The sequence below is a fragment of the Balaenoptera acutorostrata genome, chromosome 7, assembly GCF_949987535.1.
Source record: "Balaenoptera acutorostrata chromosome 7, mBalAcu1.1, whole genome shotgun sequence".
NCBI lineage: Eukaryota > Metazoa > Chordata > Mammalia > Artiodactyla > Balaenopteridae > Balaenoptera > Balaenoptera acutorostrata.
The window spans coordinates 47,208,095-47,351,343 of NC_080070.1; the positions used below are offsets into that span (position 1 = coordinate 47,208,095).

At 50.4% G+C, this 143,249-nt stretch overlaps 2 protein-coding genes and 1 long non-coding RNA gene across 3 annotated transcripts; 2 read left to right on the plus strand and 1 right to left on the minus strand.

The window, feature by feature from the left end:
• Positions 1 to 2,980: 2,980 nt before the first annotated feature.
• On the minus strand, positions 2,981 to 107,507 carry MINDY4 (MINDY lysine 48 deubiquitinase 4). The gene is made up of 17 exons (XM_007175248.2): positions 107,375 to 107,507; positions 100,830 to 100,949; positions 97,119 to 97,354; positions 91,339 to 91,585; positions 85,296 to 85,729; positions 50,872 to 50,930; positions 45,640 to 45,746; positions 43,952 to 44,068; positions 42,632 to 42,720; positions 33,370 to 33,471; positions 31,588 to 31,651; positions 30,367 to 30,432; positions 24,939 to 25,006; positions 13,442 to 13,505; positions 10,248 to 10,409; positions 3,629 to 3,809; positions 2,981 to 3,057 (listed from the first exon to the last, which is right to left on the minus strand). Exons 1-17 carry the CDS (start codon positions 107,435 to 107,437, stop codon positions 2,981 to 2,983), a joined length of 2,256 nt encoding a protein of 751 aa, XP_007175310.2. The 5' UTR covers positions 107,438 to 107,507.
• Positions 33,482 to 38,318, plus strand: LOC103018832 (uncharacterized). Its single transcript, XR_450406.3, has 3 exons — positions 33,482 to 34,025; positions 34,838 to 35,434; positions 38,103 to 38,318. It is a non-coding gene; the product is annotated as an uncharacterized LOC103018832 (long non-coding RNA).
• Positions 107,508 to 120,431: 12,924 nt separating the features above from the next.
• Positions 120,432 to 124,763, plus strand: INMT (indolethylamine N-methyltransferase). The gene is given in 4 exon segments (XM_007175249.3): positions 120,432 to 120,585; positions 122,108 to 122,315; positions 124,333 to 124,378; positions 124,380 to 124,763. Coding segments are annotated over 4 exon segments (792 nt in total).
• Positions 124,764 to 143,249: the final 18,486 nt, after the last annotated feature.

Below are 143,249 nucleotides of genomic sequence, written 5' to 3' on the forward strand. Positions count from 1 at the left end.
AAAGCCTTTGTAATCCAACCCCTCGGAACAGGATTCCAGGAGGCTGGGCCTGCTGTTTCCCATTACAGTGGGGTATGTTATCTGATGGGTACAGAGCGGGAAAAACCCTGCGTTCCCACTATTCACTCACCCATTCAGCTTTCCGGGAACGATGCTGGGAAAAGTCTCACCGTGTTAACTGCCCAGACGGACCGAGCCATCAAGGCGGAGCAAGTGATGGGGGGAGTAGAACTGGTTTCAGCAAAGTCCATGCAGGGGATGCAGCACTCAGACCTGGGGGGGGGGGGGGCGGGGGGCAGGGGGCAGCCAGCGGAGCCAGGAAGAAAGTACCCCTGGTCTGGTATGTTACAGCAGACCAGATGCTGGAGGGTCAGCACCTCACTTGACATCTGACTCTCAGAAGGCAGCCAGGGAGGGCGAGGGAGAGGTAGGCACCGCCCTTACCAGCCACCAGAACATCAGTTCTCACAGTGCCGTCCCAGGACAGCAGCACCAGGAGCACCTGGGAACTCGTGAGAAATGCAGATTCTCAGGCCTCATCCTAGACCTACTGAGCCAGAAGCCCCAGGGGTGGGACCCAGCAACCTGTGTTTTACCACACCCTCCAGCGGGGATGCCCGCTGAAGCCTGATGATCACGCTCTAGCAAATCTTCCCAGTGGGTGGCCGTAGACAAATACAGACGTGCTGGACCATTGATCCCCTCAGCCATCAGGGAACTGGGCAGAGTCTGGGTCAACCAGAGTCCCCAAGCCAGTTGTCCCTAACCCTGTGTGTTGCCCCAGTACGATGATTTGCTATCTGTGACGAGGACTAGGAAGCACTGCTGGAGGAGGTGCCAAGGCTCAGCCTTGCCCAAGCTCCTCCCACGACAGTGAGCAGGGACAGACAAGGGCAGGTCAGGGACTCAGCCTGGACCGCCTGCCCCAAGCCGAGGGCTCGCCCCCTGATGTGTGCAGCCTCTCCAGATCATTTCACGTGCCGTCATTTCACTGGTTCATTTCATGGCACATGGCCCCGGGGACAGGGGGTAGGTTCTGGGAGAAGGGACAGCTGACAGAAGAAGAAGAGGTGCTCCGGGCCCACGTTCACACTCAGGTGTCTCTGGACTGAGCTCCCTGACAGACCAGAGCCCCAAGTCATTCTCAAGCACTTGCCAATTAGGGCTGAGCCCAAGAAGTCCAATCCCCAGGGCCCTGGGAGGTGCCTGGTGAGTCGAGTCCTGCAGCAGAAGCATTCTTGGGGAAGGAGGAGTTACTCCAGACGGGGGCAGGTGGAGAGGTCCGGGGCGGTGGGCCACCCCGGGGAGGGGCACAGAGACAGATGCAGGCCTTCAGCGAGGGGTCCCAGGGGTCCGGAGGGGGGTGGAGCCTGTGCCCAGGGTGCGGTCCAGAGCCCTGCTGGGCAGGTCCTCCTGCAGGAAGGATGCCCTGTGGTCTCCCACCCCGTCCTGCAGAAGGTGGCAAGGCCGGTGTCACCTCCTTCCCCCATGCAGCCCTTCTCTCATCATTCTGAATGAGTGGCCCTTTGTACATGAAAGGAAAGCGACCTGCACGTGCCTTTAATCCTGCCGATGAAAGAAACGCCGGCACGTGACCCCACAGGAATGCTCCGTCCCTGGCCCAGTGGGCGGGCAGGTGGACGGATGAGCAGGTGGACGCGTGGGTGGGGCGTAATGAGGATGTCACGACGTCTCCTCCACGTCCGCTCCCTGGGGACACAGTCCCTGGGGACTGTGTATGTGGAGTCCTCTTTCTCTCTTTGGCTCCATTCAAGGGCTCACTTGCCCGTGGGTGGGCAGCGGCCCTAGGCTCCAGGGGAGCCCGCTGGATCTCAGGCGGCCAGAGCCGCAGGGCCCCAGCCATGGCCTACATCCTCCACCCCAAACCCCACCATTTCACAAACAGGACAACAGAGGTTCCGCCCGAGGTCACAGCGAGTCAGGAGCGGCTGAGACAATGTTAACGAGAGCGGTTCTCGGTGCTCGGTAATGTCCTGGGCGCTCTTCACAACAGCCGTGTGAGCCAGGCACAGCCATTGCCCCCATTTTACAGATGACAAAGTGAGGTACAGACAGGAGAGGTCCGCTGGCTCCCAGCCAGAAAGCGGCAAGGCCAGGATTCAAACGCCAGAACGCACGCTCACCACACTGGCAAGTTCTAATGCTTCCCCACTGGAATCCAGGTCTCCTCCCTCCCCCCGCCTGCCCCTCCTTCCCACTACACCCTGAGGCCTCCAAGCCACCACCCAAAGGCTTTGTGATTCCCCAGGGCTACAACTGCCAGCCAGCCCGCCGGGGTGCTGCCCCAGCCCTGGGCCTGGTCAGAGAACTCCTATTCACCCGCCTCCCCTGGCCTGAGCCTCAGCTTCCCTTAAAGGCTGAGGGCTGGGTGAGAGGAGCCAAGGACCCCCGCCGGCAACCCCACTGCCTCTGGGGCACCTCCACTCAGTGTTCAGAGGGCTGTACCCGCACCCGCAGAAGGACCGGGGCTGCTCCTCCCGTATGAGGGCCGCTGCTCCAGGAAGCCACCTCCGAGCGCACCCTGGATGGGCCGTGTCCTCCCGCCTTCCGATCCTACCCGAGCTCCACCGCCACCACCAGGTAACCTCACTTGCTCTTCCTCCTGTGGGCCTAAGAGCACTCAGCACATCTGGCAGCTGCTGCCTGGAAGGAGGAGAGCTCTCAAGAGGCACCAGCTCACCTCCCACCCCCTGCCATGGGGCATCCTAGGAAGCTATCTGAAGACACGGCATCTCGCAAATCACACACGTCTCCCTGGGCCATGGTGACCACAAAATGCCACATACAGACAAGCCCCAAGCACTGTGTCTTTCCAGTCTGCAGGGGTCCTACCGGCCCCTCACCACACCCCTCCTAGTTGGGACAATCCAGGAACCTATGCCCCTTCCTGCAGGCCGCTCCCAACCACTGCACCTCCCAGCCACTCAGGCAAGGCTCCAAAGCCAGAGACGGGCCTGACTCACTTGGTTCTGATGCAGAGCTCCAGAGGAGGAACGAGGTCGCTGTCTCTGTCCTCGGGGACGGTCTGGGTGGTGTCTGGGGAGCAGGGAGAGAGAGGCACACGCTCATCAGCCCAGGGCCCACGTTCACCCCGAGGTCAGCACCAACAACCCTCCTCCTGGGACCTGACTCTTCTGGTACCTGCCCCTCTTCTCTTATTTGGACCCTCCCTGGTTCCTGCCCATCGGTTCTGACCTGGACACCACGGGTGTCCCTGCTCACTGGCCTCCCACCTCCAGTCTCCACCCCACCCTCCTGCCTCCTTCCAGCTACCAGAATAATTCTTTCTAAAAACATGTCTTATCCCATCATTCCCCTGCTCCAAAACCTTCCATGGCTCCCCATTGCCTGGAGAATAAAACCCAAACTTGTTGCCGTGATACCGTCTACTACGTAGTCTCAACCTCACCTTGTACCCTTAGGGCCATCAGTTTCTCAAGGCCCAGCTCTGGCCCCCTCCTGCAGGAGGACCTGCTCACACTTGCCCTCTGATCCCCCAGTCTGCATTGTTCTCTGACTGCCCTGACTGGGCGTGCTAAGGCCGGCGTCCCCGACCGGTCTGGAGGCTCCCCCGGGGACGGGCAGGGCAGGCGGGGAGGCGGCGCACCGATGGTCAGCCTTATCTGCTCCTGCTGGTTGGCCAGGCCGTCGTAGTAGTAAAGGTCAAAGAGCCTCTCGGTCCTCCAATCTCGCAGCAGCTCCAGCTGCAGGCTGAAGAGGACGCTGAAGTGGCTCTCACTGCACACCACCCAGATGGGGAACCTCGGGGTCTTCAGGAAGCAGCCGACCTGGACGAGGGAGAGCGAGCAGACAGAGACACCTAATACAACGCGCCATCCCCAGGGAAGCGGGCCAGAGCATCTTCTGTCCGACCCCAGGCCCGGGCTGACCTCAGCGAGGCCCCGTTGCGGATCCCAGACCATGTGTGAGGCTGGGGCCCCGTCTGCGGCTCCCTGACACAGAGCTGTCCCTGACCGCTCAGCCCACTGCTTGCAGGGCCTTTGCCCCACAGACAGTCACATGGAGATACCCTGGCCTGAAAGCCGGGCGTCACCACCCCCCCTTCATCTCCCACATCCAGCTGGTATGTGGTGCTTGCCCACCCTGCCTCTGACAGCTCTCCATGCCCAGCCTCTCCTCCCCAAGCAATGACCTCCTAACCGGCTCTTCCATACCCTTCCCTCCCCAGCCATAGCCACACAGAACCTCCCACCGGTCCTCAAACTAATCCAGCACGGCACGCCTCATGCCTGTGCGTTCACTGTTCACCCGTACACCTCTCCTCTCCTCTGGGTCCTGCATCACCCAGATTACCCAGTCAGAGAGCACGCATCATGTCCCGCTTCTAGTCCTGTGTACTAGGTACTAGGTACCCACCCTCCTCTGCTGCAGTGCATCACTCTGCCCCACGATAAACATGTATGCCTGCCGCTGGCACGGACTACACCCTTAGACCAGAGCAGGGGGTATAAGTCAACATAAGCAAATGTTTGACGACTGAAGGTCCTCGCGAATGAAGCGGAACTGGAGCTGGGACTTTAGCTTGAAGACAGGTGGGGCTGGAGTCACGGGGGGAAGGGAGGGAGGGCCTCTGGGTGAGCAGTCTCTGGGTGACGCCGGAACAAATGTCCAGAGACATTCAGGAAAAAAGCAGGGCATCAGGAAAGAGCAGGGGAAGGGGAGGATAAAGAGCTGGAACTTCCCTCTGAGGAGGGAGTCCTCTGGAAAGTTCCCAGCAGAGGACTTCCATGGTAGAGGGGTGTTGGGAGAAGGCAGGTGCACGGAATCAGCATCAGGGCCTTCCTGTGGTTCTGCCTGCAGAAGAGAGAGGCGTGGCCGGGCCCTCCGGAGGCCTGCTCAGATGCCTGGCTGGTCTGCCCCTCGGTGGCCAGACCTCGACGCACTTTCTCACTGTCACCTGTGACTCCCCAACCCAGGCCCTAGTTTATTCATTTCTGTACGTGCAGTGGGCCAGGCTAATTCGGCCTAATCCCCACCAGCCCCAAGGAGATGTTTGCATGCTCAGGTATTTACAGCCGCAGCCTGTGGATTAAGGAAAGAATGGGAATTATTTTTCCAGTGGGGAGATGGGCATACTTTCTCCGGGGCCCGTCACAGACGAGTGGCCGGCCAGTCTTCCTCGGGCCTCTCAGAGCCCACCTGGAGCTGGGGTGTCCCGGACAAAGGGGCTGTGCTCCGGGGAAATGCTTGCTCGTGAACCTCCTACAGAGGGTAGCAGGGTGAACTTCACAAAGTGTTCACTGTCTCATTGCCCAACTCCCTCCACCTGGCTCGTTGGGCCCTCACCCCAGCCCCCTGTGAACATTAAAGTGTGACTTGCTCCTTGGTGGAAACGGAGGGGAGGTGGAATTAGTTGTCTTAAACGATGTGGCTGGACGTGCCTAAACTCCACTGCAAACTTGGCCTCCATTCCAGGTTAAAAGAGGCTTTTCTGGTGAGGGCATCACCTCGAACAGGGAGCCTTGAAGACTGGGAAGCCAGTGCTCCTTCACTGCAGGAAAAAAGAGCCATGCAGCCCACCAGGAACAGGCGTCTGCAGAAACAGCCACCCTGAATTTTCCAGCAGAGGGGAAAAAGGGCAGCTTGCCATTTAAGCAACATTCAAAAGATTAAGGGCAAAAAAAGCTGCCTGGGGAGTTTATAAATGAGTTTTCTCATTCAGGAGCCCCTCCCAATTGGGTGACATTTCCCAAAGATGAAATTCACTTCCTTTGGATTCTGGGGTAGCTGACCAAAGGCCTGGGGCGAGGAAGGAGGGTGGGTGGGCACATTTCCTCCAGCAAGCCTCTCTCCTGGTGGGTGAACGTGCAGCACAATCAGGGATTAAGGTGACCCTTGAACAACGTGGGTTTGAACCGTGTGGGTTCACTTATACACGGATATTTTTCAACAGTAACTACTACAGTACTACGCGGTCCATGGTTGGTTGAATCTTTGGATGCAGAAGAACGGCGGATATGGAGGACTGACTATGAATTATACACAGATTAACGCCTGTGCTGCTCAGGGGTCAGCTTGTACTTTTACCTGGATTCTTAACATCTTTTGCAGGAGTGAGGTGTGTGAATGCCCCCAACCTATCCATGGACTGCCAGCTTCGAAGCCCTAATTTAAAAGGACCAACATTTGATTGCTGGCAGAGTGACAGTCTGTCATCTCCAAGGATGACATCCATTCAACGTGAGTTATACTTTGGTCCCAGGGACCGTGTGAGGCAATGGGTCAGTGGTGAAGTACCCTAGAACAGCCTGTCCTTATGGGGTTAGCTGCTGAATGAGGAGGAGATAGTAAACAAAGAATCACACAGACACATTTGCACCACATTTCACTGAATCTAAGATGCCATCAGAGTCACCATTATTTTTTGTATCACGCAGGCTGGCAATTAAGGCCTGACACATCATCGACTGCCATAATGCATCAAAATGTCAGAAATGTTCAAATGTGGGGCAAGTTTGCATCTCAAAAGCAATGAAATGGGATACGTAAAACCAAGAGAAGGCCTGTGAAGGAAAGAATTAACATTCTATGATGGAGGACGACAAGGTGGGCAGGGGACCACGAGAGCAGACCTCTATTTAGATAGCGTGATGAGGTCAGGAAAGGCTTCCCTTAGGAAGTGATGGTGAAGTCAAAACGTGAAGGGAGGGAAAAGCAGGGACAGGATGCAGGGCCTTATAGGTCGTGGGAAAGTCTGGATTGTAGTCTCTGTATTAGTTTGCCAGAGCTGAGTAACAAAGTTCCACAGATTGGGCAGCTCAAACAACAGAAATTTATTTTCTCACAATTCTGGGGGCTGGAGGTCCCAGATCAAGATGTCGGCAGGGTTGGTTTCTTCTGAGGCCCCTCTCCTTGGCTTGTAGATGGACATCTTCTCCCTGTGTCTTCATGTGGTCTTCCCTTTGTGTGTGCCTGTGTCCTAACCTCTTCTTATAAGGATACCAGTCAGCTGGATTTGGGCCCAACCATATGACCTTCTTTTACCTTAATTACCTCTTTAATGGCCTTATCTCCAAATACAGTCACACTCCAAGGTACTGGGGGCTAGGACTTCAGCAAATGAATGTTGGGTAGGGGAGTGGGGGGAACGGCACAATTCAGCCCATAACAATCTCGGAGGACTGGGAATCCATAGAAGATTGTTAAGCAAAGGAATGATGTGACTGATCTACTCTTTTAAAGATCACACTGGCTTCAGTGAAGGAACAGGATTGCAAGGAGGTGAGGACAGGAGCCAGAGGCCAGCTGGGCCATCACAAGTGTCCAGAACAGCGATGCTGGTGGCTAGGATAAGGGTGAAAGTGGACAGACTTGAGAAACAACTTCGGGAAGGAGCCCCACGACCTCTTGATGGATTGAATGCGCTCCTGGTTTGAGTAACTGGGTAGATGGTGCTGTTTGCAGAGCTGGACAAATGGGAGGAGGAGGATGGTGCTTACAGAGCTCTCCCTGCCAAGCTCAGCCTTTGCCCAGGTCCCTTCCTGAAGGCAGCAATGAACGTGACCTACAGGTCATGGGGAAGCCCTGAAGTTAAACTCCCTGTGCCTTGCTGTCCTTCCCTGGCCTCTCAGTCTCCCATCACCACTGCCACCACAAGCCAAGAGGGGCTGGTCTTCCCACTGCAGTCTGAAGTGCAGCCTACCCTCACTTTGCACTCTGGGATGGAGGGAGTGAGGGGGAAGTCAGATGGGCAAGGCAAGGCCAGCCCAGTGGGTCACCGATGGCAGACTGGGTCCTGTAGGACACAGCCATGCTGGGGCGGTGGACTGGTTACTTACGGCAGGGGTGCATTTCTTGGCCCAGAGTTGCCTCTGCTTCCCTCGGGCACAGCTGGAATGTGGGTCACCTGACAAGCTCGCTGATAGGCAGGACCTATCACCCTCCCACACACATACTCGTGAGGGCCCCAGAACCCTGGCTCCCAGCCAGAGGCCGCACTGAGAAGCCTGGAGATGGGCTGTGAGTGAAGGCGGGCCTGGTTCTGCCGTCTACATGAAAGAAAGGCTTCAGCCTTATCAGAACAGCCCCGCTGTGGACGCCATGCCCAGGAGGCCCCAAACACCAGATCTTCCCCAGTGACCACGTCTGTACTGCCAGGTGGAAGAAGACCAGGCCAGGCTGAGAGGGGGCCCCGGCTCTGGGTCCAGGTCTGGGCCTGGAGGCTAAACCTCCTTGGATTCCCTCTCTGTCTGACGTGGCTAATCATGAAAGACCCAAGAAACTCAGTGACCAAAGGGATAGCGGGTGGAGTTTCAGGAAAGGAAAGTGCTTTGTCTAACTGCCAGGCCTCTGCCTTCTCCTTCAGAGGCCCAGCCTTCAGTGAGCTCTGGAGAGTAGGAGAGGAGGCCCTGGGGTCCTTCTTTAGCGAGGTTGCAGTCCCAAGGCAGAGGAGCAAACCATCCCTTGCTGCAGGGAGATAAAACACCCAGTCTTCGACCAAGCAAACAATAGCAGAGCGGGTGGGTCTATGTGGATTCAAGGATCATTGTAGGACCTGAATTTGTGCAATCAGCATTTTGTTCCAAGGACAGGATGACACCCAACTGCTGTTCCCATCAATTACCCTCAACAGACCGAAGGAAAATAGTTTACATTTTGTCCAATGCCCTCCACACGAGAGTGAAACCAGGGCCATGGTAAGCCTGGGGATTCTGCGAGCCCGGGCAAGGTTACCTCTCAGCCCATGGAATTTCGGGCTGAATGCCTTCAGAGCCCACCCAGGATCTGATGCTCAGGGTTCCTGGTGCTTCTCACGGGCCACGTGGCTACATTCCTGGGCTCCCTCCTGACACCAGCACATCTGGGAAGGAGTCACTGTCACCCTTTTCTCCCCAAGTCTTTGGAACCCACAAGGCTGCTTCCTGTCCGTGGGGGTGGGGTGTCACCCAGATGCAGAATCTGGGCACGGGGCCACCTGAACAACGGCGTTCAATGGGACAGCACACCCAAACATGTGATCATGCAGGAAGGGCACGATGAAATTGAACCACCCTGCATATCCATCCACCTAGCATACTCTGAGTATCGCTTTGGGTCAGTCTCTGCATCCCTGGTTCTGGGGATGTAAGATGAATGGGGCCTCATCCTGACCCTCCAAGAATCTTTGCTGGGCCGGTCAACAGAGAAAGACCTCCTGCTACCCCTCAGGACAACCCTTTCATGTAATCGACCACAGAACCATGTCTTCCCTGGAGACATGAAAACCGAGGCTCAGAGAAGTTTCAGCAGCAGGCTGGGACAAGAACACAGGGCCCAGTGGTCCCCTGCCCATGTTGCCCAGAGATACTGTCACCCTACCCCGTGCCCAGCTTCACCTGGGATTCCGGCCCTTTCTAAGACCCTGGCTGCAGTGAGAGAAAAGGTAGAGGGACCAATACACTTTCAAACAGACTGAGTAAGGCCTATTATGGGTTGAATTATGTCCCCCCAAAAGATCTGTTGAAGTTCTAGCCCCCAGTACCTCAGAGTGTGGTCTTATTTGGAAATAGGGTTGTTGCAGAGTTAAGATGAGGTTAGCGGGGTAGGGTGGGCCTGCAATCCACATGACTGACGTCCTTATGAGAAAAGGAGACACAGAGGGAGAAGATGGCCATGTGACACCAGAGGCAGAGATTGGAGTGATGCAGCCACAAGCCAAGGATCACCAAGGATTGCTGGAAAACATCAAAAGCTAGAAGGGACAAGGCAGGCTTATTCTCCCTGTGGGTTTCAGGAGGAGTGTTGCCCTGCCGACACCTTGATTTTGGACTTCTGTTAGGAGAACTTCTGCTCCAGAACTATGAAACAACACGTTTCTGTGGTTTTAAGCCACCCAGTTTGTGGTGCTTTGTTGAGACAGCCCTAGGAAACTAACACGAGGCCCAAGACCTCAGGCCCTTGTCCCTGGAGAAGACCCCTTGGCCAACACACACACACACACACACACACTCACACACACACACTCACACACACACGACAACTGTGGCCACTCTAATGCACGAGCACACTGTAAATCCCTAGAAGTCCCTTGCATGGTATCAGCTGGCTCTGGGAGTGAACTACATGCCTGTACCGGATGGCGGTGAAGCTGCAGTTTTCCCATACGCTCCGTGACTGAGACTGGACCCAGCTCCGGGGACTGGAGCCAACTTTCCTTCTCCTCCCTCCCTCCTGTTGGTCCCCGGGAGCCAGGCTCCTGGGTCCCTGGAGGCCCGAGGGCTCGGTACCTGGCACACGCTGTAGTGTTCGAAGAGGGACAGGAGGCCGATGTCGCTGCGCGAGGTGATGCCTTTGAGCAGCATGATATTCCCGTTCCCAGAATCCAGCTCGACCACGTCGTTGAAAACATTGGACACGGCTTTCCCGGTCAGGAGCAGATTGACAAGTTCCTGTTGATGAGAGAAAGGGGAAAGGCTTGTCAAGGGGAGATGGGGAACAAGAGAAGAAGGGCGGAAAAGGAAGGAAGAAAGCAAGGAGGGCGAGAGACCGAAATCAGAGGGGGCTGTGACTTCAGCGTTCCCACAGCCTTCAGGGAAGCCACCAACTCTGCTCATCAAAGTGACTCTGGGAACTCATCAATCCTTATTCCACAAGCATTCACTGGGCGCCAACTGTGCCCAGGACCCTGTGTGGGGGTTGGCTGGTGGGGGAGGGGGTGCGGGTCCCGCTGGAGGGAAAGAGTGGCTCCTGACCTCGGGCGTCCGGGTCTAGAGGGGGGACCAGTGCGGGCCTGCACGCCTGAAGCACAATGTAGGATGTGACTGGGGCTATAACAATGTGTGCACAGAGCACTGGTGGCCCACACGGACACAGGACCACATGACTGAGTCGGAGTCGCTTTGTGGAGAAGCGGCATTTGGGTGGGTCTTGAAGTCTTGGATATTTTTTTAATAAGCTTTTTGATTTTGAAATAATTTTAGAGTCAAAAGAAGTTGCAAAAATAGTACAGAGAGTTCCTGTGCACCCTTCACCCAGCTTCCCCCAACGATAACATCTTACATAACCAGAGTGCATTATCAACACCAGGAAGCTGACAATGGGGTGGCACCAATAACTCAGGTCCAGGCCGTACTGGGATTTCACCAGTGAGGGCGGGGTCTTCAAGGGGGGAAGGAAAGGACAGGATAGCAGGGGCAGAGAGGAGAAGGCAGGCGGGCCCCAGCCTGGGTTCCCGCTCTGTCTCTGCCTCTGTTGGCTGCATGGCCGCACAACTCATGCCTTGCACCCGACAGGCCAACAAGCCTGCCAACCCCAGAACCAGGAGACGGTGACTTGTGGAGCTCTGACTCTCTGGCCATCTCCCGGAGGCACTGGGTTGGCTGCAAGGGCCCTTCCTCAAGCAGAGCATCCAGGGCTCCAACCTCCTGTCAGGAATGCGGAAACAGGCTCGCAGCTGGGAGAGGATTTGCCCAGGCCACACAGCTGCTTAGTGACAGAGCCGGACTCCCACCCTCACTTTCCGGCTCCCTTTCCAGTGTCCCTTCCCTCTCCCCTCAATCGTTACCCTCAGGGTACCACCTGGCCAGCCAAAGATTCAAAACGGAGGGTAACCGTTAAGTACGCGCTCCCCTGCTAAGGAAGGATACACGCCAGCCCAGCCTTAGCGCTGGGGCAGGAGCTTCTGTCTAACTCCTTCTGCCAGGGCTGGCGCGTGCGTGAGGCCAGCCCGCAGGAATCTCCTCCATGGTACGTGGGAATGGCCATAACAGCCCTTGCCCATCATAAACTCTGGAGGGCAAAGTTCACAGAAGTGTTTTCCCCGCAATTGTGAGAGTGATGCACAGGTTAATAAATCCCTCCGTCGACACCAGGATCCCTGCCCCAGAGGTAGTAAAAGAGGTCCCTCTGATGGCCACAGAGGGGCCCTCATTGGAGGGAGATACCGAGGGGGCCTCATTGTGTTCTTGCAGAGGAAACGAGAAAGAATTTGGAGGAAATGTCTGCTCTGAGATACTGCACCTCAGGGCCAGCAGCTGCCTAAGAAAGGCATGGCCTTCTTCAGACACATTCAAGTGTTCCCAACTGGTTTTCAAGGGGGAGAAAAGGTCCTGCTCCCCATCTGGGGTGCGTCTCAAAACCTTCCTCGAGCAGGAAGGCTCCTCAAAATGGGGGAGAAATAGTGACCGGACGCTCCCTGCCCCTCGACTCAAAATCACACAGTGGCAAAGCTCAGCGGTCATCTGGTTCCTCACTACTCAAAGTGCAGTCCGTGGCCCAGCAGCATCACCCTTCCTGGAAGCCTGTTAGAAATTCAAAAGCTCAGGCCCTAGGTTACCGGGCCCACTGAATCCGAGCCGGCTCTTCAGCAAGACTCTGCGGGACTCGCGTGCACATCAAAGTTTAAGAAGCACCGATCTAGTCCAAATGCTTCATTCTACAAACGAAGAGATCGAGGTTTAGGTAGGTGAAGAAAATCGCTCCAGCTCATGCTGCAAGTGAAACTGCCTACACAGCTCAGAATCCAGCCCCAGACTCTGTTCTGCATCCTCTGTACGCTGCGTAACGGCTCCCCCCTGGGTCACATTGCTCTCTGACAGCGCGTCGGGAAGCTCCCACGGGGAGGACAGGCACCCAGAGCAGGAGCTGGACCACCACTGGCCGTCGCTCAGCCTGAAACCTTTCTCCGGGGGGTAGGCAGCAGCCAACGTCACATCTCCTTGGGTGCCTTGGACAAACCACAGGCCCCAAGCTGGCCCTTGCACGGTGCCCAGGTATGTTTCCAGGACTGCCACAAGTGAGCCAGGACCCCTAGGACAACTGGGTCCTCAGCTGGGCCCAGCAGCCAGAGCAGCTCCGCCCAGCCTGTCTGTGCTACACACGCCGCCCCCAGATGCACTGAGGGTCAGATTTAACTTTGGACCGGTGGCCACTCAGGAGGCCTTGCCATGCAGAGAAGGGCTCAGACAGTAGTCAGGTGTAGCATTTGGCTCCCAGTCCTGACACTCGCTGAAAGAATCTGAAACAGATCCCTTTCCTCGTGTCACCGGGTGACTGGGAGGATCGATGACAAGCAGTTGTGCTAAGGGACCCCCTGCCCTCCACGAAGCCACTCGAGGGCCCCTTTGTGAAGATGCAGAGGGGTGGGTCGTCATAAAGACAATGCGCTATACAAACGTAGAGTGCCATGGCCGTCGTCCCCCCAGCTGGACCTGGGGCTCCCAGCCTAGGCCGGGGCTCTGGGCTGGGCAGCACCTGGCTCTGCCTCTCTTGCACCTCCTGCAGCTCCGGGCACACAGATCGGGTACAGCAAACTCCAGAAACAGAAGTTAACCTGAGTTCCCTTTCTGCGTCCCTGTGAGGAAGAAGCCCAGCAGAGGCGGAACACGAAAGCTGCTTGGGGAGTGCTGGCAGGGGCAAAGACAGAAGGCAAGAGGAAGGGAAAGAAGCGTCTGACTGCCCCACGCCCCACTGCGGCCCTGACCTGCGTGCAGTATCCGTGTGCTCCAATCAGGTGGCTGGTGGGGACGTCGAAGTCCTGGCGGACACTGGAGAGCAAGAAGAAAGGGCTGTTAGCACACCTCTGCCTGACTCAGGATGCCGGGCAAACCTCGAGGGTGGCCAGGGCCTCCCCTCGGGTTCCAGGCTGAGGCCCCGAATTCCGGATTTGGCGGGAACCTGAGCCTCTGTGCTCTGTGCCCTCCCTGGGGCTGGAGCCCGGGGCTCGCTCTGCTCCGGGCAGTGGCCTCCACTCTGGCCTGCAGAGGGCCACCAGGCCCTCGGCAGACACCAGGGGTTCGTGATGGAAGCGTGCCACAGCAGAAAGGGCCCTGGGTTTGGAATCCACGTCCTGCGTTCACACTCCAACTGTCGCTTACTAAGGGTGGGGACTGGGACATCCCCTGCCATCTCCAGTCCGCGGTCTGCAAGTCGGTTAAATAGGAGGAACGGCCTCTAATGCCTCCTTGAGTTCTAAAACAATAGCTGCCACCACCTGGGCATAGACCCTGTACCAGGCCGAGTACAACTATTATTCCTTAAACCCTGAGAGAAAAACCAAGGCTCAGAGAAGAATTGACGTGCCCAGGGCACTCAGCTTGTGGGCGATGGAGCTGGCGGGGGACCTAGCTGCCGGTCTCCGAGGCCTGTGCTCCCCCCACCCTAGATCACCTCTGTGGCTCTACCTTCAGAATGGGGTCCCCCTAAAGGCACAAGGTGAAAAGCCCCTTTGCCAAAAGAAACCCCGCCAAACTGAAAGAAAGAGATTTCTAGGGCTGTATGCTACTGGGGACCAGAATGGTGCAGAGTGTCATGTCAGCAATGGCCCTGTCACATGTGAGGTCAGCAAGCCCCTGCCCCCAAATCTCAAAACTATCCTACCGTCTAGAAAGCCCACCATTAGGACATCATTATTCCTTTTACCCCAAAGTAAATCCCTCGGGAGACCAAGCGTTATTGTTGAACAGAGCCGTGGGGCAGACAGGTAACAGGAAAGGAGCTCCCACCTACAGACCGCGCTCAGAGGACAGCATTTCAAACCTCCAGCCACCCAGTGAAGTAGGAATTACTTTATTTTATAGACATGGAAAGAAGCCCAGAGAGGTAACGCCAGGGGGGTGATGTGAGGCCAGGGAGCTGGCTCCCACACTGCTGCCCACCCAGCACGGGCTGTGGCCTGGCCTGCCCCCTACATCCGCACCCCAAAGAGAGCGCCGAGGCGTGGCCCAGAGGTAGGAAGAGGCAAGCAATCGTGACGTTTGTTTTTCCTTTTAGTGGAAGAGAAGAAAAACCTGGTCTCACTTTTATGCTTTAAATCTAAATCTGCCGTAAGTCCACAAGCCTAAAACATGCAAACGACATCCAAACGAGCTTAGAAACTCAAGCTCCATGACTCCATAGGAGAAATGCTTTCTTGTGGATTTTACTAACCGTGGCCGAACAGGGACGGTTTGTGGTCCACACGAGAAGACGGGCTGGGTTGACACTGCAGCGCCCAGCCGAGAACCACGGAGGCCGGGGGTCCTCAGGAAGGGCTTTGGAGGCTTGCCTGCCAGAAACAACCCAGCGGGCCTGGGAAGGGGCCGGCTGGGGGGGACGGGGGACAAATGGACGAGGCCGGCGTGTGGCTGGCACTGGCTTGGGCAGAAGAATTGATGGAAACGCTCCCTGCGGCATATATACCGGCATCTTCTGAAGGGAAGAAAATAGCCTCCGAGGGGCCCTGGGTGGACTGATAAGGATCGCTGGCCCCAAGCCACCCCGAAGCTTTCAGAAGCAGTCTGATCTTCTCACAGCCTCGTGTTCACCCAGCGGGTTTGAGCGCCTGCGTCAGCTGAGAGCAGAGGGACAGGCAGAAGGGACAATAGGAGGAAATGGTAATTGCATCCTTAGGTGCAAACACGATGGGAAATTCAGAAGTAGGCTCAGATCTTAAAAAGGAGGAACATCTGTATTTCATACTAGGGCATTTGGGAGACGCCAAGGAGCGGCTTATGGCTTAAGAGATTTACAACTTTGGCAAATCTAGATGCCCAGACCTCGCTCTAGGGGAAATCCCTGGAGAGCTGAGTGTGAGGAGTCCTGGAGCAAAGAAACAGCGGCTTCTGCTCTGCCCCGGAGAGGAGGCGATTCACACGGCAGGGCCATCACCAGACCAGAGTTCTAGCCCTGTCTTGCCGTGTGGCCACAGACCTCTCCTCTCTGGGGCTCAGTCTCCCCTTCTGCAACATGAGGGGCTTGCACAAGGGCAGGCAGTGTCCTGGGAGCAGGGGCTGAATCCATGGAGGGGCTGCCTGAGCTCTAAGGTTCCTACTTTCCGGGCTTCTGAGCTACAAGCTGTGATGGGCCCTCCCCTGGGACTGACCATTCCAGTCTAAAGAGCAGCTTATTCCTTCCACAGCCCTCCTGGGAGCTGGACAACACTGGGCCCCAGAAGAGTTCTGCATAGCCCGAGGACCCAGGCACCAGGCTGGGTGAATGGGAGCCAGGGCCTGATGAAGTCTGCCCCCTGAGACTGTCCTGCACTGGGGAACACTTTAGGGAACAGGAGCTTGCCTGGATTTTAGACTGCAGGAAGCACAGAGTTGGGGGAGCCTGAGTGGACTTGCCCAGGGCATGGAAACTTACGAGGAAGGGCTTGGCCATGGCTGCCCTGCCGCCAACCTCCTCAGCATTCTGGAAGCCAAGGGCCAGAACCTGGACCAATGGTCTGGGGTGACGGCCTGACCCTGGGGGTGTCCAGTCCACCCACTGACAGAGGAACGGGCTCTGCCCAGGATGCCAGCAAGGACGGCTTCTCCCAGCTCTGCCCCCATCGGGAGGTCCCAGAGACACTGCACTGCACCAAGAAACGGAACAAAGAGGACATCAGGGCTGGCAGAGCCTCCGGGGCCCAGCATTTTGCAGATGGGAGAATGGACGGCTAGAGAAAGGACACAGCTGGCCCAGGGCTAGTGACAGGTGCCAGCCCACATTCAGGCTGAAGCCGGTCCTAGAACTCCACTGCCTCTGTCCAGCCCGCCCTCTGGCACAGGGCTCAGAGGGGCAGAGGTTCTGCCGCTGAGCAGCTTACAGCGCCAGAGCCTTGGATCCGCAGAGTCTGCGGTCTCAGACGCTTTCAGGGACACTGTCCTCCCTAAAGTCTTGTGAGGTCAGCGGGCAAGAGCGGCCCATCCGTAGAACAGGGATGGGGAAACTGAGGCCCAGAAAGGAGAAGGGACTTGTGGGCACACAGAGTCAGGGACTGTGTCCCTGGCACCAACATCACACTGTCTAGGGTGGCCTGAAACACGTGATAGTCAACCTGGCCGGCCAGCTCCAGGCAGGTCCCTGAGCCCTGAAGCCCCACTCCTGGTCCCCACCCTCCCCAGCTGGGACACAGCTTGTCCCTTCCCTCTAAAGCCTCCCCAACACACGACTGAACATATGAATCTGGGCATTTTGTGCAGAAGTTTCTGAATAAGAAGGAAAATATGTCCAAGTGGCCTAGAAATATGGTTCTGGTCTACAGCCAAAACTCACCTAAAATCAGTGTCCACAAGAGGAGGGGTCAATGGCCAGCTCAGTCCTGGACTTGGCTGAGTGACCTCGGGCAAGTCAATGCCTCGCTCTCAGCCTGTGTCTTCATTTATAAAACCAGAGGCCTGGAGCAAGGGGTCTCCAGGGACCTTCCAGGATGTGAACAAGTGTGCCTGGTCCACGACTCTGATATTTAAAACATCATGGCTAAAATAGTTGGTAATTAACCAGGGAAGACCCAACCAGCCACCTCCCCTCCACCTGACCTCTAGGGCACCAGGCCTGGGGCACCACCACATTCCACTGGGCCAGCTCCTGCCTGTCCCCCCCAGGAGACCCCCCCCCCAGAGGCTGCACCTTCCACTGCACTCCCTGCCACCTGCAGCAGCCTCCAGAAACAATCACCCATTGTTTGGTGGGACTTCTACTGACTCTCGAGGACAATATCAACAGTGAAGGGACAGCTGTGGAACAACTAAGAGAACGTGGGCTCTGAAGTCAGCGAGCCTGGGATTCAAATCCAGCTGCTGCCGCTTACCGGTTGCTCCCCTCTCTGAGCCTCAGTTTCCCCACCTGTAAGATGGGTATGAAAACGCCTCCTTCTATTACAGATTGCTGTGAGAACTGAATGAGATGAACTATATAAAGCATTTGACATTTGGTAGATGTCACTTCCTTTTTCCTGCGATACCAGCAATAACAACAACAACACAACAACAAAACAATGACTGAGAGGTCATGATTCCTGCAACCTCCACTATTCGTATCACGGCCAAAAACCCAGAATAAATGGAGTCTCCACTCCCAGCGATTGAACTGTGGCCATGAATATCTGAAAAGGATTTGGATGTGGCAGATATTGACTGTTTTCTCAGGAATGTCGCCAGGGAATGGACAATGAGTCAGAACACCTGGGTGTCAGGCCCCCTCTGCCACCTGCGCTGTGTGACCTTTGGCAAATTGCTTTCTACCTCTGAGCCTTGGGTGTGTCATCCCCTGATGGGGATAACAATAACCACCTCAAAGAGTCGTTGCAATAAGAGCTGAGGCCATAAAAAGGCCTTGCAAACCACAGACAGCTCCACAGGTTAGAGGGCACGGGTATTATTTCCATTCTGCAGGCACGGGCCCTAAAAAGGAAGGGGACCCAGGAAGCAGGGCAAGGAGCACGGATGGAGAGAGAGGGACCTGCCTGGAGGAAGGAAGAGAAAGCAGAAATGCCCAAGCCCTTCCCCCAATGCCTTCCACCTCCCCTCCCCCAGTCCTCTTCCACGTGCCAGCAACCTTCCTTCCAACCGTGCCTCGAGGAGCCCTTCCCTGCAAACCCCTCTGCTAGACTTCGCCTGCTTCGTTCTTGCTGCCTGCCGCAACCCGTATCCCACATAACGCTCAGAGCCCTGCTAACTGTCGCCTCCTCCACAAAGGGACACCTCCCTTGCCCCAGAGAGATGTGCCCCATCTCCCTGCAGACGTCCCCTTCCCAAGAGCGCCCACCCCTGCTTTTCGGGTGCCAGCCCTGCCCCTCCAGGCAGCAAGGACTTGGAGGGCCTGGGTTATGTTGTGTCCGTCTGGCCCCATGGTGCCCAGAACTGGGCCCTAACCCTGCAGGTGCACAGCAAATGGGCCCTGAATGATGTGAGCCTGCCCACACCCAGCCCTGCGGAACGGCCTCCGGAAGCTGGGTCCCAGGCCGTGTTTGGAGGCAGGCAGAAGCAAGCTTCCCACCCAAACGGCTGAAGCTGGCCTGGAACAAAAGATTCTTTCCAAAGGTTAGTGGCTTGGGTGGGATGGGGAGGGTGGGAGGGAGGCGCGGGAGGGAGGAGATATGGGGATATATGTATATGTATAGCTGATTCACTTTGTTATAGAGCAGAAACTAACACACCATTGTCAAGCAATTATACTGCAATAAAGATGTTAAAAATAATTTTTTTAAATCAAGTTAATGTTCACCTTTGAAAAAAAAAAGGTTAGTGGCATTATACAGCAGCAACTAACACAACAATGTAAAGCAATTATACTCCAATAAAGATGTTAAAAAAAAAAAAGGTTAATGGCCTCTCCCACCTCCTGAGGCCTGTCGTCTCTACGTGGGCACCTGAGCAAGCCCTTCGTGGAACAAGGAGGTATGTATAGCTCTGGGGTGAGTGGGTAGGGGTGCTAGATGCACCAAGCGTCAGGAGACCCTCCCAGCTCTGTCACTCACCCCGGCGTGGCCTGGGCTTGGTCGCCCTTCTCTGCATCCAGCCCTCAGGCTCTGTCTATGGGCAGACCTGCTGCCCTCAGCCACACCCCACTGGCACTCACGGGCCATGATTTGCCATCTCAGCAGCCTGGGACCAGACTATGCCGGCTGAAATGAGGTGGAGAGTGAAGCCGGCAGACAAGCATCAGTTTGGTCTGGGACTCCCTGGGGTCCTGTTTCCCATTCTCCCTCTAAGTGGGCAGACACAGCTGACCAGCGCCTGTCATTCCTCCCCTAGCCCAGGAAGGGCGATGCAGGCACAGGAGACTCGGGTGATGGTGTCAGCTGTGCGCCAACCTGCCCTTAATTCTCAGAACCTTGGTCCCCACAGCTGCAGAATGGGATGATGGTCCCGGGCCTATGGGCCTGTCCCTTGGGTTGTTGGCAGCCCCCAAAGCCTGGGGTGGGCTGTTCCAGGCCAGCCTCAGCTGCTTGGGCAGGACACTTGCTTCTGCCTGCCTTCAAACACAGCCTGGGACCCAGCTTCTGGAGGCCGTTCCACAGGGCTGGGTATGGGCAGGTTCACACCATTTGGGGCCCGTTTGCTGTGCACCTGCAGGGGCCCAGGGCCCCTCCCTCTCTCCTCCGCCTCCAGCTGAGGCTGGGCCTCCAGCAACTGCCTTCCTCGGGTTGGGGGAGCCAGCCGGAGAGCTACAGGATGGAGCTCCGCTCACTGCACGGGAGCTGGGGGCTCCCAGAAAAGGAACCTGGGCGAGGAAGGAAGGTCACTCGAAGGAAGTGGGGTCTGGGTGGAGCATGTGCTGCTTCCGATGACAAAGGTGCCAGCAAGCCCTTTGGGCCTGCCTCCCACCCACCACCTCGGCCACCTCAGACACGTCTGCTGAAAGCGCTCACTAGCACGGCCTCCACCAGAATCCGAGTCCAGATTACAGGTGACTTGGAATTCATTGAGAAAGTTCCTCTCCTCCTGTTTTCCAGCTATAGTCCAAAGAGCCTGGCATGTCGGGAGGGAGGGCCATTTACCATCCTGCCCGGTCTCCCGCGTCCCACCTGGAAGACCCAGGGGAGAAAGGCCAGGCTCCGTTCAGGGCTGCAAAGCAATTGTTGTCCGTATCGAGCCAGGGTACCCGGTCTGGGCGGTTCTGTCTGCACCTCCCATCCTGGGCTGGGAGAGTTTAGGGGGTGCGGCAGGAGGGTGGAGGAGAACGCTGACAAGTACCCTATCTTTTCCTTCCCCCAGCACAGCACAGCTAGGGCCACCAAAAACCCAGGCTTCTCGACCTGAATAGCCCCCTGCTCGAACCCTTACGCTGCCATCCGCTGGCCCGCCCAGCCTCCCTGAGGTGGACTGGGGCTTCGTCACTGCTTCTCTCCACTTCTGAGAGTGGCCTGCGGGGCCTCCAGCAGGCCCAGATCTGACTCACCCCCGAGTTCAGGCCTGCTCTTGGCTCCTTGATACATCTCACACCTCCAGCTCCTGACTATACAGCCCATCCCTTCCCCAGCCAGTGGGGTAGGTCCCTGGGGGTTTTGACCACCTTCCGGGGGAGCCCCTGAGTCTCACCTGCCCCACAATGGCTGCGGCCTGGGCCTGGCCACCACGAGGCATCAGGAACAGCGGCAGCCCGAGAAAAGGGTCCCTGGAGCCCACCGTGCAGGAGGCTCCCTCGAGAACACGACAGAGACAGAGAAAAGAAGAGAGAAGAGACAGAATGGGGGACACCAAGTCCCAAAGACACTGTCTGCGTTCCTGGATCCAGCCACTCCCAAAGCCCTGGGCTTTTGATATGAATCAATTAATTGCGTTGTTTTCTGCTTACGCTGGCTAAGAACTATGCTTCTGTCACTTGCCTTCGCCTGACCAACACTCACAGCTGGCTTTCAGTTCAAGGCTGTTTCACTGTGTTGTTGTTTTCCCTCTGCAGGAGACGGTTACAAAGAACACAGAGCCACGTGGTGTGGAGGCTTCTCCACGCCCCCAGTGCCTGGCTTGTGCTGCTCGAAAATCACTTCGGCAAATGCCAAAGTACCGCCTATTTTGGACTTTCAAGATTGCCCTTGGGCATCCAAAGTTGCCATTGTAATGAATGCCAAAGGTCTACTGAATGAAAAGGTTTTCTTCACAAGCTGTCTCCTCTCACCGCCCAGGCCTAAGTCACCCGGGGTGGCAGTGGGGGGCAGCGTCCGAGCCCTCCCCTGGGCCGAGGGGCTGGCCCACCCCTGCACTGCGCTGTGCAGGCCTGGCTCGGAGCTGGCCTTGACCCCAGAACCTTGGGCATCCTTGGGGCTTGTGAGAATGAGCTGGGGAAAGTTCTGGGCCATGCGGTTTGGAAAGCAGGGGAACTAGGAGAACATGAAAGCCTGTATGAAATTTACTGTAAGCAATTCGAGATCTTAGGAAAGAAAATAGATGGCTTGAAATCAAGCAGAAAATAATGAAACCTTCTCAAGCCTTTGCACTCAGCCTGGGGTAAGCAAAACTCAAAGGCCAGCTTTGCCACTGTTCTTTCAGCCTCTCAGCCTCTGAGGGTGAAGTGTCCAGGCTGCACTCCGCTGCATTTGTGTCTGCCCATGGCGTCCTCACCCTGGCTCCACCCAGGGCTGGGGACAGCCCGTGGACAGGAGGCAATGACTCTGTTGTGACAGCTGCCCCTGGGCCTCAGGCATGAGTCTCAGAGCCTTGCTAGGAGGGAGGGACGGCCACGCGCTCAGTCAGACTCACACTCCCGCACACACACAATCAAGTCACCCTTCGCACAATCTCAGACACAACCACCAAAACCCACATCATCTCACACCAGCCCCTCAGACTCACCCATCTCCCGTCCACACACGCCCTGACACAAATGCACACATACTCACACTGTGTTCGGCTGCGTTTCCCAGCCCCTCCTCCCCCAGCTCCGCTTCTCCTGGCCGAACAGCATATGATTTGAGAGACTTGCTCTCTTTTTTGGGCTACCAGGTCACGTTTCCAACTGCCCAAAGTAGCACCAGATCACCCTGAAATGGTATCAAAGGGTTCAGCAAAGCTAAAACTGGACCCCAGAGCAGGAAGGCCCTTGGGATCGCCTGGTCCTGTGGTTTTTAAGCTGTGTTTGCAGAACTGGGGCTTCCCCCTAAGAGCAGTCTCCCGGCACCAGGGAGGACCCATCATCCATTGCAGGACGTCCCTGTGGCTATGTCTCCACCACGAGGCACCAAGCCAAGACTGAGGGCAAGACAGGACAGCACGGGGCACAAGAGGCTCCTGAGCACAGCTGGGAGAGGATGGGACCAGCAGCGGCCACTATCCGAGGCCTGCCAAGCACACAACATGTATTTCTTCGTTTAATCTTGTGAGGCAGGAATTATCATCCTCATTTTACAGAGTAAGAAACTCAAGCTCAAAGGAGTTTGGAGTCAGGCCTGAAACCAAATCTGTTTTATGCCCAAGTTCAGGTCCTTAAACAGCAAACCCAGAGAACCCCGTCTGGGACCAGGCTGCCTGGGTTGAGCTGTGTGACTTTGGGGCAAGTCACTCGCCTCTCAGAGCCTCGTTTCCTCACTTGAAAGACAGAGATGGTGATGGTGATCACAATAGTGACCCCTAACAGGGTTGCCGTGGGGATTAAATGCGTCTCGTGTAAAATGCTCCAGCAAAGGATCCGGCACACAGGAAGCTTACTAGATGCTGGTTGCTATCCTTCTTACTGCCGATGAGAATGTCCTCTATGTTGTCTTCTCAGAAGAAGGGAAAGGGAGGCCACAGGAGTAAGACAACTCCCACCAAAGCACTGCCGGGGCCAATGCTAAAGCAGGTCTCTGTGCAGGTCCTCCTGGAAGGCAGGGGCCAGGCTGCCCATCGCTGCCCTGGGAGGCTTCGGAACCACTGGCCTCCAGGACTCAGGGAAGGTCCTCGGGGGCCCTAAGCAGGAGAGACTGTCTTTATATATTCTCTCTGGGGACAAGGGGAAGGAGGGGACCCCCACCGTGTTGTGTGTGTCTGTGTGTGTATCCATGTGTCTCTGTGTATGTCTCTTTCTGTGTCTATGTATGTCTCTTTGTGCCTGTGTCTGTCTGTGTGTATCTGTGTGTCTCTGTGCGCGTGTGTGTCTGTGACTGGTGGAGGGCGAGGGGCATGGCAGCGCTGTGACTTCAGGCCCATGGGCACGAGGCTGTGCAGGTCCAGCGAGGTAGCCTCCCCGACACAGATGCCCCACAGGTGCCACGACCTAGGCAGGGACTGACCCCTGCGTGGCTTGGTTGGATGGGGCGGGGAGGCGGCAGAAACAGCCCCAGTGCTCTAGCTCTGGACAACGTGAAGCACAGCCTGGACATGGGGCCCCGAAGGCCCCTCAGATGGGCAGGGCTGCCAGCGCAGCTCCCTAAGGAGCGTGCGTGTGAACAGGGTGCCCGGCCCCCAGGCTGACAAGCCCCGTGGCACCTAGAGCAGAGACACTGAGCACAGAGACCTTGACCCTCAGAGCCAAGGGGCCCCCATACAGATGGGGAAACTGAGGCCAAGAGGATTGCTAAAGGGCCTGGCCCTCCTGAGAGCTCAGCTTCCCCTCAGGGAGCTCAAGGGTCTCACCCACACACCCGTCAGCCCAGGGATTAGCAAACCCAGGCCAGGGGAGAAGGCAGGGCGGCTTACGGTCGCCGTGCACGTGAGCCCGGCCAGGAATGAATCATATCATTATGGCAGGATTAGAAGAAAAATGCCATTAGAAAGTGCACACACATGCGTTTAATAAGGTCAGTAGCAGCGAGCGGCAGGCAGGCTAGCAGCACGAGGCTGCAGAGCCCCTGCCCTCCTCCTCCCACCCACACCGGAGGCCACGGGGAACTTGGACAGGGCCCGCCCAGGACCAGGAGTCGGGAGCAAGCGTCCCCTTCTGCCGGGCCTCCCCAGCCTGGGCTCCCCATGACTACTCTTTCCGCCTCCCCAGTTCCCAGGGCCCGCCTGCTCAGAGCTGTTCCCAAATCTTCCCCAACACCACACACCCCTGCAAAGTGCAAATTCATTCCCCCAGGTCTCCACGCCCTCTGGGGTCTGCGCTGTGCTTGGAAGTGGATGGGGCAATCGATTGTACTTTACAAACCTATTAATGTGCTATTAATCTGCTACCCTCACTAGTGACATAATGCCCAGGTGACAAATACAGAAAAGAGGCCTAGAAAGCTCCTAGGGAATGAGGGTGACGGCGGAACTCCAGCTCTCGGGCAGCCCGGGAGGCCGCATCTGATTAAGGATGCATGGAGTCCAAGCCGGGGACCCAGCCTCCCTGCTCCCCCGGCCTCCAAGGCCCCGGGGCACACTCAGCTCCTCAGGGTTGGCCCTAGACACGAACCTTGAAGCCTTCGGGACTGCCTTGGCCTACAGCAAGTTCACAGGGCCCTCAGTGATCTCCCAGTTCTTATGTCCCCGCACGTGTCTCGAGGGAGTCCACGTGTGTGCTCAAGTACGCGCCCGTTGCAGTGCCGCTGGGACACCAGGGAGGCTGTAAGCTCTTTGGGGGGTCCTTTGGATCTGAATCCCGTGCACTCCCCAGCACACGTGGGGAGACGGAGGAGAAGGTAGCACTGAACACACATGTACGAAGAATGTAACTGTTCTCTCTCCCCTGTCCAGTCAACTGCCCCTAGTCCACGGCTTCATTCATCCATGCTCACTACGCACCCACTGTGTGCCCAGCTCTGCCCTGGGCTCTGGGGAGGCAGCAGTGAACCAGACAGACAAGCCCGGCTCCCAGAATTGAATGAGGAAGATACTCACAGCTCTGTGGACCTGGACAGGATGGCCGACAGGGTGAGCAGGACACATCCGTAGGGGCCTGCTTCAAACTGGGAAGAGGAGAGAGGAATGAGAACCCATCAAGTGTCTGCACCTCCCTCCTCTCACTTCCTTGGGGACCACGACCCAGGGAGCAGCCTGACCCCGAGCCAGCTGCTTCCAGCCAGGTCCCAGAGGTCGCCAGGTAGCCCCATGGCAGATCCCATGCAGGTCTCACTAACCAGACTCCCTAAGGGATGAGGAGTGCACCAGCCTGAATGACAACGGAGCAGATGCAGTGCCCGCCCGCCGAGGAACACCCCACGACCTCCGAGTCCCAGAAGCTCACGGACAGCAGTGGCCTATAAATACTGTTACTACCGCCCTCTGCCATGTGAGGAAACTGGAGCTCAGAAATTGAGTGACTGGCCCGAGGTCACACAGCTTGCCAGCAGCCCAATGGGTATCCAGGGGACTCCGTCTGATTCCAAATCCCTAACTCCTAAGGGATCCTAAGAACTGCACTGGGCAGAGAGTAGCAGAGAGCAGGGTGGAGGAGAGCCGGGTGGGGAGGTGCCAGTGAGGTGAGCATGGCGAGTGCAAGAGCAGATCCCGTCATTTCAAATTTTTTTTGTTCATTGCGGATTTTTTGAGATTAATTTTAATAGTTTGAAACTATTGCACTAAAATATTATTTATGCTGATTACTAAGGTTTCGGGGACCCCTTTGAATTTGGGGAGCACCTCACTCGTCTTCCCATCTTCCCCTAGTCTCGACCCTGGTTTGGAGCCCGGAACCTGGGGCCTGGCTGCCTGGGTTTACATCCCGGCTCTGCCACTCCTAGCTATGTGACCACAGGGACATTTGTTAACTTCTCTGTCCCATCTCCTCATCTGTAAAACAAAGATAATAAAAATAGGACCCATCCTCATGAGGTTGTTATGAAGATTAAGTGAGATCATCCTTGTAAAGCACTTCAAACAGGGCCTGACACCTGTGTTAGCTGTTAGTATGATGCTGAGTCCTCACTGCCCACGTGTCCAGTGAGCCCAGCAGGCCACAGATTACTGGGATGGACTATGTCATTTCTGCTTCCTGAAGGAACACCATCTCCTGGCTGCAAATGAGTGTGAAGGCCTTACTCATCCCACTATGGGGACGATACCACTTTTGGAACTGTTGTTGAAGATGCTGCCTGTTACAATAGTCAGTGTTCCTTATGGGGTGATCAGTTTCTTTTCTAACTTAAAACTAAAAAAGAAAGCTTACTTTCCTGGAACAATGAGAATCATATAACTTATCATATTTCCATTTTGCCTTGGCTGCCAGGAAGCTCAGAGCCAAATATGATGTTCAAACTACTCAAATTATTTTAGCTCAAACTTCTGATAGAATTATCTTTTCTTTTCCTCAAAATATAGACTTTATCAAGGGAAGACAAATACTGTATGTTATCACTTATATGTGGAATCTATAAATAGATTAAAACAAATGAATTAATACAACAAAAGAAAAACAGACACAGATATAGAGAACAAATTAGTCGTTACCAGTGGGGAGAGGGAAAGGGGGAGGGGTAGGATAGGGGTAGGGATTAAGAGGCACAAACTATTATGTATAAAATAAATAAGCAACATGGACATATTGTACAGCACAGGGAAATATAGTCATTATTTTATAATAACTTTAAATGGAGTATAATCTATAAAAATATTGAATCACTATGTTGTACACCTGCAACTAATATAATATTGTAAATGAACTATACTTCAATTAAAAATATAGATTTATATTTTCTAAATATTATATATGTATATAGTCTTTATTTTCACCCAATAATTCAATTAGTCAGTCATTCAAGAAAAAAAAATTACTGCCTGAACTTTTTGTGCCAAGAGGATGCTCCCTGCTAAAGCTATACCTGTGAACAAGGTGGACACAGATCTGCCCTCACGAGAAGTAACTCAGGAAAGAGAGAATAATAAGCAACTTTAAAAAAGTGGGGAAGGGGCTCTGCACTGATGGGAAAAACAAGGTTCCCTGGAAACACACAGGAAGGGCCTTCAATGCAGACTTAGGGCTCAGGGAAGGAGGGAGCGTCAAGGAAGGCTTTCCGGAGGAAGTGATGTCTAGACAGAAGCCCAAGGGACAAGGAGGAATCAGAAAAGGGAACGTTGTTCCAGGTGAGAGGAGAAGTACATGCAAAGGCCCAGAGGCAACAGAGGGAAGGTTTACCGTGGCTGGAGCACAGAAAAAACCCCGAGGACATCATTTTTTTTAATAAGTACCTTTAAATCTTTTTTTGGAAGCAGAAATGGAATGAATGAATCAACAATAATCTTAAATCAACGTCATCTTAATTCTGTGATCTCAGGCCAGTCACTTCACCTCTGTTGTCCTCAGTTTCCCATTTGCAAAATGAGGATAACAAATACCTCCCTTGCATGTTTCCTTAGGTTATGCTGCATGTCCTATGAGGCCAGGTCGGTGGAAGTGCTCTGACAATTGCAAAGAGTAATGCGGATGTCCCCGCGCAGGGGGACAGAGGCCTGGGAGGACTCGGGCCACCAGTGCCCTTGTCAGAGCTCTACTACAGTCTTGTCTGTTGTCTCAAGGAGTGACAAAGCTCTCTCAGTCTCAGTTTCCCCTTCTGAAATGCCTACCTACTTCTGCTGTGGACTTGCACATTGTCCTGGGGAGGCCACGGCACTTTCTGGGTCTGTTTTCCCCACTGCCGTGCCTGCCTACTCGCAGGACTGCAATGAAGTAAGGAACACAGTCTCCCGCTATAAGCCAACTTTCTGTGTAAACGTGGAGAACTATTATTATACTCAGGCCAGCATTTTCCAGTCCTTGGGACACGTCCAAGGGGACCTCATCCTGAGTCGTGGATATGCCCCTGTGTATGGACAGGTTAGGTGAGACTGCAGAGGGCGGGGACATGACCCCCACCTGGGGCCTCTGGCCCTTGCCGGAACACGACTGAATGGCACCAATATCCAATTTTGTTTTTAAAACATTTATTATTATAAAATTATCTCATCAAATTCCAGCTGCCAAGCCATGGAAGGCCACAGGGCAAAGTGCCTGCACTGAAAGGAGAGTCCAGGCAGGCAACTGGGCCAGAACCCACCAGCAGGGTCTGGAAAAATGTCTAGTACCGCTTGGGAAGAAGGGGTCGTTCCACCGAGCTGCTCTGGCCCGGGACAGACCTGAGTCCACCAAGAACCCCAGTGGGAGGCATGGGCGGGAGCATCCCCCCATTCGCAGGGGGCGGCAGCCAGACGTCTCACCAGGAGGGTGAGCGGTAATGAAAACACAGCAAGGAGGCTGTTTATTTTGGGCAGACGTGGTTCAGTGTTCATTTCCAGGCCTGGCACGAGGAACCCCTCCTAGGCCCAGACCATGAAAAATGAATTTGGTGAGGGTAGTGCTGAGGCAGCTCAACGGCTTCCAGCAAAAACATAATTTCAACTGCAGGGGGAAACAACGCCTTCCAGAGCGAGGGCCAAATGGTGACCGCTCGTACCCAGGAACCAAGGCCAGGAGAGGAGGGGGAATTGCTCTGAGCCCAGAGGTGTGGCAGGAAGTAGGTGGCTCCCGCCCCTGGCGAGGGTCCCACTCTCAGAACCTCTTTCACACTCACTGTCTTGCTTGGGCTTCATCGAAACCCTGGGGGTACAGGCCAAGGGAGGAGGGAGATCCCATCTGTAGACAAGGATGTAGACGATCTTGGTGCTGAAGGGCCACCCCAGGGCCTCAGGGGCAATGATGGGGCCTCAGATCCTGGGGTCATGTGAGCAATCACCCCAGGGCCCCTCCTTTGCCCCACAGGGCTTCCCTCCCCCAGCTCTGCTTCACCTGACAGTGTGAACACAGGTGCCCTTGGTCCTGGCCTCCCTGAATGCACACTGATGCTGTCAGGATTTGCTCGTCTCTCAGATGCATTGCATTGCTGTATTCTCACACTGCTCTGGTATGTTTAATAAAAGGTGTCCTTTCTGCTTATTTAAATTGCCTAGTCCTTAATTTGGAAGACATTCTTTCCCATGCGTTTAAGGCTCTTCTTTAAGAATCACAGTTGGACAGTGAAGAGCTGGAAGTTACCCGCTAACTGCTCCATCTTCCACTTTCCAGATGAGGCCACTGAAGCCCAGTGACTTTCCTGAGGCCACTTGTGACCAAGGAATAAGCCAGAGGAGGTGCCGGGGTCTCTGCTCCAGGCCCCCCATGGCCCTGAGCCGGTGGTGAGCACGCTGCATCTACAGTCTGCCCACTGGGCTATGCTCACGAAGAACCAGAGAAAGCCAGGGACGGGAACAAGTGACAGCCAGCCCAGGACTCCCAGCGCCAAGGCCAGGACCCCTCCTACATCAGAGCCCCTCCCACGCACCTGCGGGACAGGCTGGCGCAGAAAGCAAAATCCCTTGGCTCTGGATGCTTCCCTCTGCCATGCTTCCCTCCCGTCTCTACCTGTCTACAACTAACCCATCTCAAGGTTGCCTTAAGTGATCATCACCATGGTGATGAAACACCCACAACGAAAGCTAGTGACCACCGGGAACACGGAGCAGGACACGGGGGCTCCAGGCGCTTTGCACAGCGCTCTGAGGCAGGCACCGTTGCCATCATCCACATGGTACACAGGCGGAAACTGAGGCACAGAGGCTCCAGTAAGTTGCCCAAGGTCACAGAGCTACTGAGGGGTGTAACCTAGATGCAAACACCCGCTGACGCTGACGGCTCCAGAGACAATGTTCTTCACCCACCCCGGGAGCATTCAACGACCTCCTCCACAAAGCCCCAAGGCTACAGCCCAACTCTGAATTCCCTCAGCCCTCTGATGGGCTGCTCCCAGGCCCTGGCTGGGTTCCACCCCATCTCACAGGCTGGAGCAGGTGCTCAGCTCTCCTCCAGTAGACAGGATGCTCCGGAGGTCCCTCCGGGCCCAGCCCTGCCTCCCGGGACACCAAGCAAGGTCCTCTACTGTCAGGATCTCCATCAACGGTGCTCAGACCTCCAACCCAGCCCAGGAACCCATGTCCTGGTCACCTCCCCAGGTGGTGCTGAGCCCCACTCACTGACGAAGTGTTCTTTACCTGCAGAGGTAGCTGCTTGCCCTCGGACAGAGAGAAAGCTCTCATAACCGCAGTCTGATAGCTGCTCCCCTTCTGCCTGACCCCGCTCCATCCCTGCTTCTGCAGCCCCCGCTGCAGCGGCTCTCTTTACCTGTAGCCATGGCCAGCCCTCCAGGACATAGTGGCAGAGGTCGGACCCTCTGCCCCCAAGCCCACTCTTCTCCAGCCGACATCGCCCCACTACCCCAGGGTGGGGATGAACGGGGAACAACCGCAGTTCACCAGCATGTCTCCCACAAAGAAAGCAGAAGCTTAGCAACGCACATCCCACAAACTAAACCATTGTTCATACCTGATGGACGCTCTGTTGAAGAAAAGTCACCAGCTCCTCGTAGCAGGTCAAACTGTGGAGTATGAGCTGGGAAACACAAGCACACAGGGTGAACTGCCCAAGCCCGGTGGACGGTCCCCCGTGCTGGATTAGTTTCTGTGGCCCTAACTTCAGCAGCTGCAAGACCCCACTGGGGAATGTCCCTGCAGTCAGAGAGCGGCGACCTCGGGAGCGGGGGTGGAGAGGCACTCCTACACCTGTGTGTGATTTAAAGGCTGCAGGGCCCAGCTGGGGTCTCTGGGGCTCCCGCCCTGCAGCAACACTGGGCCTGCCTTTAGAGGCCCCAGGATTGGAGACATCATGGGACTAAAGCCACAGAGCCAGCATCATGCATGGATGGCCCTGACGGGCGGGGCTGCACCCTGCGGGCTAGTCACAGATATCTGAGGAGCACCTTGGGGGCGGGGAGGGTGGGGGGACAGGGGAGTACAGGGTGGGTGACCCACCCAGGTCGCCATCACCAGGCCTGTTCTAAGCCCAGCAGGCAGTGTCCTGAGTTCAGTGCAAAGCAGTGGTTATGAGCCTCCTGTGCTTTCTCATGCAGGTCAGAAAAAAACACTTTCACAGATAACATCCAACAAAGTGAGATGCTTAATTAAGATCCCAGGGCCACACATGCCCAAAAGGTCAAAGGAAACAAGCTAAGTAAAACAAAAATCCTCAGTGAAGAGGAGGTTAATTTGTGGTAAAGTGTCATAGTTTCCGCATTTTCGCATGTCTCTCATTTCTCTCCTGTCCTTTGTCTTACTTGGGTCTGGCTTTCCAGCTGGTGCTCCGTCCATCAAAGCTCTTCTCTGTTCTCTAACTTCCTCTCCCTTGCATCCCCACTACCCTCTCATAGCAATCCCAGAGAGGATGCTATGACATAAAGGGGGACATGGGGAAGGCTGGAGTTTAGCCAAAAGGCATGGTGTACCGAATGCTGGAGGGACGTCAGGTTCTGTACAAGCTCAACATGACAGGGCGCCCATCGGCCTTTTGGCCATAAAGCCAGTTCTGGCCAGAGCTCATCCCAAAGGCCCCCACCTCTGCCCGCACCCCAATCCCAGGTGGAGGATTCTGCTGGCCTGGGCCACAGGGAAGGCTGGCCCATCCCCAACTGAGGAAGGATTTACTTATATGAAAGGAGACTGTCCCCAAACAAAGCCAAAGGTTGCGTGATAATTTTCCAGAAAGCCGTACTGTTTCTAAGACTCCATCTGCTTTGTATTTCCCGGTTGGACTGAACTGCTGTGTTCTCGAAGCCCTAAAAAGGAAAGGGAGATGCATGAGTCTCTGCACGGAGAGAAGACATGCCCCAGAGCCAAGGCAAAAACCACACGGGCTGCTCAATGAGGACAAACCAGAAGGTGGTCCAGAGGAAAGAAGGGAGCCAAGCGCACCTCGTTTCCCCGCTTTGAACTCACCCGCTAGGCCGGGTCCGGAGAACTCCACTAAACGGGAGGGGGTGGAGGTGCCAGTGCTAATATGGGATGGAAAAAAGACAGCCGAAGGAGAGCTCGGTAATAACCAAACCCAAATCCTGGTAGCAGGAAGTCTGCCTCTCACCCACTGACGAGCAGGCTTCCAGACTAAGGAATGCTCACTTGCCCTTCGTGTTTTAGGGACTTGAGGAAGTCCAGCCTCTGTCCTCTTGGAGGACATCTGTTTACACAGCACCTGCACGTGCGGCCCAGGAAGGCTTGGACTAGAAGCTGCATTTGGGTTTGGGGCCACTATGACATTAGCCTGCTGTGCAGCCTTGGACCAGCCACCGCCCCCTCTCTGGGCTTCTGTTTCCTAATCTGTAAAGTAAGGAGAGATTAAATTTTTGCCCCATATGCTCTCAAGGCTGCCATGCAGATCCTAAGGGCCAGGGTTTGTAAGTTACCTGGAACATGGGTACCAAGGACAAGCACTCGATAAGAACCACAGTGATAATGATGATAATACCTAACACTGACATGAAACTTAGTATGAGCCAGACCTTACCTTAAGTGCTTCATAGTATTATTTATCACTTATTTATATGGATCAATTATTTAAACTGATCGATGATATTGTCATTCATTATACACCATTTTATGTATGTTGACTCGTTCAATTCTCACATTCACCCCATTAAGTAATCATTACTATCACCCCTATTTTCCAGATGAGTGAACAGGCTAGGCACAGAGAAGTCGCGTCAGTTAGTCAAGGTCACAGAGCCAATAAGCAACAGCACCGGGAGTCAGCCTTTGGAGTCTCTTCTCTTAAGTACTGTGCTCTGCTGACCACTGTGCCCCCTTCCAGGGTGTGGCCCTTGGATCCAAAGGGCACTCCCTTTACTAAAGCTTAGCCACACAGCTGGGATGAAGTGATGCTTCCGCTCTGAAGGGTCAGGCTGAAAAGCCGGCAGGCCATCCACATAGATTACGAGGATGGCATCCTCCACCAGCAGGACAGAGGTAGCAGGGAAGAAGACAGCGCTGGCTCCACCGCTGACCTCTCATCTCTCTGTGAGTCTCCTCACCGGAACGGGGATCCAAGTGACAGGGCAAATAGGAGCGTGCTTTGGGGGGAGCAGTACAGATGACTGGGTCGACCTAGAGGCTGTTTTCCGAGGCCTCCGGATCAGAGAAATGTAGAGGGGAGCAAGCTGCCGGTGGCGGGGCGGGGGCATGGGTTTTCTCAGGCAGGTTACATCCGCCAGCACCCCCTGCAGAGAGGGGTCCCCAGATCCGACCCCTCTCGACCGGAGCCACGTGGAGGGCTGGCCCTCCCCTGGTGTGGGGCTGCCCAGCACATCAGGCCAACTCTCTGGGCTCCTCCTGGCCTGGAGCACAGGGCAGGGGTCTGGGAGGGCACAGACACGGTCCTCAGGCCCAGACGGCCTGTGTGAGACGACGATTTCCCCAAGGACAGGAAGCGCACAGCCAGCTGGCCTGTAGCTGCGCCCGCCCAAGGTGAAGCGGTCGCAACACAGCCCAGGGAAGCACTTACAGTGTGACCACGGCTCTCTTGTGGCCTCCAGCCCGCCACACAATGTCCGCGATGGCCAGGGCCAGGCAGCGGGTCCTACGAGCGTCTGAAGGCTGCAGCTGCCTGAGGACGAAAAGGGAAGTGTGTTTATGCCTATGAGGACAGACGTCAGAGACAGCGCAGCCCTGTGGCAGATGGCCTGTCCTTTCCTCTGCTGCCCAGCGGAGCCCTGCGGCCCAGGGGTTCAGGCAGAGCCCGGGAGGAGGGCCTCTGCAGATGAAGACCAAGGGAAGAGCTGTGAGGGAGGGGCCCCGGCAGGGCTGGAGGAGGAGCAGGCTGAGGAAATCACCCACGGGAGCTAAGGGGCCTCTGGACACTCGGCAGGGCCCGGAGCGGTGGAAGAAAAGGCTGAGGGTTCTGACAAAGCCCAGGGCACTGAGACCGCAACTGCTGCCATCCCAGGCAGGGGCACGGCCCTGCCCCGCCCAGCCTTGGCCAGTCCCGACACCCAGGCCCCTGGAGACAGCGGCTCACTCAAGCAGGTGTCCCGCGCTCCCCCAGCGGATAGGAGACCAGACCACGAGCGCTGAGGGGAAAGTAGCCTGACTGGCCGGTTACCTGGACATACGGCGTGGGGACGTGGGAAAGGGAGGATTCGGGATGACGGCTGGGCTTTGGTGAGTGCATGGTGGTGCCACCAACTGAAATGGGGAACACAGGGCAGGGACGGGGTGGGGTGGGGAGCTGGAGGTGCACGCGGGACGACGGGGGGGCACGGGGGGGCAGCTGGAGGTGCACGTGGGACGACGGGGGTCGGGGGACGGGGGGCAGTTGGAGGTGCACGTGGGACGCCCAGGTGAAGCCGTCTCTCTAAAGCCCAGGCGAGCGGCTCGGGCTGAGTAGAGGCTTACGAACCAGCAGCATGTGAGGGGTCCTCGGCACCCCACGTGGCTAAGATTTCCCAGAGAGAGGATGAGGAAGGCAGAGGCGGCGGCCAGGGCTGGAGCCCGGTGGAACTCCAGCGCGTGGGAGAGGCAGGGGAGGCAGGCAGGAAGGGCAGAGCTCGGAGACGGGCCGTTACAGTCTTGGGAGCAAAAGGGCTGGAGAAGGACAGGCAGCCAGTGGTGTCAAAAATGGCAGAGAGACCTCTTACCATAAAAACGGTAATGAAGAGGCCCTTAGTGCGTGAAGTCCAGGAGAAAGACAGAAGCAGCAACGGCCACGTACAGACGCTCTTTCCGTCTCCAGGGCTCCACAGAGCTGTGCTTCTTGCCCACCCCTGGATTCTGGGAAGTTTTCTTAAATTCCTACGAAGGCAGGCTAAGCATCTGAGTGTCTCACTACCTAACCAATAAAAGGGGCTTTGACGCCAGGGCTCCCAGCAACGTAGAAGGAGCTTCCATGTTTTCAGTCACCAAGTACCCTAAGCTCTAGGCTGAGCTGCTGGGTGGGGAGCGGGTGAAAACTGGTGTTTGTCCTTCCTCCCCAGGGTAGGAGAGGAGAACCCGGAGACCAGGACACAGGTCACCATGGTGGGCAGCACGTGGTCACAGCCCAGTCCCTGGGCCACAGAGCCAGCCGTCTGCACCCAGGCTGTTGTGGTCCAGTGACTTTAAAGTGGGAGGCAACGTGACAGAGGGTCCCTCGGTTTCCCCATCCCTAGACTGGCTGGGGCAGTAGTACCTCCCTCATCGTGTTGGGAGCTTTAAATGAGATGATCTGTGTAAGGTCCATGGCCCAGTGCCTGGCATGCGGAGAATGCTCAAGAAAGGGTACCCATTGCTGTCGTCTTTATGGAAACGTCAAGTGCCCACTTTGGCTGTGGCCAGAGGGTTCACAGGATGGTGAACTCCCTATATCTGATGTGAAAGTGACGACAAGCCGCTGACACCAGGCAATCCTTCTAACTCAATGAGACAAACAAGCACTCAACCACTTGAGAAATTAAACGCAGACTGCCTGGTACGTCTGCAGCCTCAGGAAGCCTGCCTGCTCCTCTGCAAACAGCTACCACACCACCAGCGAACCGGGCACCTGAGATTCGGGAAGCACTGGCCCTGGGCCACTGTCAACTACGAAAACAAAGGTGAGGAAACATTGCTCTGGGATTCAGGAGAGGCTGGCAAGGACCAAGGAGGGCCTGGAAAGCAGGGCCCACTGGACAAAGGAGAAAGGATCCGGGTGGGGAGGAGAAGGCCAGCGAGGGCAAGGGGCTTCCCCAAGGCCTTGAGCCAGGAATGGAACCCAGGCCCGACCACCGCACTTCTCCCAGTGCTACTGTTTTCTGGAAAGCTGTGTCTGGAGCTGACACGGGGGGGAGCATGCTGGAGAAGACACAGGGAAGGATGGAGAGACTAAATGGAAGCCAATGAAAAGAATGAGAACTTTTGTGTAGAAACACGGACGTTCAGAGGGTCTGTAATTAGAGCCTGTGAGACCTGGAAGATAGGCTGGGCCCAGGAGCCAGATCTCTTGATAGCGTTGCAGGTGCAGGAAAGATGGGCTCAGGGGCAAAGGGATGCTGGTCCCCAACACCAGGAGCTCCAGATGGCTGGTTCCACCTCGCCACACTCTCCTCCTTCCCTCACTGCTGTTTCACTTTGTCCAGTTTTTACTAACTGTGTGACCTTGGGTGAATCACTTAGTCTCTGTGCCTCAGTTTCCCCCTTTTAAAAGGGGACAATAATAGTACCTCCTTCATAGGGTGGTTTTAATGATTAATGAAGTAATACGTGTGAAGTGCTTCTAATAGTGCCTGGCATGCGATAAGTACTTAATATATGTTGGTTTTTAAAATCTTATTTGCGGCTGCACTGAGAAGCTTTCAGGCAAGCAGTACCTGCTTCAGTAAGTTGGTGTGGAACATAGTGAATGTTTGGAAGGTGACCTGGTAGCTCCGTCTGGAGGTTTTCCAGCATAGACATTCTAGACAGAGGATACAATCCAGGCATAACTTTGCCCCACTCCTGCCCCTGTCGAGGGACTTGGCTGGGGAGTGCCCTGGCCACATCTGTGCTGTAAGAGGAGCCTGTGGTGAGGACGTACAGTGAGGACTGGAGGGAGGGCAAGATAGAGCAGCAGAGCTGCTCAGGCACTGGCTGTACAGCTCAGCTGAGGAGCAGGGCACCCCAGTCCTGGGAAGGGGCGGGAAGGGGATGGGCGTGGGTGCTCAGGAGGTGGGAATGCCACGACTGATGGTCACCGGGACGGGGGTGGGGCAGGAAACAAGCTCTGGGGATGACGGAGTCCGCTACCGTGGGTTGTGATTCCAAGGAGATGAAATGTCCAAAATGCAGACCCTGGGCCAGATGCCCCCAAGCATCATTCCCGCCCGGCCCTTCTGCCAGGTAACCAGCCACAGGGGATTCAGGGCTGGGGTGCGTGCGGATGACAAGAGGGAGGAGGGAGGCGCTGTAGGGAATCGCCGGCCTCCACGTTCACCGGGGCACTCAGGGTCTGCCTTCACCTCGGTGACCAGGGCGGTCCTGCACCGCCTTCATCAGTCACGCACGCGCTTATCCAACCCCTACCGCGAACCTAGCACCCGGCCGGGCTCTCGCACCAACAGAAGTTTCTTTAAAAGAGTCTAATACCTCACAGAAGAAGTGCGGGATTTGTCTAAGGATGGGCGATAGGCGTCAGGAAGTAATACATCCTGTGTTGGGCTTAATTACCTAAGTCTTTCAGATTAAAAAGATGTTTCTACCATCATTAACTCAAAACAGGCTCTCCAGCCCACCCTGATGTGCACGCTAGTCTGAGCCTATAGAAGAATCAGAAGAAAGCTGGCGAATGACTGCAGACCTTTCTGCCCCCTTTCAGGGTCAAACGCTGCCAGAGCTGGCCTGGGGACCACCAGACCTGGGTTCCAAGCCTGGCTCTGCTAACGGGTCCAGAGGGGCCTTGGGCCAGTGCCCCTCCTTCTCTGGACCTCGACTTCCCCAGTTGAGAAGGGAAGTAGAGGCGAGAGGGCAGCTCCCTTGCCTGTGGCGCTCCCCAAGCCCGCAGGGGAACGAGGCTCACCATCGCTTCCCACGAGCCGAGCCGCTGGCACAGCCCCTCCTCAAGTGGAAAAACACCGAGCCCTGCCGCCCAGCTCTGTCGTCCCCAGTTGAGGAGAGGCCGGCTGCCGGCCTGATGGGATGAGTCTTAATGAAGCCAGACAGTCCTGCAGAAAAAACACCACCTCTGCCAAGAAGCCTTTATTTCAGCATGATTTCCCTGGAGGCCGCAGTCACATCCTCGTGCGGCTTTCACAGAACCGTTTCCCCGCCAGTCGTGGGGGGAGATGGCGAGCAGGGGGCCACACCCACCCAGGCCTGCCGACCTGGCCCACCGGCCCTGGTCCCAGAGCTCCCAAAGGGCCCAGCATTCAGCAGCTGCAGGTGCCACCTCTGTGTGGCATGAGGGCCAACGCAGTGCTCCTAAAGAGAACAGAGGAGCTTGCCTGCTTTTTTCTTCCTTTTTTTTTTTTTTAAACCAGACCATTTCTGAAATCTTGGAATTTCAGAGTCAAAAGGGAGTACTGAAGGCTCAGCTCAGCACACCAGCCTGTGCAGCGGCATCAATGACCCAAACAATCAATATTAAGATCTTACAAATGAATCAAGGAAACCAGAGGAGCCGGGGCTGCGAGAGGTTCCCGCAGGGATGTTGAATGTCATCCTTTACTCACATGAGGCAGCAGGTCCCCAGGGCTTTGCCGTATTACTCTTCTGTACTCTTCTGATTTTTTTTTTTTTTCCCCAAATTAGGAAAAATGGGGAGGTTCTGCCTAGAAGCCCTTCGTAAACTACAGAGCCTACAGAGCTGCAGCTTGGTCACTGAGAGTCCATCTGGGTGTCCAGCCCTCGGGTGTTTCAAGCCCATGACACTCGGCCTCCCGGCACCAGCCCCTCCTGGCCTCTCTGGCTCGCCTGGGGCTCAGAGTCTCTTCTAGGGCACAGTGTGGTGTGACAGACGTGCTTAGCTCTGCCCCGGAGGTCAGGTGTGAACCTGACAAGCATCTTTCCCTCTCTGGGACTCAGTTTCCCCATATATACCACAGCAAGTGATCTCAAGGTCCCACCCACTTGCACAGCCCTTGATTTACAAAGGATTTGGTTTGCATTTCCTTACTGAGTCAGACTTGGGCAGGACAGAGATTCACAAATGGAGAAAGTGAGGCCTTGCTGGCCCACAACCGTAATCCAGGTCTCTGGCCGGTCCAGTGCTCTCTTCAGCAACCGCCATGCTGGGACAGGCTAAGGACCACAGAGCTGGGCACTCCCCGCAGCCTCAGCACGGGCACCTATAGGCTGCACCGACACCCACTTGGCAAGGACGACTTCCTGTGGCCTCCGATCTGCAGGGCCTCACCTCAGCAAACGGCGATCCAGACTCCGCTCTCAGCTCCCCCCTCGGCTGCCAGCCCCAGGCCCCGGCCGCTCACTCCCCTGGCCTTTGCTTGACCCAAGTCCTAGCCTGAACCCAGGAGGACTCTCTCCTCTCACCCCCAGTTGGCCTCCAGCCCCGAGGCAGGCTCACGCCTCAGCAAAGCTAGGCCCACAGCAGCGGAAGCCAGAGGAGGACACATAGGATGGGGGGTGTGGAGGCAGCTGGTGCTCCCTGCCCACAGCCCATCACCACTGGGACCTCCCCCAGCTGCTCCCCCTCGGAGCCCTGTCTCCCTGAGTCCCCTGAGGCACTTTCAGCGGTCTCGGCTAGATGAGAGCAGCTGGGTCACTGGGCCAAGCTCTCCGCCCCTCCCTGTCGGTTGGGTAGGAAGAATGCCCACTATTGGGCCTGCTCGGCCACCAGCACCAGCAGGAAGCCAGACCACTATGCTCAGCCTGCGTGGAGAGCAGCTCTGGGTGCAGGGCCTGGGGCCGCAGGTGTGGAGGTGCAACAGGGGAGGGACTAACGAGGAGCACCCATGGTTGTGGGACTCCAAAGAAAGGTGAGGTCACTCTTCTGCAGCATGAACCCTTCCGCACTTCCCGTGGGCGGGACCCTGCCTGGCCAGCAGGCCGAGCTCTCCTGGCTGCTCGGCACAGGCTTCCTCTGGCCCAGCCAGGCAGCCTTCCCCCAGAGCGGGGCTCCTTCCCACCAGGCACACCCCACACAGAGCTCCCAGCAGCCAGCAGCCCCTTCCAGCCTCCTCCCCTCCTGCCCCACCAGCCCGGCCTCCGAGGGCCTTCAATCTAGGCTGGCCCCAACTCTTCTTCCCACAGCTGGTACAGTTTTCTTTCTACCCAGAGCCCGTCTTGGGCCCCCAGCCTGAATGGCTTTCTGCCTTCCAAGCCCTAGCTCCCCTCTCAGGTGTGGCGAGCAGAACTCTCTCCCGAGGACGTGCCTGGGGATCCAGAGGCTGTCACATCCCCTTAGTGGGGCTGTAGGGCGGGTGACAAGGAGCCAAGCCTGCCTTGTGCCCTGGGCAGAAACGGCCCTTCCGGGAACCAACTTATACACCCCTTCCTGACTGTTGGGAAATGATCTACAACTTCCTCCAAGAAGTCCAAAGTCCAAGTTCAAAAGCAGTTCTGAAGGGATGTGGGGCTGAAATGAATTATCAAACACCTCCCACAAGGGCCAAGGCCAAGGCTTGACCTGAGCAAGCCAATGGGCCCTGAGGGCCCTCTGGCAGCCTGGCCTGGGTCTCGCCCTGCCGCCTACACTCTGCCCTGGCCACCCCAGGCGACTCTCAGCTCCACTCCCTGCCCTCGGGCCTCTGCACATGTTGTTCTCCTTACTGGAATACTATCCCCTCCCCTCCCAGTCAGTCTGGATAACTCATATGTTTGTCATATGTTTCATATGTTTCATTCAACAAAAGTTCCGAGGGCCTCATCTGTGCACTAGGCCTGGGGCTGGATGCCAGGGACGGGCTACAGCCCAGGCAGCTTAGGAAGGCCCCTGTTCTCAGGGGGCTTGTGCTCTGGGGCACAGAAAATGGACAGGTAATGACTTGGATAAAAAGGGCATCCAATGGTGGGGCCCTTGCAGGCAGCGTCTGGGGAGGTCGGGGAAGGCGGCCCTGAGGCCATGGCCTCTGCGCGTGAGGAGCCAGGGAAGGAGGCTGAGGGATTTGCTGGGAAAGGAGAAATCGAGGGAGGAACAAGCCTGTGCCAGGGCGTGTGTGAAGCCAGTCACGAGCCCTGCTCATCCTCTGGATCTCAGTAAGATTAAAACGTCACTCCTGGGCTTCCCTGGTGGCGCAGTGGTTGAGAGTCTGCCTGCCAGTGCAGGGGACTCGGGTTCGAGCCCTGGTCTGGGAAGATCCCACATGCCGTGGAGCAGCTAGGCCCGTGAGCCACAACTACTGAGCCTGCATGTCTGGAGCCTGTGCTCCACAACAAGAGAGGCCGCGATAGTGAGAGGCCCGCGCACCGCGATGAAGAGCGGCCCCCGCTTGCCGCAACTGGAGAAAGCCCTCGCACAGAAACTAAGACCCAACACATCCAAAAATAAATAAATAAATTAATTAAATTTTAAAAAAAAAGTCACTCCTCCAGCAAGCCTGCCTGACCCTCTTCACGTCCGGGTGGGCCCTGAGCTCCCTGCACGTCCCCCTGGGACCTCCTGTTCACCTGGCTCTCGTGTTCAGTCGTAGGTGCCATGAGCGCAAGGCCACAGCTGCCTTGTTGAGGCCCGCACGCCCTCCAAGTGCCTATTAAGTCCTCCCTGTGCGCCTCTCTGCAGCGCAAGGAGGGAAGGTAGGGGTGGAGGTGTCTATGTGCTCGGAGAGGGTCCCTGCACCCTTAGAGGGCAGGCAGCCAGAGGTCCCTCGCTTAGCCAGTCCCAGCCAGCCAGCCAGCCAGGAGCGTCCCTGACCATCGGACACTCACTGTGCGGGCCGCACTTTGCTGGACTGGACTCCGGAGCAGGCACTGGGGAGAAGAACAGGACAAGGTCAGCCCTTGCTGTGCAAATGTTGTGTCGCTGGGCTTCCGGCTGCAGTTATGCTATGCTTACGGTTAGCACCTTTCAGCTTGAAACCAAGCACCTTGATTGTTACTTTGTAAAGTAATTAGACAAATCATATTATCGGACAAATTCTAAAATGCCAAGCATGAAAAGCCACCTTCACTCGGATCCTGTCTAAGGCCACATCCTCTAAGCTGGTAAAGTGTGTCTCGTTTGTACAAGCTTGGCTGGATGTCTGGGGAACTAGTGTCTTTCCCAGGAATTTGAACGTGAATAAATGGTGGGTGGGCCTTGCTGTCTTTAAAAAAAAAAAAAAAAAGGCAAGTCCCTTTAATTAAAGTTCAGGAATTGTCAAAACTAAGCTGTGATTTTCAAATCCGCTTAATCACAACTTTGGAGAAGAGAACGGCGATATCTACTGGGCAGGAGGATGCTTCCAGGGAGCTGGAAATATTTTCTTTCTTGATCTGGGTGCTGTGTTCATGGGTGTGTGATTTTGCAATAATTCATTAAGCAGAACATACATGAGTTGTGCCCTTTTTTGAGTTGTGTACTCTTCTGTATGTATATTAGAGTTGAACTAAAAAAGAAAAAAAGACAAGTGCCAGAAGTTCTGTAAATCTGAGGGTGACTCAGTGCCACTGGGCACACAGTTACTGGTTAAGGTAAGAGGGCTGCCTCCTCAAACTGGCCGAGCTGGCCCCAGCCTTGGGTAGCCCCTCGATAATCCTTCTATCTGAGCACCAACCACAAGGTAGGACTGTGGAGTTCTCTCCATCCCTCAACCTCACAGAGCACTCTGGAGAACAGAGAATGCATCTATTCCTCTCTGAATCACTGGTACCCGCACAGAGAGAATGTTCCAGAAATGTCTGTGGAGGGAGTGAGGATGAGAAGGAGGGGCTGTGTGCAAACACTCAGTGTGTGAGGTGGAGAAAGAATGGCCGAGGGGAGGAAGCCGTATCCTGCAGGTCTGGCTGGACCGCGTGGGGATGGCTGTTAGCAGAGGTGGGGGAACGAGGGGAGGGAGGGGAGACCTGGGCTCAGCGGAGGGGTCAGCAGGCTGACCTGGGTGTGGACGGGGTTTGGGGGGCTGCTGTGCTCCACTCCTGAGGAGGGGGTGGCCTGAGTTTCAGTGCTGTTCCAACTGCCACTTCCCATGTGGCACAGGACTTAACAAGCCTCCCTACTCTTAGAAACAAATGGCATGCAGGTCATTTAAACTGGTCAGCACTGGCCCTGTTAGCCAGCCACCGTTTCCCTTTCCAGAAGACGGGAAATATCAGGGAACAAACACACATTTCCTTGCTTATTTTTTCTGGACAGTGAGGAGAAGCCTTGGGAAGAGAAGCTATTGCCGGAATGAGCGCCGACTTACCGAGCACAGTCAGCTCCGCTATCTCCTTCAAACAGGAGTTTCTGTAGGACACAGCCTTGGACAGCTGCCAGAACCCCACAGGGACCACCCTGCAAAGAAGGATGCGCGTCAGTGCCTGTGAGAACTGACCCAGGGCAGGGCCACCTGCTCCTCCAGAACCAGCCTCCTCCAACAGGTTACAGAGCCTCAAACAGGGGTCTCCTGCATGGCAACTACTTCTGTGAAGTGCTGGCCCTGAGTCACAGAGAGGGGGTGACAGAGGGCCAGGTGCCCGTCGCTAGAGGAAGGAGCAAAGTCTGTGGTGTGTGATGGGGGGAAAGTGACTCTTCACAACCCGTCAGGGGCTGTCACCATGGGTGTCCAGGCATCCAGAGACGTGTTTCCGTGTCCACAGGCTGACGGTGTCAATTGTCTACCCAGCCTTCAAGGCCCATCCTAAAGGCCTCCTCCTCCAGGAAGGCTTCCCTGACCATCTCAGCTAGAAGCGAGCCCCTTGGGCAGCCTCCGCTTGTATAAGCAATCTTGTTCCCCGGCCGGTGGCCTGCCTCAGCACCTAGTAGGTGTGTCTTGGAGGGAGAGGGCTCCTTGAGGAGCTCACCCCTGTAGGCATCAACAAGTACAAGGACTGTCAGAGCAGGGGCCGTGGGTGCCCTCGAACTCGGGGTGCAAGAAGATGTGCTGACTTGGCCAAGTTAGGGGCAGAAGTGGGTGGTCTTGGGGTTCTTCCTCAGGCAGTGTGGGGCAGGGGGAGGCTCCTGGGGCTTGAGAAACGGAACCTGGATAAGCTGCCAGATTTTACAGTATCTTCTGGCCCTGAAAATGTGTATCTTGGCAACTGTGTATAAGCCATGTTCAAATCCTGCCACAATCTACTTACATTTCCCTGTCTTTTATCATATCCTCCCCGCACACTTCTGGTCCTCACGCTTGAGACTTTTGCCCCTTCCTGCAGTCCCTGTGTTTTCACACAGCCTCCCTTTGTTCATGCTGCCCCCTGCCTCCAGTGTCCTTTCTCCAGCTCCACCTGCAAAATCATCTCTCAATACTTAGCTTAAGGACCCTCTCTGGTACCCCTGACTGGACACAGGGCCCCCTCCTGCTCCCTCTCCCCGCCAGCATCATGCACCCCTCACGGCAGCGGTCACGTTGCCCCGCTCTGCTCTGCCAGCCACACGTGAAGTTCCTGCCCTGGGGGACAACTCAGCAAATGAGGGGCTGGCGCAGGCAACACCCACAGGATTTACCAAACTGGGGGACGTGTGCCCCTGTCCATGATAGGCCCACAGCAGGGTCCCTGGGGGCACTTTAAAAACAACCTGCCTTGTTCTGCACGATGCCATATTTTAATGACGCTGAGTCGTTAAAGGAAAAACTCTGAAGTTTCCACTCTTCATTGAAACAGCAAAAGCTGGAACCAAACAGAATGGTCTTTATGTCCTGTCAAAAGAAGAGAGAACTGTATTGGTTGTTTTAAAAGCAAACAACAGTACACTGCTGGGTGTTTGCATTCCCACAGGAGCTGGTCTTGAATTCTAGCAGGGTAGTCTGTTTTCCAGCAGGGTAATCTATTTTGTTTTTATTTTGCAAACCCATTCTTCTCATATTTGAGGAAAGAGAAAATGGACCCTCAGGGTCTTACCTCTGGAATATCTGTAAACCTTACCAGGAGAGAGGGGTGGGTAAATTCATCTGTCAGGGCTTGCTTCCCCTTCTTGCACCAACTACAGTCATCCATGTATTTGGACTGAGTTTCCCAAGAGCCTAGAAACTATAGGACCTTGAGTTTTCTGGCTGAAGCCCATGTCTATTCTCTCAGTCACAGAATGACAGCTCCCAGCTAGGCACAGTATGGTTGCCAGGTCACAGGGTTATGAGCCTGGAAACCTGGGTCCTGCTTGCTGTGGACACCATGTGTCCTGGGTCCTCCTTTCTCTGTGTGGGCCTCGGTTTTTTCAGCTGCTTTTGGAGATGCTACTACTGGGTGGTCTTTAGAGGCCTCTGAGGAGCCTTCCCAAGACAGCAGTACCCACTGCAGAGAATCATGGCCCTGTGGCTACAGGCAACCAGAGCACTTACTCCCAGGCTTGGGGCCACTTAACTGGGTCTGACCCTCTCCCTGTGGTTTCAAAAGAAGGAAGGGAAAAGGAGGAGAAGGATGGGGAGGGACGAAACCTCTAGAAAAACCTTTGACTTTTCACCTGCGTGCTGAGTAAATACTCGGTAAGTAGGAAGAGAACAGGGTCAGCTGTGTCCCCAGGAGTTTTATTTTTCCCTCCTGGATCCTGGCTGAAAAGCCAGTGGAGGACAGCAGGAGCAGCATTCCATCCCGCAGGAACCGCCGGCCATGGAGAAGGGCGAGGCCCTGTGGCAGCAGAGATGGTGAGGAATCCAGGACATCCCCGCAGAGGAGGCTGCTAAGGCCAGGAACCGGCTCCCGAAGTCCTGTGACTCCAGGAGGTCACTGGTGTGAACCCAGGTGGTCACTGGTGGGAACCCAGGAGGTCACTGGTGGGAACCCAGGAGGTCACTGGTGGGAACCCAGGAGGTCACTGGTGGGAACCCAGGTGGCGCTGAGGAATTGGTAACACTTCCCTGTCCTTCCCTCACTGCAGCCCAGCCTGAGCCCAGCTCAGGGGACCAGTGCAGGAGCAGTCAAGCTAATGAGGACAATTATCCCGTTCCCATCGCAACCCTGGAGTTACCGGTTGCGGACATGGTGAAGCAGAGCTCTGGACCAAAAGAAAAGCTGGATCCTGGAATGTTTGAATGGGAAGAGGTTGTATCCTCACCTTTTGTCTCAGAGAAGGAGAGGGAGATGCCGGGACTAGGCCCTCGTTTTCCTGACTTTCCCTCCGTTCAGGTTTTCTTCCATATCACACTCAAATTTCCATTTTAACAGTGACTGAGAGGTTATAACGGGATGAATGGAGCCAGAGAGATGAAAATCACCTCATCCACACCAACTCAAATCCAGACACATCACCTCGCACTTTTCAACTGACGCCTACCTTTGCCACTGAGAGGTCGATGGGCTTTGACTCTACTTGCAGCTTGAGCATTGATGGGACGGGAGACAGGATGACTTCTTCCCTTACCATTTCATCCTCCACATCCTCTGAAAGAAAACCGTGGCCACGTGAGCTCCTTGTTATGACTCACAGACAACAGACTAGGAAGCCGTTTAACACCCAGGACACTGATGAGTCTTGAGGTGGTTGGAATGAGAGGAGGTCTCCTCCACCATCCACCCCCCGTCCCCGCCGAGGCTCCCAAGCCTTCATCAGAAGGAAAAAGGCAGAGTGAGAGCCCTTGCTCCTTGTCACCCCATGCTGGTCCAAGGATGCTGGCAGATGGGACCTGGCTATCAGTCCACTAGAAAGCTCTGCTTGTGGACATGCAGAAACAAGGGCCTAGGCCTAAGCTGTCGAGTCAGGCCCAGAAAAGCCTGGCTCAGACACAATTCTTACAAAAGGTGGATGTGACCCACAGATCTGTCCCCCTGAGGACAAACATGAAGAGGGCGGAATTAGGAAAGACAATGCCGCCCTTCCTGAGAGAATAATAACAGTTATAATAGATGATCACTATTGTGGCTTTCATTTACTTACCATCTGTGTTTTATCATCTAAGCCCCAGAACCGCTCCACGAGAGAGTAACTATCATCATCCCCATTTAAAGATGAGGAAACTGAGGCTTAGAGAAGTTAAGTAACTGACCAGAAGTCACACAGATGGAAAGTTGCAGAGATAGAATATAAACCCAGGCCAACTGCTAATTGCTCTGCCATCCTGCCGGTCAGACCTCCCTGGACCTCCAGCCAGAAGGGACACTAAGTCACATTCCCAAAGCTGGGGGGACTGAGGCCCAGAGAGGGTCCCAGCGTGGGTGTCGACAGCACCAGCTTGTGCCTTCCCAGCCGGGTGAGGCTGCCTCTCGCCATTATACCCACTGCCGCAGCATCTACCAGAACCCTCAGATGCAGGACCCAAGTGAAAACAACCCACGGCAATTACGCTGGCAAAGCTGGGCAGGCCGGTCTCCAGAGAGCCTCTGGAGACTTTTTCCACCCCCCTTTCCCCAAGGTTAAATGCTTATTTAAAAAGCACGCCACACTGTATAGAAATCAACAGTGCCTGCCATACTTCTGTGCATCTGGGACTATAAAAATGTCACAGTCCCTGCCCCGCATCATCTGAGACGGTGTGCAAAGGCCAACATCCCCAGAACACGTGCCATAAATCTTATTCTACAGCCGCCTTTTCTCCCCTGGAGAAGGACCAGGCACAGCACGAGGCCAACTCCTAGAGGCTCGGCCCACTGAAACGCAGACAGATTTTACCTTTAGGGTGAAACAAAATTTTTAAACAAGTCTGGAATTTAAATGAGAACCTTTCTTAGTTAGGGTCTCTAAAAAAGCCACCCTGTGACCATGGCCTTACAAAAACACCTGAAATAAAGACCAGATGTTCACCCAGCAACACACACGGGTCTTGAAAACATGGCTCTGGGTAGAGAAAGTAAGAAAGCAAATGGGATGCATAACACAACACGATTTTACATCCATTATAAACACATGCACACAAAACAACACTAAACATTTTTGCAAGAACATACACAAGCAAAAAGGAATCCCTAAATACATGAGAGTGGTTGCTTATGGAGACAAGGGTCATGGGAGTGTAGCATGAGGCTAAAGGGAAATCAGGAAGGAAAGGCAAGAGGGAGACCAATGAGCGGGCTTCGCAAAGATCAATACTGAGAATGTTAATTAAGTAACAGAGATGTGTGATTAATCCAATCCCAGGCATCTGAGGGCCAGAACAGAGCGGGAGAGTAACTGAGTGATTCCGCCAGGCCCTGAAGGGTCCTTGTGATGCCTCAGCCAGACTGCTTCCTGGAGGCCCAGAGCGGGCAGGATTTAAGCCTATTTGGAGGCTTCTGTTTAGTCTAAGGCTGTCCTGAAGGGAACCAGGGCTGAAACGTGCTCTGCTTGAGCCCCATGAACTAAGTCTGAGGCTGGAGGCTGGGGGCCCAAGGGCAGCTGACTGATGGAGCCCCCAGGAAGAGGCAGCCTCCCTCGGTTTTTGCCAGGAGGCAGCTGGCGCCTGTGCAGGGAGTTGGTTCGGGACCATGAGGCAGGTCCAGATGTGGAGGGATGGCCGTGCAAAGGAAAACAAAGCACTCCGGCATGACATGTTGGCCAAGCAGACAAAACCAGCTGCAAACGCCAGTGGCTTGAAAATGCTATTTTTAAGGCCCTGGTGTAAATGTCTGGTTGAAAAGAAGCAAGGGATTTTGTTTCCCATACCATTTTATTTACCCTTTGGAGGAAAACATATACATATACTTGGTAGTACTTAATAGAGGCCCGTATATCTCTTTTTCCAGGTTCCCACCCAGTACTTCACACTGACTGCAAGATATCTTCTCCTGGAAGTGCCCCAATGCCCCGGACTCAGGATTCTCAGCACAGAATCCTTCCAGGCTTCCATTTTGATAAGACTCCATCTCCCCAACCCTCCACCAGGGACCCAGGCCAAAACCTCAACCCTCTCCCACGCGCCACGCTGCTCCAGCCTCCAGATTATCCTGCCTGCAGAATCCTCATATGCTGCCCCCCGCCCTCTCTCTCCCCACTGTGACAGGAATGTGCTGTCATTTTTCTATTTGTTCATCAAGCACTTTACTGAACACGCATGATGTGCCGCTGGTTATGTGGGGCGGAGGAGGTCCAGAGATGGTGAAAACACCACCCCTGCCTTCAAGGAGCTCACTGCCTAGAGGGGGAGACAGAGCCCCAAGCAAAGAACATGACGTTAGTGCTAAAATGGAGACGGGTGCAAAGGTTATAAGAGCAGAGGGGAAGAGGCAAATAATTCTGCCTTAAAGGGTCAGGGAAGCTTCCCCTAAGAGGTAAATATTTGATCAGGGTCTTGAAATACCTACAGGATTTCCCCAGATAGAACAGGGCCCCAAGCACCTCTTCTTTGGACTATTCCAAGAGACCCTCACCAGGGTCTCCCAAACATGCAGACTCCTGCCCCTAAAATCCATCCTCCATGCACATCCAGAGATGGCCTCAAACATCGTTCGCTTCACATCTCTGCTTGACAAGACCTTGCTCATCCGTCAAAGCCCAGTCTAAATGCCACCTCACTATGGAAACTTCTGGAAGCCACCACAGACTTGGCCTACTCACCTCCTGAAGCAGTGAGGAGCTGCTGGTCATCCGCTTTGCGTGTTGCTATCAGGGGTGACTCACCTCTATTCCTTCGTCTCAGCCAGCCCCACCCTCCAAGAAGGCAAGGCCACTTTTCATCACGGTGATGAAAAGTGCTTCGACAGCCCTGTATGTGCCCAGGCATGTAATGCTAACCAAAGTTTGCTGACTTGAACCAGAGAAAGATGAGTTGGGATGGGGAAGGGAATGCTATTCCTTGTTTCTGACCCCCCACCCCAAACTTCTCTTCCCCTTTCTCTGGGTGACTTGGTTGCATGCCCTCTTATCTTTTATCTCCGTCCTCTTCTCTAAATCGTCAGCTGAGCCACCAGCAAAGAGGGGTCGGCCTCCCTCCAGAAAAGGCACACACACTTCAAACAGCTGGGTTCTGAGAGAATTGCTAAAAGCCTTCCTCCCAATAGAAGCCCTCTGGGTTCCCAAGGCCGGGAACTGCTTCACTTTATGTCCAAACAGGAATGGCTTTCATTAGAAAATCTTAAAGCGCTTCACAGAAAGGCTTCGGATGCCAGCCCTTCCCGGCTCCGGGCTTCATTCTGCATAGCCGTGTGCCCAGTGAAATCTGCCCCTTACTGGGTGGGCCAAATGATCCCACCAGCCATTTCTGATGATTAAAACTCTGAGGGGGTTTCCCTGGCAGCGCAGTGGTTAAGAATCCGCCTGCCAAAGCAGGCGACACGGGTTCGAGCCCTGGTCCGGGAAGATCCCACATGCCACAGAGCAACTAAGCCCGTGCGTCACAACTACTGAGCCTGCGCTCTAGAGCCTGTGAGCCATAACTACTGAGTCTGTGCGCCACAACTACTGAGCCCACGTGCCACAACTGCTGAAGCCCACACGCCTAGAGCCCGTGCTCCGCAACAAGAGAAGCCACCGCAATGAGAAGCCCGCACAGTGCAACAAAGAGTAGCCCCCGCTCGCCGCAACTAGAGAAAGCCCGTGCGCAGCAATGAAGACCCAACGCAGCCAAAAATAAAAAAACAAAAAACAAAAAACAAAAAACAAACCAAACCTCTGAGGAACTCTTACCTCTGAGGAGAACTAAGCAGAATAAACAAACCCCTGCCTCCATCATTCGGAGGCCTGCCCCTGCCTTTCAACTTCATCAAAGCAAACTGTCAAGACAGCATGTCTCACACAAGTCACTTCTAAAGGGCGAGCTGCTTTCTTCCTTCATGTTAAAGGGAGTGCTTAAAAGGAGACGAAAAGGGTGTGAACAGCTCTCAGCTCTTGTACGGCAAAATGGTCCAACAGGTAAATTGCTGGCTTCCAGGAGGAGAGCAAAGGTCAATGGCACTCAAGCCTTGTCCTTTCATGTCTGGTCCTTGGTTGTCCTCCTTTATTCTATTCTTGGCTTTTGCCAAGGCCTGCAAACACGTCAGTCTTTGGGGAGTAGAGAATTCCAGAAAGAGAGAAAAAAAAAAGATGGCTTCAAAATGAAAGAGTGGATGGACATGGTCTTATCTAGATCTTGCAGAGGAGGTACACAGATGTACACACATGTGAAAGGGCACTGAGCTGAACACTCAAGGTTTGTGCACTGATGCACCTCACGATTTGTATCTTACACCTGAGGGATACGTGGGGGAAAATGTTTAAAGGATGGGCTTCTCCAGGCAGAGATATACTAATATTTTGACTGAGCACTGTCTTCTAGAGACTTCTATAGGTTCTGAGTAACCCTAAAAGAACCTCCAAATGCAGAAAAGGCTTTTCTGCCCCCTCTCTCCCAGTGTGGATCTAGAAACGTCCAGACTTCTTATAGGATTTCTCTGGGAGAGATAGGCAGTGGAAGACGGATTTGGACATCAACCGAAAAAGAGAGAAGCCTGCTCTACTCACCGGGCCAGCCCCTCCTTCCTGAGGTCAGGTGGGAAGAAAGGAGCACCGCCCCCCACTCAGGCCAGCAGAGAGCGCTACCACCCACTACCTCCCAGGCAGACCAAATGAAGACCCCCTGGGCCCTAATGGGCACAGCACAGAGGCCCCAGTGGTACCCACCAAGCTGCAGCACACCCAGCTCACCATCGACCTTGTTGGATGCTGGCAACTGATTACTCCTAGGAGAAAAAAAAGGAAATGTCAATGTACCATAGGAGAATGACAGAGAAATGCAAACAGCAGAGAAGGGTGGGAGGAGCACTGGATGGGGCTTCAGGAGGTGGGTTCTCTCCAGCTCTGGCCAGGCTGTTCTGTGTGTGCCTTGCACCAGCACTCTCCCTCACTGAGCCACAGGTTCCATATCGGATGGGACCAAATCACCTCTGGGGCGCTTTTCAATTCTGTACACACACACACACACCAGCCAATATAGGACGATGGACCCTGTAGTTTGACACTTCCCGAGAACCGAATGCAAGCTAATTTGCTGACGCCACTGTAATACTGCTGGGAAACACATTCACACGTGCACGTGCACACACACACACACACACACACACATCAAGTTCCTGTAATCACTGCACAGATTTTCTTATCTCATTTTTTTGTTTGTTTCCTTTCTCCCAGCTTTCTTGTAAAGCTATCAGCAGCCATTTATCAGAAACCTCGAGAATGCACCAAAGAATACATACTGTGATCCTGACTTGTAAATTCAGAGGTGTGCACACAGAGCTTTCTTTAAATGGCCCACCTGTATTTCAGCTCTCTTGGGATCTTTTTTCCCTCCAGCATGCATCGATCTGAACTAAAGTAAAATCATTTTTTAAAAAGAATGTATTAAAAATAACAACATTACATCACCCCCTTGAAAAATCTATTTACAATGCTAAAAATGACAGCTCTTTTGAACGTGGCATTGAAATATATTTTCCTCCAACATCCTTGCAGGCTAAGATATGATTGAAGTAACAATCATAATCTTGCCACGGTAGGTTCTATTGAATTGGCTTCCTCCTGAAGATGTATGAAGGGGCGTGAGTGGAAGACCACGGAGGACGCGCAGTACCGAATCCCTGAGCACGTACTGCTCTGGACTCCGGGTTTCTTCCTCTGGCATTGGAACACAGAGCTCCTCCCCCACCCTCCCAGGCAGCCCCTCATCCTCAACTCAGAACCACAAAATTCCTACGCCCCAGGCTACCAGGATTCTGCAAGTGTTCTTGTGGGGAATGGTGAAAGAACAAGCTGGAAAGAGGAGCTAAGGCACGGAGGGGCAGCAGGAGGATGTAGAGGGGAGGGGGGTCAACACAGACGCTGTGCCCCCCTCCCCAGGGCCCAGCAATAAGGAGCTGCACTTTCATCAGAAGCCTCCGCCAGCCAGCCACACCTCTCCCCACCCCCATCCTCACTGCCACTAAAGCCGAGGACCTGAGTCCCATCCCTTCTGTCCCCTGTGTCACTATTTCACCCAGAGACTAAGGCAAGGTGTCTGAAAAGCAAGGACTGAGGCGCAGGTGCTAGATGGTCTCTAAAAGCCACCTTGAACCATTTTGAGCCCGGAACATCAGGAGTAAAGACATCTCTGGAACACCCCGATGGCGACAACATCTCTCTTGGACCCATCCCTGCTCTCTGCCTCTTCGTCTCTCACCCAGATCATTCTCATAGCCCCCTAACTGGTTTCCTGACCCCCCGTGTGATGCCCCACCCCGTGCTGGTCCCCACGTCTTCACATGAGTGTCAAAGGCATCTTTCCAGAAAGCAAATCTGACCATGCCACGGCCTGGCTGAAATTCTTCGAAGGTTCCCCAACATCATCATCAACAAGAGACATCATATTTATAAAAATGATGGCAATTATAGCGGCAAATACTTTCTGATTCCTTTGACTATTGCAGGCACTGTGCTAAGGGCTTTGCAAGCATCAAAAGTCATCTGCTCCTCAAAAGAGCCTTAGGAAGTAGTCAGGGCACTGAGTCTCAGAGAGGTCCCGTAATTTCCCCAGAGTTACACAGCGAATAAGTGGCAGCACAGGGATTTGAAGCTAAGCAATGACTCCAAAGATAATGGCAGCAACCATGACATATACTGCTTCCTCATAAGACAAAACCCAAGCCCATTAGTGTGCCCTCTGGGCTGCCTGTGACCTGACTACCTACCACCCCAGCCTCACCTCCCTCTGCACTCTCCCACTCCACCTGCATGTCCTCCACGCTAACCTCTCAGCCCACGCCTCCACACCTTTTCACAAGCTGTTCACTCCAGCTAGAATATCCTTTGGCAAACTCACACTCATCCTCTACAGCCCCGTTGGAATGTTACCTTCTTCTCAAATCCAAAGCATGCAGTCATTCATTTCTTCACTCACTTAGCAAACATGTGGCAGCTGTCCAGCAGGTCTGTCTCCCTGCCCCAGGGAGACCCAGTTGTGTACAATAAACAGACATAAATTGCAATATGACATGCTGTGGTAGGCTGGATAAATGGTCCCTAAAGATATCTGCATCCTAATCCCTGGAAATGGAAAATGGTACCTTCTATGGCAAAAAGAACTTTGCAAATGAGATTAAGTTAAAGATCTTGAAATGGAAGAAAGCAGCCTGGATTATCCGGGTGGGGGCAACCTAATCACAAGTGTCCTTATAGTAGGGAGGCAGAAGGAGATCTGACACAGAAGAAGAGAGGTAGGATGATGATGGAGACAGAGGTTGAAGTGATGCACTTTGAAGATAGAAGAAGGGTCACAAGCCGAGAAATGCGGGTGGTCACTAGAAGCTGAAAAAGGCAAGGAAACAGATTATAGTTGTTAAAGAACTAGCCCTGCCAACACCTTGACTTTCGCCCAGTGGAACTGATTTCAGACTTCAGTCTTCCAGAACAGTGAGATAATAAATTCATGTTGTTTTAAGTCACTAAATTGTGGTAATTTGTTGTAGCAGCCATGGGAAACTAATACACACAGTAAGAGAAACAATCAAGGAGGAACAAAGGACTGTGAGGTTCTCTTGATTGCCTCTGTATCCTGCGTGCCCAGCACCGAGTCACTGCTCCATACATGGGTGCCAATACCAGAGTGACCCTCACACAAGCTAGGTGATTCACATGGGTCACACAGCTTAGAAGTGCCAGAGCCAGGGCTCAAACCCAGGCCACTGGCTCCAAATGCTCTGTTTTGCTCTTTTTTCTATTTTATGCTTCCTTTCCCTGCCCAGAACCCTCCACGGCTTCCTGTGGACCAGGAGACAAAGTCCAAACCTCCCAAGTTGTCCCCTTGGCTCCCAAGGGCAAAGCCGCATGGGCACGCGGATGGCCACGAGCCGTGAGGAGAGGGTGGGGACGATGTTCCTGCTGTGTAGGGTACAGCTGGGCCTCTTCCCGGTCATGAGACGTCCACCCTGAGGCCATCCATCAGCTGCAAGAGCCCAGCTCAGATGCTTTGTGCCGTTTCCCATAGACCTCTTCACCAGAAGAGATTTCAGTAATGCTCACACTTAGGGAATGCCCTATTGTTCCTTTTATGTGTCCCTTTGTGGCATAAGCATTACAAAGTTTAAAAGGTCAGTTTAAAAGCATGTTCTTGCCTTTGAGTGAAAACTGTTATGAAAAACAATGACAAAAAGATAAATCAAGGATTCAAAACACTTTTTAAAAATGCGATTGTGCATATAACCTGGAGACATGTGTCAAAGTGCGCATCTAATAAATCCTCGGGAGCCAGGCTGTAAACACGCGCTTGCCTGCTGGGTCTGAGGTTTCCACCTCCCAGCCAAGCTCCTCTTTGTGCCCCCAAGGGAGGGGCAAGGGCCAGGGCACCGCAGGTGTCGGGGGCTACGTAGGGCCAGGACTCAATCCCTGGATAACTGGGTCTTGGGTGGGTAGAAAGAGCCACTCAGAGACCAGAGTTCTTGCCTCTGATCCCCCGACTCTGAGTGACCTTGGGCAAGTCACCTACCTCTGTGGGTATCAGGTGCCTCATCTGTACCTTGGGGAAAGCCTGAGCAAGACCATTCGCTGTGGAACATGACCAGGAGCAGGGGCTCTGAGAGGTCTGACGTGCCTGGGTCACGTTATTCTTGAAGATGCTCAACTGCTTACACACCCAACACTCAGAATAGTTCACCAGCTCTTAGCCTTAAAATCAGACAAGGAGATGCTCCTTCCTCTGTGTTTGGCACTGGATACTTGGCTAAATTAGTTATGATTACAAAAGAAAGATATTCCATGAGAAGAAAGATATTGATCACTTACTATATATTCTATTTGATGGAAACACTGAAGCCAGTGTGGATTGACCCCACTCATGCAGCACAAGAATCCAGAACATAAGAAATTTACATAAAATTTTCCCGAGCCAGTGATATGCCAGCACACCATGTAAAATTATCTGGAGGGGCACTTCTACAAAGCAGGTCACACAAGATTTCCTGGGGGAGAGAGGGTTTTTTTTTTTTTTAAGTCCCACTGAAAATATGCTCAAAACGAAAAACTGTTAAATATGTGAGAAAACAATCCACCATAAGTGAAAGCCAACTGACACAGCAAGTAGGATTCCTAAGAACTTGAGATAATAGAACAGCAATCTAAAAGAGGCTGTAATTAGAGAGAGTAGGGGAACTTTTTATAAAAGGAATGGAAATCATGCAAAAAGAAACAGACACTCTGAGAAAAGAATGGGCAACTCTGAAAAGCAAATACAGTCACGGAAATAAGAAAACTCTGGGGCATATAATGATGGTGATGGATAACAGCATATTAAATACATATCTTTTAAATCCACGAGTCTGCTACTAGAGGAGGAAGGAGAGCAGGGATAGATAACAGAAAGCTCTTCTCTGTAAAACACTGTCAACTAATAAATGGAAAAGGAATGATAAAATGACAAAAGTTAGAAAATCGCTATTTTATAAATTCCTAATATGGGAAAAGATCACCAATGGATGTTCAAACCATGGGTTAAAAGGTTTCTGAGGCACAGGATATTCATATGGTCTGAAAGTTACAGATTCCTTATTAATTCCAATAACAGAGAGATTGGCAAAACCCTAACAGACTGACCCAGCCAAAATAAAATGAACTGACATCACTGTGCTCCTGATGTGATGTAACAGGAAGTACACCACATCACATATGTACTGTCCTTGTCAAAAACTGTTTAACATATACCCAATAATGAAACAGATAAATCTAGAATGTGGTCATTCTGTGAGACACCAAGCCTACATTCATCATGAAAAACTGAAAAAGGAGGGAAACTGTTTGAGGGTAAAAGAGATTAGAGAGACGTGGCAACCAAATATGAGTGAACCTTAAATGGATCCTGGGTTGAAAAACTAAAGTCTCAAAGAACGCTTTGGAGCCATTTGGGAGAGATTTGATTATGGGCTTTATGTTAGCAGATGTTATTGAGTCAATGTGAAATTTCTTGGATGTGATAATGGTGCTGTGGTTATGTTCTTTTCCTTAGGAGATGCAAGCGGAAATAGTTAGGGGTGAAATGCCATGATATCTGAATTTTACTTTCAATCAATCATCAAAAATGTGGGGGAGGGAAAAAGAGGAGAGAGAAAACAAGTGCAAAAAAAATCTTAGAATTGCAGAAGGTAGGTTTCACGTACGATTTTTTCAACTTTTCCATGGGTTAGAACTTTTTTAAAGTTGGGGGAAACTTATGGTAAACTTAAAAAAGGAGATTAGATACAGTGAAGAGACAATAAATTACTAGGAACAATCAGATGACATTTACTCAGAATGCAACTCAATCAGATGAGAGATGAAATACATGAAAGAACAAATAAGAGACATGGAGGGAAAAAATTTTAAGTCCAATATACATCTAAAAGGAGTTCCAGAAGGAAAGAATAAAGAGAACGTGAGAAAGGAGATTATTGAAAAGATAATTGCTAAGAACCTACCAGACATGAATCCTCAGAGAAACATAATGTCTCAAATGATACACATGAAAGTAAATGCACACCTAGATATGTCATCTTAAACTACCAGAATACCAAAGACAATGAGAAAACTCTTAGAGAAAAGGTAGATAGATCATCCATAAACAACAATTACTTTAACAAAAGACATCTTTAGTATTCAAAATATTAAAGGTAAGGACAAAATGAAAACATTTTCAGACAAAGACTAAAAAAGTTTACCATCACAGACCTTCACTGAATGCACGACTAAGGGAATTACTTCAGGAGAAGAAAACTGAACCCAGAAAGAAAGAGCAGGATGCAGCAAGCAATGGCAGAAAAGAAATCTGTGAACATTTAGATAAACCTAAATAAGAGCTGACAATAAAAATAATAACAATAGCAACTAATCTGGAGGGAGTTGAAAACAAAGGGATAATACTAGACAATAATAAACAGGGAACCTGGGAAGGGGAAATGATCAGAATTAAAGTTTTCTAAAATCTGCATTTTTTGACGGGGTAGAGATATTGATTAAACTTAAAACTTTAAGTCAATTATGATCAAAATTTAAGAGTAAACATTAAAAGAGTAAAAAAGATAGTATATAACTTCCAAATCAGAAAGCAGAAGAAAAAAGAACACATATCAGTTAATTCACAAGAAAGTGCCATTGTGAAAAACAGTTTGGCAGTTCCTCAAAAAGTTAAACATAGAATTAACATATGACCCTGCAATTCCACTCCTAGGTATATAGCCAAAAGAACTGAAAACAGGGACACACCTTCATAACAGCACTATTCTCAATAGCCAAAAGGTGGAAATAACACAAATGTCCACCAATGGATGAGTGGATAAACAAAATGTTATACATCACACAATGAAATACTAATCCACCATAAAAAAGACTGAAGTACTGATACATGCTACAACATGGATAAATCTCAAAAACATTAAGTTAGGGCTTCCCTGGTGGCACAGTGGTTAAGAATCCGCCTGCCAATGCAGGGGACACAGGTTCGAGCCCTGGTCCGGGAAGATCCCACATGCCGCAGAGCAACTAAGCCCATGCACCACAACTACTGAAGCCTGCGTGCCTACAGCCCGTGCTCTGCAACAAGAGAAGCGACCGCAGTGAGAAGCCCGCGCACTGCAACGAAGAGTAGCCCCCGCTCGCCGTAACTAGAGAAAAGCCCGTGAGGAGCAACGAAGACACAACGCAGCCAAAAATAAAAATAAATAAAATAAATAAATTTATAAAAAACAAAAACAAAAAAACCATTATGTTAAGTGAAAGAAGCCAGAGACAAAAGGTCACATATGATTCCATTTATGTGAAATATTGTGGATTGGTGGTTTCCGGGGGCTGGGAGTGGGAGGAATGGGGAGAAACTGCTTAATAGGAAGAGATTTTACTTTGAAGAGAAGAAAATGTCTTAGAACTAGGTAGAGGTGGTGGTTACACAAATTTGTGAATGCACTAAATGCCACTGGATTGTTCACTTTAAAATGGTTAAGTTAAAAAAGAAAGGAAGGGACTTCCCTGGCGGTCCAGTGGTTAAAACTTCGTCTTCCAATGCAGGGGGTACAAGCTCGAAAACCAAAAAACATAAAACAGAAGCAATATTGTAACAAGTTCAATAAAGACTTTAAAAATGGTCCACATCAAATAAAATCTTTAAAAAAAAAAAAAAAAGGAAAAAAAGAAAGTAAAAGTATGGCAAAATCAACGTTCAAAATATAACAGGACAAATGAATTCAAGTATATCAGTAACTATAATAAAGGTGAATAAATTAAACTTGCCAGTTAAAAGACAGACACACTCAGATTGATTTTTTAAATTAGCAATATGCTGTTTCACATGATACATGACACAAAGGAAAACAGTAAAGCATGGGGAAAAAATATATCACTTGTATGCCAACCATTTAAATGCAAATGTAGCTAAATGCTATTGGATAAAAATAAACTTTCCGATAAAAAGCATTATTAGTGATAAACCTACTTGTTGCAGAATAACAAAAGGAGCGATTCAACATGAAAACTTAGCCATCATGAACCTCTGTAAAATGGTTAATAACAGTCCTACCTCAAACGTTTGTGGTGAGAATTCAACAAGTTAATATATCTAATGCTGAGAATAGTATCCGACAGAGTAACTACTATGTGTTAGCTGAGATGATGATGATTAATGACGCAAGTATAACCTTGATTCCAAAAACCTAACACTTGTAAATGTAAGTGCAAAACTATGAACTAAAATAAAAGACCACTTCATCAGCCATGAGTTTGAAAAAAATGTTGACCAAGTAGGTATGCAAGAATATTTTGACATTAGAAAATCTAATAATTCCCTAGAAAACCTAGAAGTTCCCCAAAAGAGGGAAAACATGTAAAACAATCTCAATAGATGCAGAAAAAGCATTTGATAAAAATAAATACTCATATAAATTTTAAAAAAAAAAAACTTAGCAAGCTCAAGGGAAGGGAAGGGTTTTGCTTTACTTGATATGTACATATTTGAAGCCTACAGAGCATCCTAACACTGAAGCTTTGGAAGCTTCCCCACTGGAGGCAGTAGCCTGATGAGGATGTCCATTATCCCACGAGATTCAGAACTATACCAGAGATATGCTAGAGGCAGTATAATGAGACAAGTGAAACTGACAACCCCAGGGCCAGAGTCCAGGTTTCCTGACCCAGGTTTCACCACTCTTTCTACTACCCTGCTTCAAACAGAACATCCTTTTGGAATAAACAAGAAGGTTCGATGGTAATGAAGCAGAGAGCTGTGCAGTTGTCAATGGACATACCGAAACCGGACAGATGAGCCGCAGGTCCAGCTCGTGCCAGAGAAGACTGGCATCATCTGGCAATAGACTGATTGTCTCACGTCTCAACTTCCCTTTGACCAGGATCATCTTTGTGAAGCTGCAAGGGCCATCACCTCCAGTGATTTTGGGTTTCAGCTCTTCGGGCCCACCGCACGCCCACCCACGGGCGCTGTTTGGCCGTCTGTGCGCTTGGCATGCACCTAGGAGGCACCCTGGGAGGAACGGCTGTGCTGTGTCGTGTTCCTTCCCTGCCTTCCCAATGGTGACTCTGCACAACCCTTGTGATTTAAAGGCTCTTATCAAAGACTGAACTTCAGGAGGGGTAAGCCTTAGTGAGGTGGATCCCTGACGGCAAACTAATGTAAAAAGAACTTTTAAAAACATTCTCCAGAGAAGAAAAGATTTCTTCTTTCGACTTTCCTGCCCTTTGGCTTCCTGCAGAGGCTCAGCCAAGCTCCCTCAGATGAAGACAAGGTACAGAATCATGGTGAGTTAGACCTGGAAGGCACTCAGGAGTCACCTGCCATAACCTTTGGTTTTACAGATGAGGAAACCGCGCTCTGGAGAGAGGAAGGGGGCTCCTCCAGTGTCTCCACCTCCCAGTGCTCAGCCCGAGGGGATCCACGTCCCAGCCTCAGGAAGCGCTCCACCTCCCTGGGCTGTCACATCCACAGGCCTTTTTAAAATTAAGCCATCAAAGAACATGAGGTCTCATTAAGGGCTGGGTTATAACAAGAAGTCATAAGGTGCACAGATCTCAGTTTTATACCTGGCAGTTGCCAGTTCTCCAGCTGTTGACCGTCAACATATAAAAGGAATCTTTTTGTTTTCCTCTCTCTTTTCTCTTAAGGATGTGGAAAACCTGACTGGAACTGCCTGGTCTGAGATTTCCTGTGAGAAAGTGCTCTGCCTGGAATACTGTGAAAGCAATCTGCCTTAGCAATTCAGCCCAAATAAATTATCTTCCTGAAACTAGTGAAAAACTTTAATTGGGAATTGGGTTGCATACCCAAGACTCCCTCATCCGGGCTGGACAAAGGTTGGACAAAGATAGGGATCGCCCGGTGAGAACGGACTGGGAGGGGAGGGGTCCCTGATGGCCCTGCATCCTCCTGGAAAAGCAATCGGCTCAGCCTGTTGAGCTGGAGAGAACACACGTTGTACTCTCGCCTCCTGAACCATTGTTCTTTGAGGGTGATGATTTCTCAGCTTAACTCTCTTTCCGTATGCACCCCTCCCCACAGGCTTTGGCAAACATCCTTGGCCAGAAGTGTGCACAGCTAGAGCAAGATCCAAAACCAAGTCCAACATTTCTCCTTCCCTGAGTTGGGCTGGATTCTGGCACATTTCAGGAACAGAGAAGAAATTTACCCAGGTCACCAAGTTATCAGACTGGGAGGGTTCCTGCATGGGCACACAACTGGCAAAACAAAACTGTACCAGATGTGACCTTCCTTCATGTTATTCTCCCAGTTTGGCACGAGGCCTTGGCATACAACTGGTGTTTAATGGATGCTCCCTCTGGAAGCTGAGGAGTACTCAGGGTTCACCTAGATAAGCCTCATCCATCTGGAAGGGCTGGAAGGGCTAACCCAGACCATCTAGTCTGTCAGGGGTGGGAATGGGAAGCAGAGCTTCTACCAAGAATCCCTGGATCGTGGGCAAAGCAGAAATAGAATGTCAGGCTCCAGACTCTCACCTTAGCTCATTTTCATCTATCCCACGCTAGATGTTGGCGCCACTGACAGTGTTTTCTTGAGACCCAGAATGCACTGGGACCGGCTGGTCGCTCTTCCCGTAAGGGATGCCCACTAGGAGGATTGGAGGCTCCCCCAGCTCCTATCTCTCTGCCCTTCTCACAGCCTGCAGTTTCCCGGGCGTGGCTGAGCTCAGCTCCACGTGGCAACTGGTGCTGAGAGGCAGGCATTGCCCAACGGGAGGTGAAAAGGTGGCTCCAGGGAAAGAAAAATACCCTCTTGAAGGACAAGTGGTCTCTATGGAGTGCACCTCTGGGACACGGCCAGATCCACTGAGTAAACCACTCATTCACCCGAACTGTTGCTAGCCCACGATCTTCCTTCCTCTCGGTCTTGCCTCCTCCGCTCTGCCCACCAGCACTTGGCTGCGTAGCTCAGCCAAGCCCAGCCGTTGTGAGATGCTGGATGAGCCCAGTGACCAGGGATGGAGCGAGAGACATGATGTGGTAACGGGCCCACGCCGTGAGCCCCGCCCCCTCCCGGTGTGAGCCCCAGACTGCACACCCAGCACGTGGGATCGCTAAGGCTGCCCCTGATTAGGGCTCCCGGCAGCGGAGTGAGGGCCTAATAGGATGGTTCCGTCAGAGACAAAGATTCCCCCTGGCCCCGCCCTCCCTGAGGCTAGTGTGACAGCACAGGATGGAAAGGATTGCCTCTACAACCTTGGCCCAGTCCCAGGAGGTCTAAAGTCACACTTGGAGTTATAAAAGGGAAGGTTCTAACGTGCGCCTGAAAGACATTACGTAAGAGTTGCCGCTGGTTTCCATCGCGGGTTGGAAAGCTGTGCGAAGATGTTTACTTGGCTGCTAGGAGAAACTGCTTTTTGGCACCATGACTGCTCTTCACTGTCCTAATAAAGGACAACGCATCCAGGGAAGGAGCTGTCCCAACGAGAGAGGCCGACTTCTCCCAAGTCCCATTAAACATTAAACCCACTTAGGTTCTGTTTGGTAAAATATGCCAAAGGGTGGCGTAAAACAACTTCTGAGAAGAAATATTTTCATTTTAAACTCACAAAACGTTCCCCTGCATAAGCATTAATAAAAGAGCCATAAGCAGCAAGTCTGAAACAATACTGTCTGGGTCCGAGGTTAACTTCGTATCAATTTGAAAACAAAGCAACTGGGGTTCGTTTACTTTTAGAAAGGGTGAGGAGGCGTACGCTTAACTTTTTTTCTGGAGCTCCTGTCTTTCCCCAAGCAGACGTGGATGAATCTTCACCTTCCCTGGGCTTCCACTGTCTTCTCTGGGACATTCTAAGGGTTCTAAGTTTTGTCCTTACAATAGGAATTGTTTATCTGGGTGTTTATTTCTACTTTACCAAGCACTTTGAAGGCACAGTTTTTAATTTACTTCTCACAAAAAGCCTGTGTGCGGGGTAGCAAAGGGACTTTTTAGCCTTACTTTCAAAAATGAAGACATTGAGGCTCAGAAGATCGAAAATCGTCCAACACAAACCAGTCCGTGGCACACAGATCTATGGCCAAATGGGGACCATACGATACTGTGAAGCTTTCTTGAGGCTTAATTTATTCATTTCAAAGGTTGGACTTTTCTTTCAAGATTATATCTATATTTAAATTTTACAAACTTGTTTTAATATTCTTACTTAGCCAGAAAAATAATAACAACCTGAATAGTGTCTGATTTACCATGAAGTTAATGGGGCTTAAGCTTCAGGGACCCTCCCTTGCACAGGCCCCTCCAAGAGGCCCTAGCACATGTTGGCATGGTCTTCTACTTTTGTCAGATTTGCAAAAATGAGGTAATTTTATATTCTTTGTCTTCAAGAGGCACCCAAACTGTGTAAGTTTCAGGCTCACAACGTTTGGATCTGAACCTGAACCCAAGGAGTTTGTTCTTCTGTTTTCTTTTTTATTTGGCTGATCCATGAGTTCCCAGTGACCCACTATACCAAGAGATGTCCCAAAGTCTCCTCCGCCCCAGACACCCTGTAACTGTCTTGTCCAAGTTCGTACAGAGAAAGGTCCAGCCAAGACTGGCTCATGGAGCTCCCCTTTCTTCCACCCCATGCTGCCCAATCACACACACAAAAACGGAATCTCTAGGAAATTTTGACTTACACCAAAAACACAGAGGACTGATTGTTTTCTGGGCATTTCTTAGAAAAAGGAGAAAGAAATGTTGCTTTAAACCCTATTGAGCTTTGCAAACTTTGAGCATTACACCACTCACACACATAAAACCGGAGAGCTGTGGAATTTCCATGGGTGAGCCAGCCCCCGTCAGGACACGCACACCCTGGGCTAAAATTAGATGTGTCCCTGGGCCAGCTAGGTGGCCTCCCTGTGCTTCTCCAGGTAGTGCTTGCACTTGAAATGAGGTGTGAGGGTCCTCGGGTACCAACCAGAGCGTGGGAGCCTTTCCTCCTCACCCCTCTGGGGTTACCACCCCTGCCTCTAATGAGGGTTTCTCAGGTGGAGAGCCTGGCAGGGGGCGGGTATTCAGTGGGAGCTGGGATGTGGATAAGCACAGCTGCTCAAAGGTGGGGGATCTGTGCTGGAACTTTCCATGAGCCCCAAAGCAGGGGAGCGCAGGACCCACCTCACAAAGAAGTCAGGATGTGGGGACTGAGAATTTTAGCACAGGGCAAGTATTCCTTCCCAGATCCTTAAGAGGTAACAATATTCCATGTGAGTTTGCAAGGAGGGAAAAAAAAAAAAAAAAAAATCAAAGCAGCACATTCTCTTTTCTCCTTAAGAGTGGAACTTCTGCAGAAGTGGAATGAAGCCCTTTGGCAAGGCTCTGACTCCCTTGGTTTCTAGGGATCTAAATGCAAACAACACAGGCAGGAGACTGAAAGCACACGCCCTCCAAAACCCCCCCTGGAGTCCTTGCTTCTCAAGGCCACTCCCTTCTGCCAAGGTTACCTATCCCTGGCAGGGTGGACGTGCAGGGACTTGCAGACTGCAGCCCCTGCTGGACCGTGTGGGCGAGCAATGGTCCCAAGGAGCACAGCCAACGGGAAGAGCTTTGACCAAAGGTATCTGGAGCTTTTTCCAGGACAAATAGAAAAACCATGTGAAGCAGCTGGACCCACGTCGGGCAGTCTCCTGTTGGAAATGTCACGTTGAGCTTCACGATGTGGGTGTAATCAAGGAACTGTGAGTTTCGAGAAAACATCCGGAAGGTATGGAGCCGGAAGATGCGGCCAGGCTGTGGGTGTGCGCATTCCAGGCCCAACAGCGTGGGTGGGGGAGGATGGATCTGGTGAGGGAGGGTAGGAATGGGCTTCGCAGTGCCCACCAGGATGACACCAAAAGAAGCTGCTTTCTGTGCATCTGGAAAACATATATGAGCTCTTGTTTCTGTCACAGCCACTGGTTCCTTGGAGGTCAAAGGGCTCGAGGATGCCCATATACAACAAGGAAGGGGCTGTGTTGGGGTGATTCCTCGGTGTCTCCTGGGCTAGCCTTGTGTCTGTACCGTCACCTCACCCGGATGCCACCATTCCATAGTGACCCACTATGACCCTATTACATTCTTCATGGACTTCACTGAGAGACGAAAAATAGATCCTATTGACTCTTCATTTTTCCTATTTGTTCCATACAGACTTTCCCCTTTTATTTTGAAAAGTGTTAAACCTACAGGAAAATTGAATGGATTAATACCATAACACTGGCATACCCCTCACTTACAGTGACAAATTGTTAATATTTTGCCTTATTTGCTTTCCCTCTCTACTTCTCCTTCTCTCTCTCTCCAAATACACACATACACACACATTTTTTTTTTTTTTTTTTTTGCTGGACCATCTGAAAGCAAGTTGCAGATATTACATCAGCCTAACTCCTAAGAACAATAACAGCCTTCTACAAAATCCATGGGGGGTTTATTTGTAGGACAACACTTTTTAAAACCAGGATCCTTGTTTAAGCTCTCCCAGATTCCTGCGTCTGATAAGTGTACCATTTTGGAGTTATTTTCTTGAAAAAGAAGAATGATAAATCAGTCATAATGTCTTTAATGGGCCAGGTCCGTTTTTGGTTTTTATCTAACATGGATACTTTCAACTTCTCTCTCCTTCTTTTAATACACTGTGTAGGGTGGGGGGAGAAGAGGCTCTGGGTTATACAGGCGTGTGGCTGTATTTCCTTGGCAGCTTCTGGCTCTGGCTCCTAGACACTTGTTGAAATGCCCTTATAAGTTCATCTGCCCTCTGGATAGTAGCTTCTGGAACATGAACACTCAATGTGTCATTGCTCCATGAAGAGGTGAATAAGAAAAACGAGGCAGCTCTAAGCCTTGCAAAAGAGCCTCCAGTCCCCAGATAGGTACTTGGTTTGGTTTCCATCACTGACTTTTTTAGTTTGCTCAATTTTTTTTTTTTTTCTCATTCAAAAGAAGAAGGGAGAAGGCCAAACAAAGTGACACTGGGAGCAAAGGAAGCTTCATCATCAATTATAGGAACGCCATCCTCCATCATGGACTTCCCCTTTCGCTACACTCCATCAAGGAATCTAATGAAGCCCCAGGCGTGGAGCAGAAGCCGTGAGAGTGTGGACCACAGCCCTGTGGGTCCAGGCAAGGGCAGCTCACTGTGCCAGCCCACCGTCCAGGCCTGGCCTCAGGAGAGCTTCTGGAAAAAAAGAAAGGTGGGAGCGCACATCCAAGTGGCCCCCGCCTCACCTGGGCCCTCAGTGTGCAGGGTGGACACACCCTGCGGAGGAGGGCCTGCTCCGTGCCTGAGTCAGGGAACCCAGCCCACACTCCTCACTGCCCTCGGCTGTAGCCCACACAATGGGGCTGAACTTTTCTCTTTAACCATCACCATCTTGCATAATCCGCCTCTAATCTCACTTCCCATCCCTTTCTTACAAAATGTTCATTTATTCAGGAACACGTCCATCCATTCAAGAAACAGGGTGTTTGGGCTAACTAAAGAGTAGCAAAGAAAGCAAGTATTTATTAAAGTAGCTACTGTGGGCCAAATGTTTTACATACATTATTTCATTTACTCTTCGTAACATAAAGATAACATAAACGTAAAAGTAGGTATGTCATCCCATTTTTTAGATGAAGAAAGTAAGTTGTAAAGATTTTTTTGAAAACACACACACACTGTGCCCAAGGTCACCCTGTTAATAAGGGACAGATCTGTCCAATTCTAAATCTCGGGCCCTTTCAACCTCACCATGCTGAGTTACTAAATATATTAAAGATGGAGAGCCACCTTGCAAAGTCTCAGAATACAATAAAATGCAATGTTTCCCAAACAGCAGTCCTCAGTAACTTAACAAAGATTTGCTTAATTGGAATAAATTTCAAATAACTCAGAAACTCTGCTGAGCAGAATTGGCTCTTTCACTGAGGATTTAAAAGGTACTTTGGGAACTTGTAATGCCCCGGGCCCGTCATTACGGATATCAATTATCATTGTGGAGCTTGGCAGAAAATGAATCTGGCTACTGTGGCCTCTGCCCGCTCCCGGGCCCGCCCAGGCACACACTTCCTGTCTCCTCAGAGTCTCTATGAATGATCAGTTTCTCCCCTCTGCTCCTGCCGCCCAGCCCTTGCCTTACCAATGTGCTCCTATCTCTCCCATCCTGGAAAGAAAGACCCTGTGCCCTAACCCTCTACCCTCTTGAGCTGCCATCCTGTCCCTATGCTTCTCATCCCCTCTAACTTCTTTTTTTTTTTTTTTTTTACAGATTTATTTATTTTTGGCTGCGTTGGGTCTTTGTTGCTGCGCGCGGGCTTTCTCTGGTTGCGGCGAGCGGGGGCTACTCTTCGCTGCGGTGAAGCTGCGTGATTCTCACTGCGGTGGCTTCTCTTGTTCCGGAGCACGGGCTCCAGGCGTGCAGGCTTCAGTAGTTGTGGCTACAAGGGCTTAGCTGCTCCATGGCATGTGGGATTTTCCCGGACCAGGACTCGAACCCGTGTCCCCTGCACTGGCAGGCGGATTCTTAACCACTGCGCCACCAGGGAAGCCCTCTAACTTCTTTTAAAAAGCTGCATGCTCTCGTGCGTGTCCTCACCCTGCTGCAGGTGACCTTCTGCCCCCAGTCCCTACTGAAAGTGCTCTCTCCAAAGCCACTCTGTCACCAGACCTAGTGACCTTCCCAATCTCCCCGCTAAGGGTCTGAAGCTGCCCACACCTCCTGCTTCCTGGAGACCCTCTCCTCCCTCACCTCCCGAGTCCTCCTCTGCTCTGACCACCCCTCTTCCTTACCACATCAAACATGTGGCTCTCCCGTTGCAGGATTCTGACCTTGACACCTTTATCCTGCACCTTTGGCCATGTCCAGCCCTCCAAGGACTTCAGCTCTCAGCCCCGTGCCAGCCCCTCCCAGATGCCCCCTCCCAACCTCTCATGCAACATTGCCCAGGATCTGCGTTTCTGCCCTACTCCTGACTGTGGAAACCACAGCTCCACTGGACATCTCCAGGAACAGCCTCTTCATCTGCTTCCTGACCCAGTGCCTCCCCCGTCGGGTCCCCTCTCCCTGCCGTCTGCATGCCCAGCCTCCCGGCCCTCCAAGCCCACAACCTCCCTGCACACCAAGTCCCAAGGATTCTCCTCCCAGATCCCCTGCTCCTCGCCCCTCTGGTACAGTAGGGTCAGGGCCCACCCCACTTTCTAGGTCAGATTCCTGCTACTGGTCACCCTTCTCAGCCCTGCAGCGCCCCTGGACTAGTCTCCCTAAAGCACAGCTCTAACCAGCTAAAAAAAACCACCACCACCTAACCAAAAATTCGAGGAACCTTTCTGTTCCTCTCTACTGCTCTTTAGCTTGGCTCTCAAGCACTGACCAGTCCTCCAGTCTCCTCTCCTCCTGGTCCCCACACATGCCCTGGGTTCCAGCTACACCACTTCACCCGCCTCTTCACACTTGATCACACTGGCCCCTCAGCTTGGCATGCTTCCACTCCCTGAATCACCAGACCAACCCTCTAAGTCCTCGCCCATGTCAGCTACGCATCAGTCCTTCTTCCTCAGACAGGGGCTTGAGGATAGGGGTTAAGACTGAGGTCCCTAGAGCCAGACTGCCTGCATGAACTCAGGCTGGTTGGTAATTCTGTGCCTCAGTTTTCCCATCTGTAAAACGGAGCTGATACCCCTCCTAGTGTTGCTGTCAGAATTAAATGAGGTAATACATCGAATGCTCTTGCAACAGAATGAGTATTCAATAAATATCAACAGCTTAATTACCCTTCAAACAATCTAGACTCCAGCTCCATGGCACCTGCCCTGTCCGCTTGTCACTTTCTTTTCTTTTTTTTTGTTCTTACTCATGATTTTATGTGTATGGAGGTCTCGGCCTCTTTGGGGCAAGAGCCGCATCTTCAGCATCTCTCCCCAGCACTATTTGAACAAGCAAGAGAACTCCATAAATGCATTGTTGAACTGAATAAAATTAAATAACAGGTATTTACATAGAGATCAAAAACTCTTTACTCTATCGGGAAGAGGCTCTACTTCTGAGGGACCCATGGCCGCGAAACCGGTCCCTACAGGAAATGGAAGGAATCCCGTGGTTTTAGTAACATCTTGTGCAATGAGCAGAGAAAACAAAGTAGAATTTTCTGGAATGAGGCACACACACAGAATCCAGCTACACAGGAAACTGCCCTGGCGGGTCATCTTTGTGATTTGAAGAATTCTGCCCCAAATGCCCCTGACAGAACTCAGCATCAAAGGCCATCTTTCCAAGGTGGAGGCACCAGCCCAAGTGAGTCATGGCCACTGTTTAGGAAACCCAGCTGAGGAGTCACGAGGGAAGGTCCACTCTAGCAGGATGCAACAGGATTTGGCAGGGGAAAGACTTCAGCTCGCTCCACCCAGGCCCCAAGGTAGCCAGCCTATCAGAGTTATACTTGGGGTGAGAACAAGGATGCCCGCCTTTTCCCTAAATCAGTGCCCTTTCCCCATCCTTAGGAAAGCTACGAGATTAGGCTCATTCTCCATGAGCCACCATAAGTGCACATTACCCAAAAATGTCTGCAAATGCAGCAGAACCCAATGCAGGCCCCAGAATAAAAAAGGGGGGGGGGGCTGAGGAAGAGCAAGGGAGCTGCTTTAGTCTTTAGGAATGAGATCCCCGGGGACACGAGCAAACTTTCCCCCCCCAGAATCTCAGGCTTGGAGGAAGGTGCAGAAGAGCGATGAGTATGTCAGGCACAGCAGTGAGGCCCTTGGCTGGCCCCCAACTGGTCTAGTCCAACCCCGCTCAGACTTCAAGGCCCAGCCCAGGAACAGCACCACCCCCTCTGAGATCCTACGGCACCTCAGTGGGCACCAACCATCTGGCTCTGGGACAGATCTGCCTCCTATTTTTAGGTGACTTTCCTGTTTGCTAAATCACTAGTCCCACTCTCCCGTGTGTCCCTTGAATGAAGGGGAAGACTTCACATTTCACCTCCCCCTCCCACAAGGCCATGCCAATAATTCAGCTCCATCCAATACGTTTGGAACAATTCTGAGCAAAATTGAGGGAGGCAGGGTCACAGACGACTTAGCCCCATACTCAGGTGGCTGACAATCCAGAAGGAGAAACATGGTAGCCTGTCAGGTCTCCAGTGTGACATGTGCTATGAGAGGTATGAGAAGGGGATCACGTCCAGGTATAGGAGCAGGGAAGAGATCAGAAAGGCTTCCTAAAGAAGGCAACATTCAAGATGACTTCAATATTGGACATCACAGTTGTGATGGGTTGTGTTGGTTGGTTGGTGAGTTGGTGGGTTGGTTGGTTGGATGGATGATTAGTTGGTTAAATGAATATATGAATAAAAAATAAATGAGTGAATGAATGAATGCTGACAAGTGAATTTGAAGATAAAGTTTGGATTGTTCCAATTCTATTAAAGATTATCAACTTAAGTTTCATGACACTGTCCCAAACAGATCAGAATGGTTTTCCCTTTCATTCTCCTTACTATGTACATTCTCTCATTTGCTCCATATAGATTGCCAGGTCCAGGGATATAGCTAGGAAAAACAACAACAACAAAGAAATAAGGCCCACTCCAATCCTCAAAGAGTTCATGGAAGTAAAGATGAATTATCAAATCATTATGCTCTATTGAGGATTACGCATGATACTGAGAAGCAGAAGACAAGCAGCCAGACTGCGGACCAGGCTAGAATTAGGGTGAAACATAACAAGGTACCTAGGATGCAAAATGTAAGGAGGCACTCAGTCTCAAGGTTCATGGAGGTGCCTACACGGCAGTTGAAACACCGTAAGAGTGAGTGCCTCCTTAAATTTTGCCCCTGAGATACCTCACTTGCTTCACTCTCATCCTGACCCTGTTGCTAATCTCCATATGGGCCTCTCTTTGGGGTTCTGGTAGCTAGGGTCTGCTGGAAGCTAGCTCACAGACCAGCCAGTAAGCATCTTGGAGTGAGGGGAAAAAAGCACCCAGGAAATAAGAGTCTCCATACCCCTCCCCTGCTCTCTGACACTCACCTCCCAAAAATTATCCCTGAGCCTTAACAGCTTCTTTCCATCTAGCAGCAGCGGCTTCCCCTGCATGGAACACCTTCCCAGCCTGCGTGCCGTGGACTTGGGCCTAGGGCAGAGCTGGCAAGGCCCAGGTGTGTGCAGAGGAGGATCTCAGAGCTGCCATCCTAATGTCCAAAAATGGACAAAATGAGATCATTCACCCTTCCAAGGAGAGGTGTGGACACTCTCTTGCCTCTTTAGCCACACTTTCTTGATCTCAAAGGAAATCTGACTCATGAGAAGTCTCTTTCCCCTGGGGGATGCAATGGATCAAAGACTGAGAAATCCTTGAACTGAAGGTAGGTAGCAGCTACAATTAAAGCACAGGGGTGAGAGCATCGACCCCGCTCCTGGAGGGCTCCGAGGGGCCTGTAACGTGCGCTGGAGCCGTTTCTCATGTTTAAACTCCTGGACGTGCTAGGGAGAGGCCGGCATTCGGAGGAGAGAGGAGGCATTCCACTGTGGACCGGGGACACACATGTAGGGTGAACGTGGGTAAGAGGTGGGAAGGAAAACCAGCTAGGCACAGGGCACTGATGGCAGGTGTGAAGGGCAGCTGTACTGACCCAGAAGACAGGTCCCTGAAGTCAGTTATGAAGGGAAAACTGGACCAGCACAGGAGCTCCAGGCAGGCCACCTGTTCACACGGGGTTTCTGGCACACAGGGAAGCAACTGTGTGTTGTGTATGTTTCAAGACTCAGCTAATTTCGAACCTCCCTAGTCTGACATAAAGTCCAAATAACGTGCAGAGACAAATTAAAATGGAAATTCTACCCATTACTCGTCCCATGCAGCGCAGATGTTGTCAGACTCAGGATGCTCGGATATGGGGAACAGTCAATAAACCACAAATGCCACATCCTCTGCTCAGCCTCTGCCAGGCCCCAGGTGGCATCATTCACTCCCTCTCAGGATGCAAACAGGCCTCGGCTAGTGATCTGGAGCCCGGGAGTGGGGAGGACCCAGGAGGGATTGGATCTCATTCATCTCTCTCCCACCTGAGTGTCATGTCGTCATGTCGTCATCATCGTTGGTAGGGGCCTGGTGAGTGTCTGCTGGCTGAAATCACACAACAGGGCCAACCAAAGTCTCTGGGGTCCTGAAGATTGATGAAGATCTGCTGCCACCTACTGTCCATTCTCCTGCAAAACCCGAAAACCTGATGGGAGCACACCCTACATCAGTCGCTGTATCCCTGGAATTGACTACAGGCCTTGACACAGAGCTGTCACACATTGATGCTTTGGTGGGGCTGTGTCTGTGTCCGGGCTGCAGAGATCCACGCAGAACAAGGCAGGCTAATCGCAGCTATTCCTCGCCCAGCGTTACTAGTTCACCATCAAGTCTTGGCATCAAACACAGCCTCTCCAAGCCCAAGGCCCTCCTGCCCTGTCAACAGCACCTCCACCTGCTCCCGGATCTTCCACTCCTCTGAGGGCCACAGTTAAGCACCCAATTACATACAGCCTCAGCGGGCCTCTGGCTTCAGAGCAGGGAGCCATCTCATCTTTCCACATCCCCAGTGCCAGATCTGGGCGCCAAGAAAGCTCAGGGACACCTCCTGTCTGATTGAGACAGCAGGGCATCACCCAGCTTGAAGCCAGTGATGGGTTAACATGAAGCCAGTGATGGGTTAACATGGTGCTCTTGCAATGTGAGTTGTGGGTGTCGTGATGGGAGGGGCTGTCTGTGGGCTTACATCAGGCTTCTTCCCAGTCTCCCCCTCTGGGGTCTGTCTCCTCGCCTGTAAATGATCCCTGCTTGGCCTGCCTCGCCAGGACATCCCGGCCATGAGCAGGCTTCGAGATTGTCTATTTTTATTATCCCACTGGGAGCTGGGCGAGTATAGAAGGAACCATGAGAACTGACGTGGAAGATGCAGGTGTCCCCCACAGATGACCTTGACTGGGCGCACCCATCCCAGCTGCTATCCACGTTGGCTGCTAAAGGCTCACAGCTGCACCCTTCTCCAGAGAACTCTCCTTCGCAAAACTCAGCCAGGAGATGGCACACTGCCCACCCCACCCCACGCCCCACCCCACGATGGGCCACCCATAGCCAATGACTGACACAAGAAAGATAAGCCCTCTCCTAGCTTAAAGGTGGGAGCAGCTCTGGGTCAGTTCACACGCTCATCTCCCTGTGGGAGCCGCCTGACCCTCCACATCCTTGCTGAGACCTTCCCCTGCCCTGTCCTGCTTCCCTCGCTGCCTTTTTCCTGAGAGCACACCCCCCAACAGATTACATGCACCTGACCCTCCAACTCAGGCTTAGCTTCCGGGGCACTGGTTCCCAAAACTTAGCCTGCAGCCCAGCGCCTGGAGGACTTGTTAAAACACACTGCTTGGGCTTCACCCCCAAAGTTCCAATCCGGCAAGTCAGACAAGTTGTGTTTCTAACAAGTTCCCAGGCAATGCAGGTGCCGCTGGTCCAGGGATCACAGTTTGAGAACAGCTGTTCTTGGCACTTTGACCTAAGACAGAAATCATTCAACAAGTAATAGGCAAAGGGGTTGGAGGTGGCAGGATGCAGCACTCAGCCAGCCTCCCAGACAAAACCCTGCAGCCGGAACAGGAGATCATCAGGCCTCCAGCAACAGACCCTCATGTTCGGGGCTGGGGGTGAACCTGCGTTGCTGAGCCCTGTATCATTTTACTATAGGAGCTCAGAGGAGCCCACCATCTAGGAGGGACTCCCAAGGCACAGGGCCCCGTTTACATGCTCATTCTTTACACAAGATGAACATCAGAGACCAGCTGAATAGACTATGATTCCTGGATCACAGAGAAGGTGGAAGTTTGGCCTGGACACGCCCAAGGCCATGTGTACAGTGTAGGATGAGGGGGACGTCAGAGACGGAGGAACCCCTAAAGAGCAGTCCACCCAACCCCTTCCCTTACAGACAGGAGCACAGAGGCCCAGAGAGGGCTGGACGTCTGACCAAGGCAGACAATCAACCTGCAAACACAGGAAAAATAAGTGCTCGATTTAAAGGCAAGACAATTGCTTTCGCTGTCCTCAGAGAATAGCCGTGAGCAATCCTATTACACGGGCTCTAGTAATAGTCCTGGTGTGAGAAACAACCTCTTCACAGCTTCAATAAGACCCTGAGGCCAGAAGAGAACTGGCCTGTCACAACAGCATCAACAGGGCCTGAAAAGAGAACCACAAGACAGCTGACCGCTCACATCTGTGGATTCCAGACACATGGTCTCGGACTCACAGGTCACAGGGAGGCCAGTCAACAAAGAAATGCCACTGGCCTGATTAAAAAGGATCAGGGCAGGGAGGACAATGGACTGTGGCCTGGTGCCCATGACTTAAACCTGCTCCTCCCACCATCTTCCTCATTTCAGGGAACGGCAACTCCATCTTCCGGTTGTTCAGCCAAAAACTTTGGAGTCATCCTTGCGTCTTCTCGTTCTCTAATGAGGCAAATCTAATCCATGGTCAAACCCTGTTGACTCTACCATATACAGGTTTCCCCTTCTACCCAAAAGTAGAGCGTTCCTATGAAACCTTTCCTAAGCTGAGATGGTGTAAAGCGAGGAAGCAGTTACCTTAGGACACATCTTGCTAATGGAGGCACAAAATAAATCGAGATCAACCACAGAGGCTCACAGACCAGTTCAGGGTTATGGTGGCCTGACGCTGAGAGGCTGAGTATGGTTCCCAGGGAAGGAGCTTGGCGATCCCGCCCTGGCTGCGGTTCAGAATGCGAGCTGCCTTTGTAACGACTTATTACAAAACGCTGATCACCACTTGCACTTTTTGCCTTTTTCCTTAAAAGTGAAAATCCTCTTTGGATTTATTTTGCTTAGCTAACGTAGGTCTTTAGTGAAAGTGAAGTGGAATAAAGCTAACTCGAAAAGCAGAGGATCCCTCTGTGTGTGTGTGTGTGTGTGTGTGTGTGTGTGTGTGTGTGTGTGTGTGTGTGTGTGTGTTATAATCCAGCCCACATCTCGCCACCTTCACTGCCCTGCCTGATTCAAGCCACCATCAGCTCTCCTCCAGACGACCGCAGTCACCCCCTGCCTGGTCCCCCTGCTTCCAGCCTTGCCTCCTGGAATCTATTCTCAACCCCAACCCTGCAGCCAGAGGGATCCTGCTGAGCACAAGTCACAGAAGGCCATGCCTCTGCCCAACCTCCAAAGCCTCCTGCATCACCCAGAGGCAAAGCCAGGGCTTTCAGAGGCCTCCAGACCCCTGCTCCCTCTCCCCCACCCTCTCCTCCTCTCCCCCTCATCCACTCAGCCTGAACAGCACCGTGTTCCCACCACAGGGCTTGTGCACGGCTGCTCTCTTTGCATTTGCTCCCAGGGATCAAAAGCTGGTTCCCTGTCTTCCTTCTGGTCTCCTCTCACGTCACCTTCTCAGAAAGGTTTTCCCCAGCTACCCCTTTGTAAAAGAGTAGCCTCAAACCCAGGGCTCCCCATCACACTTCCCTGATTTACTTTTCCTCGTGGCACCCAGGTTCGTTATATATTTAGTCACTGGGTTGTTGTCGTGGGCTGCCTCTCCCCATCAGAAGTATACACTCCAAGAGGGCAGAGACTTGGTCTGTTTCATCCATGTGGAATCCCCAGTGGCTAGAACTGCACCTGGCACATAGTAGGCCATCACGGGTGGCGTGCTGGTAGAAGTTAACAACCGGCTCTCCAGGGAAGGGGGATGCTAATTTGCAGCATTTGCCAATTTCCATGGTGTAAATATTCCTACCATGACCAATTTCAATCTACCACATTGACGTCAGGAAGACATGGCAACAATCAGGTCCGTGAGCCAGTACAAGCTGGCTCTGACACACTACAGCACTCATTAAAAACTTGTTAATAAGTTAATTGAATAAATGGATATTTCTGCGAATTGATGGGGATTTTTTGAGGACAAACTCCATGAATTCAGGGTCTGAAATCAAGCCTCTCCAAAACCAAGGGATTACTGTGTGAGGAATAAGATGTCATATGTTGATGGATGACAATTGTGCTGGAGGCTTATACTGAGTACGGGAAAGACCATACATATTTCGAGCAAAAGCTCTAAACATAGCCAGACAGTGAAAACAGAGCTTATGAAAGGACCATATGACACCTGCAAGAGCTCAGGTGAGCCATTTCCCCTCTGCTCCCTGGGCCCTGTTCCCCAACTGCCAAATGAAGGGCTTGGATCCTAAGGATCTTTCTAGCCCTGACAAACTATACGGTTAAGAATCGAGACAGATTCTAAAGCAACATCTATTCCACTCTGCTTTTAAAACACCCAATTTAAAATATCTTTTAAAAAATCCAACGAGGGCTTCCCTGGTGGCGCAGTGGTTGAGAATCTGCCTGCCAATGCAGGGGACACGGGTTCGAGCCCTGGTCTGGGAAGATCCCACATGCCGCGGAGCAACTAGGCCCGTGAGCCACAATTACTGAGCCTGCGCGTCTGGAGCCTGTGCTCCGCAACAAGAGAGGCCGCGATAGTGAGAGGCCCGCGCACCGCGATGAAGAGTGGCCCCCACTTGCCGCAACTAGAGAAAGCCCTCGCACAGAAAGGAAGACCCAACACAGCCATAAATAAATAAATAAATAAACCCAAAGTTTAAAAAAAAAAAGTTGTGCCATTTTGGGCTTCCCTGGTGGCGCAGTGGTTGAGAATCTGCCTGCCAATGCAGGGGACACGGGTTCGAGCCCTGGTCTGGGAAGATCCCACATGCCGCAGAGCAACTGGGCCAGTGAGCCACAACTACTGAGCCTGCGCGTCTGGAGCCTGTGCTCTGCAATGAGAGACCGTGATAGTGAGAGGCCCGCGCACCGCGATGAAGAGTGGCCCCCACTTGCCACAACTAGAGAAAGCCCTCGCACAGAAACGAAGACCCAACACAGCCATAAATAAATAAATAAATAAAAATTTAAAAAAAAAATCCAACGAAATTAAACTTCAATTCCGTGGATTCTATCATACTTTAAGCTTGTATTCTAGGAAAACATCCACCTTCCCCAGGGTGAAATCCATCAATGCTCATGAAATTCGCAACTGCCCTGAGCTCATTGGATACACCATGACAGCCACATAGCCACACATCTTCTACACGTCTAATCCCACAGCTCCCGGGGACTGTGCAGCCGTGGGTCTTCCTGGTTCCCTTCCCACACATGACCCACATAAAAAAGAGAGAGACATAAAGACAGTCCGACAAGCAGGGGAGAATGGCTGGATAAGGTGAAAACAACAAAATTTCTCCTGGGAGTGGTAGAAAGGGAGAGGGTAAAAGTAAACAGTTCAAAAATCATGAGACCAAAAAAGATTTTAAACACTGCAAGAAAAAAACAGTTGCCCTCTGTGGCAGGCAGAATGATGCCCACCCCTAAAGATGCCCTTGTCTTAAGCCCTGGAACCTGTGAACATGTTGGGTTACGTGGAAAGGGAATTCTTGGAGATAAGGTTGCTGGTCAGCTGATCTTGAGATGGGGAGGCTATCCTGGATTATCCAGGTGGACACAGTGGAACCACAGGGGTCCTTCAAAGGGGAAGAAGGAGGCGGAAAAGGGAGAAAGGGAGAATCAGAGAGATGGGAGCCTGAGAAGGACCCGGCTGACATTGCTGGCTTTGAAGACGGAAAACAGGGGCCACAAGCCAAGGCATGTGGGCAGTCTCTAGAGGCTAGAAAAGACAAGGAAACAGATTCTCCCCTAGAGCCTCCAGAAGGACCACAGCCCTGTCAACATGTTGATTTCAGCCCAACGAGACCCAATTCTGACCTCTGTCTTCCAGAAGCTAGACACTGCTGCTGGGCCACTGCCATGGGTTGAACTCCCAAGGGAGGCCAACAACTCTTCTCAACTTCATGACACTGATTACACCCATGTTTCCAAAGGAGACGAGGCAAAATGTATGAGGCTGCACCTTCTGCAGCCCACATACATCTGGAAAACATAAGTTGAAGCTAGTTCTTATTGTCAAACGCCCGGCATGATGTGTTTTGAACTAACATGCAGAAAATCAACCACAGCAGGGTCCATGTGGCCATGAGAAGCCCCAAGGATTCACTCTGAGGGACTCAGACAAATGACAGGCCATCAGGCCCCAAGAGAGCGTAAGCACCACAAGTGAGATTGCCCCCAACCAGACTATCAACCTTCACTAAGTGCCACCTGGGGAGCCATGGGCTTGGCATACTGGGTTCTGGGGACTAGTAAATAAAGAATCACTGCTCCGATGCTCTTAGTCCTGCACCTGAGGTTTCTAGAGGGCCTAGTCTGGGCCAGGTGTGTAGGTGATAGCAAGATACGCAAATGTATAGAGGAAGCAGAGTGAGGCAAGGGTTACAGGACCACCCAGGTCAGGGCCAGAGGCCCAGTGGATCTGACTGATTGTGAGAGGAATCCCACAAGGGCAGCCCTGACTGGCCAGTGACAAGTGACAAATGGCCCCAAACAGCCACAACCCCTACAATGAGAAGGTGACATTTTCTAAGCATCTTCTAAGATCAAAGGACACAGGAAAGAAACAAAAATCAAAGCAGAAAGTAGTTCCTTCAGCAACTGAGTCAGATCTACGGAGTTAGTGTCAGAAGGGCCTGACTGCACGTATATTCATGTTCCCTGACATCTCAGCAGGTCACGTCCTCCACCTGCCCCCTCTCCCAGGACACATGCTCACTCCCCCACCCCCACGTGTGACTTCCATGGCCATCCCTAAACCTGATGTTGCAAGGCCCAGCAAAGGCTCCCCGTAGCCACCTTTCCTCCAGCTTCATTAGGGCTGAGTGATGGAGCATGTGCCATGCACGCGAGCCAGCTCTGCTGTCATCTCACTGTCCCTCGTCATGTTTTAAAAGAATTACATATGCACACGACTCTCTCACCTGAAGAGTTCACAGGATCTTATACACACTAGGTCTCAGACCTATAGTTACTGTATTGAATGAAAAAAACAAGTGATGGGCAGACAAGACTGTTGGAGGGGTATTGGGAAGGGCAGGAGGTAGGTAGTTTTAGCAAGTGGGATTACTTTGGCCCTGGTTTCAAACCAAGGGTGCCACATACAGTTGAGTAGTATGTGCACTGCACAAAGCTGCCTAACTGAGGGGATGAGAGACTGCTGAAATCCAACCCATGTTCCATTTGCCAAACCGTGAGCCCTTAGGCCTGCATCTACCCAGAATCTTGACAGGTTCCTTTAATTCTCTGTGCCTCAGTTTCTTCATCTAAAATGGAATAATAATTGCTGGGGTGGGAGGATGCTTGTTCTCAACTCCCAGTGTCTCCTGGGAGTTTGGAAGGAGTTCTACTGGTCTACCCTGTAGACCTTTACTCTCTTCCTTTTTATTCACTCCATCCTGAGGGAGGATGTGTGACCTGTCTGATTGGTTAATTTGGGAAAGAAAGGAAAGAGGGGCATTAGGCTCAGCTGCACCCTTTCTCCTCTGGGAGTGAGCTGCTCTTCTAGAGGCCGGCCCCTCCCACCACATGGCCCTGGGCCTGAGATGAGGTGGGGAAGTCTGTCCAGCTCTGGGCCCACCAGGCCTCATGATTGCTGTGTCTCCTACCTTCCCTTTATCAATCACAGAGATGATATGTATTTTACCCCAATCTAGTTGATATCCTTTGTTTTACTTGGCAATTTGTTCAGAACTCAGGAGGAGAAGAATACTATTTAATGAGAACCTCCCACGCCCCGAGAAGAAAACCAATAATATCCACCTGAACGGATTATCGTAAAGAGCAAATGAGATAATACACACATGTGCTTAGCATGGTGCTCAGCATATAGGGAATAAGTAGTGGGTAAACAACAAAGCTCCCAAAACATTTACTGATATAAAGATCAACACTATTATCACATGTTAAGCACTCCTGGTCATACTTCGCCTGGTCCTGAGGGAGGGGTCTGTGGCAGCACATTTACCTGCTACCTTCCTCCTCCTCTAAGACAAAGTCCATACCATCTTTCAAGGGCCTAAGAACTGGTCTAAGGCCACAGTGGTTATAAAGGGCAGAGGTGGTTTGCCAGTCCAGGTCATCAGACTCCAGAGCCCATTTCAGGTTATGATAGGTGCTGTGATAACAATAAAACAGGCTAGAGGTGAGTGGGTGGAGGTGAAGTTAGTCAGAGAAAACCACTATGAGTATAAAACACCTGATTGACAGGAAAGTGACACTCATGAGATGGTTTGAGAGCAAGGCCTTTACAGCAAAGGGACAAACCAGTTATCCCTCTTGTAGAAATAAGTTAGACATGTTGGGTGAACAGGAAAAAGGGCCTACATAAAGAATAAAGATCTGTATATAGCTATGTCAATCCTGAAAGAAAGGAGAAGTAGGGAACTGACCCTACCAAGATACCAGGTTATAATTACAAAGCCATAGTAATAAAAGCTATGGTCATGACCAATGAAACACAAGAGAGAGCTAGTATATTTTGTGCATGGCTGCAACCTTAAAATATTGTTAGATGGTCATGATTCTTTTAAAATATATATATTAAATATTTGTTTAATGTAAAGCCAGTCCTACCATTTCTAGTTTAAAAACTAATAAGTAGATAAGGCTGTTCTCTAGACTGTCTCTGTGGATACCCTAAAAGGCACCAGGATGGATTATGATTTCTGACGATTTCCTGTATAAGGTCTCTGCAATTTTGCGGCAATCGTAATTAGAAACAGGAATGGGGAAGAAGTTATGAATATACAGCACTGTTATTGCACTGGCTGGACAATCTATACAGGAACTTAGAAAAGAATCAAGGCAGCTCTATAAATCAATGGGGTAAAGAACAAATTGTAGAGTAGGTGGTGCTAGGAAAACTGTCTTACTATATGTAGAAAAATAAAAGTGAGTCTTTCAACCTAACAAATACAAAAGATTAAACACCTAAATGTGAAAGCTAAAATTACAAAATTAATAGAAAAAATACAGGAGAATACCATTGAAACCTAAAGGAAAGAAAGGACTTAATAAAGAAAAAATGCAAAAATGCAAATCGTATGCCAAACAAGAGATTGATTAATTATGCCAAAATTAAGAATTTCTGTTCAACAAAGGAAAAGATATTTTACAAAGTCTAAAACTAACAAAATTAATATCTACCAAAGGAAAATTAAATCCTCTTTGGAGGAAGGTAATGTTAACCAGAGCCTCTACAATTATTCACATGCAATGTCTGGAACTGAATCAAAATTATCAGAAATGGAAAGAAACAGGACGAAATTATCAAAACCCAAAAGAAAAAAGACAATATCAATAGACCTATAGGTGACCCAGATATGGAAGTTACCAGACAGCAACTTTAAAATGACTATGAATAATGTGCTCAAGAAAATAAAAGATGGAGAATCTCACAAAAGACTGATATCTACTTTTTACAAAGAAACAGAAATTATAAAACTGAAAAATAACTGAAAGTAATAATTTATTATATATATTTAATAGCATGGCAAAAGAGAAAAAACATGAACCAGAAGATAGAGCAAGAGAAAATACCTAGATTAAAGTACAGGGAGAGAAAAAGATGGAAAGTATAGGAAATAATATTTTTTTTAAACCCTATAGAACACAGTGAAAATATCTAGTAATATATGTATAACTGGAGTACCAGGAGAGAAAAGAAAGGATGGGATAAAAGCAATATTTGAAAAGACAATAGACAATAATTTTCAAAACTGATGAAAGGTATCAACCCCAAACTGAGGAAGCTCTACATATACTAACAGAAACGTCAAAGAAAACCATGTCTAGGCACATCATAGTAACACTGTTGAAAATTAAAGAATGAGAAGAAGCAAAAAAAAAAAATTAAAAAGAAGCAGTCAGAGGTTAAAAAAAAGACACATTACCTTCAAAAGAGTAATAATAAAAAATGTCAACTTATTTATCAACAGAGATAATGAAAGACTAAGGTAAGATAATGGAATTAAATACTTAAAGTGCTGAAAAGGAAATAAGCCACCAGTCTAGAATTCTATACCCATTGAAAATATCCTTCAAAAATAAAGGCAAAATAAAGACATTACCAAACAAAAACTGAAAAAAAAAAATTTATTGTAACATACCTGCTAAAGAAATACTAAAGGAAGTTCTTCAAGCAAAAGGAAAATGTAAATGCAATAATTATTCCAACTAAAACAAAAAATTATCAGACTGGATTTTAAAAAATCCACATATATGCTGGTTATAAGAGATGAGCTTTAAATATATACTAGACCATAAAGAAATCTCAACAAATATCAAAGGATTGAAATCATACAGAATATATTATGACTAAAGTGGAAATAAGCTAGAAATCAAAAACAAACAGATAACCAGAAAAATAGCCCAAATGCTATGAATTAGTCAATACATGTCTAAATAGCCCACAGGTCAAAAGAATAAATCACAATGGGAATTAGAAAATATTTAAACTAAATTATATGATTATATAATTTATTAACTTCTGGGATACAAAGCACTACTTAGAAGGAAATTTGTAGCCTTAAAAGATATTACAAAAGAAGAAGGCTGAGGTGGGTAGAAGGTGGGAGAAATGGGTGAACTGGTTTTGTTTTGTTTTGCTTTATTTTTAGTTTAAATAAATTATAATAATTATTTTTTAAAAGGGTGAAGGATCCTGGTAAACCCCACAGGCTTTTGGTTGGCACTTTTAAATATAAAGCTACAGAATGGATGAAAGTAAAAAGATGGAAAAAGAGATATACCATGAAAACATTAATCAAAGGAAAGCTGAAGTAGCTATACCTAAATAGACATTAAGGCAATAAGCATTGTTAGAGACGAAGAGAGATTTCGTAATGATAGAAAAGTCTATCCGACAGGAAGCTATAAGAATTCTATATGTATATGCATCAAATAACATAGTCACGAAATGTATAAGCAAAGTAGGCCCAGCTTATCGATGGTCACAAAGGGAGTTAATACACTCTATCTGTTTAGCTTGCCTTGCACTACCAGTGCCTAAGTGCCTGGCACATATTAGGTGCACAGTAAATGACTTAAAAAGCCAGTATTACAAACCAGGATGCCTAATACTTCTTATACCCACCCCTGCAGAAATTCTCCAAGCAAATTACTAGTGCTTAAAACATACACAACACACACAAACAAAAACGCAATTACGTAACTAGTACAGGATGGTGCTTACAGGCATGATGGGCTTTGGACTCAGAAACACCTAGGTTCATATCCCAGCTCCTTCACTTCCTGGCTAGGCAACCTTGGGAGTGATAACCTCTATGAGTCTGTATTTCCTCATCTGTAAATTGAGGAATAATAATACCTTCTTGCAGGTTTTTTCAAGTATGAAATAGAATAATATATGAAAAGTGCCTAGTATAGCATCAGGCACTAAGTAAACTCTCAATTAATGGTAGTAATTAATATTAATAATTATATATAAGAAATATTGAAAATAATCCTGAAATAGCAGTCAAGAAGCCCCCTAAAAATTAGAATCAGAAATGCCCAAAGAAGAAGAGGAGGAAGAATAAGAGGAAGAGGAAGGAGAAGAACAAGAAGAAGGAGGAGGAGGCGGCTGAGAATCAATAATTTATGATAAAATAGAAATAAATAATAAAATAAAATAGAAAATAATAGCAAATTAAACTCAAAGAGAGCAGAATGAAAGAAAGAATAAAAGTAAGAGTGGAAATCAATTAATTAGAAAACAAACTTACAAAGCCAAAAGTTAGCTCTTTGAAAAAAGCGTATAATTCATAACCCCCTAGTAAAACTAGTTAAGAAATAGAACACAAATTACCAGTATCGGGAATGGAAACAGAGACATCCCTGCAGATCTTACAGACTTTAAAGTGACAATAAGAGGATATTCATAATTCACAAGGACACATGTACCCCAATGTTCATTGCAGCACTATTTACAATAGCCAGGACATGGAAACAACCTAAATGTCCAAAGACAGATGAATGGATAAAGACGATGTGGTACATATATACAATGGAATATTACTCAGCTATAAAAAGGAATGAAATTGGGTCATTTGTAGAGATGTGGATGGACCTAGAGTCTGTCATACAGACTGAAGTAAGCCAGAAAGAGAAAAACAAATATCGTATATTAACACATATATGTGGCATCTAGAAAAATGGTACAGATGAACCTATTTGCAGGGCAGGAATAGAGACGTAGACATAGAGAACAGACATTTGGACACAGGGTGGGAAGGAGAAGTTGGGACGAATTGGGAGATTAGGGTTGACATATATACACTACCATGCAGAAAATAGATAGCTAGTGGGAACCTGCTATATAGCACAGGGAGCTCAGCTAGGTGCTCTGTGACAACATGGATGGCTGGGATGGGGGGTGGGGTGGGAGGGAGGTCCAAGAGGGAGGAGAGATAGGTATACGTATAGCTGATTCACTTCATTGTACAGCAGAAACTAACACAACATTGTAAAGCAATTTTACTCCAATAAAAAAAAAATTGTGTATAATTGCACAATTTTACATCAATAAAGTTAAAATATAAATTAAGTGGTTAAATTCCTTGGAAAAATACAACTTGCCAAAACTGACACAAGAAGAAATAGAAAATTTTAATTAAAAAAATTTTTTAATTGAATCCACAATTTAAAACCTTTTAACTCAATGCTCAGAAGTCTTCTCCAGAAGATTCTCCCAAATATTTAAGGAAGAAATAACACCAATCTCACACTAACTCTTCAAGACCATAAAAAAAAAGAGGCACCACTTCTAGCATATCCTGGACACCAAAATCTGACAAGGCTGTTGTTACAAGAAAGGAAATTTGCCAGCCAATCTCCCTCATGAATTTATATACAAAACCCTACACAAAATATTAGTAAGTCAAATCAAACAATATATACAAAGATAATGTGTCACAGCCAAGGGTGGTTCATTCCAGAAATGTAAGGTTGGTTTAACATTCAAAAAACAATCAGGGTAGGGATCACCAAGGTCTATTGTGAAAGAATGAAAGTGAAGGACTTAGGATAGGGTTAAAAAACATTGCCCCAGGGGGCTTCCCTGGTGGCGCAGTGGTTGAGAATCTGCCTGCCAATGCAGGGGACACGGGTTCGAGCCCTGCTCCGGGAAGATCCCACATGCCACGGAGCAACTGGGCCCGTGAGCCACAATTACTGAGCCTGTGCGTCTGGAGCCTGTGCTCCGCAACAAGAGAGGCCGCGATAGTGAGAGGCCCGCGCACCGCGATGAAGAGTGGCCCCAGCTCGCCGCAACTGGAGAGAGCCCTCGCACAGAAACGAAGACCCAACACAGCCATAAATAAATAAATTAATTAATTAATTAATTAATTAAAAAAAAAAAAACATTGCCCCAGAGGAGCGTTGTGGGAACTGATTCAACACCATACCTCTGGCTTCGACGCATCTCTTGTACCATATCAGGCTGACCCTTGAGAAGAAGTAAGAAGGGCCAAAGAAATCCCCCACACACAAAGCTTCCTGGTGTGTGCACTCTGGGCTGCTTTCTCCCTGGTGGGGTGACCATCATCACCTCCCCTACTTCACAGCCTTGCTTGGAGAGCCCAAGGAGCCACTCGGGACTGAACGGTTCTCCGAAAACCATCACCTGCGCACAGCACACTCACCTGACGGCCGGGGTCTGGCTCCCCTGCCGTTTGAACACTCTTTCCAGCCTCTCCTGGGTCGTCGGGGCATTCCCACTGGACAAGGAGAAATTCAAGGCGGTCCTGTCGGCCTCTGGGCCGCTGTCCACGGCTGGGCTGCCCTCTGAAAGGTCTCTCCACCGGCCGCTCCCGCTCTGGGAAAGCCCTTTGCCTGGCAGGTGAGGAGGGCTGCTGGGCGAGGCTCTCCGCTTTTCCAAGGTCAGCTGGCTGAGCAGGCCCAGGGTGCTCCTGGGAGGGGAGGTGGTGCTGGAAGCCGGGCCCTCCTGCAGGACATGGGGGGGACAGGCTGGGGTGTGAGCAGACAGCTCGGGCGCTTGTAGGCTCCCCTCCTCGTGGGGTTGGGTCGTGCTGCTCAAGGCCGGGGACTGCCTCAGCGAGCGTTTGCGGAGGGAATCCTGAAAGGAGCAAGGACAAAAGCAGCGGTGAGGATCCCCTTGGAGGGAGGTGAGAAAATATCCCAAGTCAAGCATTTACCCATGATCTTCCCTCCCCCAGGAATGTCTTTCCCATCCTCAACTCCTTCTCTTAAAATCCTACCCACCCTTTGAGGAGACACGCAGGGGCTACCACTTCTGTAACGCTTTCACAGCACCCCACCCACGTAAATCCCAGGAGCATGCCTCGGTCCCACCCCCCATACCCCTTACAGAGAGCTCCAGGGTCAGACCTGTGTTCTAATTCCCGTGTCACCCCCTGCCAGCCGTGTGCTCTGTGGCAAGTCATTGAACTTCTTTGTCCCTCACTTCCCCACCTGCAACATAACCTGTCCACAACCCGCTATCAATAATTCCTAAATCCCAAAACCCTTAAAAAATGAACATTTCTTTTGGAATCCCATAGCAAATTCTTTTTCATTATTATGAGGTAGGTTGCTTGCATTCTTGGGGTTTTTTTGTTGTTTTTTTTTTTTTGGTTTTTTGGGCCACGTGGCTTGCGGGATCTTAGTTCCCAGACCAGGGATTGAACCCAGGCCCTCGGCAATGAAAGCACAGAGTCCTAACCATTGGACCGCCAGGAAATTCCGTTGCGGTCCTTTTTTAAGTGTGAATACTCATATGTTTTGCTGCAGAAATGTTTTGTTTATGGGGTGCTACTCCAAACCCTATTGCAGGCGTTCTGTGGTATGTGGTTTATGCATTGTATTTCCTTTCTGAAGTTTAAAAACAAAATCTAAATTCCAGAACACATTTGCTCAAAGGTTTTGGATGAGGGATTGGGGACCTGCAGTACCGATCTCCCACAAGACCATGGTGAGGACTAAAGGAGAGACCCAGACCCACGTAAGGCACCAGCACAGAGCCAAACCCTGCACAGCAGCCAGCAAATATTACTTACTGCTATGCATCTTTGCCCCTGTCCCCACTTACATATGGCCTTAACCCTTCCTGCCAGTAGACCAGGTGATGGATGCCATTCTTCCTTCAACTCTGGTGTCCCCAGAGCTCCCAGCCCAGTGACCTACACATAGTAAGCAATGCTTACTTTTTGAAATGAAGGAATTTCAGAGGAGTCAACAGAAATGTCCTCTCCCACTAGCTATCATTGACCAATGAAATGAGAACTCACGTTGTTACCAATCTGAGGTGGAGGAGGAGGGGTAGGGGACAAAAATACACCTGCTGGGCTCCTCCTGGGTTTAAAATTCTGGACCTCTCAGCATTTCCAGAAATAATCCTGAGCCAAATTGTAAAGCCTGTGCCGGAAAAAGAACAGCTAATTCTGTCATATTCCCGCCCGGTGGAAATTACTAGGCACTATAAACCTCCTCTGAAAGCCACCCAGGGCATCCCTTGCCACAGAACAAGGAAAACATTAGTCAACATTCCCAAGGAGACCCAAACTTCCGGCCAAGGGCAGCGAACCCAGCCTCTTACTCATTCTTCAAAAGTGCAGAGCTGATCTAGCAAAAAAAAATGATGCCATACCTAGCAACCTTGCTCTTTTCTCTTGAGCAACCAATAAGTATGGCCAAGGTACTCAAAGGCCCCCAGAACACCTTCCAGAAAACCTGGGGAAATTCTACCTCTATGTCTTTCACAGGATTCAGATACCCCAGGGGAAAAGAACACCTCCAAGAACAATCACTTCTCCTTTGGGGAGAAGTTTGCAGCAATCTCTCAGCAGTAAAGCAGGTACAAGCCATCTTCCTTACACCTCAGTTATGAAGGGGTCTGAACTGCACAGACTTGCTGATTAGAAAGTCATGATAGGACAGGATCCTAGCATTCATCTGGTCCACCAGTTCCCAAAGTGCAGTCTACCGACCTTACAGGTCTATCCCCAAACCCTTTCAGGGAGCTCAAAATTATTTTCATAATAATAATACAACATGATTTGCCTTTTTCACTGTGTCCACATTTGTACTGATGGTGCAAAGCACTGGTGGGAAAAACCGTTGGCTGGCCCTTAGCACAAATCAAGGCAGCAGCACCAAACTTTACCAGTATTCAAGGTATTCAATACCACTTGCAATAAAAGTAAATAAGTGAAATACTAATTTCACTTAAGAATGTCCATGCTGAAGCATAAAAAATATTGTGTTCAATCTTGACCCTATGTTATACATCTCTTTAATAGTCTGTGTGACAAAATGGGAGGTATATATAAACATTCTGCGGGATGCAGAGGATGAAGGCTGTCACCAGGAGAAGCACTTACGCAGCCATCAGAGTTGTGAGCTAAACTTGCTATTTTTTTCATGGAACAACTGACAGATGAACTACGGTTATTCAGTATTTGAATATTCAGTATTGAGTATTTGGCAGGCATTTTCTTGAAAATAAATCGAGCCTGTCACATCAAGGAAAATAAATGATACACTGTTGCCAGTGATAAAATACAAGTCATCAGGTAAAAATTAGAATTTGGGGAAACTTGTGTTTGCCACTGTGAACTGGAGGGCTTCTCAAAAACTTTCTGATAAGTTGAGTAGTGACATCAACAAATGCAATTTTTTATGTGTTTTTTTTGTATATTGAAATGTGTCAACGTTCAGAAGATCCATATAACTTAGTAAACCAATAATTTCCACATGACCCAATGCATCATGTTACTAAACCATGCAGTGGTAAAAGAGTCATTCAAAGTTCAAGACAAACCAGTGGAAACTGATACGTAGAAAAAGTTCATTGGGATGGTTTCAGATTCCATATTAAGAAACAACTTGTCTAAACCCTCAGAATGGGAGAAAATATTTGCAAACGAATCAACGGACAAAGGATTAATCTCCAAAATATATAAACAGCTCATGCAGCTCAATATTAAAAAAACAAACAACCCAATCAAAAAATGGGCAGAAGACCTAAATAGACATTTCTCCAAAGAAGACATACAGATGGCCAAGAAGCACATGAAAAGCTGCTCAACATCACTAATTATTAGAGAAATGCAAATCAAAACTACAATGAGGTAGTCACCTCACACCAGTTAGAATGGGCATCATCAGAAAATCTACAAACAACAAATGCTGGAGAGGGTGTGGAGAAAAGGGAACCCTCTTGCACTGTTGGTGGGAATGTAAATTGATACAGCCACTATGGAGAACAGTATGTTTTAAGGAACAGTATGGTTCCTTAAAAAACTAAAAATAGAATTACCATATGACCCAGCAATCCCACTACTGGGCATATACCCAGAGAAAACCATAATTCAAAAAGACACATGCACCCCAGTGTTCACTGCAGCACTATTTACAATAGCCAGGTCATGGAAGCAACCTAAATGCCCATCGACAGATGAATGGGTAAAGAAGATGTGGTACATATATACAATGGAATATTACTCAGCCATAAAAAGGAACGAAATTCGGTCATTTGTAGAGACATGGATGGACCTAGAGACTGTCATACAGAGTGAAGTCAGAAAGAGAAAAACAAATATCGTATATTAACGCATTTATGTGGAACCTAGAAAAATGGTACAGATGAACCGGTTTGCAGGGTAGAAACTTGAGACACAGATGTAGAGAACAAACGTATGGACACCAAGGGGGGAAAGTAGTGTGGCGGGGGGGCTGGGGGGTTGGTGGTGGTGGGATGTACTGGGAGATTGAGATTGACATATATGTACTAATATGTATAAAATAGATAACTAATAAGAACCTGCTGTATAAAAAATAAATACAATAAAATTCAAAAAAAAAAAAAAAGAAAAAGAAAACCAGATATCTCAAGTTAAGGAATTTAGTACTTTTCTATATATGGGAAGATGCAGAAGTCAGGGCTCACTGAAATCATTCCTTTGATGCGCACCTCAGCTATCTGGGGTCAGCATCCTGTGCTTTCTCATCCTGAGTCTCCTCAGGGTGCGCTATGCAGGGGTTGGTGGTGGCTACAGTGTCTGATGGTCGGCATCCTATTTCTATGCTGAGTTCCCTCAGGGCTCACCATCAGGCAGCTGTAGTGTGATGGCTTGATGGCTACAACATCCTTTGTTTACTGAAATGGCAGGCAACATTTTTTTTCATTGATAAGGTGTGTATTCAAGGAATGGTTTAAATCAACTCAGACTCTGCATCTTCCTGTACAAAGAAAAGTGCTAACTTCATTAACTTGAGATGTCTGTTTTTCTTTTTTTTTCCTTTCTTTCTTTCCTTTTTTTTTTTTTTGGGCCACGCCACACGGCATGTGGGATCTTAGTTCCCCAACCACGGATCAAACCCACACCCCCTGCAGTGGAAGCCTGGACTCTTGACCACTGGACCATGAGGGAAGTCCCTGTTTTTCTTTAATTAACAGTAATCTTTTGATGTTCCTACTAGCTGGTTTCTTGCAAAAACTCCTGTATATCCTGGCTCCTCCCTTACCTCTTCAGAGCAGTCCCTCAGCGTTATCTGAGAGGCTGTCTTCCAGGCTTAAGTCCTCAGCAAGTCCGTCAAATAAAACGTAATTCTCAACTTTTAGGTTGTGCATGTTTTTAATCAACAGAACAATGACAGATAACTATACTTGATCTAGACCCAAAGCAGGTTGTTTTTGAGGGAACACCCAGCCTTGTGAACTGGATAAAAAAAAAAAAAAGAAAGAAAAAAGAAACAACTTGTCTAGGTTTGGTGTAATATTAAAAAATACCCCTAGTTTTCTGAAAAGACTATTAAAATACTTTTCCCTTTCCCAACTGCATGACCATCACTGAGTCATGAAATTCCAGATCTCGAAGGGATCTTAGACACCTGGTCTAACAAACGAGACCATGGCCAAGAGGAACAAAGACCTTGTCCGAAAATCTCACAGGACGTAGGCTGAGGCAGGGAGAAGGTCCACTGCTTGTTGCCCTGATTCCAGATGAATTGGGAGAACAGTGCTGGCATCTGCAGCTGCACCCACACATAAATATGCCACACGTGAGGGTGGAGGTGACCAGCGTGGACACAGATGACCTATTTTTGGTTGGCTTAGGCTCCCTGATTTGACTGATACTCTACTTTGAGTTTGGCATTTGACCTTCCTTTGTTTTTCTGTTTCTCTTCTGTTTTACAAACCCCTTTTACATTCATTCTCTCCTTTGGTTTAGTCTCCCACCTGATGGGACCCTACCACGGCCCCTCCTTAAGGGAGACTATAAAACATCGGTGTTAAGTTTTTAGAATTTTTTTAAAACAAAACTATAAGGATTGGGATTTCTTTTTCCCTTTTCTCTATCATGTGTTAAAAAATTTAAAAAAATATGTCCTCTAGACTGGGGTGGGTCCCCCAACTCCTGAATGACAAAGATAAAGCTGAGTAGATGTGTTCTCACTCTGCAAAGGAATCCACCTGGTAACCACCTGGTTGACGAGATAGTTAAACCGAAGGCAGGGGAGGTGAGGAGGCCTACCCATGGCCCCAGAGAGCTGACAGTAGAGCCAGGGAGGAAAAAGAGGCCAGTGTCCTTGCCATCTACCACGCAGATCCTCCCTTCTTGAGCTGTCTCGTGGGGTACCCCCAAGTAAACCCAGGCAGCCCCTTAAGCCCTGCCCGGTCCCCACTTTCCATGCTCATAATAATAGTAAGAGCACCAAGCCCACCTGTGGGGAGCTGGCGATGGGCCCGGCCATCATGCCTCGGACAATCAGGCCAGACTTTGGCCTGATCTTCTCTCCCATCCTCTTCGTGTCCAAGGAAGGCTCTGATGACTGAAGCTTGTCCATCTTCTCCCAAGCAGCAGCCACAGGAGCGCTTTCACCTGGGACAGTCTGCAAGGGCTTACTTTTGCGGGAGGCCCTTTTGGATGATGCAAAATTACCAAGTACATCCCCATTAAGACTGTCGTGTCTGCGAAAAAGGGATACTTCCATTAAAACAGATTCCCCAAAAGGACTCACTAGCAATGATGATAAACTCCACATTCCACAGGCACCCATAGCAAGCCCATTCACAAATCTGTGATGATTTCTAACCAGACTGTGCTTTATCAGTAAAGGTAAGGAAAGGAAAATACTTTTGTATCAGGGCAAGTCTGGCCTACAAAATGAGACCTGAAACAAGAAACAAAATCAGAGTCGATGACTGATGATAGGATCCCTTGAATCCTAAATACGAAGAGCATCCTTGTTTCTCCCAGACGCCAGTGATTAAGGAAAACTGCAGCCCTTCAATACAACAGTTCCCCCCTCCCGTTATGGTATATATAGGGTTCGGTACTATCCATGGTTCCAGGCATCCACTGGGGATCTTGGAATGTATCCCCCATGGATAAGGGGGGACGATGGTATAGTCATGAGAGGGGTGGAGCCCAGTTACTGCACACCATTGAGGGTGGTGGATAGAGACCTTTGGAAAACCTGGCGTTCCCAGTTAAGGTTTGGTAAAGTTAGGCATGCCAACGGCTTCTTTTCTTGGGTTGCTTGGCATTGAAACAGAGAAAGAGTAAGAAAGAAAGAGGGTGTGTGTGTGTGTGTGTGTGTGTGTAAGAGAGGGAGAGAGAACAAAAGAGGGTAAGAGACTGAGAGCAAAAGCAAGGAGTGAGGAAGAACAAGAATGAGAAAGAGACAGAGCAAGAGACCCAGGTAAAGAGGAATCCCACCTGTGGTCACTGAGAGCCCAGCACCCCTCCGACACAGGCTGGGCTATGCTCTACTATCGGACTCTGGCATAAAGAGGCATCAACATCAACTCTGTGCCAAGCTGCTTACCAAGCACTGGGTCATGCATGACAGAGGCGGTCATGTGTGCTATGATTGGGACATGCCAAGCAGAGGAAGGATCTGGAACCAACCCCGGGGAAATCTAGAAGGGCTTCCAGAGAAGGCAGAACCTGAGTCTGAAAGAATGAGTAGGCAGGAGGTAACCAGGAGAAGGCCCCAGGCACTAGCACAGAGTCCTGTAAAAGCAGGACATGCTCAGGTGAGCTGGGGGGGGGGGGGGGGGACACCTGCTGATGTGGAAAAGGCTTTACAAGTTCTCCTAAGGAGTTTGGACTTTATCCTAAAAGTTACAGGGAGCGTCTGAAGGCCTTTCAGCAGGGAAGAGCATGGTCAGACTTGTTTTGTGGAAATCTCACTCTATGTTAGGTCAAGGGTGGATTTGAGAAGATGACCAGGGGCCTGGAGATGAGAGAAGAGACCCTGGGAGATAGCCAGGGAAAGAGGTGAGAGTGTGAATGGAGGCCTCTGTTGCGAGACAGAGAAAGGGGGGAAAGAGTCTAGCATCATTAAGGACACAAAAGGATGCAAAAATGATAGACAAGGAGGAGTCAAGGATAACACCCAAGTTTGTAGCTTGGGTAACTGGGTGGAACTCAGAAGCTTCAACCTCTGCATTGCTGGCTTTTTATCGGTTCAGAAGTATTTCATTTCCTAGCCAGGCAGTAAGTGTCTTTGAAGGAGGAATCATCTTTTTCATACCACCCTCATTTCCTTTCACATCTTAAGCCTTGAGTTAATTTTTTGGTGGTCCGCATCTTTTAGCAGCTTGACATCCAGACCTTAAGCTTTGGCTAGCCTCAGGAAATGTTTTTCAACAGAGCTGGAAGAAAACACCCTTTCCCAGGAAGTTAGACTCACTATTGGTGATGACATGCAGTGTGTTAAGGTTGTAACTTAACATAACTGCTCTCCAGTGCTGATCGTTTTGTAATGTATAAAATACCGAATCACTATGCTGTGTAACAGGAATTAACATAGTGCCGTAGGTCACTTATACTTCAAAAACAAACAAACAAACAAAATAGAAAAAGAGCTCAGACTTGTGGTTACAAGAAGCAGGGGGTAGGTGGAGGGGGAATTGGATGAAGGTGGTCAAAGGTGTAAACTTCCACTTATAAGATAAATAAGCACTAGCGATGTAATGTACCACATGATCAATATAATGAACACTGCTGTATGTTATATATGAGAGGTGTTAAGAGATGAAATCCTAAGAGTTCTCATCACAAGGGAAAATATTTTTTTCTTTTTCTTTTCTTTTGTATCTATATGAGATGATAGATGTTCACTAAACTTATTGTGGTCATCATTTCATGGCATATATAAATCAAATCATTATGTTGTACAACTTAAACTTATACAGTGCTGTATGTCAATTCTATATCAATAAAACTGGAAGAAAAAAAATAACTGTTTTCCAAATAATAGAGGTACAATCAAGAATGCCAGTTCATTTTCTTCCCAAGTTCCAAAAGGCCTTATTTTTCAGATTTCTCCATCGCTCCAGTGTTTAGTGGCCTTTTAGAATTCTATACTCCTGCTTTTAAGAAAATGCAAACAAAGGAAGCCCCCGAACCTTATGAATCATGGAACTTAAATTAAACATTTTGAATCATAAGTATCCTCCATCACAAAGTGGTCCATTCCCATGGCTTCCAGAGGAAAAGAACAGTGCTCCAGGACAGGGATTCTGAAAATGCAGAGGATGGGAGGCTGAGTGATGGCCTCCTGAAGATGTTCACAACCTAGTCCCTGGAACCTGTGAATATGTTACTTTACATGGCAAAAAAAAGGGACTTTGCAGACATGATTATGTTAAAAATCTTGAGATGGGTACATTATCCTAGATTGACTGTGTGGGCCCAATGCAATCATGGGGGTCCTTATTAGAGGGAGACAGGAGGATGAGAGTCAGTAGTAGGAGATGTGACACAGAAGCAGGGGTTGTAGTGATGTGCTTTGAAGATGGAGGAAGCAGCCACAAGCCCAGGAATATAGGCAGCCTCTAGAACTTGAAGAATGAAAGGAAACAGATTCTCCCCTCAAAGCCTCTGGAAAGAACCAGCCCTACTGACACCTTGCCATTAGCCCAGTGAGACCAATTTTGGACTTCTGACCTCAGAACTGTAAAATAAATAAATTGGTGTTGCTTTAGGACACCATGATGGTTAAATTTTGTATGTCAACTTGGCTAGGCTATGGTGCCCAGTTGTTTGGTCAAACACTAGTCTAGATGTTGCCGTGAAGATATTTTTATATTGTGATTAATTAACATATTGTGATTAATATCTACAATCAGTTGACTTTAAGTAAAGGACGTCACCCTAGATAATACAGGTGGGCCTCATTCAATCAGTTGAAGACCTTAAGAGCAAAAACAAAGGTTTCCCAGAGAAGTAACTTTGCCTCAAGACTGTAACACAGGGCTTCCCTGGTGGCGCAGTGGTTGAGAATCTGCCTGCTGATGCAGGGGACACGGGTTCGAGCCCTGGTCTGGGAAGATCCCACATGCCACGGAGCAGCTGGGCCCGTGAGCCAAAATTGCTGAGCCTGCGCGTCTGGAGCCTGTGCCCCGCGACGGGAGGGGCCGCGATAGAGAAAGGCCCGCGCACCGCGATGAAGAGCGGTCCCCGCACCGCGATGAAGAGTGGCCCCCGCTTGCCGCAACTGGAGAAAGCCCTCGCACGAACCGAAGACCCAACACAGCCAAAAAAAAAAATAAATAAATAAATAAATAAATAAATAAGAAAATCCTTTAAAAAAAAAAAAAAAAAAGACTGTAACACATCAGACCTGTCGGGATCGGTAGCCACATGGCTGCGCCCATCTCGGGCCATGGGGCCTGGAACCTGCTGCCGTTCCTGAGGCTGGTGGGGCAGCTCAAGAGAGTCCCACATACTGACTGGGTATACAGAAATGTCCAGAAGCCAGAGAGCATATCAGATCACATGTATAGGATGGCAATTATGGCTCTGGTGACCAAAGATGAAAATCTTAACAAAGACCGGTTTGTTTTGAACTCTAGTATGCTTATGGTTGAAATTCATGTGGGCATCTTGCAATTCATCCACAAGATGTAAAATCCATAAAACTCTCAGAGGAAAACATAGGCAGAACACTCTATGAAATAAATCACAGCAAGATCCTTTTTTGACCCACCTCCTAGAGTAATGGAAATAAAAACAAAAATAAGCAAATGGGACCTAATGAAACTTAAAAGCTTTTGCACAGCAAAGGAAACCATAAACAAAACAAAAAGACAACTCTCAGAATGGGAGAAAGTGTTTGCAAATGAAGCAACTGACAAAGGATTAATCTCCAAAATATACAAGCAGCTCATGCAGCTCAATATCATAAAAAACAAACAACCCAATCCAAAAATGGGTGGAAGACCTAAATAGACATTTCTCCAAAGAAGATATACAGATTGCCAACAAACACATGAAAGGATGCTCAACATCACTATCACTAGAGAAATGCAAATCAAAACCACAATGAGGTATCACCTCACACCGGTCAGAATGACCATCATCACAAAATCTACAAACAATAAATGCTGGAGAGGGTGTGGAGAAAAGGGAACCCTCTTGCACTGTTGGTGGGAATGTAAATTGATACAGCCACTATGGAGAACAGTATGGAGATTCCTTAAAAAACTAAAAATAGAACTACCATATGACCCAGCAATCCCACTACTGGGCATATACCCTGAGAAAACCATAATTCAAAAGGAGTCTGTATCACAATGTTCATTGCAGCACTGTTTACAATAGCCAGGACATGGAAGCAACCTAAGTGTCCATTGACAGACGAATGGATAAAGAAGATGTGGCACATATATACAATGGAATATTACTCAGCCATAAAAAGAAACGAAATTGAGTTATCTGTAGTGAGGTGGATGGACCTAGAGTCTGTCATACAGAGTGAAGTAAGTCAGAAAGAGAAAAACAAATACCATATGCTAACACATATACATGGAATCTAAAAAAAAAAAAAAATGGTTCTCACGAACCTAGGAGCAGGACAGGAATAAAGATGCAGATGTAGAGAATGGACGTGAGGACACAGGTTGGGGGGAAGGGGAAGCTGGGACGAAGTGAGAGAGTGGCATGGACAAATATACACTACCAAATGTAAAACAGATAGCTAGTGGGAAGCAGCTGCACAGCACAGGGAGATCAGCTCGGTGCTTTGTGACCACTTAGAAGGGTGGGATAGGGAGGGTGGGAGGGAGATGCAAGAGGGAGGGGATATGGGGATATATGTATATGTATGGCTGATTCACTTTGTTATACAGCAGAAACTAACACAACATTGTAAAGCAACTGTACTCCAATAAAGATGTAAAAAAAAAAAAGATGTAAAATCAAAAAAAAGACTGTAACACAGAAATCCTGCCTGAGCTTCCAACATGCCAGTCTGCTCTATAGATCTCAGACTCGCCAGCCCTACAACCACATGGACCAATTCCTTAAAATAAATCTCTTTATTTAAATATATATTTATGCACATATATATTTACACATATACACATTTATATCCTATTGGTTCCTTTTGGTTTTGTTTCTCTGGAGAACCCTATTACAGCCACTGAGTTTACAGTAATTCGTTATAGCAGAAATAAGAAACTAATCCACAGTATCAATGAGAAGAGGTACCTGGCTTTGCTTGTTTCTGACAATGATGTTCTCCAACTCGCATCTTCATTTGCAAGGTCATATATATTTACCAGCGTGGTCTCTGAGCATCTCAATGGTAATTTGTTACTTTTCTTTGGTATTGAGAGTGCAGGGATTGGTGTTTCTTGAGTAAAATTGTTACCAGTATTTCCAAAGTGATCCAGAAAATATCTGGTGATGAGTTCAAGGTTTGTTTTTAGAGGATTTCCCTTTGCCTATCATCAGAAGAAAAAAAACCATTAATTTTATGTACAGCTTCGGGGAAGGCAGGGAAAGACAGCCATCACAATTCTTTGACATAGTTTATCAACTTCTTACTCATCCATACATTCTCTCAGCAAACATTCACTGACTGCTTATTATATGTCAGGTACTGTGTTAGGTAGCAACACAGATGAAGACAAAATCAGTACCCTAAAAGAACTAGCATCCAATGCATGAGTCAGGAGATTCAATGAACAATTGTAATAAAATGGGATATGAACAGAGGAATACCCGAGCAAATTTCCTCTTGTTTTTTTTCCCTGGGAATAACTTTATAAAATATATATCCTTTTATAAAAAAAAAAAAAATTAAGTCTTTATGATCGCTAACCCTACAACTTTATAAACATTTGGGACTTGAATGATTTCTTAGTTTATGTACTCTACATTTAACATTGGGCACAAGGAATTACAGAGACAACACTTCAGAAAGTTAGCGCAAGAGCATAGAGAGGCAGTCAGGATTGACTCAGTTTACACCCCAATCTTTAAAAAAGATAAAATGTAACTCTTTTTTTTTTTAATAAATGTATTTATTTTTGGCTGCATTGGGTCTTCATTGCTGCGTGCGGGCTTTCTCTAGTCGCGGTGAGCAGGGGCTACTCTTTGTTGTGGTGTGCGGGCTTCTCATTGCAGTGGCTTTTCTTGTTGCGGAGCACGGGCTCTAGGCACACAGGCTCAGTAGTTGTGGATTGCAGGCTCTAGAGCACAGGCTCAGTAGTTGTGGTGCACGGGCTTAGTTGCTCTGCAGCACGTGGAATCTTCCCGGACCAGGGCTCGAACCCATGTCCCCTGCATTGGCAGGTGGATTCTTAACCACTGCGCCACCAGGGAAGTCCAAAATGAAACTCTTTAGTAGTAAGTTTTGGAAATAAGTGGTATCAGTATTTCCCTACCCTGACAGCACTAAATATTACCTTTGGAGGTTTTTTTAAAAGACAGATTCTCAGGCCCCGCTGAGTCTTACTAAGCCAGAATCACCAAGATTAGAACCTTGATTTCTTTTAGAAAGTCTCATAAGTAATTTGTACAGACACAGTTATCCAAGCAGCAATCCACAGGCTGGCCTCAAGGGCTAGACCATGTGTCAGTCCGCACCCCACCTGCCCAGTAACACCCAGGCCCTTTGGAACTGCGGCCAGGCATGGGGCATGTGGTGAGTTTGCAGTCAGAGTGGTAAAGCGCCTGATAAAGAGCCTGGCACAGAGGGAACCCTCGGGTGTATCCAGCCTTTCCCCCTTTCTATCCCCTTGACCTACACAGCAGAACTCTGGGACCAAGACCCACAGGGTTATGATCAAACTCAACAGAATTATCAGGCAGTCAAAATCAGGGGACAGTTTTATTTTTTTTAATATTTATTTATTTATTTATTTATTTATTTATTTATGGCTGTGTTGGGTCTTCGTTTCTGTGCGAGGGCTTTCTCTGGTTGTGGCAAGCGGGGGCCACTCTTCATCGCGGTGCGCGGGCCTCTCACTATCGTGGCCTCTCTTGTTGCGGAGCACAGGCTCCAGATGCGCAGGCTCAGTAATTGTGGCTCACGGGCCTAGTTGCTCCGTGGCATGTGGGATCCTCCCAGACCAGGGCTCGAACCCGTGTCCCCTGCATTGGCAGGCGGATTCTCAACCACTGCGCCACCAGGGAAGCCCCTTATTTTTTTTAGAATGGGACCCAAAAAGCTATTTTGTTTAAGTCTAGATGAAACTTACAAGGAAGAGAGTTGGAGGGGGATGTTAAATAATTATTTCAACCTTCTTGTTTTTCTTTCAATATGAGAGATTTAGGGCCCTGAATACCTGAACTGTACTTTGTGGCTTTTCACATCACTTTGCTCATAATAGATACAGCCTTTATATGAATCTAGATACCATTTTCAAAACCTCAATTTTACATAGGCATTTTATCTACTGCACACTTAATAGGGAAAAACAAGTTACTGGAATTAACATTAAATTGGCAGGGCTTTCCCAGAATCACTCTAGCTTTGTGCTGAGTGAACGTCAAAATTATAATGCCATAGATAGATTAATGAGTATATTTTCCTGTAAAATATAAGCTCCAATTCATTGTATAACAGCTAATAACTACTGTATAAATCAAATTATCAGGGCACTTATCAAGATCTAATGAAAATATCTTAATTATCTTAAGATAACAGTTACCTTAGGGAGACTATACCACAGTGAAGAAATAAAAATAACTTGAATGGCAAAGATGCTTCTGGGAAATTAGGTAAAGATGTATTTACATAAAAATTCCACTGTGCAGCAACGGTTAATTGAATTTTCTGCTGAACTGTCTCACTCTCTGTGGAAAATCTTTCTAAAACGTACAGTCCACTCTCCTGCCTTAAAAGACAGCCAGAGGAAGATTGCTGAGTATCTGCTGCCTGGGGCAACAGTCTCCTGTCTACAGGAGATGGAGGGGCCCGAGTGTCACTGCAGGACCCAGAGGATGAAGGTCTTTACTGGGCCTCTGGTAGGACTTCACCTGGCTGCCACTTGTGATAAATGCTGAACGACATGATCACGAAGTTCTTTCCAACTCTGACACTGTGCCCTCCCACAAGGCATCTGCTGGAGAGCCCATTCTTGAATCAAATTATAGCATTCTCTGTTCTTACAGAAAGAGCAATTAATTCAGAATGGTAGCTTCATTCCTTCATTCCTGTATATTCATTCACTAGCTCATTCATTCATAAATACACACTATTTACTATGTCATCAGTCCCATGTCAAGTATGGGGATACAACGTATCCTGCACCGTCCAAGGTAGTGCGGGAGGTAGATCCTAATTAAACCACCAACAAATATTCTATTATAAACATAATAAGCCACAACAAAGGAAAAATAAGTGGTACCCTGAAGGCTTGTAACAGAAAGTGGAGGCATCGAGGCTGGGGGATCAGGGAAGCACCCCGAGGTACCTGTTCCATTTGCTACCTCAACTCCAACGCACCCGGCTTAGCTGAACCCAAGCCCTGCATCTGCCTGAATTAAATGCCACAGTGACCTTAAGAAAAAGGTGTTACTCAGAACTGCAGAAGGAAAACCATATGAAAGCAGAGAATGGAAATTTTTAGCATAACTGAATGCTATATTTTTAAGTACAGTCTTACTAAAAATAGCTTCATGGGGGGAGGAGGGAGCACCGGGAATAATTGTTGCAGGCTCGGGTTCAAAATGCGCCCCAGAGCTGAGCACGCGCGGCGCGGTAGGCCAATGGGGTGCGGCCAACTCAGGCTGGAAACCCCACACACACAGTTGGGATTTGTCTGCCCTCAGCCTGCTCTGTTTCTCCCTGACTGCATGTATGGCAAGCCTCCGGCCACTGGTCTCGGATGACCTGGCAGGGCTCATGAGTGCTTTTGACGTTGCCACATTCCGTTCCAGAACTCCGTACCACACGTTAAAAGCATGTACCTTGTTTTCCTTGTAGAGAACTTCAAGATGCAAAACCTTTCGGAGATGGTTTCTGCTGTTTATGCTGAGATCAGAGCGTGGGCGTTCCTGGTCCATGGTCACACACGTCTTCTTTAAGCCCTGAGGGAAGAACTCTGAATCACTCTTTACCATTTTAAATCAAAACCTTCTGAGCTCTGACTCAGAGGATAAACAAACGACTGTTGATGTTCCTTATGATCATCTTCTCCTGCCTTCCTCTCAGGATACTGGGAGGACCAAAAACTGACTTAAGCATTTATTTTTATATAACCTTTACACTTGATATCATCTTCACAATTATTATTCCGAATCTTACAGCCACCCTGTGGGCTGGGCTCAGGCTGGAGTTGTCAGTGCGTTTTATAGAAAAGGAAAGTGTAATCCGGGTAACAACTGTCTGGACCGAGGCTGGCTCAGGAGCCCTGGGTTTGGCCTAGATTTGGGGCCACAGGATATGAAGCTTTAAAAATAAACAAAAGGAAAAGCATGAACAAAAGGCCAATATTCATTCCCTTCTTCTTTCAGATGGGGCACCAGGGTTGATTTGTCCAACATAACACAGTGGACACACATAGCGGGAGTTCTGACCATCCCAGGCTGCGAGGCGGTGACGAGAGGACCCAGACTCACAGGAAGCACGTGGTAAGCGTCTGCAGTGCCCCAGCGCAGCCGCTTTCCATCATCCGGCCCTGAACTCCCAGAAGGCCAGCCATGGGAAGCACTATTCCCCCTAAGAGCCTGGCTTCTTCATTCGAAAACGACAGCAGCTGTGGCCTGCCCACCTCCCCAGAACGCAGTGATCACCAAATGGTGGAAGATGAGGAGATGCCTCACACACAGCTCAGCCTGGCATTAAGGGAGCCCCTTGCTCCTGATGCATCCAGACCCCAGTGCTAGCCAGGCGTCAGTGGCTCCCCTAGGCTTTGTATTCAGAATTTTACGGAGGCTCTCAGTGCTGGGAAAACAAGACAAAACCTGCTGCCTGCCATGAATTGGGACAAGAAGAATTTGTGAGACAAGACGTATGAACACAACCTTGAACCAAAAGAAATGAAAAGAAGTCTTGGGCGGGGGGTGGGGGGGGTGGGGGTGGGGAGGGCGGTGCGGGAACAGAAAGAAATGTTGGGGAAAAGGTAGGGACATGCCTGGGTCCATTAAAGAGAGTCAGCCGGAAGGAGAGGTGGGACTCAAGAGGCACCTGCATTTCATGGGGGCTTAACCATGGCTTTCCCACCAAAGTGATGTGGAAACCTGTAAAATGAGGGTCCCTCTCTTCTGGGTAACTCTTGATGTTCGTCAGCAGTACAGATCAGCAAGTCTTGGCACACGTAACAAATTCCCTGGGATTGTGGTGCAAACTGGCGTTTGAAAACCACTGGAGCCATGGACAAGGATGCCCTCAGAAATCAGCCAGTCATCGGTCCCATCATTCATTCAACAAACACTTGTCGTGCACCTACTCTGTGCCAGGCTCTGTTCTAGATGCAGGAGATATAGATGGGTTATGGCCAAGTCCTGCCCTCATGGAACTGACATTCTGTTAGGGAAGCAAACCATAAACAAAGGGGTAAATGTACAGTATACCAGCTGCTAATATGCTCTATTATGAAGACAGAGAAAACAGAGAGAGAGGAGACACTGTTTTAGATAGTCAGCTATTTATCGAGCATCATCCATGTGTTCACTCCTGTCTTCAAGTTTCCCCATCTGTTAAATGAAAGGAACAAACCACTAGTCCACTAGTTCATCTGCTAGAGGCGGAGGAGTGAACAGACCAAAGTCCTGGCCTTCACAGAGCTCACCTACTATCAGGAAAAAGACAACAAATAGAATACCCTATGGGAAAAAAAATACAGCAGAGTCAGGAAACAGAGAGGGCCACGAGGGGGTGCAGGGCAGGGTTGCTACTTTATAAAAGGTGATCAGGAAAGGCTTCATGATTAAGTGACATTAGAGTTGAGACATGAGGGAACTAAGGGAGCAGATTGTGCAGACACTTGTGGGTAGTGTTCTACAAGGGCAAAGGCCCTGTGGCAGCTACAAGGAGGCCAGTACAGCTAGAGCCATGTAACTAGGGAAAAGTGTCAGGAACTGAGGTCAGAGAGGTTGCCCAGAGCTTGCTAGGGAAAGGCCTTGTCGGCTTTTGTAAAATGGAAAGGCTCCTGGAGGATTTGAAAAAAGGAGCATCCTGGACTAACTTATATTTGCCAAGGATCACTTGGCTGCTAGGTTGAGAACAGACTGTATGAGATAGGGGATTACGTATTAAGATTAGAAGGCTATTGAACAACTCACAGGAAAGATGGAGGTGACTTGGACCAGGGTGGTTGTAGCAGAAGGGGGAATAAATAGCTACATTCTTTAAGTGCTCTGATGGGAAAGCCTACAGATTTACGGATGGACTGCATGCAGGGTGCACAAAACGGAAAAAAAGCCAGGAATGGTTCCAAAGGTTTTGGTCCAAGCAACCAGACAGTTAGTGATGCCACTTACTGAAGTGGGAAAAATTGCAGGAGGTGAAGGAATCAGGAATTGAGTTTTGAACGTGTTAAGTTGAGATGTTTATTGGATATCCAAGTGGAAATGTAACATAGGCAGTTGGAAAGAATGTAAGAGTTCAAGGAGAGGTCTTGGCTAGAGATAGACATTTGGAAATTGTCAGCATATCGAGGGTACTGGAACCCACAACAGTGGTGGAAGTGGCTGGGAGATGAATGGAGAAGAGAAGAGGGCCAGAGACTCAGTCTTTAAGCCCACCAGCATGCACAGCTCAGGAAAACAGGGCGGGGGACTTGCCAGGAACCTGAAAAGGTATAGAAGGAAAACCAGGAGAGGGTGATCTCCAGAAGCCAAGGGGAATGAGTTTCCAAGAAAGGCATAATCAACTGAGTCAAACACAATTGTTAGATCAATAAGTGTAAGGACTGAAAATCAGAAGTCATTGGTGAACTTGACAAGAGTTGTTTCCATGGAGTAATGGGGACAAAAGCCTGATTAAAGTGGGTTTGAGAAAACAGGGAGAAGAATTAGAATCAGAGCATACAGAGCCCTTTCATGGGTTTTGCTATAAAAGAGAAAGAGACTAGTAGCTGGAGGGGCTTGGGGGTCAAGATGGAATTGGTAGGAGCACGTATACATGTTGATAAGACTAACCCAGTAGAGAAAGCAAAATGTATGATACAATACAGAGAGATGACGATAACTGCACCCGTGTCCTGGAACACACAAGAGGGGACAGGCACACAGGGAGGGGCTGGAAGGAAGGAAGGAAGATGGAGAATTCATTCCTAAGAACAGGAGGCAGGGTGGGGCGAATAGTTCAGGCCCAGGAAGGTTAGTTACTGTGGTGGTAGGGCGTGCTGGAGTTTTCTCAAGGCTGCTTCTATTTTCTCAGTGAAATTAGAGGGGGAGGGGGCTTTGCAGCTTGAGGAGAGAGATGTGTGAAATGGTCGGCCAAGATTTGAGAGAGTGAACGGGCTGGAGAGGTATAAGAAGATGGGCGGGCATCCCTGAGGCATCACAGGGGTGAGTGGCCATGAATTTGGCATGAAACCATCAACACGGTGGTGTGTTTTCCCCCAGCCCCATTCAGCTCTGCAGTGCAGGCACAGAGTACACCAAGCTGAATTTTTAACATCAGAGGAGTATAAAGAAGGGAGAGACAGGGGCTTCCCTGGTGGCGCAGTGGTTGAGAATCTGCCTGCCAATGCAGGGGACACGGGTTCGAGCCCTGGTCTGGGAAGATCCCACATGCCACGGAGCAATTGGGCCCGTGAGCCACAACTACTGAGCCTGCGTGTCTGGAGCCTGTGCTCTGCAACAAGAGAGGCCGCGACAGTGAGAGGCCCGCGCACCGTAATGAAGAGTGGCCCCCGCTCGCCACAACTAGAGAAAGCCCTCGCACAGAAACGAAGACCCAACACAGCCAAAAATAAAAATAAGTTAATTAATTAATTAAAAAAAAAAGAGAACAGTTTAAAAAAAAAGAAGGGAGAGACAGGCAAGGGAGTTGAGCGTGGTGTTGAGAGCGTGATTACAATGATGGGTCGATAAGACATGAGGAGAGGTCACAAGAGGGCTGAGGAATGGTGAAAAGTTGGCAGAACAGTGGAATGGAGATGGGAGTGAGGCTGAAGAATAGTTTATATCGGGCTACTGATGGGGGTGAGCTGGAAGTGAGGGACGATGGGATGCTTGGAACTGAGATTATGGAAACAAGCCTAGGGCATGACCACCTGGAAGGAGTGTCAAAGGTCAGATGGGACAGGTCCCTGCAGGAGAGGGAGGCTGGGGCACGAGAGGAGGGAAGCCTGGAAGGCTAGGGCACCAGAAGAGTCACCTTGGTGGACCCTGCCATTGCCAAGAGACTGTCATGATTCTCCCTGCAGGGGGATCACGCTTGGAGGAGGCCAGTGCAGCTGGGTACAGAGTAGGTTGGAGGGTAGAGGAGGAGTAGTGGAAGGCAATGTTCGAGGGGGAGCTGGCAGCCACGCCATGGGGAGCCTGGTAGGCCCTGGTGAGGCCTTCCCTGGGATTTTATTCTAATTGCAAAAGGAAGCACGTGGTGGGTTTTGGACAGAGGAGTGACATGATGTGACCTGCTCACCCTGGGCAAGTTTCTTCGCCTGCCAGTCTGAACATAGTCTTTCGTGAAAGGGAATAATTATACCTCTTTCAGGACTGTTATGAGGATTTGAGAAAATAAACAGGCATCTAGAAGGTACCTTGCACCACGATGGGCACTCTCTTGGTTAGAACCGCTCGGTACCTGCCTTGTGCCAAGGCCTGAGGGGAGTACACAGTTTCTGCCCCGGAGCAGAAGGTGATGAGCAAAGCAGCCAACCTGAGCTGCAGTTCCAGCTCTCCATGACTTTCTGAATGACTGCGGGCAACTCTTTTCTCCTCTCAGGGCTTTAGTGTGCCCCGATGAAAAGTAGGAAGGAGAGGAGACCAGGTGAACCAGACGACTGCCAAGATTCCGCCCAGTTCAGGTGTCAGCTCTGTGGACCTGTCTAGTGGGTGAGACAGGCAGATGTATAAACTATGACATGAGCACCGATGAGCAAACCACAGACAAATGAGTAGTTATTTCAGCCGCAGTTACCTGAGACATCTTGAAGGAAATGGAACTTGGGATGGGCCATGGGTGGAACAGGGAAAAGAAAGCATGTGAGAGACGCTGGAAATGAGATTGGGCTGGTAAGGTGAGGTCAAGCTACAGGGGAGCCTTGGATATCAGGTGAGGTCTCTGGATTTCATTTGTACTCAAGAAAGGATAGGCATGAGGAAAACTCTCAGAGAGTTTTGCTTGGTAGCCCAGACTTAAAAGAAACGATTGCCGTGGTCAGCCTCACAGGGTGTATCACTGATATCCCGTGTGTAGCCAGGACTAAGTGATGGCAGGTCAATTAGTCATAAAAACAGAGCAGGTACAGTGAGGCCACATAGCATTTTAAATAAAAATACATTTTCAAAAAGCAAAGAAAGACACTTTCAAAACAGGTGCACATCAGAGATGGGGGAGGGGACAATGTTGAATGCCTACTATGTGCCAGATACAGTGGCTGGGACCTGCCCGTACATTATTATTAATCCTCATTATAAATCTGCCAAGAGTAGGTCTTATTATTCCTCTTTTACAGATAGGGAAATCAAGGCAGTGAGTAAGGTACTCCAGCTTGAGCTGCTAATTAATAGCGGATATTTGAACTGTTCCCTCTGACTCCAAAGCCCTTCCCTTTCCCCCATTCAAAACACTGTTTATTTTGTCTGTGTGTGTCTTTTAATGCCAGACGAGAGCCCATCGTCCCCGCCCAACATGACACCAGGAGGACACCAAACACATAGCAGGCGGTCAGCCTGGGTCAGCAGTGGGTGCTTTCCCTACACACCCATACACAGTGACCCCCAGTGACCTCTTCCCCAGCCTGCCTTCATCTCCACTGTCAGGGCAGGTGGGAGCCAAGGACCTCCCCAACTTCTGAGTTCTTCTGAAAATTCTCCTGGGACAAGACAATAGGAGAACTTAAAAACAAAACGACCTCAACGATTGAACTTCCCACTGATGAACAGGACTAAAAGGTTTGACTGGCAAGAACTCTTTTAGCCCTTTGGATTTCCTTTGGGGGGTAGTTCTTTCCTAGTGCGATGTAAGCCTTGGGACTGGTTATGGAGCCCGGCGGCAAGGCCGGCCTGCTGCGCTCCCAGAGCCTCGTGAACTTAAGGAAAATGGGGAGGGCCCAGGCCCCTGGCTCGCGCCCCCTGGAGGGAGATGCCCGGGAGGACGGCCGCGGTCCTGCCCCGCTTTGCGGGAAGTGCACCGTGACAGAAATGGCTCCCGGGAAATGTAGTTCCCCAGGCCCGGGAAAGCGGCGCTTGCATCGGGCATCTCTAGGGCAGGCAGCGGGCAGGGGAAGGGCTCCCTCCCCGAAGGTGCAGAGGTTGCAGAGGTGCCTCCAGACTGTTCCCCCCGCCACCCCCAAAATTGAGCAACTTCCCAGGGCTGTGAGGGCGGCGCCACGTACCTTCCTGCTGAGGAACTCCCTGACCAGGGAGGCCGCCACCTCCTCCACGAAGAGGCTGTCCATGCTCCGGTCTGCCCACGAGGCCGCAGCGCCTCAGCCCCAGATCCCGGGTCCTTTGGGGCCAGTATGGCCGCGTTGCCGTGGCGACGGTGTCAGCAGAGCCGGAGAACTCCGCCCCTTCCCTGGGAGCGCGCGGGCTGGGAAGGCGGGAGGGAAGGGGCGGAGCAACCTTCAAACTCGCCCTGAGAGCTGGAGGCAGAACCCAGAAGGTACAAGCCCCGTGCATCCCAGGGATCAGTCCGCGGGCTCCGGGCTTGGGTCCTGGCACTGGCCCTGTCCATCTGGGTGGCCTAGAACAAGTCGCTGTTCCAATCTGAGTCGCATCTCACAAGGTGTGAATTGGGGAGAGTGCCTGGCTCCTGGTTCCTAGAGGAGTAAACCCACAGTGAAGTGGCCCCTAGAGGTCCACCCCCAGCACCTCAGCCGTCTCCTGGGTTCCCCCAGGCTGACTCACCTTGGTTGGTCTACGCTGCAGGGATGAGGAGGCCCAGGACTCTCTGCTGACTTGGTGCTCAAATTAAAGGGTGGATCCCTGGCCCCCTTGGTGCCCACTTTCCCATAAGGAGACTGCCAGTTATTGAGCAACAGGCATTTACACACATTATCACATCTTTAATCCTACAACCTCCAGGCAAGGTGCTTACTATTGGCCCATTCTTTAAACCAAGACACTGAGATTCAGAGAGGTTAAGATTGTGCTAAAGATCACACAACTAGGAACTGACAAGGCTAGGATTCCAGCCAAACCCGTGCCTTTGCCCAGTACCAGCTTCCCCAAACTCAGTCACTTGGGGACCACCTTCACAATCTCCGCCCCATCTGCACATCACCCAGTGTATTGGTTTGCTAGCGCTGGTGTACAAAGTACCACACACTGGGTGGCTTAAACAACAGAAATGTATTCTCTCACAGTTCTGGAGGTTAGATGTCCAAGATCAAGGTGTCAGCAGAGTTGGTCCCTTCTGAGGTCTCTCTCCTTGGCATATAAATGGCCGCCTTCTCCCTGTGTCTTTGCATGGTCTTCCCTCTGCATGTCTGTGTCCTAATCTTCTCTTCTTAAAAGGATACCAGTCAATTGGATTAGGGTCTACGCTAAATACCTCATTTTAACTTAATTACCTCTTTAATGGCCCAGTCTCCAACTACACATACATTCTGAGGTACTGGGGGTTAGAACTTCAACATACGGATTTTGAGGGACACAATTCAGTCCATAATACTTATACTGGGCTTCCCTGGTGGCGCAGTGGTTGAGAATCTGCCTGCCAATGCAGGGGACACGGGTTCGAGCCCTGGTCTGGGAAGATCCCACATGCCACGGAGCAACTGGGCCCGTGAGCCACAATTACTGAGCCTGCGCGTCTGGAGCCTGTGCTCCGCAACGAGAGGCCGCGATAGTGAGAGGCCCGCGCACCGTGATGAAGAGTGGCCCCCGCTCGCCACAACTAGAGAAAGCCCTCGCACAGAAAGGAAGACCCAACACAGCCATAAATAAATAAATAAATAAATAAATAAATAATTAAAAAAAAAAAGAGTTTAAAAAAAAAAAAACTTATACTGTTACTTACATATTATTGACTTTAAGCCAACATACGTGTTTCCAGATTTATTTCAAAAGGAAAGTATGGAAATCCAAGATTAAGGCACTGACAGATTCAGTGTCTGGTGAGGGCCTGCTTCCTGGTTCGTAGATGGCTATCCTCCTACTGCATCTTCTCATGGCAGAAAGAGTGAGGGAGCTTGGTGTGGCCTGTTTTATAATGGAACTAATTCCCTCCAAGAGGGCTCCACCGTCATTACCTAAGCACCTCCAAAGGCCCTATCTCCTGATACCATCATGCTAGCGGTTAGGATTTCAATATATGAGTCTAGGGGAAACACAAACATTAGACCATAACAATTACTTAGATAGTAGTATTTCACCAAAAACTTGAAGAAAGACAGGATAAAAGCCATGCAGATACTCAGAGAAAGAGCACTCCAGGTAGAAGAAACAAGTGCAAAGGTCCTGAGACAGCATCGAGCCTGAGTGCTTGTGAAACAGGGAGGCCAGGAGGGAATGAGGCAGCAAGACCCAATATGAAGGCCTGTGGCTCTCGGAAGGACTTGAGCTTTTACTCTGAATTGGTTTTTGAGCAGAGGAGAGACAGGCTCTAAGCTAGGTTTTAACAGGACCTCTCTGGCTTTGGGGTTGAGAACAGACTGTAGAGGGGTGAGTGTAGAAACAGAGAGTTGACTTAGGAGGCAATTACAACAATCAGTAACCCAGGTAGATTCTAGGTTAGACACATTGTGTGTGTGTGTGTGTGTGTGTGTGCGTGTGTGTGTGTGTGTGTGTGTGTGTGTGTGTGTGTTATACTTGCCTGACTGTGGGACTTTTTTTTTTACTACATTGGAATGGAATGGTTAAGGAAGAGAAGCACAGGAATGCATTGTATTTCCAGATACATAGCTGGCTCCTGGGGATACAATAACCTTAAGATAACTTTAAGATGCCACATGAAGGGGGACAATCTGGTCAGTATGGGAAGGGTGAAGGGTGTCCTGCCAGCAGTCTGGAGGAGGGAGCGGATTGCATCATATATCCCATTTCTTGCAGCAGATCCCAGCCAGTCATCCTGACTTTTTTGCATTGTGCTGCCGTGAGTTGGAGAATCCCACAGAGTACTGTAAGGGGGTCCAGCTCTCCTGCCAGAATGTGAATGGTGGTGGTCCTCAAAAATGACTCCTTACAATGAACATGCAGACATGGGACAAAAACATCATCAAAATAAAGACCCAACCATTATAAATACCTATAATCATTTTTTAATGCTTGTCCAAATTCCATAAAATGGGGATCCACCCCTGGAGCCACTAAATAAACCAGAGTTATAGAGCATGCAAACACAGTATCTCCACCCCACACGCTAGCCTAAAACCAGCCTTAGCCAAGATGAGCGTTGGCCTCACTAGTGATGGGCAGTCATTTCATTTGCCTACTCAGAAATTCAATGGACTACTACTCACTGGGCTTAGCAATGGAATTGTGAAAGAAAAAGTTAACCCCCAAAAGATGACATACAGCAGATCTCCATGTAAACCTAAAACAAAGTAAACCAAAAAATCATAATTTGTAGGAAATATAGATTCAGCATAACATTTCAAAAATAAAAGCAAGGGAATGAGGACCACATGATTCAGGAGAGCAGCTGCCTCAGGAGTGGGAGGCAAGGGCGCTGGGTAGGGGAGAGCCACAAGGGTAAGTAAAAGTAATTGTCAGTGTTCTGGGTGTCATGGGGGCATTTGTTTCATAAGTGTTTGCTATAGTATTTCTATTGGTTCATTAGTTAATAAAAGATGGCCTTGCAGGGACCAATGATGAGAGGATGTCATGAACCAAGGCGTATTATTAATTGATTCAATGCCCCTGAGGTCCAGAGGAAGTGCGGGAGGAAACAGGGGCAGAGGGACATTCAGTGGACTTTACATTGGAGGGACAATTTAGATGTCTTAGAACACAGAAAGGGTTCTGCGGGCATGTGTGCATGCATGTGTATAAAATCATATATATCACTGTGCAGAGAAGCTCTATGCATCTGAGAGTGAGCGCCTGCGTTTGTGTGAGTCTAACCATAGAAGTTTATGGGGTCCCTGATTCTGCCCGGTACGCCGCTGGGCGCTGGCAGCAGGGTGCAGCAGGCATGGTATGGGTCTTGCAACAGGGAGGTAGGCCTGCTGCATTGTTTTGTGAGAGTTTAAGATCATGTAGTGCCTCCTCCAGAATGCTCCAGAGAGGGAGCTGACTGAATGGATCCCCCTGCAACTTAGAGCCCCTTGAGGGCAGGGCTGGGCATTTCCCTGAGTCAGAAGTTTCCAGAGAACAGAAGCACACATGCTTGTCCCCATGACCATGTCCTCCCCAGGGACCTGCTTTCCAGGCTCAGGGAGGTGGGAGCATGGGTCTGACAAGGTGCAGCATGTCCGGACCAGCTGGGTTGGAAGGACGTTATGAAAGTCCTTTAATGATGTGACCCTCAGTCTTTCCCAACTGTTCCGGCCACCACTCCCAGAGGTCAGGACAAGGGGCCCAGCCCAGGCCACTGTCCTTGGCAACACGAAGGAACTGGCCACCTCCCAATCTCACCTCCCAGTCTCTACTCCCCAAGGCTACCAACGTGAGACTGCAGAGGGAGGGAAGACCCGGGCCCCAGCCTGGCTCGAGCAGGGTGCCGTGGGGCAGCCAAAGCCCCGGTGAGGGTCTCAGCCTTTCATGCCCACAGCGTTCCAGACCCTCTCGCTTCCAGGAGTGATGGGGTCCAGCGGGCTGTGCAGGTATGTGCAGCAGGGCCATTCAGGCAGGCCTGCGTAGTGTGACCATCCAGGCACAGGGTGAGGGGAAAGCAGAGGCATGCAATGAAATTTTGAGCACGTGGCTACTTTAATCAAGAAGTATGTGTCATTCTCTTCCACACCTGTGATGGTTAATTTCATGTGCCAATTTGGCTAGGCCATGGTACCCAGATATTTGGTTGAACATCAGTCTAGATGTTGCTCTGAAGGTATTTTTTTAGATAAGATTACCGTTTAAATCAGTCGACTTTGAGTAAAGCATATTACCCTCCATAATGGGTTGGGCCTCATCCCATCCGTGGAAGGCCTTAAGAGGAAAAGACGGAGGCCCCTCAGGAAAGATGGCATTCTGTCTCCAGACTGCCTTTGTCTCAAGCTGCAACATTAATTCTTCCCTGGGTCTCCAGACTGCCAGCCTGCCCTGCAGATTTCTCTCTCTCTCTCTCTCTCTCTCCCTCTCTCTCTCTCTCTCTCTCTCTCTATATATATATATGTATCCTACTACCTCTGTTTCTCTGGAGAACCCTAACTAATACATCCCCCCTCAATCCACCTTGCTACACACTCACTCTGAAATGGCCCTGAGAAAATTCTTGAGCAAAGCTCCTTAGCACTGCCCAGATAAAAAAAGATGCCTTCTTCTCTGGGGAAAACTGCAGTCTCTGACAGTTACTCCACATCCTGATGCTTTCACCATTAAGTGCAGACCCCAGACCCTCAGACACAGCTGTCAGTCCCAACTTGCGAGTAGTTCCTGATTGAAACAATATGATGTCACCCTTTGGAAATCACAATATAATATCCCCTAAGAAAGCATTCTCCATAAAAATTCTGGTCCAAGTAAATCAACGGAAGATTCCCCCACAACACTGTGGCAAAATCCACTGACTGCCCACAGAATCCATTCTTTCCTTCTTTCGTGAAAATATATTTGGAGCAGGGCAAGTGGCTTCCCAGCCATACTGTTATTTCCCAGCTTTTCTTGAAGTTGGATGTGGCCATGGAACTAAGTGGTCACCAATGAGAGGGAACGAGAGGGCCAGCCCTTTAAGTCTAGGCTCCACCTTTGCCACACTCTTCACTCTCCAGCAAGCCAGAGCACAGCTGCACCTATGGGTGTGTGCTGTGACCATAAACGCAAGACAACACCCTAGGGCAGTGATTCTCAAACTGTGGCCCCCAAAACACCAGCACCACCTGAGAACTTGTTAGAAATGCAAACTCTCAGTCTTTCCATCAGATCTACTGAATCAAAAAGCTCTGAGGCTGGTGCCAGCAATCTGTATTAAACCAGACCTCTATGTAATTCTGATGCTCACCTGCGTTTGAGCATGCCTCCCTAGGGGGTGGCAGAAATAAGACAGAAGGCATCTGGTTCCCTGAATGACTACATGGAGCGGAGTCACCAGGGGGCCTGGCATTCAGACGCTTACAAGTAAGAGAAGTAAACTTCCATCGGGTTTGGGCTTTGTTTATTTATTTATTTGTTTGTTTTTATTTCTGGAAGTGGGGATGGGGGTGTCTTTTGTTACAGCAGCTTATCTTTTCAACCTAAATAATACAAACCTCCAGGAATGAGTAAAAACCCAACTGCAGGCAGTGGTCCCTCTCTCCAGGGTTTGCTAGACCAGAGCTTCCCCATGGGAGCGTCCACACCAACCCGCTGCAAATTCGGTGTGGGTGTGCTCAGATCCTGACCTCCTCGGGCCTCAGGGCAGCTGGCTGAAACCTATCTGGCCAGAGACCACAGGCTGTACAGCCATGAGCTGCCTTCTCCATTTACCCCAATACACATTATCATTTTTGTGTGTGCTCTGACATGAAAACTGCCCTGGGGAGGCCTCCTGCTCTTCATAAGGTTCCATCTTCTGCTTCTTGCTCTCCCTTCCCCTGCTTCTCTGACCTCTTAGTACACAGCAAGGTCTGGGTCTCTTGCTCTGATGGCCTGACTTGGGCACCCTGCTCCAGGTTGGCTATTTGAACATTCCAAGGCCATGCTCCGGAGCTGATTGTCATTGGGATTTTCCCTTCCACTCCAGTCTCCCCAAAGACAGGGGGATCCATTCTCAATTTTAAGGCAGTGCTTGGAGATTGTTGTAGGATTTCTTTTCTCCCAGGTTTCTCTGCCTGAGTCCTTTGCTCCAAAGGAGGCTGTTTGGAGCAGGTAGCTATCCGCACCTCCCCAGGTCAACGCAGGCTCAGGGGTGGTTGCTTCATGGACCACTTCGTGTGCTGGCAGGCAATGTGATGGGTCTCAGGGACCAGAGCAAAAGAAGGCAGCCTAGAGCCCTCAGTCCTTTGCTTTTACTCCCATGCCTGATTATATTGGTTAGCATTAGGTTCAGTTGAGAGTGACAGACAAGGAGGACTTAATAAGGAAGTGCTCAAAGAATGATGGGGACATGTCAAAAGAACACACAAGCCAGCTGAAAGGGACTCCTACTGGCCAAATCTGTGCATCAGAGTAAGTAATGACAATAATATAGATCATAACCCATTGAATAGAAATAAGAATCCATGAGTCCATATTTACTGTAGGAAAGAAAGAGAGAGAGAGAGAAAGGAAGGAAGGAAGGTCCTTACATTTGTATGTCAACTAATAAATGTAGAAAACTGGTAGAATTAACAAATCACACAGGCACCTTATGTATTTGCACAAAGGCACCTTATGTATTAGCAACAGCCATGATTCCTGGGCTCTGTCTCTTCCCATTCGGAGCTAGAGTAGGGCTGCCAGATAGAATACAGGACACCCAGTTGAATTTGAATTTCAGATGAACAAATAAGACTTATTTCAGATAAGTATGTCCTGTGCAATTTTGGGAACACACTTACCCTAAAAAAAAATGTATTTTGTTTCTCTGAAATTCAATTAACTGAGCATCCTATATTTTTATTTGCCAAATCTGCCAGCCCCAGTCTGGAGGCAGTGGTATACTCAAACTGACGTGTATCATTTCATGAGAGCCAACTGCTAAATTTTTAGGAATTTTCTGAGCCGATTGTTAAACCACTGGGAGTTTGAAATCAACCATGGTGGGAGTATTTACACCATGGAAACTGCCGTCATCACAAATCAGTGCTTTTCTTTTTTGAGAACTGGTTGTGAAACATTTACCAATTCTCCACCGTCTAGAAGCTTCCTTGTCTTTAACATAATGAGTCAAGACTCTGAAACCGTGTCCGTGGGTGCTCTACAGTTGCATGGGAGGCACACACCCAGGGCCACCAGGGAAGGCAGCCTCACGGGGACCGATGGTACCAGAAGCACTTCCTGCCCAGGGACTACCTGGCCATCTACTATGGCTTCAGCTGCGGCCTGTTGTCCAAGGCCGAGAGGCTCAAGTTTAACCTGGAGTGTCTCCACAGGACCTTGGGACGGTGAGCAGAGGGGCCACTTCTGGCAGCCCCTTGAGCATCTCTCCAGGGACCTGGATGAGGGATGGGGGAAAGGTGTCCAAGGCCGCCAGCCGGGGTGGAAGCCTGGTCTTCTCTAGGGGCTGCAGGGAGTGGGGGTTGAGGTGGGGGGCTGGCTGGGGCCCATCCCCATCTTTGGGCAGATGTTATGCAGCAGGTGGGGGGCTGTCTCCCCACAGCTCTGGAGCTGCGTGCTGGACCAGAAAGCAGGAAATGCAGTGAGGAGAGTACAGCACCTGTTCCCAAGCACTCTCCGTTAGCCCCTAGATCTTTGGGGTGGGGCAAGGAAAGCTCTCAAGGTCATCAAGCCCAGCCCTGCCCTGGCACAGCCAGCCACCCCGAGAAGGCCAAGGGCAAACAGTGGGATTGTGGCCGAGTCAGGATATGGGTGTACTGAGGGTCGGGAAAAGCCCTACACGGGGAGTCAGTAGTGCTGGGTGGCGTCTCAGTCCTGCCCCAAACCTGCTGGCAGGACCCTCAGCCTCCAAGGGCCTCAACTGAACCATCTGTAAAATGTCTCGAGGCATCTGCCTGCCTCCCAGTCATAACTGTCCTCCCCCTGGTGACACAGTGATTGGGCAATGGCCTCTAGGCTCTCGGGGCCATGACGTCACTCTGCACAGCTGATTGGGGAACAGTGCGGGGGAGCGTCCTGGTGAGGAGGCAGGAGAAGTTTAAGAGGCGGCTGGGCCTGGAGGAGCAGGAGGGTTGGTCGGAGGACAGCCTGGCCAGGTGTGACCCCACAGGCTGAGAGATGGCCCCAAGCCCAGGCTCCGGGCAACATGCTGGAAGTCACACTTCATTGCAGCTTCCAGGCCACCCTCAACTCAGCCGTGGGCCATTTTCCCAGGTCATCTCCTTCTCAGCCCAGCTGCCTGTCCCTGTCTACCCTCCCACAGGAAGCCATCCAGGCAAGGCTGGACATGCACGGGAGGCTCCCAGTTGGCCTTGAACCTAAAGGCCCTACCCCCAGGATGGCCTCTCTGAACACTTCAGCCAGAATCTTCTCCAGACTAGGGCCTGGGGCTCCTGTTCTCTGTCCAGGAGGGCAGCGGTTACACTCTTGGCTGGAAGATATTGGGCCGATTGTTTAATCTTTCTCAGACTCAGTTTTCTAATCTAATTAGTCTAATTAGGGTTCTCCAGAGAAACAGAACCAACAGGCTGTGTGTGTGTGTGCACATAAAAAATATATATAAAGAGGTTCAGTTTAAGGAGTTGGCTCACACAATTATGGAGTATTATGGAGGCAAAGTCCAAAATCTGCAGGGTGGACCATCAGGCTGGAGAACCAGAAAGAGACAATTCAATAGCCAGTTCAAGTCTGAAAACCGTCTGCTGGCAAAATTCCCTCTTGCTCAGGGGAGGTCAGTCTTTTGTTCTATTCAGGATTTCAACTGATTGGATGAGGCCCACCCACATTATGGAGGGCAATCTGCTGTAATCAAAGTCCACCAATTTCAATGTTAATCTCATCCAAAAACACCCTCCCAGAAACATCCAGGATAATTTCTGACCACATATCTGAGCACTAGGGCTCAGCTAATTGGACACACAAAATTAACCATCACAGTACTCCAGGGCGAGTAGCAGGGAGGAGCCATTATCCTAGAGCTGGGACAGAGCTGTACGGAGAGGACCTCCTGCAGGTGCCGACAGCAAAGGAGCTGAAGAATAAATACCCAGACTCCCTCTCCTACCTCCCCACAATACCCTGCAAAATCCGGTAGAAATCCAGAGGGCAAGGGAGCCACTAATATAGTCCACATGAGTCAGCCTTCTGGGGCTCACAAGAGATGGAGAAGGATGGAGAGTGGATAGTGAGAGACACATAGAAGATGCCCAGCTTAGCATCTATTAACATTTCCAGAATTGAACTGAGGACATCTATGAACCCAGAACCCCAGCAGTGGGATGTGGGCATCCAGGGGGGTCTTCCCAGGCGGGGTGAGGGGAGACCACTCTTTCATTCATTCTGCTGCAATTGGATGTCCTTGAATGGACAGACGAGGCCCACCTCAACTCAGGGCCTCCAGTGACTCCTGCTGCCCAAAGGAATGTATCCAACCCCCCTGGCATTCCAGAGCCTCTACCCTCTGGCCTCCACCACCTCTCCACCAGTTCCACCCTCTCCATCCCAACACACATCTTGACTCTGGCCTAGCCAGGGGCCTTCACAGCACTAGGGTAATCTGCTCAAAGTCAAGTCTTTTATGGATGTGTTCTAAAGAAGGGTTTCTCAATCTCAGCTCCACTGACATTTCAGGCCAGATAATTCCTTACTGGGGTGGGGGACCCAACTGTGCATTGGAGGATCTCTGGCAGCATCCCTGGCCTCTACCCACCAGATGTCAGTAGCACCCAGTCTCTACCTGTGACAACCAAACATGTCTCTAGACTTGGCCAGATGACCCCAGGGAGGCAAAGTCACCCCTGGGAGAGAACCACTGTCCTAAGGTTTGCCTTCATCAATTTGACAATATTTTGTTGATGCCAGGGCTGTCTCAGTCCCTCTTAAGAATGTTTGCATCATCTTAAACATCCTTCTATACTGTGACTTTTGAATAACTCATGGAAATTTCCATTTAAGAAGACTTCTGCCTTAATTTCAAACACAGGAGCACATTCTCAAGCTATCAAGAAAATAAACTGCTTAAGAGTCGACCAGCTGAGAAAAGAATCAATCTCATTCTCCAGATTAGGATAACTATCATCTCAGCATCTCCCGCTCTGATACCCCTGTTATCTTTCTTCCCACATGAGCCTGTGGGGTGAAGAAATGATTCCAGAACTTGCAGGGGTAAACAAGACTTTTCTCTGGTGAGTCGTAAGCAGGCACACAGAGCCTCATCTCATACCAAACACCAAAATAAAGGCTAAATATCTTTTTAAAACCATCACAGAAGCTATCACAATTGGATAGCTATCAGATCTCTGCACATGGAAGGATTTTCAAAGCTTAGATAGAAACAAGCCCAAAGGAAAAATAATTTAGCACATTTTATTAAAGAAAAATTAAATATTTGTCCTGCAACAATAAACAGCAAAAGCATTGTTTTCCTTAGAAAAATAATTTGGCAAGTATTTACCTAAATTATTTGTACGAAAAGTTTTAAAAAATTGATCCATTAATCTTATGTCTAGGAATCCAGCCCAAAGCCAGAATCCAAAATACAGAAGAAGCTTATTGCATAAGGATATTAATTATAAGATTACTTATAACAATGAACACCTGTTAAGTCTCTTACCTGTCAACCACTTGGGGAGCAGTTAAGTCAAGCTTAATTGGACCTCTGTGTACTGTTTATTAGGCAGCACTAAAAACTGACATTACCAGCTCATTTAGGGTGATACAGAGAAGGGTTGCTGACCCCGGGCTGGGACAACCAAGCAGGCATGGGGGGCACACACGGTGACTCTACGGTCCTGCGAAACCACTGCAGGTTCACGTGTCTGGGGACACACTGATAATAAGAAACCCCAGGACAAATATGATACACTCAGTGTCACCAATGATTTTAATCCGCCTAGAATTTATGTTAATTTAGTCTGAATATAACATTCCTTTTTACAAATTGGAGAGAGGTCTAACTTTATTTTCTTCCAACTGGACAGGCAGTTGTGCCGTCACCATTTATTATATAATCGACCCTTTCCTCACTGAGTGGAAATACCACAAGTACAGGTTCTAGTAATATCAGAAGAGAGGGAAATTTGCACTGAAAACAATAAAATAGAGTTTCTATTCTGTTGAAACTCAAAAACCTGAAAAATAAATGTTGATTCTGGGTGGTAGGACTTGGGGCTGTGCGGCTCACATCACAGCGGCCTCAGTATCACCTGGGAACCAGAATCTGCATTTAGCCGGGTCCCCAGGCTATTCCCAGGCACACTATTTTGAGCAGCACAGCTGAGGGACCTGGATAGACTGCATAGTATGATGGGGAGAGAATAAGGTTTGGAGCTGGTCTTTATTTTGGCTTTGGACATGGGCCTTGAATCTGTACCTAGACCTAGACTTGCTGCCAGGACCCCCTTGGGAAAAGGCCCGTCACCCTCATCCTCCTCATCTCCAACGGGACGGAGGGAGGGTCTCAACATCCTCTCTACTGATTTTTGTGAAGACGGCAGCGAACGAGGGTGGGGGACACACCTGGCACATATTACAGGCCAGGGCCCCAGACTTGCCCATTTGCAAAACACACTAGAGTTTGCTACCTGAAATCTCTGATCTTAGGTGAATTTTTGAAAGAGATTTGGCAACACTTTTTTATATAAAACTTTTATTTTGAGATCATGTAGATTCACATGCAGCTATAGAAATAATACAGAGAGATCCATGTATGCTTTACCCAGTTTTCATAATGGTGGCATCTTTCAAAATATAGTAAATATCACAACCAGGATATTGTCACTGATACAACCCACTGCTCTTATTCATATATTCCTAGTTTTACTGGTAGTCATATGTGTGTGAGTGTTTGCGTGTGTGTGTGTGTGTGTGTGTGTGCACAAATTCTATGCAATTTAATCACATGTTGTGTTTATGTATGCCAATAGTTTTTAAATGGTTTGTGCAAACAGAGGCTTCCCAACCTTTTCAGGGGCCCTGGTTAAGCTTACTTTTACCCTCAGCAAAATAAAGGATTGATTAAGCAAATAGAGTAAACAGGATTGAAGACGGGGGAAATATTTAACCAAGTTCAGGACAAACTCTTTTCAAGAGCAAGCTCACTGTCCTCAGTCAGTGAAATCTCAGCCACCCCTGCATCCTGTTTTCCACCCTATGGGTTTTTCCTTTCTTCGTCTCATTTTTCCACCAATCCCAAAGAGGGAAGCATCCTTGACCTATTCCAGATGCTTGGTCTCTCTGTGTCTGTGTCCATCTGTGTCTCTCTCTTAGTTCTGTGGCACTGTCCCTCTGCTTCATGCTCTCCCAACCTTAACCCTCACCAGCAGTACATACATTCAAAACATCACCTCTCAGGAGCCAAATACTGAGAACCCCCAGGAGCACATGTTGGCCACCCTGTTGCATTTCTGTGTTGAGATAATTATCAAACAGATAAACTCCAGCCAGAAAAGCTAACATCGTGGCCTGACTCCAAATATGTGGAATCCGAGCTCCTCCCTGGGAAGGAGGGTCTGTCTAAGGAGATTATGAAACTCCTGATGGGAAGAGGCAGGGAGAGGAAAGTGGACATAGCAGGACTGCAGCAATGGGAAACACAGCCAGGTCCCAGCTAGAATGGAGGGCAAGCTGTACACAGGAGAGGACTACAAGAAAGAGTTCGACTCCCAGGACTACTTAAAGACGTACTACACCTTCGATTCAGGCACCGTAGCTGAACATGAAATCTTGAAATTTAACCTGAAAAACCTCTTTGAAACCTTCTCTTCAGGTGAGTGTCTGGTCTCCATCTCAGGGAGAGACAGGGCTGCACCTGACAGGAAGAGCTGCCGGCGGCAGGGGACCTGTCCTCTGGGACACTGCTCACCAAGGATGTTGCAAAGGCAGCTCAGCCTGTGAACCCATGAGGACCTCTGCTGGGTGGCCACTGAGCGGGACCTAAGCACTGGCCTTAGAAGCCAAAGAGCCAGGCTTGAGTCTATGACAGTCAGTCTCAGTTTCTTCCCCTTGTGAAATGGGAAGGTAACTCCTGAGCTGTGGGGCTCACAGGCTCATGCTGGAGGGGATATGAGACAACAGACATGAGCACACTGCCTGCGTCTGACTATCTCTGCCTGTCTTCCCCTAAAGCCGGGCTTTGTAGCCTTGGCTCATGAATCCCCTTGAAAATCTGAGGAAAGCTCTGGTGCACAGGCGTGCGCGCGCGCACACACACACACACACACACACAGAGTCACACTCCTAATCTTTTACTCAGAATTAAGAGAGTTCATGGATACACAAAGCCAAACCACAGCTCAGTTTACAAAACCCTGCTCTCTTGGGCGTCAGGCTGGGTGATCAGCAGAGATTATCGCCCAGGTTCCTCAGTGCACACAAGGAGAGGCTGAGGTGGGAAAGAGGTGGGTGGTCAGCCCAGGTCGGACTGCCAGTCAGTGGCAGCAGCGAACTTCAAGATCAGTTAATGCAGGGCTGCCATGCACAGTTGGGCAGGGAGTATACTGAACAATTAGGGGTTACTTAGTCACTCAGCAAACATTGCCTTACTATGTAATCAGTGCCAAGAATGGTATATTAAGCAATGTCCACAGAAATACAGAGGAAAGAAAGCTTAAGGCTCACAGAGACATCTGAGGAGACTTTCTAGAGGAGGGACCGGCACTAAGCCTTGAAAAATAGACAGGTGTGTTTCAATGGAGAGTGGAGGAGGCAGGAAGCAGGGAGAAGAGGGCAGTGCACTTAGTGCTACTCTGAGGCAAAGATCCTTCCCCTCAACTCATCACTGGATCCCCTTGCCTCCCCTGATTGGCTGAGCCAGTTTTGAACCCACTGGCTCAGGTCTTATCCCTTATCAGAAGCTCTGTCTTCTGCGACGAGGAGGTGGGAGAGTGGGCCATGGGGGGGCCACTCTCACCATTGTTTTAAACCCAGAGTCAGAAGAGCGTTGGAAATAAACCAGTTCCAACCAAGAAGTCAATCTGAAACCTGCCCAGAAGTGCAGAACTTGCCCTATCAGGCCTCTGGTAGCAACCCTTGGGGCAGCAGGGGGACGTGGTGTGTGCCAGGCTGTGCCCCACCCACCAGCTGTCACCCCCTGAGCCCCAGGTGTGGGGGTCTGGACTCCCCACACAGCCTGGCTGCTACCCAAGGCAGGGTCGGGTCCCCTGTGAGCCACCCTCCCCTGCTGGCAAGCCCTGGGGCAGGGCAGAGCCTGGCATCTTCATCCACCACAGCTGGGCCTGGAGTAGGGTGTCCCCCGCTCCCACGCACCTGGAAAACACTGTCTCCTGTAGCAGGAGTGAGAGGTGACGTACTGATCAACACTGGCCCAGGCCCCACCATCTACCAGCTGCTCTCGGCCTGTGAAGCCTTCCGGGAGATCATCGCCTCAGACTACTCGGAGCAGAACCCCCGGGAGGTGAAGAAGTGGCTGAAGAAGGAGCCAGGGGCCTACGACTGGTCCCCAGCCATGTAATACGTGTGTGAGCTGGAGGGAGACAGGTACCCACGGCCACCATCCCGCTCAGATGAGGTCTCCCCATCACCCGCAGGCCAGAGCCTGAACCTGCCACCCTGCTTCACCTGCCACTTCCCTACAGGTTCTTCCTGACCTGGGTCTCTGACCCAGAGCACCTCCCTCTCTTTGAGTGAGTCCTGCCTCCAGCCTCAGAGCTGCCTGTGCTCTTAGCTTTGGTTGCCCTACTGGGCTCTCCATACTTTGTATCCCACCCATCCTGCAGGACCAGCTTCAGTCCCGCCTCCTCCTGGAAGCCTCCCCTGATTGCTCTAGCCCACACAGATCTCTTTCCTCTGGTGCAGCTTCTCCTTAACCCTAATGTTGGAGGGGAACTTGTTATGGGAAGACATGGGCTTCAAGGAATCCCCCTGAAGCACTCCTACGAAATCCCACAGACCAACAGCATTGACCCCTCCAGGCACCTTCCCCATCCAATTCACAGAGAGGGAACCCATCTACCAGAGCCCCACAGGGGACAGGCAGGATACTGGCCCTGATTTTGCAACTGAGGAAACTGAGGCCCAGACATGGAGAGTGGCCTCTAAGCCACCTTAGAGCCAGGACAAAGATCAGAGTTTAAATTCCTGACCCATCCTTGGGCCATGGGGCTCTGACCTAGTTATAGGTAGGGGCAGCCTGAAGTGGGACAGAGCTGGAGGGTCTCTAAGCACAGGGTCTCCACATCAACCCAGCCTGGGCTTCATTCATTCCTGTCATCATTCACAGAGAGCATTCTGGTGGTCACGCCTGCTTCTAGGTACTGGGACTATTACAGTGAGCAGACAAAGTCTCAGCCCCAAGGAGCTCACATTCTAGTAGGGAAGACAACACAACCAAGCTAGACAGAGGTAGATATTCAGGGAAAAACAAGTGTTCTAGAGAAGAATCTTCAGCTGAGTAGAGGCCTACAAGAGGTAGGGGTGCTGTGTTAGGTGGAATGGTGTCTTAATCACCTCGGGCTGCCATAGAAATGCCATAGACCCAGTGGCTTAAACAAAGGCATTCATTTCTCACAGTTCTGGAGACTGGAAGTTCAAGATCAGGTCTGGTGAGGGCCCTTTTCCTGGCTGGTAGACAGCCGTCTTCTTGTTGTGTCCTCACAAGAAGGAAAAGGAAAGTCAGCAAGCTCTCTAGTGTGTCTTCTTTTAAAAGGCACAAATCCCACCACGAGAGGCCCCACCCTCATGATCTCATCTACCTCTAATTACCTGCCAAAGGCTCCATCTCCAAATACCATCACATTCATGCTAGGGTTTCAGCATATGATTATGAGGGGGGCACAATTCCGTCCACAGCAGATGGTAAGAGGAGGCCTCTCCAAGGAGGAGCCCTTGGAGCAGCTTCCTGGGTGAGGTGAAGGAGGAAGGATGTGCAGATCTGGGGAAAGAGAGTGTCAGGCAGAGGGGACAGCAAGGGCCAAGGCCCAGCAATGGGAAAGCGCATGTTTAACAAAGCACATTTAAAGGGTCAAGGGCTGCAGGGAGGAGGCATGTGGATATGTTGCTTAATGGGTACAAAGTTTCAGTATGGGGTGATAAAAAATTTTGGAAGCAGACAGTAGTGATAGTTGCACACATTGTGAATGCAATTAATGCCCCTGAATTGTACATTTAAAGTGATTTAAATGGCAAGTTTTTGTTATATATATTTTACAACTTGAAAAATTAATAAGGCAATGTATCAAAAATTGAATTATTTTGAATTATCAAGAAGAAAGATAAATAGAAGGAGAGGAAGGAGGAAGTGGACAAAGAGGAAGAAGGAAGAATCAAATGTCAAATCCCCTGTCATCTACTAGCTGTGTAGCCTTGAGCAAATCACTCAACCTCTCTGTGCCTCAGTTTCCTCATCTGTATAATGGGGGAAATACGATCTCCCTCAAAGAGTTGCTCAACAGGTTAAGTTATGGGCCTTGCCCATAGGGAGCCCCTGCATAGGGGGTGAGGGGTGGAGGGATATTGTCATAACTTTCATCATCACCTCCATGACCCTCCTCCACAGGAGCAAGTGGCAGGAGAAGGAGGCCCGTCTCCGAAGGACAGCGACGCCTGTTACTGAAGTGTGATGCGAACCAGCCACACCCACTGGGGCCCGCCCAGGTGCCACCAGTTGACTGCGTGCTGACCCTGCTGGCCCTGGAGTGCGCCTGCCATGACATGGACGCCTACCAGGCAGCCGGGCGAGGCCTGGTCAGCCTGCTGAAGCCGGGCGGGCACCTGGCCACCGCGGTAGCCCTGCGCACCCAGCACTACATGGTGGACGCCAAGAAGTTCTTTGGGCTCCACCTGGAGAAGGAGACGGTGGAGAAGGCCTTGCAGGAGGCCAGCTGCCAGGTGCTGAGGTGCCAGTACTCCCCCGTCAGCTACTCAGAGGCCCACTGCATCAATGAGGGCATCTGCTTTGTGGTCGCCCGCAAGGGTCCTGGGGCCTGAGGCCAGCCTGGCAGAGAGGGCCTGCCCCAGAAGGGAAGTCAGGGCCAGCGTTTCTTAGAGTCTCACTCCACAGACCCCTAATGCAGGGCCAGGCTGAACTCGACCCCTTCATTCTTATTACTATGTCCCAAGATCACAGGTGAAAAGCAGGGTCTCCCTGCCCCCAGCCCAGGGATCTGTCCCGCACACCCTTTTCTGGCTCATACTGCACCAAAAAATCAGGAAAATAAAGTGGCTCAGCTAGATATTGTCTTAATTTGGTTCCTCCCCCCACCACCCCGAAGCAGACCCTCAGACAAGGATTTGAAAGCAAAGGAAACACCAATAGGAGCGTGGGAAGGAAAGCAGGGAAGGCAGGCAGACAGGCAGGTAATAAAGGGTGTGTCATCAAGCCTGTCACCACTGTGGGCAACTGGAGATCACCTGTCGGGGGGCTTCAGAGTCGCCCCACTCCAGGAAGTTGGGGCATTTGTCCACCAACTCCCAGGGTTGTGGTTGAGGGCTGCCCAGGGTGCATTAATTGGCCAGGATTTTTGAGCCTGCCTATCATGTGCAACAGGAAGAGACACTCAGACGAAGACTTGCAGGGCTGGTCCCTGGAAGTTGGAGGGTGGGGCTGGTCTGGGCAGCCTGGCGCTTCTGCTGGAGGAACAGGACCTCAGGTTCTCAAAGCCCAAAGGCATCTGCAAGAACTAGATGATTTCCGGGCCAAACTCCTATTCCCCCTTGGGTGGGAAAACCAAGATCTGGGAGGAGAGGTGACTGGTTCCTGATGGCTCAGTGAGTCCACTGCCGAGCCAGAACCGGAGCCGCGGGCCAGGTTAGGATGGACCTGGATGGGGGGTGGAGCTGCCGGGAGAGGGTACAAAGTGAGACCTGGAGAACCCGGGGGAGGCAGGGGCCTGTACCCAGCCCATGGACTCTGTGCTCCTCATTCTTTCTTCCTGAGGTCACCCCATGGGCCCAGTACCCTGGGCTTAGGAGGGGAACCAGAGGTCCAAGGCAGCTCCCCCAGAATATCTGTGAAGTGAGGTTACCATGGACCTGGCAGGTGATGGAGCCCCAGGGAGTGGTCAGCTGTACTAGGCCAGGCAGGGCAGGGGGTCAGGCTGCTCCATCTCTATGACCAAGAAAACAAGCTCTTGGAGCTTTGGGAAGACCTGGGTTACATCCCCAGAAGAAACTTCACGAGGTCGTGTGTCTCTCGAGACACTCCTTGCCCACACAGCCAGCCAGCTCACACCCCAGCCAGCTCCTGACCCTGGGCTGACATGTTCTCTCTGGGATGTGGGAGAGTGTCGGCCTTTCTCCACCAAAGCCTGGCTCATACAAAGCCCTTCATGCTCTCTGACCTAGGGCATGGGCCCCTCACAGCGACCAGCGTCTACATTAGTCTATGCTCCATCAAGCAGTCTCCCAGAGCAAATGCAGTCAAGCCCCTGCCCTGTTGGAGCCGTGGGCCTCGGGAAAAGGTCCCAACAGGTTAACGGCCCACGAGGCTCCCCACAACCTGGCTGCAGCCACCAAGCAGGGCTCCCTGAACCTGTCCAGCCACCTCCCACCTGCACGTCCTCGCTACAGAAACCCGTCCTCTCTCCTCCAGCCCATGCCCCAGCTCTAAACAGTTTCCAACAAGGTGTCCAGGACACAGCAGTGACAGGGAGAAGGGCTGAGCCAGGGCTCTTCACCCAGACAAAAGGGCAGCCTCCATTTGCTAACCTGCTGCTAAAGCCCAGTGTTTTCCAAACTGCTTCTATTGTGTTCTTGGGGGTCCCTGAGCCCTAAGGCAGAGGGCAGCAGCAGGACAGTCCTCCTCCTTCCAATGTCAGCTGGGACATGCTGACAGGAGAGAGGGGGCAATGTGAGGCGGCAATGGCTCCCCATGACCACCAGAGGGCAGTGCAGGGCAGAAAGCTGCCGGCAGACGTGCAAGGAGAGCAGATTTCAGGGGTTAGCTTGGAAAGAAAATTCCATGCTTGGGCCCCTTTTTGGCTCAGTTGGGTCCTGCCAGGCCTCACCGAGCCCAGAGCCATAACCAGACCCCTCAGAGGAGCCTGGAAACCATTGGACAGGAAGAGCCTCCATGATACCGGGACTTGGGGTCTCTGTGGGTCCTGGACACTGCATGTCAGCTGGGGCCCAGGAGACTAGGGCTTTGCAAACTAATGTGCATGTGAGTCACCTGGGGAGCTTGTTAAACTATGGATTCTGATCCAATAGGTCCAGTGCAGTAGGGCCTGAGATTCTGCATTCTCAACAAGCCTCAAACTATCCTGATGCTTCTGGTCCAAAGGCCATACTTTGAAGATCAAGGCATTCAGGAATGCATCTTGATTTCTGCTTTCCCCCTGAGTAACAGGGTTCCTGGGCACACCTTGGAGTCGGCACACCTAACTTTCTGGCCCCTAGCTCCAGGCGAGAGAGGGAGGAGGCCCAGCACTCCCCCCAGAAAACATCCCCGGTTCCCCTTCTCCTAACCCAGGCCTGGTGGGCTCTCCTCCCTCTGCTCTTTGACAGCCTTCTCCTCCAGACGGAAGTCCTCAGGGAATGGTCTGAGGGAGCCCCCAGACTCCTCACTCAGCAGGATTTGCTGCTGCTGAGGTCGGCATGTGTTTCAAACAACTAGATGCCTGTCAGCCAGCCCTTCACGGCTAAGACACCCCTCAACCCTCCACATCACCTGCCCTCCTCTGAGCTCCTAAGAGGCAGAGGGGACGGGGTGGATTAACATGAGGACCAAAGATGCAAAGTGGCTTCCACAAAGGCTCTGCCCTTCAACATTCCCAGCACGAGTCCCTCAAAGAAGGCTGGGGGCTTGGGCTGGGGTTCTCACCCTGGATACGCATGGAGTCACCCAGGGAGCTGGAACCTTCCTGCAGCCTGGGAACTCCCCCAGACCAGCTACATCAGAAGCTCTGGGTTGAGGGACCCAGGCCGCGGTACTTCATAACACTCTCTCGGGGATTCAAGTGTGTAACCCAGATGGAGAACTACTCACCTGGGCCGCTGCTCATGAACCACCTGGGGCTCTAATAAAATGCATATTCTGGGGCTTCCCTGGTGGCGCAGTGGTTGAGAGTCCGCCTGCCAATGCAGGGGACACGGGTTCGAGCCCTGGTCTGGGAGGATCCCACATGCCGCGGGGCGACTGGGCCCGTGAGCCACAACTGCTGAGCCTGCGCGTCTGGAGCCTGTGCTCCGCAACAGGAGAGGCCGCGATAGTGAGAGGCCCGCGCATCGCGATGAAGAGTGGCCTCCGCTTGCCGCAACTAGAGAAAGCCCTCGCACAGAAGCGAGGACCCAGCACAGCCAAAAATAAATAAATTAATTTAAAAAAAATATGTACTTAAAAAAAAAATTAAAATGCATATTCTGAGTTGATAGGTCTGAGATGGGCTGAGAATTTGCATTTCTAACGTGTCCCCAGGTGATGCCTCTGCTGCTAATCCCAGAAGCAGTCTGGGAAACAAGACTACAGACAGGGGGACCTCCTCTCGTCCCCCCAGCCTGGGCCTGTGCTAGCTGGGGGAGGGGGACTGAGGAACACAATAAAGTGGTCCAAGTGCAAAGCAAAGCAATGACCCCCGATGGACCACATCCTTCAGACCTGGGGTATTGAATGATTCACAAAAGCCTTCTGAATCAGCAAAGCCAGATCGCTCTGTGCTGCCTCTACTAATATGTCATTGGGAGCATCCAAGAGTCATTCATTCCTTCTAGAAGTTCATCCACAGAGCAACTGTCTGTATTTTAGCCCCACTTGCTCTCCTGCCCTCCCGACTACAGTGTCCAGCCACCTCCACTTGCCAGACCTCAGCCCCTCTAACTCAGCAGGTGCACAGGCAAAGTCCCCATCCCCCATCCCTGCTCCTCCTCCCCCGTCCCCACCCCAGTAAGGACACTTCCGCCCATGCTCTCACCCATCCCAACCTCCTTCCTCTCTCACCATCGGTTGTCACCCTGGCTCACCTAGGCCTCTTCATGTTACCTCCTAAACAACTCTTCAAATCCACCCAACTGCTCTCAACCCCATCGCTGCCTGAACCCAGCCATATTATCCTCACTTCAATTCTGCCATGCATTCCTGACTGGTCCCAGCCTCCATATCTGCCGTTTTGTGCCTGTTTTTTATCTTCTCCACCAGCCAATGAACTCCTTGGAGCGCACAGGGCCTGCCACACAGGAGGGGTTTGATAAATGCTGCCTGCATGAAGGAAAGAGTCCGGGGCCCTGGTGTCCAGTCCTGGCTCTGTTCACTCACTTGCTGACCTTTGGCAAGAACTTTCTTTCCCCTGGCATCACGCTCCTCATCTGAAATGGTACCCAAAGATGCTTAAACATCAGTTCTGAGATCCCTGTGAGGGGATATGATATTCTGTAGCTTACTCCTCCCCAGAAGCCAGGAGGGTCAGCTGAGTGTCCCAGGAGAGAACAGCCATGGGGCCCCCTGAGCCCAGGGGTGACCCTTTTTTCTCTCCCTCTCTCCTCACCACCAGCCAAGCCCTTCCCTGAACCTGGACGTCCCAGCCTGAGAAGGGGCAGGGCTCCCCCACCCGCAGACTCTGGGCAGCAGGATGGGCATCAGAGGGAGCTTGCTAGAAATGTACACTCTCAGATCCCAGCCCCGACCTTCTGAAGCAGACCTGCACTTTAACAAGATCCCCAGGGGCTTCTCATGCATTACAACCTGAAAAGCCCTGATTTAGAAATGCAGAGATGAAGACAGGGTGCTGGGGGGGGAGGAAGGGCAGAGGAGGGGGAGCAGGGCTCCTTCCCAGCAGCCTCCTCTCTGGCCTTCCTCACCCTCCTGTCTCAGCTCAGTGGTTGGGGGTCCCCGCCTCCCCACACAGAGCACATTCTCCCTCCTCACCCCCTCCATTCCCACCACATCACCCATTTCTTCCTTCACGGCACATGTTTTTCTCTTTCCTGTCTCCATCCCCTTCCTTCCCTGGAAAGGACATTCTCTCCTTCCCTGATGTACCCCCCGTGCCCATCACGTGGTAACCAGCTGCACAAGTATTGCTGACTAAAGAAGTTGACTGTGTGAAACTTACGATTATGGACTTCACCCTCTGAACTGCAAAGCTGCCAAAACCATCTAATCCAGCAGCTTTGTCCCATTCTTTACATTTCAAATGGGCCAGAATCCAACAACTTTGTACTTCAGGCAGAACATCGAGATTTCAAAAAGCATGTACCAGGGTGGGGTAGATTGCAAAACGGACCAAAATTCTTCCCTTTCCAGCAGGTAACTTGTCTTTGCCAATGACCTCCCACTGGGAGGTCACATCTATTCCTCCTCCTCACTTCCCCACTCCCAATCTGGGCTTGGCCATGTGTCTTGCTTTGGTCAATACAGCATCAGCAAAAGCGATGCTGGCAGGGGCTTGAAAAGCACTTGCACATGGGGCTTGTTCCATCTCTCGCTCCTTGGTATTTACCCAAGAGAGTTGAAAATGTATGTCCACACAGACACCTGTACACAGATGCCGATACCAGCTTTGTTCATAATTGCCCAAACTTGGAAGCAACCGAGATGTCATTCAGTAGGTGAATGGATGAATATACTGTGGTCCATCCAGATAATGGAATACTATTTGGCGCTAAAAACTAATGATCTCTCAAGCCCTGAAAGTCATGCAGGAACCTTAAATCATATAAGTGAAAGAAGCCCATCGGAAAAGGCTACATAGTCCATGATTTCAATTCTATGATGACATCCTGGAAGGGGCAAAACTATGGAAACAGTAAAAGGATCAACTTTTGCAGGGATGAGGGAAAGGAAGGATTAATAGGCTGAGCACAGAGTATTTTTAGGGCAGTGAAACTACTCTGTATGGTACTGTAATGGTGGATACATGTCTTTGCATACAGTTGTCAAAACCCATAGAATGTACCCCAAGAGTGAACCAAATGAAAACTGTGGACTTTTTGAGTGATAATAATGTATCAGTATAGATTCACTGATTGCAACAAACGTACCCATCTAGGGGTGGATGTTGATAGTGGGGGAAGTTGAGGGACAGGGGGAAAGTGGGAACCCTCTGTACTTTCTGTTCAATTTCGCTGTGAACCTGAGACTGCTCTAACAAAGTCTCTTATTTTAAAAAGTGCTCATACACTGGAGCTTGTTTCCTCTCTTGCTGCTCTGGGGAACCCTGTGACCTGGAGCATGTCGAAAAGCTCAGGTGGCCTCTGGATCCTGGTGGCCATGCCTGCTGCCCCAGCTGATACGGAGCCAACTGCCAGATAAACGAGTGAGGGCCTCCCAGACAGACCGTCAGCCCAGCCAAGGTGCCAACTGAGTGCAGAGAGTAGCCAAACCAGCCCTGCCCAGCAGCCCTGCCCAGCCAACTCACAGGATCATGAAATAAAAATAAATGCTTCTCGTTTTCAGTCTCTAATGTTGGGGGTAAGTGGCTACCACACAAAAAATAACTGAAACAGATTTTTCAATTAAAGTGGCAGAGCAAACACACATTTGAGCTCTATCTGTTCTGAAACCCCACTAAAATGACAGTAAACATTATTTAACACCATAAACCCACAAGGACTAACTGGAGAGGAGATGACAGCACCACGATTTTGAAAGCTGGGGGTCAGCCTGATTAGTGGTCCCTAACTTAGCTGCATCATAAGCCCGCAGTGGTGGATGCGGATAAGCAACATGATTTGCTTTAGGAGACTGGGCTGGCTGCTTCTGGAGAAGGCAGATCAAGTGGGCTGATTGTGGGCGCACAACAGGAGGACTACTGAACACTGTGTGGGACAAGGCCAGGTGCTCACACCCTGCTCATCAACCCAGTGCAGCTGGCACTCCTCGCCCACACACACAGGACCAAGGTGGGTTCTCAGAGAGGGCGAAACAGAGGGCGGCTGGACCATGAACTACGAGTGGATGGGAGAAGCACCATGCTGAAAATAAAAGGATTATGAAGACTCACAGGCTGAATATCAAGGCCATCCCCTGCCCCGGGGCTTCTTCCCTCTTACTCAGCTTCCAGAATGCCTGCTGCTAAGTGATTTTTCCTCTAGCAGGAGGCCGGGTGGAGGGGGTGTTCTCTGGAGAATCTGACCAAGGCAAGAGAAATTGACTTAAGGTGTCCTATTGACCTAAGAAATCAACATGGGTTGTCCCCCAACAAATAGCTCAGCCAGATCCCCCCTGCTATGAGTACAGAGCTTCTAACCTCTGCAGTGCCCCTCTCCAAGTATGAGCAGACAGCTAAGGATTGCCACACATGTGAGGAGAACCTAATCACTAGAGAACAAAACAACAGGAAAAAAAGCAACATGGAAGAAACAGATTGTGTAGGAAGAAGAAATTTACATCATAATTACTGGCATCTACAAGGAACAGGTTCTGTCCTGCTGGGGCCAAATCAGGGCTTAAAATAGCAGGAAATCCAGAAATCCAGGAAAAGCAAATGTAAGCTTCAGCAGAGGAGGCTGGAATTCTGGAAGGGAAGGGTCCTCCACCCCAGCCCCTCACACCCCACATGGGAAGATAACAAAAATTCCTCCAAACTTCCTTAGGGGTCACCTGACGTGACCTAACACTCCAGCCACATTGACCTTACTGTTCCCAAACCCTGGCCCTCCCCGCCTCAAGATCTTTGCACGTGCTGTTTACTCTGCTTTGCATGCCTTTGGCCTTGGCTGTGGCCATACTTGGTAGATCCTCCCCTTAGCTCTAAACCCAGGTAGTTTATCTGCTCCACCTAGAGCATCTTTCCTTCCCCCTTCACCACCAGCACAGTGCCACATGGTTTTGCAAGGCTCTGTGGACCCGTCATCTTGTTTGCCACACGTCTGTGAGCTCCATCAGGTTGGGGACAGGTCTTAACTACTTCTGTACACCCAGGGCTGGAACATGGCACGTTAACATGGGAATCAGCACAAATGAGCACATTTCTCAGTTAGCCATTGTCCGCTGAGCTAATCATCACTGGACCCAGCCCTCAATTGTCCTCTCCATCGCTGTATCACAGAGGGCAGTAGAGAGTGGAGGTCAAAGGCATCACTACGTGGGTTTCAATCCTGATCCCGACACTCAGATATATGAACCTGGGCAAGTTAGTTAAGCTCCCTCCCACACTGTTTCATCATATACAAAATGCGGTGACAGTGGAGATGAAATGAGTTCATATATAATAGTAAGCACTCAGCATCTCGTCTGGTGCAAGGTAAACGCTATGAAGTGTTGGCTGTTGTCAGGACTCCTTCCCTTTTAATTCCACTCATGTCCAGTGAGCACAGAGGAGGAACCTCCCACCCTGCTGGGCATCCAGGGATCAATCAGTGGCTCAGTCAGAGGTGGTTGGAGGGTGGGCTCCAGCACTCAAAGCCGGGGGGCTCCCAAGGAGGTCCGTAGGGATTTAGGGAACCCCAAGGAAGTCAGTGGGCCCTGAGGAAGCTCCCCTGAAGGCAAGGGGAGAGCACAGAGCTTGACCCTGAAGAAGGAAGATGAGGAGGACATCACCTTTCCAGGATGACACAATCACAGGAAGGAGGGGGAGATACCTGGCGTGTGCAGGTGAGGTAGCGTCATGAGGAGACTATGAGAGGAGAGGAAGCTGAGGCGTGAGTGGGGACAGAGCCCAGCTGGGTTGGATGGATGGGATGGGCGACTGGCTGGATTGGGATGTCGCTGTGGTGGTCGGCACCGTGCAGGCAGCCCTGGGCTCCTGCTTCAGCGGCTGCCCTGGTCACGGACAGCCTTGCAAAGGCCATCGAGCTCTCTGAGGACCAGAACAGGAAGTGGAGCCCAGCACCCTGACAAACACCAAGGAACAAGCGTGCACACCTTGGGAATTCTTGAACTTGGAATCCAGACTGGGAGTGGCAAATATTCATGGACTACTTGAGTCTTAGAATCCAACTTACAGGTACACAGAAGCTGAGAATTCTGGAAGCCTCTAGAAGACAGGCATGTTCAAGGCTGGCCCAATTCTCTCCCAGATTTGGCCTGTGTGGTAGGACCCTGGTCTGGTTTTCAGATTCTTCTGAAGAAAGTGGGAACCTGGGTAAGGCTGGGCTCTGAGGCCCTGCCCTCCCCACACACCTGGATGCCAGTGGGTGGGCTCCTCCTGACATGCTGAGTGAATCGTCATCTGCTGGTGGGTCCTGAGCTCCATGTCGGGGGCACAGCACAAGGGCACTTCGGGACAGCCCGGATCATAGTGCACTCTCGGAGTTCCGAGCCAAGGACAGGGGGGTGAAGGTTTGTTCAGACCCCCCCCCATCCCTGCCCCTGGCATGGCCGTGAAGGCAACAGTGTCTTGCCCATCTTGCTCCCCATGGGTGTTGGGATGTCTGGGGAAGCAGGAGGGGCTCAGGGGGCAGGAGTCATCCCTGGGGGGAGGGTGATGGGGCCTTAACACAAGGAAGGACACACATTCATCCACTGAGGAGGCTGTTGGGTGAGTGTATGTATGGGTGTAGGAGGAAGGGAGTGAGCTCCCCGTCACTGTGGGCTATGCAAGCAGAGGCTGAGAGCTCCTGCAGCATGGAGAAGAGGAGCTCCTGCAGCCCAGCACCCAGTGGGAAGCTGGTCTAGAGGAGGTACCTTGTGGCCTTCCCTTTAGTCCTCAGGCTGAGGGCGGGTGTGTGACATGGGTGTGGCTGGCTGCCCCTGAGAGGGGGCACAGCCAGGGTGAGCACCAGGAGAGAGGGAAAGGAGCATGGGAGAGTCATCAAGGGCTCCTGCAGGGGCTGGCGTGGGCTTGGAGGGGTTTCCACAGGCAGAGAGGCCAGTCTAGGGCTGATCATCCTGGCAAAGAGACTGGTGTGATCAAAGGCAGTGGGAAGGTGGGCAGGGGTGGGGCACCCAGATCAGGAAGGCTGGGTGGCTGGTGGGTGCCTTACCAGCGGATAAGAGGCTGAAGGGTCTGAATAAATAGGGTCTGGCATGTCAGGACTCCTGATGCCTCTTCCTTGGGAAGGGGAGGGCCAGGAGCGAAGGAGGGTGACGTGCTTCTCTGTGGCCATGGTGGAGGGAGGGTCAGAGCCTTTCCCAGAGGGAACATGGCCGGGAAATCCTTACTTTGCAGATGCAGCTGCTCCTGCTGGAGAGGCTGGCCCAGCTGAGACCCGACGGGGGCCGAATGGCTACAGACAGTGGGAGTGCACATCCGTAATTCAGGGAGAAATCCACTTCGTGCTGTTGTTGGTAGCCTACCCGCTAGGCTGAAAAGAAAACAATGAACTTCTCTTTGTAATGATAACTTCTGGATCTGAGAAAGACAGCCACTGTCCATTCTGCGGGCCAGTAATTTACCCGCCCCGCCTCTCACCCGGGGTTATAGTTCTCATTTTAGACCTCAAAAGGCATAACTGCTTGTATTTCCTTCAATACCACAAAGAAGAAAATCTTTTCTACTGTGGCAGCAAAGGCAGAAAGCTTCTGAAATCCATTAAGAGAGCCCAGCATTTGGCTTTCAGACAGTCAAATGACCCCCTCGCTCCTGCATTGTGGTGCTGGGGGCCGGTGGGCTGGGGAGTAGAAAGGTGGGACGGAATCCCAAAGTGGTTGGGAGAAGGACACCGTGGATGGAACCCGCCCAGAGTCTATCCTTCCCAAGAGCCGGCAGGAAAGGGGAGTCCCAGTGAAGGCAGGCCCCTCAAAGGCCATGGAGACAACCACCCAATTCACGGATGGCAAAACTGAGACTCCAGGAGAGGGGAGCAGCCTGAGGGTACGAAGCTGGGTGGTAACCCTGTGCCCCGGAGTTTTAGCCAGGAGTTGGAAAGCCTGGATTCCAGGCGCAGCTGAACCTCTCATCAGCTGTGTGGCCTTGAGTGTCATGTGTCACCCCTCCCTGACATGAGGTAGTGGAAGGAAGGTGTTGCCCCAGGTCTCCTCCAGGGATCCGAGGCCTCTCCTCTCCAACTTATCTCCACGGTGCACCAGCCTAAAGGCAGGTGACCTGGTGGGGCACAGCGGTGTCCACTGCAGGGCAGCCAGGGAGGGCCTCAGTGACATTTGAAGCAGGAGGTGAGGGAGGGAGCCACGCAGGTATCAGGGCAGGTGCCTCCCAGGCAGAGGGAACAGCAGATGTAAGGACCCTGAGAAGGGAGAGCGGCTGGCAAGTTCCAGGTGCAGGCTATGCAGGTGTGTGCGTGTGTATGTGTGTGTGTATGCAGGCCTCTGTGTGTGCATGTGTGTGTGCGTGTGTGTATGCAGGCCTCTCTGCGTGTGTGTGCATGTGTGTGTGTGTGTGTATGCAGGCCTCTGTGTGCATGTGTGCGTGCGTGCGTGTGTATGCACGCCTCTCTGTGTGTGTGCATGCATGTGCGTGCGTGTGTGTGTGTATGCAGGCCTGTGTGTGTGTGTGTGTGTGTGTGTATGCAGGCCTCTGTGTGCGTGTTCTTTGTGCAAGGGTCTGTGTTTGTGCACACCGGGGACATGTGCCTGCAGATGTGTGCGTGAATGGTGTGCTGTTCATGCGGGCCTCTGTGCGTGTGTGTGTTCATGTACCTGTGTGTGTGGAGAGCCTTGAGGGCCACTGTAAAGCCCAGGCCCTTCCTCTGAGTGAGTTGAGAGCCATTCCAGACCCTTGAGCAGAGAAGTGACATGATCAGACTTAGGCTTCAAGGCCTGCTGAGGGGGCCGCGTCTCTGCCTGGGCGACTGGCTGTCGCCCTGGGGCCACTCCTGCCCGGGCCTAGGACTGGGCTCAGTGGTGCCACCAAAGCTCTGTTCATCAAGGCAGGAAGCAGCGGGGTGCAAGGAGAGGGGAGAAGGGAGCAGCAGAAGTGGGGAGGCGACTGGGCTCAGCCTGGGCGAGTAATTGTGGAAGAAAAGTCCAGAAGGGAGATCAGAATCACCCTCTGCCAGGGCCTCTGCTCAGAGGGCTTTGTAAATAATGCCCCGAATAATTAAAAAGAGACTGTGCTCCCCTCCTCCTGCCTTGGGAGAGAGATTCACCTGCAAATAAATTAAAACCGAATCCAGCATGTGCATGATTCGCTCAGGCTGTCTGTGAACCGGCGGGTCCGCTGAAGACGCCTGAGCACCAGGCCGTTCTGCTTGTGCTGCTCCGGCTGCAGCCCTGGTGGGCGTCCTGGCTTCCGGCTGCAGAATCCCCCTGAAGCGCAGCAGGGCCCTATGGCCCTTGTCCCCGCCCCATGTCCTCCGCCTGCCTTTTGTCTGTGGAAAAACTTTAGCCAAAGAATAAGTTTAATCAGAGAAGTGAGAAAATGCAAAAACAAAGGAAAACCGTCCAACAAGACTAAATAATAATAGTTCAGTCATTAAGCATAGTCAAGGACCTTTAGTTCCTTCTCGAGGGCTGCAGATAATATTCTGAGCCATCTCCTGTGAGCTGTCTTATAGATACTGAAACCTCCACCAGGTGGAAGAAGTTAACTACATGATGACCAGGCTGTAGCCACGACACAAGCTGACACAATTCCAAGAATTGGCCTCAGGGAAACAGGAACAAACCGACCCTGGAACCGAAGAATAACTGTGCCTAAAACAGTCAAGATGACGCCGGTCAGACCACCGATGGCCAATTTCAAGATGCCTGTCAGAGCTGACTGTGCTGTTTCTGCGTGTAGCCCCCTCCCTCCATCTATAAAAGCTCTTGCCCCCTGATTGTCACGGGGGGAGTCAGCCTTTGGACAGGTCCGCCCTCCACCCACGCCCCCGACCCCGGTTGCCTGCATCCAAAATAAAGCAAATTTTCCTTTCCACCAGTCTGGCCTCTTTATTGGCTTTTGAGTGGCGAGCTGCGTTACCCCTCTGCCCTGCGCTCACGCTCTCTGGGCCCAGAGCACTGTCCACACCATGGGGTGAGGGCGGTATGGGGATAAGTAGGCCTCACCCACACTGAGTTGTTTTTCTATGGGGGTGGGGCTGTCTGTACGGACGGCTCAGTGCGGCCCAGGCTCCTCTGACCTGCTGAGGGGCCTCCGCTGACCATCCGGAGAGCGGGAAGAAGGCTTTGGCTGATATACTGCATGAAGAGGTGCCGGCGTTGAATGGGTTGATGGGACGGAGCTTCTAAAAGAAAAGAAAAAGGGCTATGCAAATTCAAGGTAGAATTACGTTATGTAACCGAAAAATATCAACAGACGCCAGGCTGAGCCCTGCTTCTGCGTGGTTGAGAAACCATCTGGAGTCCTAAATTTATCCCCCCTCGGCAGCAATTTTCCTCAGGGAGAAGGGGCTCTTTCGGTGAGCATTACCTCGAGTCCTGACACCAGGTGGGCCTGAGAGAGGCCATGGGGTCCGGGTCCCCACCGCAGAGCAGGACCCAATGGTCTGTGCCCCAGGCCTGCCAATGGCAGTGGCTCTGGCCCAATTGCTGGCTACCCCATGGTCAAGAGACCTTGTAGGTGGAAGAAGCCAGGGGGACTCTTGGAGCCTAGAAGGCCAAGTTCTGCCTACCAGGAGGATGTGTCCCACCTCACCTGCAGGCTCTCCACGTGATGGCCCACCTTGCTGAAACACCCCATTTTGTCCTGGCAGAGGCCCAGGGAGAAGTGGGAACTCTCTCTCTCTCTCTCTCTCTCTGTCTCACTCTCTCTCTCTCTCTCTCTCTCTCACACACACACACACACACACACAGGAAAGAGGACCCATGTCTCCCTCCCAGCTGAGGGCTCCAGCCACCTTGCTACGTGCATCCCACTCGCAGAGCACTCCACCCGCCAGAATCTGTGACCTCCCCCATCCAGCAGCCAAAACCAATTACTGACACCCAATTAATCAACTCTTCCTAGAAACTGAACTCCCAGGCAGAGCGGCAGGGGCACGCTGAGGACTGCCTGAAATCATGAAAGGGAGTCAGTTAAAGTGTTCTGAGCTAGGGGGCTGCAGAGGCAGATTTATCCCCCTTTTCATCCTCTTAAAGCGACAGAACCCTCTAGAACTCTGTGCCCCTTTGTGGGAGCTGGAATCTGATCAGATGGAGTTGTTCCCCACTACCCGCCCAGGGAGGATTATTCGGGCAAACTTCGCTTTCAAGTCCTTGTTGTTTCCAGGCGATGATGGTGGTAGTAGTAACAGCTCAGTTAGGAAGCACCTACTATGCGCCAGGCACTGACTTTCCATTATCTGTGACTTTCTACTTGAGCTAGGTGCCGTTGTTCTGGTTTTACAGTCAAGGCAACTAAAAGTTGGTGGATTGAAATCAAGAAATTGGCGGAAACGCACACAGCTGGTGAGTGACGTGCCCACCTTAGAAGGCGACCCCCACCCCATCCTGTCCCATCCCTGGCACTCTATGCTCCCTCCCCTGCTTCATCTCACTCCATAGCACCTGCTCCATGTGACTCACCGCGCACGTGACTCAGTCATCTTGTTTATTGCCGGCCTCCCTCAAAAGAATCTCAGGTCCGCAGAGGCAGTGACTTTCATCTCGTCTGTTCCCTAGTGCTACAACTGTGCCTGGCACAGAATGGGCACTCAATAAATAGTTGAATGAATAAATGATATGTTATGAGGATGTTCCAGGCCTTGCTGCCTGTGTCCAGAATCCCAGTGATCCAAGCTGAAAGGAGAGAGATGCCAAAGGGAGGTAGAAACAGTTCCCATGAGAACCTGACTAAGGCATTGTGGAGGAGGTGACCTTTGCTGCAAGCCGTGGAGGGTGGAGAGGATACACTTAGGTAGAAATGGGGGAAGGGGATATTCCAGGCTGTGGGTTGACATCAGCTAAGGACCTGCACAGAAGAAGAAGGGTCTCGAAACCTAGAGCCGACCAGCCCCTGGGTAGGGCCGAGAAAGTGGTACAGGTGATGTGGGACCACAGACCAGGTTTTTGATAGACTGTAGGGGAAGGTGTGAGGTCAGAAGCAGCCCTGGGGTGTCTCATCCCAGCCAGGCAGCTGCACCCCAGGGAGATATAACAAGCCTTCTCATCAGAGCTGCCAGAAAGATGGATTGCCTTCACCGAGGGGCCTCCGAAGTGAGCATTACTGCCTGCCCCCTTCTGCACCTCGCCTCAGAAACTCTGCACTCCCAGCCCACGCTGCAGCTAGAGTGAGAAGGCAGAATGCCCACTGGGGTGACTGAAGCGCTTCACTCTAGATGAATCACACCTCTAAGTGGCCCCCTACCCACCCTGCATGGCAGGATGTCGCCCCTTCAGAGCGGGGACCAGAGGAGGCTGTCAGCTCCCGAGGTCTGAGCTTGACAGGGGCTTGGGGGGAGGCGGGGAGGGGGGCCGCGCTCAGGGACAGCCTGGAGTGAGCCTTGGCTCTGGATCAGATGGAGGCTCCAGGGCTAGGAACCCGACCCCGCCGCTCTCCGGCGTCAGGCAACACCTTTGGCGTCTCTGAGCCTCATTTTCCACATTTGGGAGAAAAGCTGCCCTGAGCTGGACCAGTTGGACTCTCTGGGGTTTGGAACTGGGATTCACAAAAACCTAGGGAAGTTGAGGACTTGGGGGCTGAGGGCACTATCCTGAGGCAGCGTCAGAGAGCCCATGAACACAGAAAGCAGAGAAAACTGGTGTGCACAGGAGGCCTTGGTGCCCCCAGGGAGGTGAGGGGGATGCAGTCTGAGTTATTGATGAGTTTTCCCAAGCCAAACCTTCCCTCCGCTGCATTTCCTGGCCTGGGCTTCACTGAGACACTCCATATCCTTATAAATTCTCCTCTTTTTTCTCAATCTGTTTGAGAGGATTTTAATTGTATAGTAGATGGTGTTTCCAAAAGCTACAACAATCTCTCTCAACCCACATGCTCGTTTGCAATAGGCCCGTGCCACTCTTCCACATTAGTGAAATCTATTTCCCCTCCCCTGGCCCTGAGACTGTGATTTAGCCAGTGGATGAGGCATCAATGACATTCCGGGGCTTCCAGATCCGAGCATTAAGAAGACCTGGCAGCTTTCACTCGTGCATCCTGAGGGAAGCCAATGACCAGGTAAAAATGTCACTTCCCTGAAATCACCATGCTGTCAGGAAGGCTCAGCAAGGCCACTTGGAAAGGCCATGCAGCACGATGCCCACCCAGGCCCCAACTGGTCCAGCCATCTTGGCCCAGGCTCCAGCTATGTGAATGAAGAAGCCTTCTTGAATGATCTAGGCCCAGCAGACAACTCATGGAGCTGGCCATTGACAACTGAGCTGTCCCCATTGAGCCCTCCCAAAATTGCAGAAGCATGAGCAAACCAAGATTGCTGTTGTCTTAACCATTACGTTTGGGGTAGTTTGCAACAATGGATAACAAACGAATTGTAGCCAAAAGACTACAATCCTCCCTACCCACATCTGTTAGGTTCCTGAGTACAAACAGTGGCAGATCCTATAACGAGGGACACCAATTAGGGTGAGATCCCATGAGCTGAGGAGGCCTCGGGTTCAGGTCCCAGTCTGGTCTTTGACTGTGTGACTCTATTGTTCTAAGTGTCAGAAATGCCATCCTCACCCTGCACCCCAGCCAGGTCCTGTGAGCATCCCTCCTGGACCAGCCTGGTGACCTGGACTTCACGGAGCAATCTGCCCCAAGCTGCGTTACTCTTCTCCTCCTTTCACGGTATCTTTATTCAGCACCTAATTCATTCAGTGAGTGTTTCCTCTACAAATGGCTAATAACCATAAGAAAATATGCTTAGCCTCATGAGTAATCAGGGAAATGCAAATTAAAGCAAGAATGAGATTCACCTTCCTGTTTATCAGACTGGCAAAATGAAGATTGATAATAACTGCTCTAGACACGAATAGGACATATTGGGGGTCTCAGGTGCTGGGAAGCCAGCAATATGGAGGACAATTTAACAGCATCTATTAAAGTACAAAATGTCTGTATCTTCCAATTCAGCAATCCCACGTCGGAGTTTGTATCCCAGGGAAATACTCGCACATGGTACACAAAGAGGCACGTGCAAAAGTGTTCTCTGCAGTGTAGTCAGTAACAGTGAAACTCTGGAAACGTAGCACACTTCCGTTAACAAGGGCACTGTATCCCCCTCTGGTACACAAGACCCATTACCACGGATGGTATTTTATGCCATATTCATGCCGTAGCATAGACGATATACATAGACGACATACATAAATGACACATAGCACATAAGTGCTGATACTGAAAGATCTCTAAGACATATTGTTCAGTGAAAGTGCATCTGCACAGTATGACATTTGTGTAAACACCCACAGAAGAAATAGAAGTACAAAATTTCAAGCATAAATGAAAAATTTAAGGTGTGAAAAGGAACTCAGGAAACTGATAAAACGTGTTCTCTGGGGAGGTTGATGGAACTGAGAGGGCCAAGGGGGCTGTCTATCTCTCGTATTTTTATTTTTAATAATGATAATATATTTGGGTGTTTCTTATGTTATGAAACATAATTTTTAAAATTAGTGTTTATGAATACCCATGTGTGCAAGTGAGAAGAAACCAAGCTGAGGAGAGAGCCAGGGCAGGAGTTTGAGGCTCAGACTCAGGGGGAGCAGAGGAGTGGGGAGATCACTGGGCCCAGGATGGTCAAGGAAAGCAGCCTGGAGGAGGGTGCCCCCAAAGGCTGTACAATAAAAATAGACTTCTAGAAAAAATGAAATAAACCATAAAGATACACAAAATATATGTTTTATTATTAGATTCAACAAGCATAAAACTACTCTGCTAATTGCCATAAAAGTTTCCACACGCTTACTCTCAATTTCTATATTCACTGCAGGCCAATAGCCAAAAGTTTACAAACTGACAGCATCCACGGAAACCCCCACCACTTTGAGCAGCCCTAGGATGGACCCTCTAACTAACTCTCAGGGCCAGTCACAGCCAAAGATGACCAAGAGCCTAACTCTACCTTCCTCTGGAGAATCATCTCCCTCCCTCACTGTGCGTCTACAATTCTCAAATCTGGATGAGCATTAAATCCTCTTTCCTATGACTACAGACTCCATCCTAAATAAGGGCCAGAGTCGGGGGATTTTCTGAAATACTTTTTAAAGCATTGCTACTGGGAAAACCAGTAAGAGGAGGCTTGCTGAGAAGCACTGTTTTCTTGCAGTCGGATTCCTGGTTGGGAGGTCAGCGATTCTGGGTTCTGCTTTTCAATCTATCACCAACTAGCTAAGAGACAAATAAGATTTCTCTGGGTGTCATTTTCCCTCCCTATGAACTGGACAGAAAGGTGTCTCTGGACCCTGCAATGTCATCACTGTGTTTCCAATGATCTAGAAAATGCATATTGCCCCATAGGTTCAGACGTCAATGGCCAGGACAGAAATCGTGGTGAGATCCTCTGGGAAAGAATTCCCTGGTTAACTAGTCACATGAGTTAATAGGCCTTATTAAACCGATGGCTGCTGTCCCTCCTTAGGTGAATCCTGGCACTACCACAGTGCCGAACTTGCTAACTTGCGTTTGCCTTTTCCCAAAGGCAATCTGTTGATTCTTTGACCTTCAAACCTCTGATCAGTTCACAGTCATGGACAGACAAGTGAATCTGGAGAAGCAGTAGAGCCTCCCATCCAGAGGGATGTGAGTCCCATCTCTGCGAGTGCCCGAGCACACCCCTCCC

Excerpts from the sequence above, each read along its gene's own strand:
- MINDY4 (XM_007175248.2), bottom strand. The coding sequence starts at position 107,437 with ATGGACAGCCTCTTCGTGGAGGAGGTGGCGGCCTCCCTGGTCAGGGAG. Across the intron at positions 97,355-100,829 it reads TTCTCTACAAGGAAAACAAG|GCAAAGGGAAATCCTCTAAA; the intron begins GTACATGCTTTT and ends TTCTGATGATAG. Across the intron at positions 45,747-50,871 it reads GCTGGGTGTGCTGCAGCTTG|AGGATGTGGAGGATGAAATG; the intron begins GTGGGTACCACT and ends GTTTTCTTTCAG.